Here is a 144,179-nt window from a genome sequence, read left to right as displayed (position 1 = left end):
ATAAAAAAAAAATCATAATAATAATAATAATAATAAATAATAATAATAATACATTTTATATATTGCACTTTTCAGGGTACTCAACGACGCATAAAGTAATATAAGACATAAACAGTCATGATTTCTTATATCATCATCACAATCAATTAGCCTATAATTATTATTATTAATATTAATATATTATTAATATTATTATTATTATCTCCAGATGGCCACAAATCTGTCTGTTCTTTGGTGAAAATATGTCGTCTAAAAACATATTCCTCATCCATAAATCCCGGTCGATTGGTTCCGAGGGTTCAAAGTCCGGATCAGCAATTAAATGATCGGCGCTGTTTCCGTCACTTCCTGCTGAGCTCCTCCGCTATAGTCGTCTTCCGTCATGATTTCAAAGTTCTGGAAAAGTCCAATGTTGTATTGCGACACTCCCGCATGTATTCTGATCATGTTCTGATGCATTTCATTGGCCAAGAGACCGAAAATAGGTGGAAAAAAATACAAATACTACAAAATGACATATCCGCTGTCCCGGCCTTAATGGTAGAGTGACGCAACAGCGATCCCGGTCTTAATGGTAGAAATGCGATAATGCCTTCCCGGCGTCAATGGGTTAAAGCATTTTGTATTGACTGCTTCTAATGATTATTGTCATTATGGATTTATCTGCTGATTACATTCCCTATTAATTGATTGCTCGATTGGTTTGTAAAAATTCTGATGATAATGACGAATACCATGTCACCATTACCCAACTGAGCAACATTTCAAACCTCAACTAAAAATTTAAAGCAGCGAATCCAAATCTCACAATTGAGAATCTGTATTAACATGTGAAATGTTAATAAACACGATTATGAAAATAGTTTTTATGTTTAATGTGCAAAAATCCTTTGTAAACTGGTAACTAAAGTTATTGGTTACTTTAACATAACTGAAGCAGAGTTTGCTATTGAAGTGAAGTGGAGCAGAAGTACTATATGGCATGAGAATACTCTAGTACAAGTACATGAGTAAATGTAGCCTTAGTTACATTGAATCTACATAAACCGTTGCCATGTTTAGAGCCCATCTGAATGTTTGTATTTCTTTTTCTGTTGAACTTCGTTGTAGTAATGCTGTACTAATGTTCCTAGACCTCAGCAGTTCATTTACTGAGTACAATGGTATCAAAACCAACAGAAATTGTAATAAACTGGAATTATCCTTGGTCAGCATTCAGCAGCCTGGCCTTCTTTGAAATATGCTCCCGTGCAACTGAACAGCAAAAAAACATACTTTCTCCCATATTATTGTTGTTGTTGAGGTATCCCAAAAAATGTTTCTAATCAAATTCCACAGATGTCCATGTGCTGAGGCAATCGGGGATGGATGGGTCAAACAAACACAGGAGACGGCTGTCCGTGCCCCGTATAAAACCAAATGCCAACATTGAGTTGTTTAACTGACAATCATCCTGTTTTTAACCGAAACCATGATTGTGTTTATCCGAGAGGTCAAAAAAGGTAAAACAAATGCTCTCACTACAGTGAAATGCTTATATGAATACTAACATCTTCACACATGAATACAATTTGGCTCATTGAATCTACAAGAGTCTCAGCTTTCCAGTCATACTCAATTTATGCAATGCCAAGACAAAATCTCATAATATGGTTGGTACAAATGGATTCCTTAGGTGCATAGGTAGAGATTCATTACATCAGTATCTTCACTTTAGCCTTCAGATACCCCTTTTCGACCGACGCAGTTCCAGGGCTGGTGCCTCATCTTTAACCAGTTCCTCGCTTTTTCTACTGCCAAAGAACTGCTCCTCGGCCAGGTAAACTGGTTCCAGAGTGCCACCAACTCTTCGCTGGTCTTGAACCACAAACCGCTTACATCAGGGGTTGGGGGCGGGATTATCGTGACCAACAAGACCAACTAAAACATGTATCATTGATCTTTTGTTTGTTTAACTGCAATGTGATTTGGTAGCATTAGCGGGCTAGCGTTAGCTTAAAACAAAGTCTTACGTTCAGTGTTAATAAGAACGTAATTTTGATGCCAATGTAGGATCGCAAAGCCATGAGCAACATTTGTAGAGAGGCGATGTAATCTGCCATTGATGTTTCCAGACGTATGCAGTGATGTAATGACTTGGCTCTTGAGTCTGTGGAAAAGCAAACAGGTTATGAGATTAGTGATGTGTCAGTCGCGAATGAGCCGGTTCAAAGAGCCGGCTCTTTTAAGTGAACGATGGGAGCCGGCTAACGTCAGTCAGCGAGCTGTTCTTTTTTTTTCATATACTTTCCTCGTTAGGAAAAATACGTGCATGCTGTGCGAACCAATCATGTGAGGATTGACAAGGATCAAACCACCAAGCAGGTAGGGGCGGGGGTGGCAGTGCTGAGGCGACAATATAATATAATATAATAGGTCTTCCTCAATGCCAATCTGCCCTGAAAAAAACTAATAAAAAGTTACAGTTAGATAGATGATGGTGGTTAGTTCATAGAGACACCGAAAACTGTTGGATGCTGCTGTTTTGCACATTGTATTATATTTCTTTTCATGATGTTGTTTATTCATTATTTTTTTACTCTTTACCTAAAATATATATTTTTTGTCCAGATGTCTGTAGTTGGCATTAACAAAGCACATTTACTTGATTGCTGTATTTGATTTCTATTTTTTCAGTACTTCACTTGTTTTGTTAGGTGTGTGTAGTTAAAATATAAAAAATGTCAATAGCTGTCCTTTTTTAATTTCTATGCTATGGTTTTTATAGGCATTTTCTATCTGCTTTGTGTAGCAGAGTGGTTCTTCAAGCAAGTTAGAGAGTAACAAGGGATTTTTCAACTGTAAATGCAATTGGCAACAACAACAATTTATTGAAATTTAAGTGATATATGTGTTCAAATACAAATCACAAGTCAAAAGAGCGCTAAAGTTGGCTGAATTGTAAAAGTGGTCAAATGAAGAGCCATTTGGGAGCCGAAAGAGCCGGCTCTTGTTGGTGAGCTGAGCCAAATGATCCGGATCACTAAAAAGAGCCCAAATTCCCATCACTATATGAGATGGTTCGCAAGTTGAACCAACTGTGAACCAGCACCAGCCCAAAAAAAGAACTCAATTCGGTTAGTTGAAAAGGGGTAACAGAGCCAATTACAGCTTCTGAAAGAAAAAAGTTGGCCCACTGGCAATCAGTCAGCAAACAAAGGGGTCAACCAGCTCTGGTATAAAGTCAAAGGGAATGACACTGATTTAGCGCTTTTAAAAATGACCTATTTTTTGACATTATGTAAATGTATTGAATAATCAGCTGGCCTGAACACACCTGACTAATTACAGGGTACCATTTACAGCATCTTGGCAGGTGCTGCCTCTTGACATATAAAGGTGAGAAAATACCTGTCACCTCAGCATCAAGATATTATGTAAGGCCTCTGAGAACACTATGTGTGTGTGTGTGTGTGTGTGTGTGTGTCCTTATGAGGTTATGAGGACACGGCCTCATAAAAGAGGGATTTGGAAAGTGATTTATCAGTGTTTTGAGTGACAGTTCCATCTGTGTACACAGCATCTCAGTACTAAAACATTGTTTTGGCAAGAGCAGTAATCTGATAAAACCCTTGCTCTCATTTTACCTAAAGTTGACAGTACTATATGACTGTAATAAATTGACCCCGCATTGTAAATCTTTCATGGTTCCATTGTTTGATACCAATCTTTTTCTTCACATCTTTTCCTTTGTGCAGAATCCAAACATAACACACGTTTGTAAGATTTACATTTAGATTTCAAGCTTTAAGCTGACGTAACATATTCTGAATGCAGCTGTATAATAAGTTTAAATTGTTACATCAAAGAGGGCAACGGTCGGACTCATATTTTCTCGAAACAAATGATCCGCAGCAATCCAGTACAGGCTGTAAAGACCTGTAACATAAATAAAAAGGGAAAGGAATCTGGTGTTTAACATGCCTTTTTCTCATTTAACCACAGCAATATGTACCACCTGTCGTACTTTTACGAATATAATTCAACAGACAAAACATAGAGAGGTACAAGTGGAAAACCTGGAGATTAATTTACAGATGCATGCAAGATATCGAGTCTCAAGACCACACAGATCCATGTGTGAGCGCTTCAACCCAGGAAGAAAATCTGTAAATTTGTACCCCCCAGAGGCATTTCCTCCAAGCTGTGTGGTCCCCCCAAAAGACTGAGATCTATAACCTAAACAGGAGCTGATTATCATACTTACAAGCTAAGTTCAACACTGATCCCTCAGGCTGATAGACCCCCTCCAGTGATTGCCAGTTGTCCAAACTGGTGTTAGTTAGTTCAGGGAGAGAAGGACGGAGCATGGACTTTTATGTTGTTCTTGTGACTTTAACTCCTCCAGTTTCTTATCCTTTTTTCCTCATAACTCCAGTGGATTCAAGCAGGGCAAGGTCTACATCAGAAAATGTAATTTCCCTGTTCTAATATGTATTTAAATCCATTTGTTTCTATCATGAGACTGGCACGAAACTGGAAGAAAACAGACACCCAAGGGTAAAGAAGAAGGGTTATTTACAAGAAGATGCCAGTGGAAAGGGGTCGGTTCCTATGTTCCTATGTTCTGATAAAGATGTTCCCCAGCAATTTATGAAAGGTGAAAGAGTACACTGCAAAAAAAGGGTTGTCTAAAAACAAGATAAAAACACTAAATCTGAGGGAAATGATCTTGCTGCATGGACAGATAATTTCACTTGACAATATTTCTTGAATTAAGATTATTAAATCTAGAAATAAGCATGTTGAAGACTTAAAATAAGTTTTAAATAAATAAGAAATTATTTTTTATTAAAAAATAAATCAAGGGCCAGGTTTAATTCTCGTCTCCAAACAGGTTAAGGTTGATAAAGAGGTCAAAATTACAAGATGATATTTATCTTCAATATTTTGGCTCAGTTGGTGGACCAACTGAAGGTCGGTGGCTCAATCCCTGACCATGGCAGCCTACATGTCGAAGTATCCTTGGGCAAGATACATCATGTCCTGCTTCCTGCACGTTCTACACAGGGGGGGCTAAAATGTGGAGAATGTGTCCTCTTGAATGCCCCTGTGGTAGATAAAACATGATGAAGTGCTCTCTTGGTGGACAAAACGTGTCTATGCCCCACTGCATACAGCAGGTGGTTCATACGAGAAAATGGTCTTTAATGGTTCTAGTGGTGACAAAAGATGTGGTGATATTTTGCTAATAATGCTTAATTTTTGACCAAATAACTGCATAAGTCAAAACAAACAAATATATGTCTATTCTAATTTCTCAGGGGGAAAAATTGACTTTGTTTTTGCAGTAAAAATGTTGAGTGTCAGTTCACCAGTGAACACAAAAAGTCATCTGGCAGAGTCGTGTTCTCATTCATTACCAACACTGAGTACTCAGATCCTGTTAGCAAATAAAGGCCCGGAAAAAAACATGGAAAATGTGTCGGAGGCCCCGTCTGTCGTCCTCACCACCGTCCCACTCCTCACCAACAGTATAACAGTATTCTTGTTAGACAAAACAGTGGAGCGCCAGTGAACCAGGGGTGCATTGTTGTGCTGTAATCCCATGTGGCTCTGCTCTCCACCCACAGTTTGTCTGCTCACACTGTGCTCGGCTGCTCTGGGCAGACATGGATTAAGAGCGTGTAAGTATAATGTGAAGGTCAGAGCCCGTTTGTGTAGAACTTTAAACAGGGCACAAAGGTAAAAAGAACAATACAGTGGAAAGAACTTATAGTAATCACATTTGTCCGGGTCAAATCGATCCCTTTAAGTGGATGCTTATTAAAAATGTTTTTGTTTTTTTTCTTTCTCATGCAGATTACCCTCTAATTAATGATTGTAGTATATTTATTATATGAATATAAAGTAATGAAACAGACAGCTTCGGTATTTACTGGCTCGCTGCCAATGCTTCTGTTCCCCAAGGTTTTTGAAGTGTTTACACTGTAATATAAAAATGGGGAGAAAAAAGAAGAAACAAAAGAGAGGAATTTAAAAAATAAATTAACAGAAAGTATGTTTATTGAAGGGCAGTTTTTAAAAGGTTGTACTTATTAAGAAGGAACAAAGCTATTGGCCGAGTTAAGATAAAATGAATAAAAGACAGTAAAACAGCTGGAATAAAGATCAGATGTATTTATATGGGAATCAAACCTCTGGTCTTCACTGTCAGCACCAGCCTCTTTCCTCTACCTCACAGTCTAAGTCAGATGAGGTGACTGAGAGTTACGTAAACTCTCTCATCCATCATTTCCAGACTGCTGCTCAGCTGTCCAGCATCAAAGTGAGTTGGTGTCCTTTCAGTGAAGCTGTGTGCTCTCCTCCCTGATCACCACAGATCCTCCATTAAACCTGGGGACACAATGTCTCTGAGGACCCCACAGCAGGCCCAACTAATCCTCTCTGTGTCTGAAAGGGTCCCTCTTTTCTTTCAACCTGTTTCAGCTTCATTATGTCAGATTTCCAGTCAGGACTATGTTGCCCAGACTAGCTTAGTGGAGTCTTTGACTCAGGATCAAGAGGACAGTTTAACAAGGAAATGTCAGATATTTCTGAGCCACTTGGGGTCAAGCTCCAAAGCTGTAGCACACTGGAAATCAGTGCTTTGAGACAAAATGCAGTGTTTGTGAAGGTCATTAAAAGTCAGTGTTATCACTGTAACTGTTTGTTCAGTGACGTCCAGGTGCAGGAGCCGCGGGGGAAAACCCAAAAAGGCAAACGGGTGTATTTCCTTCCAAAACATATTTGGCCAAACAGATTAGAAGCACGTTAATTCCTGGATTGTGAAGCATATTGGAGCCCCCTTATTACACTCCCTCTACCAACCTGGTCTCACAGGAATCCGTGAAATAGCCACGGATTTGCTTAAATCAAAATCCGTGGAATAGCCACGGAATCACTCCAATTTCCGTGAAACTGACACGGATTTCACTACAATGCAAGTTAATGACAGTCATATCCCGTGGCTATTCCAACATACAAAGTTACTATGTACATTGACTGAGTGAATATTTAGAAAATAAAACATATATTTCTCGCTAGAAATGTGATCAAAATCCATTTTTATGCAGAAACTAAGTCAAAATATTGATTTTTTCACTAAAATGAGAGAACTGTCCGCCATGTTTTTTGTTTTGACTGCCGGGACCTTGAAAGTCACGTGACTTGGAACAAACCAATAGGAAAAAATATTAACTTGCATTGTAGCGAAATCCGTGTCAGTTTCACGGAAATTTGAGTGATTCTGTGGCTATTCCACAGATTTTGAGTTAAGCGAATCCGTGGCTATTTCACGGATTCCTGTAAGACCAGGTTCCCCTCTACACACGATTGTGTAGACATTTTTGACTATAACACCGTCATCAAGTTTGCTGATGACAAAGCTGTGATGGGCCTGATCACAGAAAAGAATGAAAAGGCCAACCTGAAAGAAGTAGAGGATCTGAAGTTGCGTCAGGACAACCAACCTCCTGGATGTCAGCAACAACACAGAGACTGTTTTGTGTTTCCCCTTAAGTTCCTACTTCTGTATCACTGAAAGTGTCCTGACAGGGAGCATCACTAGCCATCAACGAATTTCGATGCACATTTTGAAGATTCGCATGAGAAACGGTTGCTGGACACGCCTAAATTTGATAAAACTTTCAAAAATGCGCATACAAAATTTAAAATTTGCTTTGATTTTGATGGAAACACGGCTACTGCCTTGATTGGAAACAGCACCAAACAGGATTGCAAGACCCTGCAAAGAGTAGTGTTCTCTACCTTACCTTAATGATATTTACACCAAGAGCTGCAAGAAAAAGACTGCAATAATCATTAAGAATCCCAATCACCTGGACAACAGCCTTACCTCCCTGTTGAGGTCAGGAACAAGGTGTCGGGCACAGCAACCCACCTGAGAGAGCTTCTACTCTGGTAGTCAAGTTTTATTTTGGGGTCTAAGGACAAGACATACCGATGGATGTATGTTTATTATGGATGCAGACTACGTTTGAATAAAACGTCAAATATTTCCACTTGATAATATCATCAAGCTTTCCATTTATTTTCTCAATCGCTCACTCTGTAGCCGTGTATTCAAAGCTGTTGGAGGAGCGTGGGAACCCTGCAGTGAGCGGCGTCTAAATGCCTGAAATGCAGATGTCAAATACCACCTGTCATTCAGTGGCTCGTCAAAGCACTGATTGAAAAATGATGGGTGACGCTTTGTCTTACAAAACTGCGTCTCGTGCCAGATATCGTCTCCACCTTTAAACCTTGTGATTTATTCCGTCAGCATTGTCCCATAGCAGTCTGCCAAACCAGCAGGAAGTCACATCCAGTCATTTAATTCACTTGTCAGGGCGTGGAGAGAAGAAAAGTACAAACTGTTAGTAATTATATTTCATAACCAGATTTATATAACACCGAAACTTATTTACAGCTGTGTGTGCTCCTCTATTTAATAGAACATGAATAGAATAGAAAAGGAGGAATTTAAATAGACTATAGTGGGACGTCTTGGTGGCATGATATGGTGGTTAAACCACTCACCAAAGAACCAAGTGTCCATTCAGATTAGGTGTCCTTGAGCCAAACAATCAATGTTCAAACTAGCAGCTTGTCCCTGACCTGGAGTCTTAAATCACCTGTCCTCATAAAATCTTTCGACACAGAAGCAGAAAGATTGGTTTCATAACACCTATGCACCATGCCTCAGGGTGTGGATGTGGCTTCCTTGCTGCAGCTGCACAGGTCACAGAGTCAAGGTCAGAGGTGGAGAGGTAAGGGCTGGAGCTTTACTGGAAATAGGAGAAGGGAAGGTATGTTTAGCAGCATAGATGGGAAGGTGTGAGGCTTTTCAAGATTTTTCCAATTTCACAGTGAGCGGGAAGTCATCATGCCCCTGGTTTCAGTCTGGTATTGAATGAGACAGGTTTTGAGGGGATAAAAAGAGGAATGTTTGACAAGATTTGAATCAAAACAACCAGCTATGTAAACAGCTTTATATGGGATGGATTTATAAGAACTGAGATTCCACTATTGAGTTCTCCCGTCTGACCCTCCTGACAGGGCCGTAGTCATGACCAACTTAGTTGAGTCTAAGTCGAGTGAATTCCAAGTCCAAAGGCAGTCAAAGCCAAAGGGAAGACAGAGTTCAGAGCAAATCAAGTCATGTTCATAACCATAGTATTTCATAGTGACTTTCCAATGATTATATAGTGATTAAGAATTGAAAGTGGACAATAGAATGGATTAAACTAATGGACATAGTCAGTGTGACGTCAACCATTGGTTTATGGACTCTGGTTTTGAAGCCTCAAGTTGGATGTTTTGGCCATAGCCATCTTGGTTTATGGCCGTCACCATATTGGGTTTTTGCAACCAGTACATGCACAGAATGGATTGGGAGCCAGAATAATGCAGCAGCATCGGCTGACGCTTCCTAGCTAGCTTGCCGGTTAGCAATAAGGGTCTTCTAAATGAACAGCTGACTACTTAGAGCGTCTTTTAGTCAAACCAACACTGAACTTTGAAGAACTGAAAATACACTGTGAAAGGGTAAAAGACGAACACACAGTGCACTGCTGTAGCAACCTGTAAGCCCTGCCCTAAAGCATAACCTGTTCTATCGTCTATTTTACTGAAAATGGGAATTTTCTGAATACTGAATACTGAATTAACAATCTATAATCAAGATTGATCTATCTGCTAACATCAAGCTAATCTAACGCATCATGTTGATAGAATCAGGAACACCTTACAATAACAATAGCCGTGTCCTAGACTAATACCACACTGCAAAAAAAGGATGTCTAAAAACAAGATAAAAACACTAAATCTGTGGGAAATTATCTTTGATCTCATAATCTAATAATTTCACTTGACAACATTTCTTGAATTAAGATTGTTAAATCTAGATATAAACATGTTGAACAGTTTAAAAAAAAAAAAGGAATGAACTCTTAAAACAAAATATATTATTTAACACTACTAAATCTAAGTTGTTGTTTTTTTTATCTGGGTAAGAACCAAATAATTTGTAGTGCTTTCTAAGTCCAACAAGGGATGTGACCAAGGTGTAAGACCTCCAAAAAGTGGTCTTAGATGGGACAAAAAATACTTTTTATGTTTTTAGGTAAGCGCCACTAACAGTAACCACACTGATCTCAGCATTCGGACCATGACTGACTGACCTCGTAAAAAACATGTGGTTGCTTCTTCTGTTGTCGTCATGTTTGTATATACTTGTGTATGTCAGTGTGTGTGAAAAGAGACTGTGGGTTTGGGTGTGAATAGTGTGGAGGAAACAAAACAAAGAGCATCAGTCATGTTGGTCAGCAGTTCAGTGTGTGGTTGAGAAATCTCAGTCACACCCACAGTGTTTTATTTACTGCGAGTGGACACGTTTACCTTTGCTTTCCTGGTAAAAATGATCCACTTCTGGTCACATTTGTGAAGGATCTGATTACAAATATGACGTGAACGAAGAAAGACTTTGATCTAAAAGCATTTTTCAAACTATTTGGTCATCTCAGTGTTTTGGTCTAAAGCCCATTTAGATTTGGCCTGTAAACTTAGATTTGGACTAGTCTTGCTATCAACAAAGGTGGACTTGCCCACATACTTGGGCTAGACTAGGCTTACATCTGACCATCACTCATGTACATATACGGTTTGTTTTGAATGTGAACACAGCACTGGAAAAAGGGTTATTTTTAAAGTGGATTGGAAAAAAATCAGAACTGACCTGTGGTGTAAACATTGATTACCTCCACAAAGGAGGTCATGTTTTTGGCTTGGTTTGCATGTTTGTCTGTCTGTCTGTCAGCAGGATTATGGAAAAAAGTTCTGCCTGGCCTTTTCATGAAACTTGGTGACAGAGTAGAGGAAAGGCCAAGCAAGAACCCATTAAATATTGCAGATCTGAATGAGGGAGCAGACACACTAATTATTTAAGAGATCAGGTATTTGTGCTGCAGAATAATGAGAAAAAGTAGTTCACGCTGGAAAAAAATCATCTCAGCCCCCCCACAAGTAGAAACAACTCTGAAAATCATGGTACATATTTCATAGCTCAGCTGATCTGTCCTTTGTTACAAACAATCCTTGTACCGCCCACCTGTTTCCACATTTTAACATGAAGCTCTTGAACACACCAAGGTCGTGAGAAAGACTCCAAATGGGGAAATGGGAACATCTGAGGAGCATGTGAATGCACCGTTGGCCATGGTGGAGATTGGCCATGCTACTGACGATATGGATTATGATAGTTGGATAATTGTCCAGCTTGCTTTAGACCAGTTTCTTGTAGTTTCTTGAGATCATACTAATTTATCAGTTTATTGAATACACTTACAATGTATTGTTATCATATGTAGCAATACATTTTACTCTGTAATCTTCTGTGGCCTTAGTTTATTCAGTGTGTCCCCACTGTTGGCACACTAGTCATGGCACTAGTGAGGAAAGCTAGCAAACAACTAAAGTTGGATTTTTATTTATTTATTTATTATTATTTTTATTATTATTATTATTATTATTATAATTATTATTATTGTTTTTTGTTTTTTTTTGTTGTTTTTTTTGGGGGGGGGCATGTTGCCTTTATTTGACAGTCAACATATGGAGATGAACAAATCATTAGAATTCTCTCTAAATATAATACAGTCCAATACAACCATACTTGTAACTATGGCCTCCAAAATGACCAGTTAATTCATGAACCACCAAACCGTTTTCATGATAAAGAATGTTCAGGTTTTTAATGCTACTGAAATAATCCATTTGGACATCAGTATTCACTCACCATATAGAGTACTCACATTTTGGGTTTTTTTTCTTTGTAAACTGTGAATGACAGCTATTGCAGCTATATTATTACACTGAAATGACTATTTTGACGTGAGTTGCCTATGAGTGAGTGAATTTAAGTTCTCACTAACTAGGGCTCTTATTGTGAAAGGTCAGAACAGAATGAATGAAAATGTTGATCTACAAACTTGTTTCAGACCCTATTAAGTCGCATACCCTACTCTTAATAACTCAATGAATTTGGAATATGGAATGAATTTGCCCATCCCTGATAATTAAAGCTGTGAATGACATTTCCTCACCTGCTCTAATGAGAAACTGGATGTAAAATGGCCCCAGGTTTTAAATAACTTGCTCTATAAATTCTTGGTGTGAACATGTCTTAACACATTAGTGCAGTGTTGTGAAGCAGCTACCCAGGACGTGAGCGGGGTCATGGCCGACTCCCTTGTTCTGACATCACCTGACTCGAGCGCTCTCCTCTAGTCTGTTGCGTGTCAGCCTCCTGCAGCCACCTGGACCTCCTCCACGACCTCAGGGAACGCGCCGTATTATTCAAGCCATTACTCACCACGGTGCCGGATTACTCACACCTTCACTGCCTCGCTCTATTTCACAGCATGTTTGTGTGAGACGGTCCCAGATCCTTGCCAACAAACACACCTCTCGCCTGTGGTGATGAGCAGACATAAAGCTGGACTTCCCTCCAGTGACAGAGAGACAGCACTGAATGAGAGACATCAACAATAATTCACCAAGAACACAGTTATATAACTTCTAAAACAATAAGCCCATCTCAGCATAAAGAGAATGCCACATCAAAAAACTCATCCAAAAGCAAACATATCAGGTTCCTGAAAGGCTTTCACACAAATATGATGATAGTGACTGTTAAAAAAACAAAGATGTCAGTCCGGACTATATTTAACCTACATTGCATAACCTACAATCCTGTTGTTTCCCCTCTAGACTCTTGCTTAATATCAGCTTTCCCTTACAAGACATTTTGTCATTCGAATAGGAAGATTAAGTCATTATCTTTGTCACGTAACAGTCTCTGCTGAAACCAGATACACCATGTAGGTATTTTCCTCACCTTCAGCTCCACTCAGCTCGTCTGCTCTGGATTTTAATGCATGCGCAGCAACTGTGGTCGTGTCTTCTTCACTCTCTACTTATTTGACTTTAACTTCTGCCTCATGCAGCCAACTGAATAAATGCAGGAGTGTAGTGTAGTGCTAATAGAATTTAATAGACCAGAAAGACTTTGACCACAATGTCACCATATCCACTTTTGATTTGTACGTAACTTATCAACTTAGCTAGCCTGAGTATACCCATACTGCCTTGCGCACTCGATTTCATTTCGAACTGCGAGAGGGTCTGGTGTCCATGGCCAATTCTTAGCCTTGGGGATCCAATCACAGAACGGGGAGGGACGGCAAGACAATGACGTGTACTATTGGACAGACGGAAATTGTAGTTTTGTAGTTTTCTTACGGATCCAACATGGCTGCAGCAGACGCGAAGCTCTCTTTGAAACTAGCTGTAGACAGTGTTCTAGATTAGCCTGGGTATACCCATACTGCCTTACGCGCTCGAATTGAATTTCGAACCTCCATCCAGTCTCGCAACTAGGGCCGTTTCTTAGCCCTGTTTTAGGGATCCAATCACAGAGCGGGGAGGGACGGCAAGACGATGACGCATACTACTCGGCACTTGGAAGCTTGTAGTTTTCTTACGATCCAACATGGCTGCTGCAGACGCGAAACTCTCTTTAGCTGTAGATGGTGTTTTAAATAGTTTAGAGCGAAAGTTGAAAGGCGAAAAGCGGAGCCGCCGAGAGACCCGCAGCAGCTTGTTTATTGCCCATAAAATCAGTGGATGTGTGTGGCTGAATGACATGAGGGGGAATAAAGCGTGAAAATAAATAATCTTGCAGAAAGCGAGAACTGGAGAAGCAACGCAGCAAGCAACACTCTCTCACAGACACACACACAACAAACATCCATTTCTGTTGCTCTACATGCGTCATCTGGTATAACTGATCTGATTGGCTAAGAGCTACCTACAGACGCTTTTGATAGACATTCTAAGCGCCCAATAAACGGCTCCGGAGGATCGTAAACCACACCTCCTCTACGGAGAAATGAATGGTTGGTTGCCAGACCTAATCTCATTTGAGATTAGTCTGGTGTTAGCCAGGCTAGTTCTAGATAGTTTAGAGCCAAAGTTTATTTTAAAAGAAGAACAACGTTTGACTTTACACTCCTGTGTCACCACCAAAAAGGATGTTTTAGCCTTGCTTCCGACAGGATTTGGCAAAAGCCTAATCTACCAACTAGCCCCGCTACCGATCGCTGCTGTAACGCCGACAACTTAGCATTATTAGTTAACAAATGTCATGTATCTATATGATAACTATGTCTTTTGTCCACTAATTTGGTTAATGATCAATTATCAGTAGAACTAATGACCTTCCCATCAGCCTCAGCTGCACTTTGTTTATAGCACTAATTGGCTAAGATTAGCATGCTAAACTAAGACGATGACCATAGTAAACTGCATGCTGATGTTAGCATGCTGATGTTGGAATCTGCCCCACCTGAAGTTTCACATGCCACTGAGAATAAAGCATTCTTTTGTGTACACTTTCTCTATAATAACATTCTCTGCTCATTAATGAAATTAAATGTAAGGGGGTGGGGAGATCTGTCGGGTGTTCATGTCTGCGTGAAACACAGAAATGCTTTGTGTCTAGCAGAGCATCTCTGCCTGAGGGAAATGTTTTGCTTGCTTCTGTTCCTCCAGAGGCTGACATCACAGAGAAGTTCAAAGCCTGTCTGCACCGACTATACCTCCACACCTGGCTCATGTTGCGACTTAGATTTGAGGCTCTGTGGGTTTCAGCCAGCAAACTGCTTTTTGTGTCGCTGGATGTTTCTAGGACAGGTTTCAACAATGTCTCCTTTGTCTCCCAGCAGGCTCACCTATTCCTCAGCCTCTCTGAAGTGACAGAGGAGGTGACGAGGTAAGTACCAGAAGGAAGATAAAAAAGCCTGAGATTAGCTTGAAAGGAAGAGAGGCATCCTGTGGTGCAACAGATGGACCCCAATGCAGAGCAGAGGGGTTGGACGACATGGACTGTAGAGACTTGAAATGAATGATTAATGCACAAATTCCTACAATTATACACTCAAACTGTCATGTTGATTTTTTTTTACAATGCCTTCTTTTTGCTGTGAATGTTTCCCAATCACAAACTACCAACAAAACAGTGCTGCAATTACTCCTAACTGTGTCACAGAGGTTTTAATTAAACTCTATGGTAATGTTGAAGGGTTTAACAAATGATTGACAGCTGATAGTCTGAGATGACGTAAGCTCATCACTAAGCCTGTTTCAAAGTCTAAGAGACAGAGATTGGTTTATGTTGTTTTCAATCCAGACTTTGAAACTGCTGGTCTATCTGTCTGAGCACATCAGGTTGTCATGTGGTCCATCTGGTGTTAAATTGTCTCTAAAGTAATTAAGTTTGAGGCCGTTTCCAGCAGAAAAACAGCATAGAGTGTCATGAACTTTAAGAGTAATAATATGTTTACTGTTCCCAATTATCAAAAGCATAAGCTACTAACATTGAGGAGTGTAAAAGTTACAGCCACATTGAAAATATACATTTGAAACCTTAGTGTGACCAGGACACGTTTGTGCCTTAAAGGAAGATTTCCCACAATGGTGGCCATTGTGACTCGTTGGTTTCCTGCTAACTTTGCTTCTCACAGTTATAAGAAAAAGTCTTGCATAGATATGTGACATAAGTATAAGCTGTATTTCCCCTTAAGGTGTATTTAACGTATCAAAAGTAAAATATGTGAAGATTATTATAACCGTAATTCCAAAAAAGTTGGGATGCTGTGTAAAACGCAAATAAAATAGAATGCAAGCTAAATGCGACTTCTTTTTTGACATATATTCAATTGAAAACTGCACAAAGACAATATATTTAATGTTTTAACTTGTCAACTTCAGGAATAAAAAAATAAAAAAAAAGATTATTCTGAATTCAGTGCTTGCAAAAAAGACTGGAAAAGTAGCCATGCAAACCAAACACCAAATATCAACATTGTCCAGAAACGCCGCCAACTTCTCTGGGCCTGAGCTCATCTGAGATAGACTCATGCAAAATGGAAAAATGTGTTGTGGTCTGACAAGTCCACATTTCAAATTGTTCTTGGAAATCATGGACGTCGTGTCCTTCGGGCTAAAGAGGAAAAGAACCATCCAGATTGTTACCAGCACAAAGTTGAAAAGCAGCATCTGTGATGTTATGGGTAATGTTGGGGACATTACCCATAACATCACATAATCCTGAAAGGTACAAACAGGTTTTGGAGCAACACATGCTGCCATCCAGACATCTTTTCCAGGGACTTTTCTTGTTTACTGAGCCAAGAGAATGCCAAGACACATTCTGCATGTGTTACAGTGGTATACATCTTCCTCAAAAGGTTTATCAATTTTTGAGGCGGTTTGCTTTCTTATAGTAAATATAGAGAGTAGAGTGATTTATTTTATCGCTGCCATCATAAACCTGGAGGGGATCATGCATTTGGTTGTGTGTGTGGTCAGGGTGTAGCTGTCTTTCTGAAGCTAACTTTGCATACTACTGGACCTATCAGCCAAACATTTTTGTGCACATTTATGATTGGGCCTCTTTGATTCACAATTTGAGAAACCCCTTTTTATTGCCTGTTTTATACTGTCATCCTCAGTCCTCTTAGCTGGCCAATAAGGGCAACATTTCGCATAAAATTACAGAGCAAAAGGTATAAAATAGTTATTTGTATGTAACTATGCACTGTGGCTATTCTTTCAGGGTTAAAGTTACAAACAAGCTCTGGTAGTGAAATATTAACAGCAGCATCCCTGTTGTGTTTACACACAGGCATACATGCACATTCCATACCCAAATAAGTGGCTGAATCAGATATGTAATCTCTGCATCTCTAACATCCGTTCTCCCGGCCCAAAATGTCACAAGCGATGACCTGATAACAAAATGCAGGTTTTTTAGTCAGGAGAGCTTATGTAATTGAGCCAACTTGGCAAAAATCAAACGGAAACACTGAAGAGGAAAAAAGCACTCTACGAGTTCCTCATCAGTCTAATGACAGTGACCTCTCGTCTACCCACAACAACAGTATGGGCTCATTAATAAAGTGTCCAGTGGGGGTAAACTATTTTCATAGGAGCCTGGAGGATGCTCATAAAACTGGAAAAGGGGAACAACAGTGAAAGGTTAACATTTTCATTTCTCTGCTTGCAGATTGCTTAGATACAAACTGTTGTTTTTCATTAAATGGTCATTAGATGAAGTCATGGCTAATGGATGTTATTATCTTTAATTATTAAAAGGTAGTCATTGTTCATTTCCTCTCCGTTTCCAGCATGGGAAGAAAATTGGCAGCGTTGCCCTGATTTGGGTTTTGGGAGAGGGTTATGGAAAAAAGGGACCCACTCTTAAAAAGGACAAATCTGTGCTGGAAACTCAGGTTTACAGCAGTTTGTGATTTAGTCAGCAGGTCTGCAGTTCAGAATCAATGGGGGTTCTGATGGCTTTATTGAGCTGGCTGAGAGCGAGATTATCTGAAAAATGTGCCAACTTTTATAGACACGTCATTCACTCCCTTTAAAATAGCAATAATATGTTTTGACATTACATCCACCTGTATGATGTATATCACTATGTGCTGTATGTGCAAAGCTTGTGGCAGCTATATAATCCCATGTGCATATAATTACCAGTCAGCTGATGATAAAACATGAAAGAAGCAGCTAATGCTAATTAACAAATGTGTGAAAGCTGTGATAGCTGAAAACAGACAGACAGACAGACAGACAGACAGACAGACAGACAGACAGACAGATAGATAGATAGATAGATAGATAGATAGATAGATAGATAGATAGATAGATAGATAGATAGATTCTCTGTATCTCTCTGAAGTGTCGCTGCTGTTCTGCTTTTTTTTCTGTAGCCTCCATTCATGAGCTGTCTCTATGCTCTCCTTTGTTCTGAATTAACTGCCAGCAATTGAGCTATGATTGATCATTGCAGCTGATCTGCGAGACACCACAGTCAGTAAACTAATCCTCTGTGGTGTGGATATGAGCGGCGTGAGAATAGCAGTGGGAAAACTCCCTTTCCCTCTCAGCTTTATCCATGGAGAGGGGAGCAGGTTGGTTCAGCCCTGCAGCAGGGTGAGCAGGGTGAATGTAGGCCTATTGTTGGGCTGATAAGGACTGATTGCTGATATGTCGTGGCGAGGTGGAGTTGGATATTGTGTCACTCTTGGACAGGTTGTGACAATATCTGACTCAGCTGTGGCACAGGTTCAACCACTCCAACAGAGATATGGTGTCTACTGCTCAGCTTTATCACCCTCGGTGTTGTGTAAGTCTTACATGGTATCGTGTTTTACACAGGATGAGACCCATTTCTAGTCCATATGATATTCTGCATTCATAAAGCGGATGCAAAAGAATAATGGTTGGTAAACTCATCCATTGCTGCCCAGTTTGCCTGGAGGTTCAAATTGCGATAAAAAGCTGATATTTCTTCATTTCTGCTTTGTATCATGACAGTGATTACAATATTACAGAAGGAATCATTTAAACCCTTTTGGCTGTAACAACCCCAAAATTGTTGCAACAAGTTATGGTACATAATTTAGCACTGGAATAGTCTCTATACAGTCATAGCATAATGTTCTAAACCAATATAACCTTAAACATATAATCCACATCCTTTCAGACGAGATGCTCTGCAAGTCTGAATTGCTAACTGGTAAAACAGTTGCAATTTCACCTAAGGCCATTGTTAAAGTAATAGTTTGACATTTGAGGAAATAGTTGCCAGTCAACTTGCAGAGCCACTGGGAAGCCCAGCCAAGAAGCAGTTCAACTCATAATACCGTAGAATTACAGCTGTCGTGTTTGTAGGATTAGACTGAACATGTTACTTCGGAGTTTGATAGGTGCGTGTATGGGCATCTTTGCCCATAGAAATAGAGTGAAGGTAGATTAAACATTCCTATTCAATTAAAAATTGCAGGTTGGATTTGAGGCTTTATATTTCATATTGTTAGCTTGCTTATTTCTGTCTCGCTACACTGGTTTCAAGTTTAACAGCTGGCTTGTTCGTCATTGAATCTGCCTGCACAGTTTATGGCCCCACTGGCTGCTGCATTTAATCATAGATGTAGAAGTAAACATCTTCTCAACTAGTGAATGTACTAGCCAGCTAATGCTGTCTGCTTATATAACACAATGTCACTACAGTTTATTAGGAAAAGGCTGTCACAAGAAAAGTATTTTGTTGTTTATGATTTGTGCATCGAGATTGGTCTGACATAAGCCTCATAAATTATGTCTCACTAGCATGCTAGCTTTGGTAGCTAACGCTGGCAGCCACAAGCTAACATCTATGATCTATTATCTGCTTGATAATCAAAACAAAGAACACATTTTCTTGTGGCCTTTCCAAAATTAACAGTAATGTAAGTGATTGTAATATGCTATGATCAAGGAGTTGGTAAGTAGAGAGTATTAGCTAGCTAGTTGAATAATTGTCTACTTTGACAAATAGCTACATCGCCTACATCGCTGCCAGAGCTCTACTTATGATTCAGTTCCATCACATAATATCTTTGAAGAATCCATAGTAATGTCGCTGGAAATTGTTAAAATGAAATGAGCTGGTTTAATGCGGGAGACAGCCAGCTTGACCGTTGTCATTGATTGCATGGGGGGCAGGTTCAGTGTCAGGGTTTTCAGCTATGTGTGCCTCTTGCAGCATGTGTAATTGCACGTTTCCAAAATGTCCTCCTTCGATCTGAGACCGGTTTCTGTAGACACATAGCCTCAGCTTGTTTTTCTTTGGTTTGTGCATTCAGTTGAACAACCACATTTTGGCTAACAGGCAGGTGGCTGTTCCCATAGGGCTGTGACGTCATGTAAAAACCAAGATTTGGCATCCTCTACTTGTTTGCTAAGGAAACAGTTCTACAGTAATGTTGTGACATTTAGCTACTTGTAACAAGAAGAGTTACATAGAAACTGTAGGTGTGAACTATGTCAGTCTGATATAAAGACGTAGACAGAGCCTTTCCAACTAACCTCTCACAGACACACTGCTAAAAAGGTGTGTCTAAAAACAAGATAAAATCACTAAATCTGAGGGAAATTATCTTGCTGCATGGACAGATAATTTCACAATATTTCTTAAATTAAGATTGTGAATTAAATCTAGAAATAAGTATGTTGAAAGCTTAAAATAAGAAATTAACTCTTATAACAAAAGATAAATTATCTAACACTTCTAAATCTCTTTTTATCTTGGTAAGAAACAAATTATTTGCAGTTCACTCTGCTTGAGCCAGTTCATAACTGCTTACAGCTTTAATTTATCTTGTTTTAAGGGTTAATTTCTTATTTTAAGCATTCAACATGTTTATTTCTAGATTTAATAATCTTAATTTAAGAAATCTTGTCAACTGAAATTATCTGTCCATGCAGCAAAATCATGTCCCTCAAATTTAGTGTTTTTATCTTGTTTTTAGACACACCTTTTTTGCAGTGCACACTGATTTGGGCCTGGTGACAAGTTTTGCGACTATTTGAGGGGCATCTGTTACTTCCTGCTCTCAGATTGCTCCAGCTCACATAACACTCGCTAGGTGAGAGATCCAGGTCAACAGAAGTGTGTCTGAAACATTCATCAGTTCTGCAACCAGATAGAGAACAATGCTGCGCTACACCGATAACCTGACACTAAATAACAACACCACCTGTAACATAATTCTGTACATGAACTGTCCTGAAAAAAAAGACTGGAGAAAGATTTTCACAATTTTGATATGATGTCTATTAGTAAAAAAAAATATATGTCCTGTGCTTTCAGATTTTTATTTTTTTTTACAAAAAAATCTTGATGAAGATGACACCTCACTACTAGTACAGCCTGATCGCACAAAAATGTGAAATGATCACAACTCCGAAATTCCATGCTGGTGGTACGTAATGTGTGAAAATTTCCCGTAGGCTGTACTAGTAACAGTGTGAATGCTGCGTTAGAAACACATCCATGACACCTGCATGGTCAGTGATGTGTCAACAGAGTCATGGCGGTTTGATATTTTTACTCCTCTGATTTCTGGGAATCGGAGCAGCTAATGCGTGGGAACTTTTCTCAGAAACCAGAAGGTCATCAGCTGCTTGGATATAAACATTAAAATCACACACTTTAACTCTTTATGGTCCAACCAATGGAAAGTTCTCAGAAAGAAAGGTGCGCGTCATCAACCGCTACAGTTGACAAGATAAACAGAAGATGCGTCACCCAAGTTTACAGTGCAGTGCAGCCATATTGGGAGACAGACACCTTCCTACAGCACCTTAGATTTGTATCCCTTTTTATGCAGAAACACAAAATACATAATTCTCCAGTTTTAACACAATTCAACAGCACAATGAGCCTGAACATAGAGAAAGGGCAGCCATGCAGTTTTAATGGGCAAACAGTGAAATACAATGTCTGCAGAGTTGTTTTCTCATATGAACTAGTCTAGAGTTGCTCTTTCAGACATGTCAGGTGCATTCTCACTTACTCTAAATAATCTATTTGTTTAGGCGAGGGTTGGCACTTGTGTAGAATGTGCAGGAGGCAGAACATGACGCAAGTGATAGACAGAGGATTCATCCAATCACCTGCCAGGCTTTTTTTTTTTTACTAAAGTATCTGACTTTTTCTCAAAGAAGGCTTCTCCATTGGTTATGAAGAACAAACCATCTGGCAGCATCAGGTTAGCAACTTGTGTAATGCAGAGATAAAGAGCAACGTCTTTTACCATGTGACACTACCAGCTTTGTACCTTCAAAATAAGATTTTCAACTGTCATACTTGACAAATGATAATACAGCGTTAGGAAAAGTACAAAAAAGCTTGTTGGCTCTCACCAAAGGTAATTTAAATGGATGATATATTTGTCAAAAAAAAGCTTGTAACTAAACTTTCCCAGAGCAAGATCAGATGAAGGACGGGCTGTGTTCAGTTGTGACTCACACCTATGTGAATGCCATGAAGACATAACAAGACTGAGACACAGAGAAAGAGGACGAGTCAATAGAAGGCCACAACCTTCATATCACAAGATAAGATAAACACCTCTCAGCATGTTTCATTCCTTATGAACACAGAGAACAGAACAGTCACAGACCTGGATCAAAACAGTCCTACAACCTTCTGTGCACTCACACTAAATCAATACTAAACAGTGTTCTCTGATGATCTGCGCTGTGTTTCAGTCAGGGGACAATGCTAAAGCTACCTGCTGGTGTCGGCATTTGAGAGAGAAAAAAGTGTAAAGCCATGCTACCAGCTCCATGAGGTGCTACTTCACCCCAGCTCAGGGGTCGGCACTTTATGGGCAAAAGAGCCACTGTTGACAGAAAAAAGGGAAAAAATGCCGAAATGGAGCCGCAAACCTTGTTTCAAGCCTTACAATGACGATGAAACAGCCTACTAAGTCTAGACTATCCTACCAACTTTACTAATAGGTCATAATGAGCATTTATCAATGTGGTTTTGTCAGAATGCAGTGAGAACCAAAGTGCAAATGAAAGGCTTGACACTTGATAAATACCTCAGCAGTTTTGGAATCAAAAGCTAATCTAGCTAGGGAAACTTAAAACCACACTTAAAATTGGCAAAATTTAGAGGTTAAGGTGTGTAAGCTTTACATTTTTAAAATCGTCGAATGCAAATTGCTGTGGGTCTACACCAATGTTTAATAAAAATTCAATTGGAAACAAACTTCATAAAGATTTTATTTCATATAAAGCCACAGGGAGCCACTGCAGATGGCCTGAAGAGCCACATATGGCTCTGGAGCCGCAGGTTGCCTACCCCTGCCCTAGCTAAAAGCTAACATCAACATGCTAACATGCAACTTTTTAAACGCTCTTAGTGACTGTTTCTAAAAAGCACCTAGTGACACATTTTATGAGTAAAGCAAGAAATGTATTATCCATCCCATTTCTGTCTGGAACTAAGTAGACGACCAACCTACCGAGCAACACTGTCATCCCTAGAACCTGCTAGTATTGCTAATCAAGTAAAATTTGGTTTATTAATCTATGACTTGATTTTTTTTGGCAAACATTTCCAGCGTTTCAGTAACCTTTGGTTCAGTTTTGTTGTAAAGACTGATAAAAACTATTACAGAACCTTAGATTACCAGTTGGATCATAGACATAACATTTAAGTAATACAAACAGGAGAATAATTAATACACATTTAATAGTAGCAGCAAGGATTATCAGTACACAAGGAAATAAACATGTTAATAATGTTCTCAAAGCTGAAAACCACCAGTAGTTCACTGCTGTTAAACAGGATTGACAAATAGTTGTGCGTGACCTTTAAAACTTAAATTAGGGTGAACATTTAGTCCAAGATGAAATTGTGGGCAGCAGGGTGGAGCCTGGGTGGAGCTGACAAGAACACAACAACCACTAAAAGTGTGTGTGTGTCTGTGTGTGTCTGTGCGCATGCAAGCGTGCCTGTGTGTGTCATAGAGTAGCCTGTCAATCAAGTGAATCCGCCCCCACACATCCCAACGGCTCCTCTCTTTGAAGCCTGAGTATCTCTTTACCCAGACAATAATAGAGTGTGACAAGTGAAACAGCTCCTGAGTAAATGTGTAGACTCCACCCTGACTCCGTATGTCGACATGCAACATGTAAAAGCTATAAACTGTCTCCCACACCGCACAATTTGATGTCTATGGGAATGAAGCAGGTCTCTAAATGCTGAATTGCACTGAGCAAGAATGCTCTTCCTCATCGCACATGTGCAACCACATGGCCGGAGATTAGAGAGTTACTGTAACTGCTCCTTAAGTGATTTTATGTTGAATAAATATTCAATGCTTACATATGTCTACAGTCTTGGATCAAATAATGATAAAATTGTACTAAAATAGGAGCTGAGTAGATGTCTGTGAGTCAATGTTCTTTATATTTAACAAATATATAAAGCATTTGGTGAATAGTTTTGACATTAAGTTGTTTATAACTGTTTGACTTGTTAATAATATAATAACTGTTTGTGTAAGACTTGGCTCTGTATCGTCAGAAAGATTGTGTCGGCTGTGAGATCGGGCAGAAGTCTCAAGAGTTCAGTGTTTTAAAAGAACACGGATGTGGCTTTTTACCTAGCAACCTTCCTGTTTCTACTGTTTTGTTCCCGTTTAAGCAATGGCTCTGTGCATACTTTAACTGTCTAATGTTGTAGTGTCATGTGTCAGAAAACCGGTTCATGAAGATTAATGTGCCTGTTAGTGAGCTCATGTCTCCCTCAACAAAGTGTTCATTGTCCGGTTTGTCTCGCCACGAGTTCAGATATTTATTACTGATAATGGGCCTGTTGTTAAACTGTGGTAAGATTTTGAAGACAAGAGTAAAGACAAACCAAATGAAAAACAATGAGGACCCAGTGGAAGACACGATAGTCATAACAAGGAAGCAAAAAACCCACATGCAGAGTCATGAGGGGTTGTAGTCGGCCCATATGACCACATTTAACCATGTGTCTTAGCATATGTCCATCAGTTTGCCTGATCCAGCACAGCATGAAACATTGGGGGAATCCATCTCAGACACGGTCTTATGACTAGTGTTCTTACCCTTTGAGGAAAAGTATAACCAAGTTGAAAGGATCAGTCATTTACACTGCAAAAAAGCCAACTTGTATTTTTTGGCCTAAAATAGTGATTTTGGTAAAACTTGGAAATATAAATTATTGACATTTAGGGCAATAATGTAAGTTAGCACAACAAAGGAAGCCAGTTGTATGCTCAAAAACAAGTTTGTGAGTTGTTGTTACTTGTATCTTTAAGTTGGGGTTCAAAACAAGGGACAATAGTTCTGCTAACTCTTATTTCTTTGTTGTGAAATGCGGGAAAGTGGTGAAATTCGGTCATTAGCGACAGCTAGCGGCTAACTGATGCTAGCGGCGCTGCTTGTTACAGCTACAAGAGTAGCCATTAGCGTATCAATGCTAACTCAAAATTGTGGTCGAAACATTAGCTGACATTTCATAACGGCGTTACAATCGTGCCACTTAAGCACATTGCAGAAGTTAGCAGAAGGATTAAAAGTTATTACAATAAAAAAAATCTGAATTCAGAGTTGAGCAAACTCAAAAACAAAACTTAAAATATTTAGTTTAATTGTCCAACTTAAAATTTTATCGAAGTTTGTTGCCTTGAAATTTTGAGTTCACCCAACTTTTCTTTTTTTTGGTCTCCAGTGATTGGTAAGAGAAAATCTGTATTCTAACATGTCTTTGTAACAATAAACATCCGTTTTTCTAGTTTCCATTTGTAGTCATTAGTCAGTAGTTATGACCAATCAGGGTTAGATGGTAAAAGGTCCACGTAAAGAGAAGAAGAGGCAGAACACATTGGCTGAAATCCAATCTACAAAGGCCTTGGCTATTGTCTGAGGACCATTGAGCTTCTTGTTAGCTCACCTAACTTTGCTAAACTGGCTACTTGTGAAACAATATGGTCATATGTAGATATCTTCTCTCATTTCCAACTACATGTTCGTATTTCATGTTGCTAATCAGAGTGTAAAGAATAGAAAAGAAGACTGTTGCGTGACAGAGGTAGTCTTAGCTTGGATATTAGTTAATCTAGATACCAGAACCCCCAAATTACTGGCCCTTGCCCTTGGCCCTAGAGGATAAATGGTCTTCAGATCCATAGCCCAGTAGAAATGGACTTGACTAGTCGAGTACTGGATTTTGGATATGTTGTTTATTCTTATTTTCATAGCTTTGTATAGGCAAACCTCAGGAACCTCACCCACACTACCTAACATGATTATTTCTGCTTAAGTAAGGGTAGATAGATTTTTTTTTCTCTTATAATTATTTTCATTTAATACCAGCCCCGAGTTCAAAGAATTATGTCTTTGTAATCTTGAATACAAAGTTTGTGTCCCACAGCTGTGCGGCCCTGTCTCTCTCTCTCCTCCCTGTCCTCCGTCTTTACTCAGTCTTGTTTGCGCTGGACTGTGGGTGCCTGGTTACAGAAGATGTTTGTCCTACAGGAGATTAGATTCTCCTCTTATCTCTATCCCCTTTTGTCTGCTTCTATCTCCTGTCTCTGTGAATGCTGTGCTTGAGTTATTCCTACTGTGTATTTGTGTCGTCTGTCCTCTTATATAGACAACAGATTTCCCAATGAGGCCATATTCCCATATTCCAGTGAGCAACAGGATCCAGTGTTGGAAAGATTTTTGCTTAACTATCTATGAAAAAGTGATTAAATCTGCTTATTGCTCAAGTTGCTAAAGCCCTGTTGTCTTTCTCAGGCAAGACACTGAGCCTCTTGCAGCAGCTGCTGAATGTATTACTCTTCCCTCTCTCCTGCTCTCCCTCAGACAAAACAAGGCAGTACAGGAAGCCTTGATTAAAGCACTTCCTGTCTGACTGGCCCGGAGGATCAAGGAGCTCGTAGGAGGCTCGGGTATTATTTTACCTCCGCCGCTCTGAGTGGAGGTCGCCTCATCAACCCCCAGTGAAATGACTCAATTTGAGAAGTGGCTGGTAAGGAGCTTTGTTAATGAATGCAGAGGTTTGTGTAGTGTAGTGTGTTGCGGGGGTCATCGTAGTGAGGTAAACAAGATATTATATAATATCTACTTCATGCTCAAACATCTGGAGCTCCAGTATTTTTTTGTTTTTGTCATTCTTTAGCTTCCCAGTTGTGTTCCTTGTGTATTCAGATTCAAACATTCACATTTTGGTTGAACTATGTATGTATCGAAATGCCACTACTTCACTTCAAGCCCTTCTAAAAAACGTTTTCCCACATGACCTGGCATAGGTTTCTAAATGATATATATCTAATCAGCCATTCACATGGCAGTAGCTCAATGCATTTAGGCATGTAGACATGGTTAAGACAAGCTGCTTAAGTTGAAAGCAGCATCAGAATGGAGAAGAAAGGTGATTTAAGTGACTTTGATCGTGGCATGGTTGTTGGTGCCAGACGGGCCGGTCCGAGTATTTCACAAACTGCTGATCTAACAACCATCTCTAGGGTTTACAGAGAATGGTCCCAAAAAGAGAAAATATCCAGTGAGCCTTGATGCCTTGTTGAGGCCAGAGGTCAGAGGAGAATGGAGACTGGTTCAAGAGTAACTCAAATATCAACTTGTTACAACCAAGTCTGCAGAAGACCATCTCTGAACACAAAACATGTCCAATCTTGAAGCAGATACAGCAGCAGACGACCACATTGACACTAAATTAGGTACACACTTCATCTAATAAAGTGGCCAGTGAGTGTATATCCTTATCCATAGCCAATGTGTATTACCGACAGAAGTTAAAAATTTTAGTTCCTAGTTTGTAGAAGCAGAGTACCACAGTACTGCTGTGGAGTTAGTTTAGATCCGAGACAATAAGATAATGAGGTAAAATTACTGTTTTTGTCAAAAGAGTCTGGTGGCTTAGAAGAAAGCAATATGTACTGCTGTGAAGGGGAGCCCCCAAAATATATTTTATTACCTAAGAAAAGAAATATCAGTTTAACAATCAATCAAATCAAAATCAAAATTACTTTACTTTATTTCTTTATTTTCCCCCGAGGGAAACTGTATGCCATATTCAAGATATTTTTACCCCTTAACCCCGCTGTCAGACAGCTCTTTACAACGGTGAACTGAAGAAGAAGAAGAAGAAGAAGAAGAAGAAGAAGAATATTACTTTATTAATCCCACAATGGGGAAATTCAACCTCTGCATTTAACCCATCCTTTTTTACACACAAGTGAACACACCATACAAGGAGCAGTGGGCTGCACACACACATTGATTACTGAAGCCATGCTTTCTTCTAAGCCACCAGACTATATTGACAAAAACAGCAACTTTACCCCACAGAACACAGGAACTGCTGGTCTAACATTACAGCCACTTCATTCTGTTAGTTTGTATTACTGTGTAACTTTTAGAGCCAAACTAATCTGTCGTCCACAGCAGCCTAGCCTAGCCTAGCTTAGCATACAGACTAGAAATAAGAAAAGCCTGGCTCTGCCTGGGGTAAAATAAGAAATGTAGCAAAAACGTAATGAGCTGGACTGTGTGTGCAGACATTTTATAGTCGAGCTTAGTATTGCAGTATAACCAACACAGACGTGTTTTTAATTGTCCTCATGAGAGTCGTGTTTTAATGTTAAACCTATGTTTCTCCATGATGCAGCCCCTTGCTGCCTGTGAGTTGCACCTTATGTAAGGGTTGTGTAACAGCAGAGTTTATCTCCACTGACGGCTTTAATTAAAGTTTGTGGAGGAGTGTGGTGGGTGGGAGGAGTGCCGCTGTCACATGTCTGGCTTGGTTTCCCCCAACACTCTGAGTCAGCAGGGCCCTCCGACAGTCTACGGTGGCGGGAAGTTCCCTCACGCTGTGGTGGACCACCAGCCTGCTCAGGTGACGGATGCTCCTGTCTGGTTCTGTGTCAGTTTCATGAGGTAACGAAAGTGCTTTCCTACCCTGGATATGCAGTGAAAGCTATGGATTCACCATGAGTAGGGCTGATCACTTTAAGGCTGTGTGAGCAGTGGTCAGCCTCTTCTGCACTACAAGTGCATGAATACCGAGGCGTTTGGCGGAAACATCAACATATTTCCTGGGCTCTGTGCTGGCTCCTTAAACTTAACGCTTCTTCGTCCTTTGGGACATTGTTGGCTTCTTCATTTTTAATTTTCAATAAACTTTTTTTTAATTTTGGAAGTTGAACCTCAGCTCTTGTAATAAGTCTTAAAAAATCAACTGTATTTTGGCTTCTTGAGAATTATTTTTTTTAAATTGTCAAAAATCCATCCAAAATACCACATTAAGACACCAAGACCTTGAGGAACCATCCATGCTTTGATTTGCTGTCAAAAACATTTGATATTTTGCAAGAATTGCATTTTTCAGCGATTGGATTGTCAGCATTCTGTCCTAGAAACTGCTGAGAAACACATGCATTGTTTGTGCTTGTTAAGTTTCAAGAGGCTGAGATTATCCTAGAGGTCACAGCAGCTCATTTTATACAGTGAGGTCAAGTTTGAATAAAATGGTCCCTCTACAATGAAATGCTAAGAAAAGATGGTTTTTGCCCCAACCTGCATGGGATTTGCGTATTGTGTGTAAAGTGCAGGCTTGTGGGTTCCCATAGAACCCATTTTTATTCAAATATCTTGAAGTCAGTCACTAAAATTTAGCCTAACTTTGCAGCATTAGTTAGCCCCTTTCCTGGCAAGATATCATGATTCCAGTGGATTTCTTGGATCTTATAGTTTCATATGGCACCGGCATCTTCTAGCATTAATACTAAGTCTACTGCAGCCTGTAAAAGAAATTAGGCTGTCGGAACGACAAGGGATTAAAAGACATCAGCATCATTTTGTCAGCTGTGAACAGTCAAAATACTTATTTTCCTTGACAGTTTCCTTAGAAAACAACTCCACTCATGAATGAATTAACAGAGAAAGCTATTTCCGTTTTCATCATCATTATATAAAGGTTCCCAAAACCTTTATATAATACTTGTGTCCTTGGTTTTAACCCTTAATCACTTTTCATGCTTTTTATCAGTCTTAGGTTTAGTTATGCAACTTGTGATGATCATCAGCACACTTGAGGCTGAGTGTACACACCAGGTCACTTTGTTTTTGCAGTCTGCTTATCTTGACACTAGCTTTCACCACCATGTATTAAACACCACAACATGCATGTGCATGAGTGTATGTTCGAGAGGTCATGGGGTAAAGCAGAAGCTCTCCTGCAGCGCTGGTGTTTTTATCCTTCTTTAGCTCCATTCATGAGTCACTCCACAGTTGGCTTTTGTAACAACAGGGAGGCTTGAGTGCGGTGGGCAAAAGCCAAAACAAGGCCAAGTCAAATATTGGTTTTACTTAAGTTTGAGACCAAATGCTCACAAAGAGCACCAAAAGCCTGTGGCTTCCATATCGTCATACTGGTGTTATTAATTAGTGGTGCTGCCAGAGTGGTGGCTGTGGTTTGGTGATTGACTCTGGCAGAGAGTAGAGTGCATACCGTTCTTTGCCCACAATGACAACAGTGTTGCCAGGTAGAACCGATATTTTGTTCTTTCTGTCTGTGAAATGCTAAATGGAAACACACATGAACTCCCAGTGACTGATTGTTATTGTCCCCAAAGCTGTATTTCAAATCATTTGTCTTAGCTGCTGACATATTGTGCATTTTTTGTTTTTGCCATTTTGTAATATGACTTTGGTTATACAACCTGCCATCTAGTGACTAGGGGCATTTCACAGTTCACCTCATCTTAAGTACCTTATTGTGATAACATTGGCATATTCATCAATAATTTACATTTTTATGCAGATGATACTTTTTTTATACAGTTTGGTAAACTCTACCCATCCAGCCATTGATTTTTAAATTTCATTTAAAAACCAGTATGTACTTGCAGGTGCAAAGTTTTTCACCTTTATGCTAACTATGCATGCTAAATAGCTAGCTCCGGCCCTTTCTATCTTTTAATACCTCTTGTCCCTTGAGAGGCAGTAGTGAGTCACTGTAGTGTCTGGTCTGTTCTCAGAGAGGATGAAGAGGTAGACCTAACTACACCAGAGTTTAAAAGCGAGACGGTCAATTCCTGTGTCTGTATCACATTGGTTTCACCACTGCCAGGCCCCTTTAGGAGACTAGTAACAGGCCTTAGTCTCAGATTATGGCAGAGTCCTATGTTCCAGTCTTACCAAAGTAAATATTGGACTTATTTTTCACAAGCCACATCTTCTGAACATTCTGCAGTGAAATAACATTTTTCAGACGGACAAATGAAAATTAACTTAGTTTGAGACCTGCCTCTGTCTTAGTCAATTCACTCTTGTGAGTCATGGAAACAAAGATAGCATTAGTGTAACATTAGCCAAACATTTGCGAATGTCCAAGCTCAATTATTATTTTTTTCATAATGCTAAATGCGACAGCTTGCTCTTTAAATCGCTAATCTTGGCCAAAGGAAATATTTATAAATTAATTATTTTAATCTTGATTTTCACAAAACTTCCAAACGAGTGGTGGAAGAGGCAGCAACGCCCGCATAGGAGACAGGAAGTGTGTACAATTTCATAGCATTGAGGAATAAAGTAATGCATCATCTTCCGTCTAAAATAAGACCCACACACTAACTATTATTCTGTATAATAATTTAAGACTGTTGCAATCATTCCTGGCATATTCATCTTCTTTCCACTGGAGAGTACTAGCTCAGTGAAGCACACAGAGAACAACAGCCGGCAGAGAGGAGTCACAATGGGATTCAGGCTAGGCTAAGAATGGCCCTGAATAAATCTGCTATTCCCAGCGCCTATCTTGCCAACATTCGCTACCTTGTCAACAAGCTGGACAGCATGACACTGGGAATTATAAACTCCTGCATGGATAGCTGCATTATGGTGACATCAGAGACTTGTTTGTTTTTTTCATTAGAACATGCCCCATTTCTCTTTTTTATTTCAGGAAAAGGATTGTGGAAACAACATTAAAATCACTGTTTAATTCTGGGCAGTAATGAACAGATTATGGGCTAATCTTTTAATCTTGTTGGTATCGATCTTGGCATGTTTATGTAAGTGGAGTGTAATGTATGTATCTATTTGTTTGTGAACCTATGATTCAGATTCCTCCCTCGGCTTTGCTGTACTATAAGAAGAAATTGAACTGTTTATTGTGTTTATTGGTGTCAGGGTTGTAAGCCTGTAAAACAGCCTTTAGCCCATTCTGGTTCAGAGAAACCTTTCTGAAATCCAGACTGATGAAACTGCTCTAGGGTCAGCTTCTCTTTAAAGCACAATGTTGTAATAAAAATTGTTCCAGAAAATGAAATTTCATTGCAGGGTTTACAGTGTGCTTTGGTAGAAAAGCCTCCATCATATCAGCAGCAGATGACCGACTAACTGTGACCCAACATTCAATATCATCTGCGAGTTACGTGGAGAACCAATATAGTAACAACATCTCACATCAAAGTAAAGGAGGGCTCCTTCAGCCTGCTGTATATTGAAACTGTTCAGGTTAATATTACTGCTATTGTTGTCTCTGCTGTAGGGCATGTGCACTGGAAAATATCTTTCTTATGAAGTGTGTTTTTTATTGGAGTACTTAAAGTTTTACTTAAAGTTGCAGAAAAACATTTTTGTAAAATAGAAGTCAAATCATTCGGGATTATGATCAGTGTTTTACTGGAAAACAAAAAATGTCAAGTATTTTAGGGGATAAAAGTGCAAGAGCATATTTTTTATTGTTTCAAGATACAGACAACTATACGTATACACGTCTGAAAAAAAGTGGATGTCCAGTGAAAATTGATTTGCATAACCCCATGTTTTCACTCTTACCAAAAAATATGATTCTTTGGTGTACATTATGGACTTTCATAAAATGCATAAAACATGCATACAGTATTTACTGTCCTCTACTCTACCTAATCTATACTGCATTTTGCACTCAGGTGCATCTTTCTCATACGACTATGACTTTATGACTAAGACTTTATTGTGAAATTAACATAAAGACTTTTTCTCCAAATGTTGAATTAATAATGACTTGATAAGATGACCTTTTGCAGTGTCACTGCTGACATCACATCTTGTTGCAGCTATTTCTCTTCTGTCTCTTTCCTCTCATAAACACCCTGTGAAATGAGTGTTGCTGCATTATTTTGGAATCGTTACCTCAACACAGCGTGACACATGCAGAAATATACTTTCTCCAAATAGAGCGCACACACCTCATCTGCTCATTATAGCACCACAAATGGCAGCAATCTCTTTAAAAAGCAGTTACATCACTTTAGCACTGAAATCTGTTCTTGTTCTTTCAACTGAGCTGTTATTAGGAAGGTGTTTAGAACAATGCAGTCCCAAAGGATGGGGTGCTTAACACACATACACACACACACACACACACACACACAAACACACACACTAACAATCTAGATGAGTTCATTGTTTATAAATGGACACGCTGTCCTGTGTGGCTCCTGTCACCAGGGAGAACGTGTTCCCCCACCCTGGTTTCTGTCTCTTATCGTCCCTCCCATCGTTCTGCTGTCTGCCACTTTACAAATGACCCGCTGCTGTTTTTGTCCCGGCACATGTCGCGTTGCTGTCGCTGCAGGTACCCATCAGCCCGTCTGACCTCTGGGCACAGATATAGTACAATAGGTACAGTCTTCAAGGACATGAGGGTGAAACGAAGGAACTGTCTGTGTCACCTGTGATCATCTGTAAGGCAAAAACAGCCCACACACACACACTCACACACAGCCGGTACGACGTGTGAGCTGGTGTGTTCAAGTTTCACTCTCTGATACTACTGGATGTAGCCCTGAATGAAACTGAGATAACATCATGATTATGATCATTGATTACTAAACGGGCCAACCAGGCACAGGTTCCTGGGGCCCGAAGTTTCAGGGGACCCCCTTTGACCTCGCCTACAAAATGTCACTCAAACACACACACTCAAACCAGGAAGAGACTCAAAATGACTATGAAGATTTACATTTAGTCATTTAGCAGACGCTTTTATCCAAAGCGACTTACAGGAAGAATAAAAGCAAACAATCAAGGTGTAGTGCAATAAGAGCTATTAGTGCATCAATAAGTGCTAGTGACAATTCTTTGAGGAGTAGAATTATCGTGTGGAAGAAACATAGACTGTCAACACAGAGACACAAAAAGACCAAACTTGGAAGTTCACCCATACAAGGGATTAGATGTCAAGATATCTTGGCCTCTGTTTCTTCTTCTTCCTTGGTTTTCAAATCGTCTCCCAACATTATGTAACCTTTATTTCTTGGCGTGGTAGCGTTCTCCAGTCTCTTGGGCTGATGAGTGGTGAGCGGGCTGCAATACATCTTGTTACTTATTCTTTAATCATCTTTATTCAAGATCAACAATGGTGAGACAACGTACAACAACCTACTTAACTTTTTTGTGATTGACAGCTAAAAGCCCTGACTGAGTATTGCATCTGCTTGACTGCCCCTCACATACAACTGTCCCCCAAAACAAGGACAAGTAGGAACTTGTTAACCTCAGGCCAAGGGGACACGAAATATCAACTTGAATATTACACATGAAAATGAATAAATAAATAATAGTTAAGTGCCATTAATAAATAATTCATTATTGTATATAATAGTAACTTAAACCATTTAAATAACCCAAAAACATATTAAGTAACATTACAATCATAACTAAATTTGCAAAACTAAATTGCTGGAATGCCCCTTTAAAAAACTGTAGATATTTGAATAAAATGCTCAATAAATAAACTTAATTTTGCAAGCTAGCTAGCTGACTAACTAGTTGTCAGTTTGTTAGCTAGCTAGCTGATCAAGTTTATTTATTTATGATTCCATCATGCATTAGTTGTAGATTTAGGGTAATGTTAGAACAAGCTAACCAGCATGCTACCAGATTGCTGACTAGTTAGCTAACTAACTTGCTAATTCTGCCATGCTTAAATGCTAGAAAGGTGTCACTTATCTGGTGATAGCAATGTGATTTCCTACACGTAGATAAGAGTGTGTGGATGAAGCACTAACTCGCAAAACTGTACTTATTTAGCAGCTAGCACTTCATGCTTTATGCTGGCTAGTAAACTGTTTGTTTGGCTATGATAGAAAACATCACCTCAGTGAGCCTACAACTTGTCCCTGGTCACTCTTCACAGGGGTTTAGAAGTCATACAAGAGTTACAATGACAACAGTACAAATAAAAATGGCTGCCACTCTGACCATCCTGCAATGTTAATTTGAATGTAATTACCTCTTTTTCTACAACTCTTGGCAATTCTAATTTTATTCTATTTCTACCGTTCCATATTTCAGGATATATCAAATATATGGATAATTTCTTGTTTGTAAAAAGGCTTCTAGAAATATACAAAGAATAGATCAAATGGCCTGGACACATACTGACCCATAATATGTGCACAGTAACACACATAGCATTCATCCCGTCATACACAAAGAGTAAGCCGATGTGTTTTACCTGACCAAAGGGGAATGTCCTCACCCCTGTGGGAACTGAATGTGCTGGGGATCGTACACGGCTGTCAACCAAGAATTTCAGGTCTGGAAGCCGTCAATAAAGCCAGTCCAGCAGGTCCGGGCCAGAGGTGAACCACTTCCCCCCATTAATCTGCTGCTTTTGAAGGTCTAGCCTTCAATTATGGGTTCATTTCTGTCCCACTTTGCTTGAATCCTCTTTAGCTGATACTTAGCCTCTTCAGCAGTTTGTAACATTGACTGCTTTATGTCTAGTCCTGTTGAAGATTTTAAACTGTCGGTGTGGGGGCTACACATTTAAGCTAGTGTTGTATGTTTATTCCTCAAAATTGAAGATGTGATCTACTATCATGGTGAAATAAGGAGGGAACTGGGGCAAAGCAGTTTTGCACTTAAATCTGTCTGTATTACTGGGATGTGGCCCACTTAGCTGATCCAGGACTACATGCTCACTTGTGTCTGGTTTTAAACAACGATTAGAGCCACTACAATGTATCTGTAACGGCCTAATGTATACAGCAGGTTTTTAAAGCAAGGCGAGCAGAGGTCACACTAAAGAATCCTATACAGTAGATTAAAGTGTGTGTGTCAGGTCCTTTGATGTGGGATCTGTGTGACTCCTGCTGGGTTACGGGCCGCAGGGAGTCTGAGAGCAGAGCAGCAGCTGCTGTTGTCATCAGGAGCTTTACTAAACCACATCACTCCTCTGTACACACAGTGTGTACAGTGTGCTGCTCAGTGTGTTTACCTGCATGGCCATGTTTTCACTGTAACCTGATTTAGGCAACATTCCAATCATGACAACCATCTTGTAAACACAGTTCCCAGGTTTGTTGCTGGCAAAGTAAGCATAACCACACAACTGGAATACTCATCAGCCTTATATGAATGTTGTGTGTGTTAGCTGTGGAGCATATGTTGGTGTGGTATATATTTTTCATGAAATAGCTCTATAAAACTGAAATATTCAATATATTCTGGTGATGCTGATTTTTTTTTGTTTATGTGGTTAAAGCTGCACTATTTTTAAATTAAATATAGATTAAAAAAATTAATTCAAGCAGCAACCTGTGGAGCTGAAAAGTGAATTAAATGTGGAAGTGACAAAAAAAAAATGCAATGTCTTTATGAAATAAAGTAAGTGCCAAGAGGAGTTGTCGTCACGTCACCAAGTCTTGAGTCCGAGTCAGTCGCGATTCTGCAGTGTTTGAGTCCAAGCCCAAGTCCCAGTCACCAAAGAAGAGTCATCAATACCTGATTTTAAGATAGAGTCCCAGAAATCTGGCTTAGAGTCTGATTCAAGACCGAGGCCAGGACTCCAATACTCCCTGGAATATGTTAGAAATAATCTGTTATTCTGTCTCTGTTGTCTGTCTTTGTGTATGGGGGTCACTATCTGTGTAACGAAGGTTGCTATCAAAGGTTACTATCAAATGCATGCGTAATTCACTAACTGTGTGTGTGCCCTCTCGATATGCAATTATGGATTAATCATGCAATATGCTTTTGATACAATGATTTTGATCGTGTGTTAATATTGGTTTAGAAACTATGATTACTCTAAATACATTTATCCCAACTGCTTAAAATGATTAAGATTCAATAATCACAAAAAATATATATTTTATGTTTCATATTTTAGATTTTATGTGAACATTGCAAAATTGCATCTGTGTAAGTCATAACAAGGCAGGAGGTTGTGTTGAATGTTTTGGGACCAGGTCAGGACACACATATGGTTTTCCCTGGCAGAGGAGGTAACTGTCTCCTCTGCTTGGTGACATGACGTGTCCACAACATTGATGAAAACTGACTAATCAACGGTTTGAGAGGACACCCCTTCTGGAGGAGATCTACCCACATTATTAGTAAAACCTCTGTTAGGTTATAAAAAAGGGTTTGTGGGACAGAATGGGGGTCCAACCTCCATGAACTGATCAGCCTTATGTGATGTCAGGCAGGGTGGGAATTTCACGACGGCCACGACGGCCATGGCCGTCATTGCCCCACACTCTGGCCTTGATACCCTGTGAAAAAATTTTCAATTTACGGCCAAGGTGGCCTTTGCGCCCCTGTCAAAGTTCCAGCAAACACAACACTAACCTGACCCACTCTCCATCCTTTGAGATGTGTGCATCAACACATGGCTCATTTGAATATTCAAATGAGCCATGTGTTGATGCGCAGCACAGGTAAGCTAGCTGTTTTGATATGTTGTAACTGAACTATGTGGTAGTATTTGACAGAACTTAACATTTACGTTTTTATAGAAATTACTATTGATAGGTAATTACCATTGTATTTGCCTATTTAAAGTCAACTCGTTAATGTTACATTTTTGCGTCATGAAAACTAGCGATAGCTAGCTAGTTGGGATAGCGCTAACGTCTTCCCTACCTCAGGAACAAGGGCTCGACATTTAGCTAATGTAAATTTCACCTCAGCAGGTTCCTTTTTTATGGCAGGGAGGAGGCATTTCTCTTTCCTTACTCTTAGATGAACTCAGGCAGGAGATTCATTTTGCCATCTTTTCAAAATATATGCATTTGCCATCTTTTCAAAACAGGTTCATTTGTCATTTTCCAAAAAGGTCCTTTCTAATATATTTAATATAATGTGCATTAACGTTTCTTGGTGAATGAGAATGTTAAGGTATTAATCTGAAAGGTAAAACCAGCGTAATTTAACCAAACGGCCTTTATGCCCTGTCATGTGGCCTTTGTGCCCTTAAAATAAGTGTGAACCGGAAGGCCAAATGGCCTTGCCCCTAAAATGACGAAATTCCAAGCCTGATGTCAGGAATGTCTAGATTGAACCCAGAGACTCTGTAACTGCACATTTCTTGACGTATTGTAATAAAATGTAAAAAACTAAGAACTTGGACGTTTCCTGCTCATCATTCCCCATCAAACGATCTGCGCAGAGAAATAGGTGAGGATTTACTGTTGGAGTCAATTAATTTAATTTTAAAGGTTTCCTCAATGCATTTCTCTAACAAATATCTTACCGAGAGGCCCGAGAGGCCAGTTTACCATAAACTGAATATCCTCCCTTACTACCACCTAACCCAACATCTTTGACCCGTGGTGCAGCTGTGACAGGTGATGATTGAAATCTGACATTGTCCTAGTCTTCTCACCAATCATCTTTTGGTAAATAAAACATTTTGCACTGCCCTTTTCTGATTTTGAGGTGAAATTTGTGAGAGCAAACAGCACGATGCAGGGCTTTTTGACTGTGAATAGAAGGAGCACACACAGGTGCACATAACCTGCCCCTGCTTGTACCAAATATGCTTGAATCCCAGTCTGAGTCATCATAATGCGAGTCCAGGACTTGAGTACTCCATCCCTGTTGCCAAGTGATAAAGTGGGCTAGAGATTGAGATTCAGGAAAACATGATGAAATGCCCCCTAGGGTTGCCTTAAAATTGAGAAAACATAATGCAGTGTCATATAGGCTGTCCCCTAGCTGGTGCCCTTTTCATTTTCTTGCCCCTGACGCTCAAACAGTCTGAGTCCACCACTGCTTATTGTCACCTGCAGACCAGGGGATGTAGCAGATTTATCTCCTTGTGTGTTTTATGACTTGTTCACAGGAAGCAACACACACCTAACGCACATAAATCACACTGAATCTAACCCAGAAAAACAAACATTTGCATTGATGTGCAAAGAGCCTGGCCTTGTTGGTCCAGATGACCTCACTCTGACACTGACAGCTTGTGAATATTGTTGTGTGTGTTAGCGTGGGTGTGTCTGTTACAATATCTGAATAGGTGAAGTCACATGGTGTCACATGTACAGGAAGGGTTTAACTGAGTAAACACTGACGGCAGCAGTGTGTATGAGTGTGTGATGAGTGTTTGGCCGTATTGGATAGTACAACTGTGAAACATAACATTCTTCATACGCTGTTGTGTTTGGACTGTCTGTCCTCTTACTGTGATTGATTTTCTTCCTTTCTTTTCAGTGAAAACCGGTTTCCTGCTGAGATTAATCCTAATAAGCCCACAACGAGCACACAGTGGCATAAAAAAATGATACTTTTATTAAAAGTCAGGTTTTTTTCATATATTTTATATGAAAAAAACCTGACTTTTAATATTTTTTATATTTGTTTACACTGCATATGGGTGCATATCTTTGCCATTGAACTTGTGAGTTCATAAAAAGTCCTTATTCTGCTCCGAGATACAGCCATTTACTATATTTATCTGGGTACAAAGGGATATGTATATATAACTTGTGATATGTCACTGGAAGGGAACTGGGGAGATATTTAGCAAAAATAACACATAATACACAACCCAGAACACTTAAACAATTAAAACTTTTAATTTTCTTAAAATACAAAAAAATATATATATATGCAATGTGTTTTAAAGCATCACCTTTACATTGATACAAGTTAACCATATCTGAAAAGTGGATATGTTCATGTTTTTGTTGAAAAAACGCCTCTTAAGACTTCAACCCAGTTTCCAATAAATAGGGATGTTGTCTAAAACAAAAATGGGATTATTTTTTATATATATTTAATTCAAAAATGTACCGCGACAGCCCTGCTAGCTGTGTGTCTGTCTCCTCTAACCCTGCATTACTTTGTCTAAGGTACCAGCTGATGCAGCCTGATCTGGAGCACCTGGGCCCGGTGCTCCACAGGAAATAAAAGGCCCAGCTTCCTGGAGCTCTCTCTCTCTCTGCCCTGCCGACACCAGAAGCCCTATTGCTATTTTGTTGCAGTTTTGTTTGTTGTTTATTTGTGCATCAAAACACCACATACACATTTACACACATCCACATGCACACTACTGATGTTACTGATTTTCACACCTCATACTTGTAGTTAATGGAATGGACAGAAAAGACACATTTGATTGCTAACAATTTATTGGTGCACTTTGAGTAGAAATCCAGCATAACATCCAGTCTTTATGCTAAGCTAAGCTTATCTCCTCCTTGGCTCCAGCTTCATACTTAACACACAGACATGGAGTGTGGTATCAACCTTCTCGGCTAACTCATTACTCATAAACATAAACATGTCTTGCTTGGCTGAAAATCATTGGATTCCAGCTAAATTGTGTTGCTTCTTTATGTGGTCAGGTAACGAACACTGAACATGTTTGGTATTAATTTCTTTATACATTGTTATGCATGTTTTTGCATGGTATTCCATTGTTTATTTGCTGCTAATAGGAAACAGGGCCCCTGTGCTTGGAGCTGGAGTTACAGTGTGTAACCCGACCTGCTGCTGCATCATGTATGAAGTCATGTTTGTTTGTGTTGTGTATACATGTGTTCACTCCCTCAGCTTTACCTGAATAGATGTGATTAGAACCCGGCAGCGTATCAGTTATAGGGGCAGTTGATGTGTGTCTTTGCCTTTTTTCTCATGGGAAAAATGATAGTGAATGACGCATACACACACAAAACACACACATACTTCTAATCCCAACTCTCTGCAGTTCCACAGTGGGACAGATGATGTCATTCACCTGTGGTGCTGTAGGCGACAAAGCTTCTTTTGTGCCTGTGCAAACAAGCACACACATACGCACACACACATGCTCACTCTTCTTCCTGTGTGAGGCTCACGTGAGCACAGCAGATTGGATTGAATGCACATGTGGCTTCGCTCTGCAGGGGGATCCGGAGCATTTATCATTCGTTTGCCGTCTCATTCATCAAGCCCGGAGAACAGTGAGAGCTGCTGTGTTGTCACAAAGTCACCTCTCACTTTGTAAGTCGAGTTAACGAGACGAATCGGGCTGGGTCAGGAGGAGGTCGACAGGTTTCCTTGCAGACATTTGAAGAATTTGGGTTTAAATGAGACATCTGTCTGAGTCCACTCTAACAGACAGTAAACTCTGGACAGTAAGAGAGTGTGTGCAAAGTACAGAGATCTGAGTAAATGTAGCTTGTGCGTTTCCCTTCAGCTCTACGAAGCTTTTAGTGTCACATTGCTTGGTTGTACTACCAGCAATATGATAACCTGACTGAACACCAATCACTTAGCAGCAAACACACAAAGTTAGCAACTAGCTAGTGATCCTGGTGGAGTGTCAGCTAAACACTCAGATATAACCCTCAGGAGTTAAAGGGAGAGCAAATATTGAACATACAGGTGACCAATTACTTTATTTCAATTTAATCTAAATTATTATTTAAAATTAATTAATTAAATTGAATTGATAAATATATTTTAAATTTAAAAGATGAATAAATATTGATCTTAAAGTCATCACATGGGCAGGCATGACCCCAAATAAACCCTAATACAAATACATTTCCACTTAATAATATTTTCAATTACTACATTTCAATTAAAATTTTTATTTTTTAAATAGTAATTGATTTTTGAAGTTGGAATTATTTTGTTTTCAGACACAATCCTGTTAATTGTGGTTTCATTTTCATTGTGGAATGTTTTGAGAAGATATACACATTATCTGTCAAGAATAAATCACATTGTCACAATCATTTCATGGAAAGAGGTAAACAAAAAAAATATATATATATATTCCAACTTTATGAGCAACTGTGTATATATAGTATCCTTTACACAGACTTGTATACCCTTTGTCTTATCACCTGCTCTCTCAAGAAGTGATTTGATCTGTTGTTGATATTACCAGCAGTATAAGAGAGGGCATGGTCTTCCTGGTAGCTGCTCCTGAACTTTACTGATGGTGCTGTAAAAAAAAAATCACACCTTCCCGATCAAACTGTGATATCACATTAAAACACAGCAGGTGCAAAGATATGACTGAGATTAGCCGGCCATTACCGACAGTGGGAATGTGTGCCTGCACGTACAGCATGCTGGCTAACACACAGACTGGCACGTCCACCTACTGGGTAAAAAGCTGAATGCACTTCCACATGACAGGGACAGAAGTTACTAACAGGGTTATTGTCAGTTTTCTCAGTACAGAAAAAAAAAACACAATCTGCACCTCCATTTTGTTGGAAAAATTTTGGATGAAATCAGCAACTACTGAACTGTTTTGTTAAAAGAATGTAACAACAACATTTTATGAATTCACTATAGCTGATCACTCTGTTTTGCGCTTCCAAATGACTCCTTGTACTCAGTATGCCAGAATGTTTAAAACTGATTACTGTCATTACATTGTTAGATGACTAGAGGGAAATTCCTGTTTCTATGTTCAGCAACATTGAGGATTTTGTTTAACTTTAAAATGATAACCATAAAGTTCACAAGAGAACTAGATCAAGCCTCCGGATCTGAAAAGTGAAGCCAATACTGAAGAGCCTTAAACCTGCATTCTTTCTAATGGCCAGCAGGGGGCGACTCCACTGGTTGTAAAAAAAAAAAAAAAAGAAGTCCAATTGTATATAAATCTGTTGAAGAAATAATGTTACTTCCAACTTGATTTATTACCTCAGTAAATATTTTCCTCATTAGTGCATGGTCTCAATCACAGGTTTTAAGTTTTCTGTAATACTGAATGATGTTTATTTGTAAATTATGGTCCCATTTAGAGTGAAATAGATAATTAAGCAGGATACTCTTTAGAGCATGGCAACCTTGTGACCTGTCAATCAGGATAGAAGTTCAAAATTGTGAACTGTGTACATCTTGATAGTCATGAACACAGTGTAACCTGTGCCCTTTCACATTGTGTTTCCCTAAATGAATATGAATTATTAAACTTTATTTTGCCTGTTTGTCACTAGCCAAAATTAACTAACTTGTGTTATCTGGTGAGTTAGCATTAGTTAGCTTCTCTTCAGCTCTACCCTCTCAAACAAATGACTACTATTAAAAAATGAAGAGAGTGAGTGCGGAAATGCCAAACTTGAGGTTTCAAAATGGTAATCCACAAACCCACAATGGGTGACGTCACTGTGGTTACATCCACTTCTTCTATACAGTCTATAACACAGAATGGGGAAACTTCCAGAACTAGTGGCTCCTCCAACTTTCTAACTCCACTGCTACTGTCTAGCCCTAGCATGTTCTCTTTGCTAGTATGTTAGCGGTTAGCGCACCAGCTACAGTAGTTCATTAACTGGCACTATGAGGTGTCACTACACCACCACATACAAATATATTGACGACAACTAATTTTTTTAAATGCATTTTTCACATGCAGTACAGAAAGTTTGTGATAGTGTTAATGCCCCGGTTTTACTCATGCATATCTGAGTTACAGACTTGTAGTAGCAAAGGTTGAAGTGTGAGATAGCAGTTTTATGGACCTTCTGCAGTTTGAACGTTCAGTGTACCAGGTGATAAAAATATGCCGAGTCAGTGAACATCTTAATGCTGATGACGTCTTCCTCTGTCATGGATGATGTCAGGGCCCTCTGGGTGTCCTGCTGCTGGTTTCTGGGTGCTGTTTTTTGAAGTTGGGTGACCTCATGCACCACTGCCCTCAGTCATCCTCCTCCTCATCCTCCCAAGCACGCTCACATGTGAGCCAGCAGGCCAAGGTTTAGATCAGCTGAAAGCTATGAGCTCATGTAAACTGCAGCTCCATCACACTCTGTATATTGGCCTTAGACGGGGCGTAATGGGGGGCTAATCCAAACACTGATAGGGACGGACCACCCTCTCATGTGAGAATATGTCAGAGCTCTTCCAGTGAATTCAGGGAGGGTGTGTTTGTGTGTGTGGACATTAAGGAGTGTGATGGTGAGCAAAGCCATGTTTGAATCAATGTGTTCCATCTGTGTTGCAGGGCAGGATAACAGCTCCACACAGCCTGGTTGGTTCTCTAAAAAGTTGAATCAGTGCACAGAGGAGCTCGTCGAAGCCACGTTTAGGCTGTTTTTCTCTTCAACTGTCAAGCATGTTATGCCAACTTGTAAAGATGAGAGTGAAGCCTGTTTCCAGCAGTGGGTTTGAAATGATGAAAACAGATTCCTGAACATCTATCTATAAAAGCAAGAAGTGTGTGTGTGTGTGTGTGCGCGTGTGTGTGTGTGTCTAGGTCATATCTTGCTGACTGTTAGTCAGACTGACCTCAGATTTCGTACGTGGCTTGCACATGGCACAAAGGTGTGCATCCTTGATTTTGAAGATTTTTGAATTTATTTTTCAAAATATCATTATTTACGTAGGACGTGTTGCGGCATTGCACCGTTTCCGTTTGGACGCCTTTTAGGGGAGCTCCGCCCCATTGTGTGATAGGCCTACACCTGGTCAGTAACACTATTCACTCTGGATTTCCAGCATGACTCATCTCATCTGTAAGACTATTTAGCCTACCTATCTTTCAGAGTTTTAAAGTACGCTACAAGGTTTGATTTTTCCAATAATATTGGAATTTGAATATTTTTGCACACTAAGGTCCAGGAGGTCTTGGAATTACATAAATTATAATATAATATAAATGACTGGAAAGCTGAGACTCGTGTGGATTCAATGAGCCCAATTGTATTTATGTGTGATGATGTTAGAATGACCTGCTGTGACCTCAAGGATGATTACAGCCTCATGAAATTTTATATCCACAAACAAGAGACATAGAGCATTCAGAGGATGGATGGCTTTCCTAGTTATATATTGACAGGAGGAGGTTTCAGAGGTGGAACAGAAGTGCTCACCATCCAGTCCCACAATAAACAACAATTCTTGCAGAAATCATTTAGAAAGCATTTAGCAAGTGCTTTTCAAGTATATTGGCAAATCATACCAATTCTACAAAAAAAAAATGTTATTGAAGGAACCTAGAAACTATTTTCTCTTCCAGGCACTTCAGTGATTCCCGAAACTACATCTCTCTAAGAGGTTTCAAGGTGACGTTCATGTTTGTCTGCACTGTGTATAACCAAGTTAACAGCCTACACTTGAGATGTTAAAGTCTGATGGAGGTGATAGCAGCCTCTCACAGTTCCACCTTTTTCAACCTTGAGAGGAGGAGGAAAAGGTTTCAGTGTTGGAGGGGAAACTGACCTGAGTGCTCTTATCTCACTGGGCCAAAGGCTAACAGGTTTCACAGCAGCAGAGCCAACAGAGAGCTGAGCTGCCATGAATGAGAAAATACACTGCAAAAAATGTCTTAACATCCACTATCACAGCAATACAACTGCTGCTATTACTCATACTCTTGTTAAAATCAAATGGAAATTAAAATGAGCTTTTGCTAAGAAACATATAAATAAATCCTCGGTGTTTGTGTTGACTTGTGAAATTACTTGGTCAAAATTATATTTCCCAAAAAGATCTGGTTTTATTCATTTTCCTGCTGTGAAACACAACTTACATTAGTGTCCTCAAAAGAGTGCCACTTGTTGGTACTCACAATGTTGTAGCGTAATTTGATTGCTGTGAGTTGATACTAGAAAAATCCAACAGACACACAGGCCGACATTGTTAACCGTTGTGCATGGTCACCCATCTGTGTTGAAACGAAACAAGGAAATCTAGAGGTTTTACAGTGCGTTGCAGCTGGGTCATTGATGTAACAGTCTCACCACAGATAATGTAGTAAACACACTAGGCAAACACTGGGAGTAGCCACTGAATAGGGCAGTATTGACCAACTGTACTGAGAACAATGTGGTGAAATGTTTGTTTGGTTAATGTGACTGATCCATTTGTTCCTGTTGCTTGTTTCATAAGTCTTTACCTTTGCTCTGCTGCTTCGGCTGACTACTTGAGACTCACAACTTAAGGAAAAGCCACCTGGATGAGCTGTGTACATTCTTTTACATCCTCACCCAAAAAAACATGCAAAAAAACCCTGCCGAATGGGTCCTTGGCTGCTGTTCATATCCCATGTGAAACCACAAGTCAGTGCTGAATCATTTTGATTTATATACATAACCAAGTTAATAACTAAACGTTCAAGTAGGCCTACTAATTCACATAATGTAGTCAACCGTGATTTTTTTCTGGTAAAGCCAAAATCACCATACCAATTAATATCCCAGTTAGCATGAATAACAACTCCACCTTGCTAACCAAGCTAGCTAACTAGCGCTAGTGTTAGCTGTTTGCAATGTTCCTCCCCAGCTCCACCGTCTCGTCCAAATTTTGTTACTTCTGGCTCCAAAAAACCAAGATGGCAATAGCCACAATGCCAAACTTGATGCCTCAAAACGGTAATCCACAAACCAGTGGGTGACATCACAGTGACCATGTTTGATAGTTATGATGATTAACACAATATCAATATTTCATTTTGTAAGTATCAGGGTTATCGTTTATTCTAGTATATCGCAACACCCCTAATTCAAAGTGTCATTGTTTTAAATGTTTGTGTATCCCAGCCCTAGACCTGTGTTCAACAAGAGCTCTGTATCCGTTAAACAGCTCATTTATCTACACAACAATACAAAAGACTTTTCTTTGCCAGCTGTTGCACCCAAATACAACAGAATGACTCATAGAGATAGTCCCTAACTGCACTACATCACAATATTACTGCATTTGCATCTAACATTCTGACTCATTCTGTCAAACTACAGGTTCCACCTGATCTCTGGGTGTTTTCTTCAGTGTCATCCAGTCTAAACGTTTGTTCTAAAGCATGTTTGCATTTGGTCCATTGAGGTACACATTGTTTTCATAAATTACTACTCCAGAGTCACACTGACTCAGAGGTGCAGGACTTCGGTCACAGCAGGTGTTTTGTGACTGTCGGGGAACACCTGTAGTGACATCACTCACTGGGGGTGGGGCCATATAGAGGCCCACACACAGAGCAATATATGTCAAAAGAAGTGTGACGAACACGAAACTACAAGAGTACAAACCTACACCAAGGACATGTCCTATCTTGCAACGGTTACCTAAGTGAAAAATAAAAATAACTATATCTCCATGTGTTTTGGATCTGTTTTAAATTTACCGTGTTCTTAATTGGCCCTTGCTGCATCCTTCCACCAAGTTCCATCTAAATTAATTTTTCCAAAATCCTGACAGAAATCAAAAAACTAACCACCTTGACGAAAGTGATTATGTGTCGGAGTTCTCTCCAGTTACGATCATAGAATTGATAGTTCCAGCAAGCTGGCAGGGTCACGAAACCAACAAGCTTTTACTCCAAAAAACTACATGTACACTTAAAAGGTAGTTATATTACTATGCTGTCATTGCTTTACTGGCTTTTTAAAAAAAAAAAAAAGTGACAAGTGAAGTTGGTTCCTGGTATGTAGGAGGACCATTGTTTTGGTAGAACTGTCTATTATACGCTCAGAACCGGACAGAACTCAGACACCTGAGCTCAGAAAGTAAGTTTATATCTATGCATCCTCTACACTATACTCACAAGTATTTCATACAACTTAATATCCAAAATCCTGAACTATCCCTTTAAAAGGTGAGTGTGTGTAGAAAATATGTGTGTGTTTTTACCTTAAAGAAATGGTTTCAGCAGGGGGTTGCACATACAGTAGCGGGCCACTGCTGTGATAAGCCTGAGACTAAGCGCCCAGTTTGTTTTTAGGCACTAGGCTCACAGCAGGCTGCTATTGATAGAGAGGGAGTGCTTTGGAAATGAAAAGTGCATTTGAAGCCCCCTTATGAAGCTGCATTCCTTGTTAATCCAGAAGAGATCTGCACTGCAAGGCCCTCTGATCTCCCCAGGCAGGGCAGAAAAAACAGACAGGGAAGGCGGAAGCAACCTGAGTTAAAGAGTCATTCATTAGCCTTGTGTTTATACACAGTACACACTGTTGGTGTCAGGTGAGAGCACGAATCCAGGAATTTCTCAGGGGGAACTTGTTTTTAGCTTCACAGCCATGTATCAGGCGGATGTGATCCTTTATAAACAAGTTAGCTGTCAAAGAAAGAAAAACAGAGGTGGTACAGATAACATTAATGATAGCTCTGTTCTGTTTAAGTGTCCCAATAAGGGCAGTTCAAAATGGGCTGCAGATGCACCGTGAAGCACCCCAAAGTGCTTGGAAGTGCTGCCCACTTCCTTTCAGCCCCCCTGTTAACCAGCTGGGCTGTTCACACTGCTTGCACCACGAGACAGCTGAACAGAGCTGCTGGTTGTTTAGCTGTTAGGTCTATTTTCTCCTTGTGCCGCCAGTCTTTGATTCACTGGAAATCATAGAAAGCATAGATTTTCGACTTGTCTGCCAGGGGTCCACATTTGCACAATGTCAAGTGTCACTAATGAGTCACTAGTCAGGTTTAAGGTGTCTCACGGGACCGGTGGAAATGTTTCATACTTCTAAGAATGCATCTTTTTACTTTGTCCGCACTGCAAGAACTAGAGTTTGTAATTAAGCCGCATTAACAACAATCAACCACAAAAGACTAACTACAGCTCGTAACAAAAAACGAATGGAAGAATACAATGTGATTTTGACTCATCAACCACCAACCAGCTTCCAGCCCTTCATTGTTGGTGCAAATGCAAAGCCCTTGAAGGTATCAAGTTTTCTGGGGCTGTTGCTCTCAGGGAATACCCAGGAACTGTTTGGTCCGAAATTGCGATATGAACTGCACCTTTAATGTTGCATAGATCTGTATAACTGGCTTACTATTAAACTCTTTCATGCACTTGACCAATAGACATGAGTCTCTGTGTTAACTGTGTAGCGATAGTACCCTGTCTAGGCCAATAAATTGCTTTAAAATGTACAATCTCTCTACAAATTGTTCACAGTTTTGTGTTTAAGGCCCAGAGTTCAGTGAACCGGTGATTCAGACTTTACTCAAAAGCGCCGCCCTAATGGCTGTGACACAGGATCCCCTGCTTTTATCTGTTTTGCCTCATTCTTTCCATCTCAGCCCGGCCTAACAGCGATACTCCTGCTGCCTGTGATGTTGACACGGCAAAGCCTGCCTTTGATTTTCTGTCAAAGTGGGTCAAAAGACAACACAGGGGAGAGGAGGGGGAGAGTGGCGAGTGTTCGTGGAGGGTCTGTAGGCGGGCTGATGGAGCTGGGGACGAGAAGCAAACTGAGGGGTAACTGACTTTTTTAGTACTGAAACTTGATCTGCCCCCCCTCCCTCTGCAGCTCATCCCGAAGCGGGCCTCTCTTGTCACGGGGGTACGAACGGCCACGTAGACGAAGCAGTCGAACACGAACCACCCAAGCAGCAGCCATGCAGCTTGTTAAACCCAGAGTTCAGCTTTATCCATCTGCAAACAGAAGACACTCCTGTAAACAAAGCCGGGGGAGAGAGATGAGCTCTTTGAAATCCTCCAAAGCCTGTAATACAAGCAGCTCACGTGAATACAGTGTAAAGTGTAAACTTTAGACTGTAACTCAAACTGATGTTCTACAGCGACCCAGTCCGCATGACACAAAGCAACCATACGCTAACTTAGCTCCCATGCTGTTAGAAATAACTTTGCTCACATACGGATTTAAAAAACGAACAAAATGCTATCAATACTGATGACCCAAGATTGAAAATGTTAAGAACTGTGGGTTGCAATGTTATCGTCCATAAGTCATTTCCAGCTGTATGACTGGGGCCCTGGCTGTGCTGAGAACGCTGACACAAGAGAAGAGTGCCAAATTTGAAAGTAGTTCAGCGCAGAGCTTTAGGAAAAGCTCTCTCAGCGTTTTTCACTAAGCCTGTCTAAAAACCTCCCTGGCTCCTGCACCTACAGAGCTGTTGTATAACCTTTACACTCACCAGAACACACACACACACACACATTCTGTTGAACCATGTGGTGAGGAAGCCTTTGAGGGGGGTTTTTGAAACAAGGGAAAGCCTATTTTTGAAAGTCATCCACCACAGGACTCAATTAGCACTTCATCTAAAGGCCCGGAGCACGGGGTCGCTGCATGCTCTCTCCCTTCCCATGTTTCCTGAGGAAAAGCTCAAGTGGGTTGACTCTGCACAGTGGTGGTCTCGGCCTTTCCTTTCGACCCACTTCTCTTAAACGAACCCCATGGCTTTGACTTCTCCTACTGCCGTTGCTCCTCTTCTTCTTGAGGCTTCAGACTCTCTTGCTGGCCTGGCTGCTTCTCCTCCATCCTCACTCACTCTTACGCTCGAATTTCCTGCACGCTGTCCTGAAAATAGCCCACATTTGGCTCACTGATGTGCTGAGCCTTTGTCTCTCTTCACTGCCAAATATCCCATATGTTTAAGCTCTACTCGTACATCTCGGATGACTCTACTGACTAGTTTTCCTTCACTCTCCCTGCAATGTCTGGCATTTGGTAGGTTTTGGTGGAACTGGTCCAGAGAAGATGTGCAGACATTTTCACCAGAGATATCAAACCTGGAAGTATTGATCTTCTTCTTTCCCTGATTTGAGCATAATGTCTGATGGTGAAAGGGTCTCTATTGTTGTATTATGCGATTCATAATGTGTCACACATTTTTAATGTGAGGCAGGTCTGGACTGCAGACAGGCCAGTCTAGAAGCTGCACTCTTTTCCTTCGAAGCCATGCTGGTGTAACAAAATGTGTCTTGGCATTGTCTCCCTGATATAAGGAGGGACGTCCCTGGAAAAGATGTCTAGATGGCAGCACATGCTGCTCCGAACTTTGTGTTGGTAACAATCTGGATGGTTCTTTTCCTCTTTAGCCCAAAAGGACACAATGTCCATGACTTGTGGACATCACACCAAAGCCAAATTTTCCACTTCACACCAGTCCATCTCAATTGAGCTCGGGCCCAGAGAAGTTGGCTTTCTTGGTGTTTTTAATATATTATGGCTTTCTCTTTGCATGGTCGAGTCTAACTTGCACGTGTAGATGCAGTGATGAACTGTGTTTACTGACTGCTGTTTTTTGAAGTGTCCCTTAGCCCAGGTAGTAACACCTTTTATACTATCATGTTTTTAATGCAGCGCTGCATGAGGAGTCGAAGGTCACAGGCATCCGATGTTGTTTTTTAGCTCTGCCCCTTGTGTGCAGAGATTTCTCTGATTCTCTGAATCTTTTAATGATGTTCAGGATTGTACGTTCATTGCAACTGTGTGTTGAGAAATGTTCTTAAACTGTTAGATTATTTGCCCACACAGTTTTCCACAAAGTGGTGGACCTTGCTCCATCCTTGCTTGTGAACAACTAAGCCTTTCTTGGATGTCCCTTTGAAACCCAAATATGATACTATCAGATGTTACCAATTAACCTGTGTTTTTTGAGCATCCCACAACTTTCTCAGTCTTGTGTTGCACCTGTCCCAAACTTCTTTGGAAGGTGTTGCAGGCATCAAATTCAGAATTAGTGTATATTTACAATAAACTATAAAGTTTGGACATCAGTTTGAACATTGAATATATTGTCTTTGTACAGCACTTCATATATTATCTTTTATGTTGTTATTGGAATTACAGTAAGATAACAGGATTTACTGAGCCTTGGCAGTGTAGTCCATCACCACTTCTGAGCTTGTTAAGAAAAATAGATAATGGTAGCTCGACTTCTCTGAATACTGTCTGATTAACAACAACATTTAGCTTGACAATAGCACTCAGCAGTAGCATTGCTATATGTCAAAAGTAATTTAGCAAATGATCACACTCAACATTTGCTTCTGGGTTGTACAAAGTTACCCTCCAACGAAGGAGTATGCAATGTTAAAGGTCACGAAACAGCATGAAGTCTTTAAAGTCAGTTCTTTTCTGTAGCCTGATACAAGCAGACAGGTTCATAACAACTGGAAAAGGGAACTGGACATAATCCCTATCAACTGAGACAAATGCATAAGTGATTTATTCACACAAGTTGTACAAGCTCTTAGTGGGTAAGTTTATATCGATCTAAGCCTGTGGCATGTTTATACATTCAGGCCCAGCTCCTTACAGAGCAGTGTGTTGCTCTCCTGTCTGTGCTGAGCTTTTCCAGATCCTCACACTGTGTTGTTTTGCTATCGCTGTGTCTCTCCTTTGTTGCAGCCTGTCATGTGTTTGGCAGCTCTAATCTGGCCAGGCTCTGCACTATAACGTGTTTCTTTTGGGGATTGTTTCTCTTTCATGCCCTCCTTGCAGCCAAATTCTATTTTTTCCACTTGCAGGAAGTGTGTGTGTCCTTGCTGTAAGTAGATCAGTTGCTTTCTCTGCAGGTCAAGGTGACCTCTGCCCCCTAAACTCTGACCTGCCAACTGCACACATGGACTCTCTCACCCCCTCATGTGCACGCACACGCGTTGCCTTTGTTCACTCATCAGGGAGCATGACCTCTCATTTGTGGAGGGGGTGCGAGTATTCTAGGCACTGCTGCCTCCGTTTAGCCTGCGGGGGTGCATTACAGGTTGTTGTCCCAAATTTAACCCTCCTACCTTCTGCCCTGCATACATACATCTCCTCTCTGTGGCTCCCATGATTCACAGGGATATAATGATGGGCAATTACCTCTGATTTAGCCTTAACACGAAACAGTAACACCTGCCAAACAAGACCGGTAGATAATAGCAGGATATAGCAGAAGCACGGCTCAGTGTACTTTTATTTTACTGGTAGTGCTCCACTGTAAATATTATAATTAACTGCCAGGAGACTCCTCTTTCTCAATTGGAGCATATGTTTGTTGTCAAGGTGTTTGGGAAAAGTTTCCGATGTTTGTTATGATTTTCAGGGTTTTTTCTTACCGGTATCAAGAAGAACCTGAACTCCCAAACACATTTACCTGTTTAAGGTATAGCATCCACTAGCTTAAGAGTGTTTTATTTCAAGCTAGCACCAGTACATGCAGCTAATCCTTAACCAGCTGGGGGGCCAAAGTTCTTAGCTGTTACTTGTCCAACCTGTAATTTGAGCACTTCATATAGGCTATTATCTTTTATGTTGTTATTGGAATTACAGTAAGATAACAGGATTTACTGAGCCTTGGCAGTGTAGTCCATCACCACTTCTGAGCTTGTTAAGAAAAATAGATAATGGTAGCTCGACTTCTCTGAATACTGTCTGATTAACAACAACATTTAGCTTGACAATAGCACTCAGCAGTAGCATTGCTAGTTTTGGTAAGCTAAGCAAACTGGTTTTCATTTTTCGAGTTGATGCTAGCTAGACTGGCATGCTCTTTCCGAGAGGAAAAGGCTACAAACATAGCAGCACAATGAGTCCCCCCAAATTTTGAATGCTAATAGTTAGCTAACCCTTTGCAGGCTTATACTTTACCACAGATTGCATAAAATAAATGGATGTGTGAATGAAAAAAGAACAGATTATTGAGTCATATGAGACAAATGACAATTCAATTTTTGTCCCTGCTCCTCAAGAAGCATTAAAAGACAGAATTGATAAGCAGAATCAGGCCTGGAATTCAAACAAAATCACTCATTGGTTTGTAGACTGTTTTTGAAGCTTTGTGTTTGACATTGGCAATCACCATCTTGTTTTTTTGGAGCTCAAAGTAAGCATATAGATCAGGCATGTCCAAACTATTCCACAAAGGGCCGTGTTGCTGCAGGTTTTTGTTTCAACCAAGCAAAAGCACACAGTTTGACCAATCAACTGTCTGAAGACTGAGATCAGTTGATTAACTGAGTCAAGTCTGGTGTGCTGCTGCTTGGTTGGAACGAAAACCTGCAGCCACACGGCCCTTTGTGGAATAGTTTGGACATGCCTGATATAGATGATAGGGTGGATCTGACTGAGCACCCAAGGACACTACTGTCACCCTCCTTTACCTGCAACCTGACTGCTGGTCGACCCTAATTTACAATATTTAAAATGTAAATATCACGCTGTATTGAAGGAGACTTAAAACTAGCAATTGAGACCATCAACTAATTTGGAAAATATTTACAGAGTTCATAAAAATCCGTAAGTCGTAGGGTCATTTTCTCATAGACTTCTATACAATTGGACCCCTTTTGGTACCCAGTGGATTCACACCCTGCTGGTTAGGAAAAATGCAGCTTTAGTCAGTAACATTAGCTTTACTTTTCAGTCCTGGAGGCTACGTCATCTTCTTTTATGCAGCCCAAGGTTGAAACACATTTTTAAAAAATGCTTTTATGCTTTGTGTTGGAAAAATGCATTTCTGCAGCACCCTTAAAGCTTATATTCTCTTACACGAAAGGACAAGAGATTTCAAATTTCAGTATGACTTTAGGATGATAGTTACCCTCCACCGCCTTGCCCTCAGATGTATCTTTTAAGCTGCATAAAATCTTTGGAAACCAGCAGAATAACTGTGTGTTAGTTTTTATGCATCTGTTCGTGCCAGTTGTGTAATGACCTGGCAGGCAGAAAGTACAGCTTTATCTGATAAGCTGCATTACTCCATAACATCTCCTGATCTCCCCCTCTCTTGCTTCACTCTCCTGGTTCCCATTGGAGGTTGTAAACCAAGCAGGGAGCTCAACTCCTTGCACAAAATCCTCCCTTTGTGAACAGCTGAAGCAGGTGAGCCAGAGTACCATTTGTCTGTCGTTGCACAGATTGTGACCTGCCAAAATACCTGGGCAACAATGGCCTCCTTCACAGGCAGCCTGGAGCTGAGAGCAGAATCAGAGCAGGGTACAGCTGATCTTTAGACAAAGCTCTAATGTTATAGCTAGCAAATTTTGGCTGTAATATCACTTTCTAACCATAATAAAATGTCAATGCAGTTTGCTAAAATTATATATTGGTTCAAAAGATTTTGGTTTACTCCAGTTTGTGAATTTGTAACTTTATCTTTGCACATACTGCAGATTTTTTTGGCATGTATGACACATGGACGCAGGTTTTATTTGATATTGTTTCAGAAATTCCAGAATATGCAAAAACATTTTCCTGCATGTGTTGAACCTGCAAACACACTGGCATGTAATGTTAAAGGTCTGCACTAATGGTTTCCATATTACAAATCACCTACACTTTACAGCTAAGCATTTTACAAAACAAGCTGCTGTGCTTTATAAATGTAGATGTATTCTTTCTGCTATTCCAAGCATCCGTTGGTTCGTGTGTTTCCTTTCTATACAAAAACTGTAGCTGTAAAAAAAGAAGAATACGATAGACCACGCTGCTCGTGAACGGATATAGGGCGGGCAGCAGGAGTGGTGGATGGATCAAACAAACCCCAGGCTTTCACCAAGGAGACTGGTGTTTGTGTCCCGGGGGAATAAATGTATCAAAGTAGTTATTTTGACCCTAACCCTGTTTTTCCCCAACATTTACCAAGTAGTTTTTGTGCCTAAACCTAACCAAGTAGTTCAATTTCCCATCATTAAGGACATTTGTTTATTTGAAACAGCCGTTTAATGTCAAATGAACTGTGTTGCATGAAATCATTTCACGAGTTAATGTTTAATGGACACAATGAATGAATGAAGAGTCTGCAATTTTTTTAAATTCTGTGCAGACACTAAGGGAATCCAAGCCTGCAAAATGATAAGCATACACGCTTTGATGGAGTTGGATTTTAAATTTGCATGTTTCTTTGACATTTCTGTTTTGGCACTTTCGAGGCACAATGAGCAATAAACATACTCTGATATCGGAGGTTGATACTGAAACGTGTAAGTTACCCAAGCCCCTTTCACACATGCACTGCAACCCTGAACTTATCTAGACAAAGTCTAGCATAGGCTCCTATCTCAGCATTGTGGAGATAGTCTGCCAGCACCCATTATCATTTCAGGATAAAGAGGGGGAAAATGCTCTGGCTTGCAGCGACAGTGCTGTTGTAAAATAGATAGCAGAGACAGCAAGATTTGAAGAAAATTCCATCGAAAATAATAGGCAGGCTTATCCCAACAGTCAATGTCAGAATGATCTACAAATCACCAAGAGGAGCTGAATGTGAGAACACAAATGTTCAAATCAATTGAACTGGACATGAAACAGACTTTACCCTGCCAGCTCCGTAGTAAGTCCAAAACAGGAAAAGAATTCAAACATCTGAGAGTGAAAAAGAAAGATCATTTACCCGAAGAGGCCAATGAAAATGTCTAACCGAAGAGACATGTATGACATAGAAACAGAAAACAGTTCAAAGGAGAGTAAAATTAGCAGTTTTTTGGAATTCATTCTCATTTAACTCTGTTTTGGTCTCAACCAGCTCTTGAAAAAGAATATCTGGATCTGTTTCTTTTCATCTACAGTGGCTTAAAAGTTGAGCTAGAAGTTGGTAGCCGAATGGGTACAGCACATGCCATAACCTTAACTATAATCGCAATGACGCTTGATTCAAGCTCAATTCGGAACATTTGCCCATCTCCACCCAAGTTTCCTGTATGTCTCTTCATTATCAACGACCAATAAAGGAAAAAAAATCTCAAAATATTATCTTATCATCTTTTACGTTGACCTTGGTTGAACTTTATCTGCTCATGAAGGCAGTGTGATACGGTCAAAAGCTCCAAAACAAGTAAGTTAGAGGACATAAAGTGGAGATTGCACGTTTGCGCGTGAGTTTGAACAGATGATGGGCCCATGGGTGCACCTGGCAGAGTTCCAAAGGTTCATGGGTGCTCTGTGTAGCAATGCTGCATTGCAAAGCACAAATGAACGTATAAGAAATAAAATAAATAATTGATGGTAAAATAAAGAACCAGAATCTTGTTTTCCACCACAGAAAACTCAAACAAGTACACAGATTGTGTTTGGGTTTTCGCTGTGTGGGTCTTTGCGTCAGTTGAGGTTTTTGAGGCGAGTGTGTCGGCCAAAGACCGTACACGTGTGGCATTACAGAAGCATGGTCGCCCTGAGCACATTTTTTGTCTTGACTTTGGTCCCCACATGTCATTCTTTTTTTCTACACTGGCTCTCTGTTTTAAACAACAAAACCCCAAATGTCAGAAACAATGCATTTCAAAGTAATGAAGAGTTTGGCGACTTTGGTTCATATAAAAGACTTTTTGTGGACCCCAAAGAAACCCAGAATGCAGGGTTCTTTCAGACAGACAAGACTGTGAAAAAAATCCTTCCCTCTGTGAAAAGGATAGCTTCCTCTGGCTATTTGGAAGCAACAGTAGTCAGTAAGTTGCATTTCTTCTGCATTGAACTCTTATCCAAGTCAGTCTTTTCTTCTTCTCTGTTCATTTTGAACGCACGTGGCTCTGCAGAATGAATGTCTAGGAATCCTCCCAAACCCCAGTCGGTTGGCTCTAACAATCACTGCATCCACGATTTAATGCACTCCCTCTCCCCCCCCCCACTCTTCGTCCTCCCCGCCGCCCTCCCTTTGCTCCACAGTTAGTGCGGCTTGGCGCTCTTACAGACGGAGCTCATGCAGCCCTGAACAATGGCTGGCGTCCGACACGCTCTGGCAGACTGCGGCGCTGTAATCACGGGATGGAGTAATCCCGACAGGCATTTTTTTTTTGCGTATGTGTGTGTTAGCAGTCGTTTTTGAAGCTACTGTTTCTGCTCGTGTACTAGCATGTGTGTGGGTGTTTAACTCCGTCCCAAAAGTGTTCTCTAAGTGCTGTTAGAGGCCGGCACGGCTCGTCGATCCAACGCGACCGCAACGCTGACCGTTTCTGACTGGAAGTTTTTCTCCGGTCTGTGGCTCTGTCTGACAGTAGCCGGTTGAAACAGCAGTCTGAGACCTCCTGCTGACAGTTAGTTAAAGTGATCCCTGGTGGCCGGGGTGGAGGGCAGACAGCCAGCACTTAGCCTGCACTGAGCAAAACAACATGCTGGACTCCTTCAAACACATCACAGGGGATTGTCTGTCATCAAGCCAAGTTTATTCTCTGTCTCTTATTCTTGTTACTTATTCACAGCTCACACATTTACACCCACTCCTATTTATCTTCTCAGTAAACTTTCTACAAGCTTCCTACTACAAAGAGTAAATTCTCTTCACCTGGGTGAAAAAAGATAAGTTGCCTAGTGCTTTTAACATATAACTGTACATTACTTTAACATGCAGATTAAAGGCAACTAACCCTACTTATCATGGATGGATTACTGAATGGGCCTACAGGGCACAGGTTTAGGGGCCCAAAGTGTCAGGTGAGCCATTGACCTTGACCTCCAAACTGTCAATCTCAAAGACATGTACTAACCAGGAAGAGACTGAAAATGGCCACAAAGAAACATAAAGCAATAACAGAGAGACAAAAAGACTACAATGAAATCAAAATGACTACAACGAGATGCAAAGCAGCTGCAAAGAGATGCATAACATCTATGAAAAGGGGCAAAACAACAGATAAGAGACACAAAATGACATCACAGAGACACAAAGCAACTACAAAGTGAACACAAATGACTAAAAAGAGATACAACACAACTACAAAGAGACACACTTCAACAACAAAAGTGGCAAAAACAAACACAAAGAGACACAAATCAACTACAAAGAGACTGAAAATGACTACAAAAAGGGGCAGAACAACCACAGATTATTTTTAAACTACCAAAAAAACAAACAATTACACAGTGACACAAAACAACTACAAAGACACACACAAAAACTACAAAGAGACACTAAGTAACCAGTGGTCAAACAATTAGAGACAATAAAATACATACAAACAGTCCAAAACAGTTACAGAATGACACAAAACAACTACAAAGAGACTCAAAACAGACACAGAAAGATTTATAACAACCACAAAGAGTCACAAAACAACAACACGAGGCTAAAGGACTATAAAGTCTGCATGTCTGTGCCCAGGGGCCCATTGTCTCATGATCTGCTCATGCTACTCATATATAAAGGTCCACATCTACTGTTTCCTAAAACTGACATATTGGTCCCACAAGACACGAGTAAATGAAGCCCTCATTGCCAGACATGATTTTCTGATTCCTCCCTCATAATGTTCACACAGTCCCTATCAGTCATAGAAGACACATTATTTTGCATCATCTTGTGAACTAATCATCTTGTGTCTTAGTGAATGTGTGTCAGTTACAGTGATCCATGTGTGTATGTGTGTGTGTGTGCATATGTTGCTGTGTTTAACCGCGTCCCTGCTGCTGATCTAAGCTCCTTTCACACTCCTCTCTGTTTTTCTTTCTCTCCAACACTCCCTGTATAAACACAATTTGCTCTAATAAGCCTGACGCAGCCCAGTTTAATTGGGCTTTCATTTCCTAAGCAGGGGAACCACGGACACACACACACACACACACACACACACACACACACACACAAACACACACTGCTCTGGTCCAGGGGTTATTTATATGACCTTGTTTCTAATGCATGCAGCAGACAGGTTTAAAGGCCCTGGCAGCTCCACATGGTAATGTGACTTGCCATGAAAAGATTGAGTTTCCTGCTCCTCTGAGAGCAGCTAATAGACCCACAGATCTGGCACATCAAACACACACACACACACACACACACACACACACACACACACACACAGAGTCCTGTCGTCTTGTACCATGGTTACGTGCCACACCACAACCACTGCTGAGAACTTTCTCCTCTCTTCACCAACCATCTCTTTTTCCAGTCTTAGCTTCCAGTTCGCTCCAGCACCACGTACCCTCCTCCCCCTCTTCACAGAATGCCCTTGTTAGCCCCACAGATGTTCCAGCACCCCTGGGTGTCACGTGCCTCGGTGCCGGGTGTGTCAACTCCAAATAAAATCTTGAAGATGAACCTATTTTTTTCTGCCAGTGGTCGGTAATGAAAACACTGTCAAACAACTGTAAGACGGAGTGGATATTATGGACTTTATTTAAGGTGTTGTTGATAAATTCAGCCACACTGCTTGAGGGATTGTACACAGAGTTGTTGCCACTGTAGACCTCCAACTTCATCAATTCATCCTCCGTTTGTTTGATTCTACACAAAGTGTAGCAAATGCAACCATCAGGAGCAGCTTTTCTTCTGGTGCAGCAATAAAAGTCTCTTACAAAAACATTCTTATTATCAAAATGAAGTGGATGGATTTGTCTTCTATATCTCATGATGATATAGAGAAATCCTCCAGAATGCATTTTTAATTTAGAGATTAATTTGCAATCCACAAATGCTGTTTCCTTCCTCATAAAACATTTGCAAAAGAGATTTTTTGAATACTTTGAAACCTTCACTGTTTACATCCATGTTGGCACACTGCTACTTAAACAGTACTTGTCCGCCACCTGCACATCTTTGTGCCTGTGCATTGCATTAAAAAAATGGTATTTGGTCAAAATGTTTCACAGAACTGTTCAGCCTTGTCAGGAAAGTTGACTCCAGGGTGCTCAGATTCAGGATGAGCAATGCAGATTCCACCATGCATGAAACAGTGAAGCAGCTCTTTACCCTTGCGACGCTGCTGGAGGGGCCATGGGAGTTCGCTCCATCCAATCTACATATGTTTTGTGGACATGGAGAAGGCTTAAGTGTCCCCTGGGGAGTCCTGTGAGGGGTACTGAGGGGGTATGGGGTACCAGGGACATGAGACTTGTACTCGGCACAACATTGAAGAGTTTTCAGCGGGTGTTGGCCTTAACAGGGCTGCCCTTAGTCACTGTTTCTGTTTGTGGTATGGACAGGATTTCAAGAGGCAACCGGGGAAGGAGGATGTTGGTTTTTGTGACCCCAGAATTCTGTCTCTTTGCAGATGATGTGGTTCTGTTGGCTTCATCAAGTGGATAGCTTCAGTGCGCATTTGCAGCCAAGTGTGAAGCAGTCGGATTGAGAGTCAGCTCCTACAAGTCTGACAGAAAACAGTGGATTGCCCCCTCTGGGTTGGGAGTGAGTTGCTGCCCCAAGAGCAGGACTGGTAGATCAAGAGCTTTACCTTCTAGCTCAGCTCCCTCTTTACCAAGATGGGCTGGTACAACACCTGCACCGAATAGTTTGGAGATAGACAGGTGGTTTGTTGCAGGTATGACTTGTTCTATGTACAACTGGTTAGAGGCCTCGGGTCAGCCCAGAACATGCTGGAGGGATTATATATCTCATCTGGACTGGGAACGCCTCAGGATCCCCCAGGAAGAAAACCCTTCTGGGAAGAGGGACTTCTGGAATTCCTTGGTTGGCCTGCTGCCCCTGCCATCTGATAAGCAGATGACAAATGGATAGTTGGATCAATGGAAGGTGTTACTGAGTTACTCCTTTTCAGGCATTTATGCTTTTTTGCCCAACCTCTCTACATAAAGTTCAATTGGAAGTGTAGATGTCTGACTTATCTGATTCTCTTTTACTGCAGTCAACACATGTCTACCTCTGTCCTGTCAGACACTTCTCTGCATCCAAACATTAAGCCAGTGTTGTCACATCTCTGTGTACCAACATCCTGAGTCGGTGTTGTCTTACTTCACTGTGTCAGCAGGTGTCAGTTTGTGTTTCAAGCCACCCTGGAAGTTTCTGGGCGACTGCAGCACAGAGGGGGTGTAGACAGAGCTTCATGTCGAGGGTGGGAAAGTGTTTTTAACATTCCAGTTAGGGGGGATACTTGCAACTTTGCATTTAAAAAATTCATCTTTGACCTCATCATTGAAATTGTTCAGGAAAATAAATGATTAAGCATCTGCTTACATTTCTCAAAAGGTCCAGAACAGCTACTTAATGGATCATGATCATGTTTTCAGTTGAGTTTGTCTGTTTTCAGCAGTATTACAGAAAATCTCCTGATCCAATGGTCATGAAACTTGTGGCAAAGGGAGAACCTATTACATTGAACATTGAATCATGTGGCAAAAAGACACTTTTTTAATTATTATTTTTCACTTTTGCAATACATTTACCAATTTTACAAAAAAAGTAAAAATATATTCTCTCTGTTGTGTTTTGTCTACTTTCAATGCATGGCTCTTTAAATAAGCAAAGCCCTATTACTTTTTCTTAATAAATTGTTATTGACTCTGACAATGGTGCAATCTACCCACTTTCTCCAGAATAGTTTTCTTGTCAACTCAGCTGAAAATAAACTGAATTCCTGTTAAAGGAAAATCCAGGTTCCTGCAAGTTCTTTGTCACTTTTAGATAAAATATGTTGAAAATCTCCCTCTACATCTTCTGAGTAGTGCAAAAACAATTCAAAAGTGCCACCAAACAATACAAAACTGTTGTAGTTTGACTCCTACATTAATCTGGAAAAAATAAAATCCTCCAAATTTAGCTTCTGTCCTATAAATATTCATGGTCATGTTCAGCTGTACATGTCTGTGTGTTTCCTGCAGCAGTGTTGTTAAGCTCCAGTCAGAGCTGACGTTGAGATGTGGACGGGCCTGATGCTGCAGTGAAAAGCCTCCTTTGTCTCGCAGCCTCAGACCTTGTCCAGGATCAGGTTTCTAATGGCTTCTCCTGGAAGTCAGTGTGTGGCTGACGTAACAAATGAAATTAAATGTCTCGCCAAAGCAGATGTTGGACAGAGGCTGGCTGAAAGACGTGTGTGTCTGAAGTAAAAGTTTAAACAGGAAAGGAGAGGAAATTAGGTGTGAGGCGTGTTTGTGCGTGCAAACGCTCTTTCTTAATGTTCCTGTACTTCTGAACCCTGAGGAGTGTGTGTGTGTGTGTGTGTGTGTGTGTGTGTGTGTGTGTGTGTGTGTGTGTGTGTGTGTGTGTGCAGGCTGGCCCCAGTTATCCTAACCAAGCCTACTTCTTTAAATGATGCAGTAATTCATGGAGACAAAATGCTACTACCGATTGATTTTGAGAGGAATAACAGTCAGATTATGCACTATAATGATGTCAGATGACGTAATAAAATAAAGATACAGTGATAGTCTGTTTAAAACTAACTGACCTATCAGGTCAAACAGTGATGTTGGTAAATTATCTGAGAGGAGCGGGGTCAGACCCCATGAATTATCAGACATAATTCTCCAAAAAAGAGTTCCTTGTAACTAATGAGATTTGTAAGGAAGGCTTCTGTGTGAATATGTGCGTGTGTGTGTGTGTGTGTGTGTGTGTGTGTGTGTGTGTGTGTGAACACACCGTATGCATGTGTCAGGCATTAGGCGCTAAACCCTGGATCAAAGGCTCTGGCCAGCAGCGGATCTGTCTGCGTTTTGTCATTGTTTCCGTCCAGACGGCAGAATGTGTAAAGTTGCAGGTGAGGCCTGTCAGACCAGGGAGTCTTCCAAAAGCAACGGAATGCTGGGAAATCCAGGAGGCGGGCAGCTGTTTTCCATCTTTAACGTATGGACACGGTGGAGCAGGGAGAGATTGAACTGTGGAAATACCAGACCAGACAGAGTGAGAGGTGTGAGGCCAGGAAGGAAAAAGGAGAAGAGAAATATTTGATGGAAAATGACGGGCAGAAGTTCCATGTCAACAAACACAAGGGGCACTTACAAATTATGATCTTTATTAATCTCCATCTTGCTCACCATGACAGAGATATGTTTGCTAGCTACTTATCAGGGAAAATAGTTTTATTAATTTCAGTTAGAAGATTTGTATCGCAATGGGTGTATTTTTTTTACTAACACATTATTTTTCTGAATATACCTGTATTCACCAATGGTCTGTCAGTATTCGTTTTTTAGAGACTATGTCTTTAAGACCCCCCTCTCAAAAAAGCCCAGTCATCTCTGATTGGTTGGTGTTTTCGAGAGTCTACTGTATCTGTGCACTAAGCTTCCCTGCACCATCATTGCAGCAGGGTAATGACTGTAACAGTAGCAGTACCTTCTACCTAAATATAGGTGTGACATCACAACAGAAGCCCCCGCGGCTCATTTAAAGACCCTTCAGACACAGTTTGTCTTTTGATTAAACATTGTGATGCTGTCACAGTTTATTTATATAGCACCTTCAGAAAGACATTGAAACCTCACTTTTTACAATAGTGGTGTTTTGCATTACTGTGACCAGGGACCAGACCTGTCTGAGAATCCGCTCATGACGATGCTAAACACTAAATAAAAATAGATTACTGAACTATTTCTGGTTCGGAGAACAAAAATTGGCTACAAAAGTGTGTCTACCAAAAACTGCAGGGTGCGCAAAGAGTTTGGGCCAGAAGTAGATATTTGAAAACCAGTGTTGCACTCAGCACTGCCAGAACTTTGTAAAACTGTGGAAACCATGGTGCTTTCAATGTCCGATTTGGCAATTGTTTTGGTACAATTTGTGAGCTCACTCTGTTCTCTTCAAATAATTCTAAAACAGAAAATTGCTATTGAAGGTTTAAGTACATTTTGTGCTGCAAAATATACTTTTTTGTCACATTAGATTATACTTAGTTCACAGTAGCTGAACAGAAAGAAAAATGTGTGCCGGGTCTTAAATCAATTTGCACTCAAAATCTGCATGTAATTACTGGTTGATTTATGGAGTAGCAGCTCATTATACAGTCAGTGCCTGGTTTGCCCTCCAGGCATACTGCTACCACAGCTATACTGTTCCAATCCTCCAAAGTCCTCATTAAAGTCTTGGTTAGTGTTTACATGGCCAAGACATTTGGTTTCTATTGCAAAATCTACCTACGTGTGTAAGTCAGATTGTAACCTGATAAAAGAAACGGATGTGTACATATTAACACCTCTAATGATTAACATGTGATGTATAATGACATTTACAAAAAAGACACTCAAGCATCACTATGTGTCCTGTTAGAGAAACCTTTTGTTGCACCACACAGCATTCTTATGTTGACCATGTTGATGTGGGATGATGAGGCAGGAGGTTAGACTCCAGGTCCAAAAATATTTTGGATGTTATAACACACAGTCTTTTGTGATTTATTACCATTAGCAGCGTAAACAGTAGTGATAGGTTATAGGCAGTGGCGTAGTGGTAGCTGATGAGGGGAGTGTACTACTGTGAAGATGGTTAGGTTACAGAGGAGGAAGTGGGTATACTCTCTTATTCAAATGGATTTTTGGCTGACAGGTGGGTATACTGTAAACTGCCAGAAGAAGAGGGGGGTTTACCTCTTTACTACACCCCTGCTTACAGGAATACAGTGCATGCAGAGTACATAAGGTATGATTACTGTAGTGGGGGATGTGCATGAATGTATAAACAGGATAGATTGTGGGTGGCAAGGCAAGTTCATTCCTATGAAAGTTTCCCAGTGCATGAAGGTTAAAAAAAAAGTTTAAATTCTCTGCATTGAATTCCCAGATCTTCAATGGGAATAAAAGAAAGATCCAGGAGAGACAGATTGGACCAAGTTAAAGGCAACTGACCCTTTGTATCCATTTTTAACCATATAGACATTTCCTTTGGATTTCCTATGTATAAATTACCTGATCTTCACCCTTTTATGTTTGCATTCTTCTGGTGTGGCACCAGTGCAAAGACAGAAACAACTAAAAGCCTACTCACTAGTTGTGAGCTAGCTTTGTGGATGTCCTGCTCTATTCACACATGGGCTCAATTGGACATTACATAAACTTTGTAGACGGGAGCTGGCAGGGCAAAGTCTGTTCAATGTCCGGTCCAACTGATTCAGACATTTGATCTTACAATCAACTCATCTGGTACCCCTTTTTGACCAAGGCAGATCCAGGACCGATTCTGAGCCTAACCTTGAACCAGTTCCTCGCTGCTCTCAGCCAGGAAAACTGGTTCCTGAGTGGCAACAACTCTTTGGTGGTCTTGAACCACGAACCACTTAGTCAGGGCTGGGGGGCGGGATTATCGAGACCAGCAAGACCAACTTAAGCATGTATCATTCAATTTTTTAAATTTGTTTATCTAGGGTGACCAAGCGTCCTCTTTTGCCCGGACATGTCCACTTTTTACGTCCTGTCCGGGGCGTCCGGCCGGGTTTTATAAATTCACGAAAATGTCCGGTGTTCACTGTTTTTCATAGGACCAGTACACGTGCACGTAAATTGACCGGCGCTTTGCACACAGTTTTGCGAGTAGTAATTACCAAGAGGCTGCCTCGTGGGCGGGTCAGCGCCGCGCACACACACAGAGAGAGACAGACAGCAGAGCAGACAGAGGGCAGATCGAACAGCGGAGCAGCATTGCACGGGAAATGCCGAAGCGTAAGTGCAGCTTCACAGATGAACTGCAAAAAAATTTTTCGACGTACCGTCCCGGTCGGGACAGGTGGGAGGCGGAGTGCACCGTGTGCAATGCTGGCACATATGTCTCAGTGTCTAATAAAGGTGCTGGAGATCTCAAAGCTCAAAGCTCAAAGACAACTAAAGATGAAAAGTATAGATCCTTTTTGTTTGTTAAGTTAGTATCTTTGTGAGACTCTTCTATTATTTATCTTATTGCAATTATTAAGAGATATATTGTTGAAGCTAGATTTTCTAACAGAAGAGTTCATATTTAGAACATTATTTCATATTATTTATTTGAAAAGAGTCTACGAGAGCTATTATTTTGTTATAAGTTTTTACAGATTTCATTTTATTTTATTACAGAAGTTAATTTTGCACCATTGAAGCATAATAAAGCATGTTCATCAACCTCCGAGAAGCCTGTCTGAATTTGTGTCTCGAGGCCGTGCCGATTGTCCTCTTTTTTGGAAATCAAAATATGGTCACCCTAGTTTATCTGCAATGTGATTGACACAGGTTAGCGTGACTAGGATAGCGTTAGCTTACTACAAAGGCTAACATTAACATCTTATGTTCAGTGTTAATAAGAACGTAATCGCTGTCCACATCGATCAAGACGAGCAGCACAAATGTGTTGTACATGTCGTGTTTGGATGCCAATGTAAGTTGCAGAGCCAGGAGCATCATTTGTAGAATTTGTACAGACATTTGTAAAGAGACGATGTAGTCTGCCGTTATTGTTATTATAATCGTGGAGAGAGCGGAGACCTATACAGTGACATAATGACGTGGCTCTCAAGCCTGTGGAAAAGTAAACTGGTATTGAGACAGTCAGCAAATTGAACCAACTGTTAACCAGCCCAGCAAAAGAACTAGTTTTGCGTTGGTCGGAAAGGGGTAAGTTCAGGGTTGCAGTTTATGTGTAAAAGGGGCTTTTGTTAGTTTTCTATAGTATAGGCAATAAGCTAGTTTACCCAACGTGCTAATGTCATGGCAGACAAAAACACTATAAAAACTATTCCTCACACTCATGCTCTTGTGTTTTTCATTTTGGAAAGCCACAACCATAATTTGTTGTATAGCATGTATTATTAGTACTGAAGCCCTGTACACATGTGGAGAAATTATTATGAATAAAGTTTTGGTTAAAGTTAATGATGATTTTCTTGTGACTTCTTTGTTGGTTACAAATGTGAGGTTGGGAACAACTGACTAGAGTTTAAGTTCGAGAGTAAAACTTCAGATGTTAAGGTGTTGATTATTAAATTATTGGATTACTGTATGTTCCTCAGAGTCCTCATTTAATTATAGTTGATCTAATAAGGTTATCTGGAAGTTTACATGGGTATCCTTATTCAGTGTCCTAACTTAGTTCCTGTCAAAATACAGCAGTCCATATAAACACAGTCAGTGATTTAACACAAAGCCGGTAATCTGCAAAGATTAATACACATACACACTGTCAAAATGTTTGTAGGCACATGGAGAAGTCTTAGCCAAGATACCAGACATTTGCTCTGTCAAAGTGTCTACACTGGGATTATATAACCAAAGTAACAAAAGACGGATGTTGCTGGCACAAAGAAAACATAGTCTGTGATTCCAGGGATGGTGTAATCTAATCTCATGTCCTTTAATAATCATTAAGAGAGCCAAACAGACAGAAGGGCCTCTCATTGCAGGCATGACATATCTGATCTGTGGTGAGTTTCTTACATAAGGTCAACCGCATGTGAAAAAAATGGTTCTCTTCAGGATGGGAACAGGTTTAAACGTGTCACTTACATGAATGTCACTAAATTAAAGGAAAACCCCATCTGTGGATCTTAAAATGTCATATATATTAAATCTGTCGTATTCATCGCATTCCATTGGTTTTTCACCAGCCTGATTCAATAAGTGCTATCCTCCATCGTGTCTATAACGCCAGTTATCTAAGAAATTAAAAGACTTCTCAACAACAAAAATGCAGCAGATGTCAGCTGCGCTTACTTTCTGACACACTGTCAAACCCCCTGCCACAGGCAGACTTTTTAAGAAGCTGACCTTTGACCTTTTGGTTGCATGGTCTGAAAGCCTGAGGAAAGCGCACCTGCCTGACACACACCTCCTTTTAGGACACACACAGACACTGACTCCAAAATATCTCCATCAACAGTTTCTTTGCGTGCAAATGTATTTCCCTGAAACTGATGCTTGAAAGATCCCAAAGAATTTTAATTGTCTTGTAAAATATTCAAAGAGGATTTTCCCTCAGAAAGCTGATACTCACTAATAAACTCGCAGCAACATTTAATGCAGCCAGCTGGCAAAGCTTCAGCGGTGTCAATATTCATCTTCCATACAGCAATACACACTATATTATGTGAGCATAAACATTTACACAATAACTACATGTGTGTATGTACTGACATGTTAGCTATATGTTAACAAGCTAGAGCTAGAGATGGAGCTTTCTGAGTCATCCGCATTCTACTACAACACAAGTTAGTTGTCAGATGCTTTAGCTTCACTTACAGAAATGTAGTCAGCCTAAAACTGATATGAAACTCAGTAACAGAATGCAAAGCATGCGTAAGTTAACGTTAAATATAGTGAGTTTCAGGGTCGCACCATAGTAACTGCTGATGTCTCATGTCTGTATACGTCTGTGTCCACTTTTGTTCTCTCAAAAGTTCAGTTTTTTAGTTCGGCAAACTGTAAAAACTGTTGGCAGTGCATTTCACCACACAGCAGCTTTTAGACATTTTTCTGTTGTTCGCTAATAGACGGAATTGATAATGAATCTCCGACTGATGGGTGAATGTCATATTATTGGTTCTAGCTTACATACACACACGTCATATTGTGATTAAAACAGGAAGTATGATTGATTGATGATTTCTAAAAATCCAAAGAAATGTTTTTTTATCACCTAAGGTTAAATAGGTGCACAGTATTACCAGGGATATGGTGCAAAAGGGATTTTTTAAAAAAGCATTTTTTGTGTAGGGCCATGACAGTCATAGAGTTGCAAGACAGGTACAGAGATGGCGAGATACCAAATAAACAAAAACTGACCAATCAGAGCAGACTGGGCTTTTTGTGGGAGATGGGCTTAAAGAGACAGGCGCTACAACAAACCAGGTGACAAGAAGTGCAGCAGCCATGGGCAGTATGAGAAAACGTTGTTTTCTTGTTATATTAAAGTATATTCACACGTTCTAGGCGATACTCATGAAATGAAAATGAACATACAGTATAATGTACCCAACCACTGCAGAGGAAGAGGGCGCAATGACTTGATGTAATTAGACGAGTTGCAGTCAAACCTCAAACTAATGGAAACAATATGGAAAAAAAGATGGTTGGTTTCGTGCATTAACGTCACAGTCTGTCCAGTGAAAGCTCGAGTGATGTTTAAGTCTCCCACCAGTGGAGCTCCATGCTCTTTGCTGCACTGAACTGGGAGACAGCCATGATCTTAAGCATACACATATGTGTGGGCCTGGACACGTCGTGTGCTTGTTCACATACTCACACACTAATACATGCACTGACACACATTGGTCAGCTTGACTTCTCCTGCTTTCATACAATAACATTGGAGTTGTTCACACCCTCTTGTTCATTTGCCAGTTCAGACACACACACTCCAGCTCTTATTACATGTGTCTGCCCTCAGAGAGCTCAGCCCCTGGTTGCAGACATTCAGCACGTCGCCTCTGATGGAAAACTGCAGTCCGTTCACATCGTTATTTCATATTTTGGCTGCAGCGATCCCAATATCTTTCACCGCCACGACAATTGCCTTAACAGACAGCCAGCACCGTGCTGCATGGCTGCAACACAAGGAATCCAGACATTACCCAATATCCTGAGAGGGTCCGGTGGGATACATGCTGCTCATTTACAGACATGCCAATACACTTTGTGGCTGGTCAACAGGTCTGCGGTTTAAAGACCCGGGGGAGATTTATCAGGCTGGACATGAATGACACATCAATAGACATGTCAATATTTGCTCTGTGGAGAGAAATCCACTTGTGGTCACTTACACTATTGGATATCGTTAATCTGTGACAGTCAGTGCACATCTGGAACTTATATTGTTATTGGTTTTCAGTGCACCAAAGTTCCCTTAGCTAACAACAAGAGAGTGAATTGATTGCATTGCACTCCAGTTTATTTTGGTACTCTGCATGTAAAAGAGAAGGTCCTAGACACAGGCAAAGATGAAATAATGGTGAATAAAGGAAATTCTAGAAAGAAGCCTTGGCTCGTCTCCGAAGGACAAAATTAGTTCATTATTAATATAAGATAGGACCTGAAGTTGGACCCTCAAGACACTGTAATAAAGTGTGTGTGTGTGTGTGTGTGTGTGTGTGTGTGTGTGTGTGTGTGTGTGTGTGTGTGTGTGTGTGTGTGTGCGTAGGAATGTAAGACAATGAGCAGATACCCCCCACCATTTCTGCTGATGTCTGAGCCAGCTGGCTGACCCTCTCACTCCCTCCACCTCACACTACTAACCTGGTTCCCCTTTCACCTTTACCCCCTCAACACCTCACACACACACATACACACAGCTCAGGGGAGTTGGAGTAGAAGTAGGTTAGCGTCGGTCGGGTGGTGGTGGTGTTTTGGACAGTTTCCAGGAATCACACTCATCCCCTTCCTAGCCCTTTTATCCTTCACTGATTTTCCAGTTTTCACAGCGAGCCTGGAAAGTGTGAGTGAGTGTTTCCTGTGGAAAACACAATTTTCAACATAGTAATTTGGCTTCTGCAGCTGTGCTACTGTTAACGGACAGATGAGAAGCAGTTAGACAGTAGAGATGTGGAGGGGAAAGAAAAAATGCTGTGTCAACAATGAGATGACTGATCTGGATTTAACTTTTCTCTGAGTTTTAATAGAGAGGGACAGGTCAGGGTTTCTGCAGTTCAGGGTTAAAGGTCAACGTTGTGAGGACGCTGCATAAGGTCTGCAGTGGCAAAGAGATATTTATAGAGCCATTAATGTGAGTGAGGCATTAGCTTACAAGACACAAAAAGATATAGTAAGGACAAGATAAAGTCAGGGCACACACAAGAACACTGTCAAAATCTAAGCTAACACTGTCAGTGTTAAAACGATTTAAAGCTACAATGTGTAGAATTTACATGTTTTTACAGCTTTAATATTATTATTTATTTTTAGTAATGTCAGTCAGCTAACATTGACCCTCATGCAGCAACATTCTCCTAAATGTCCTTTTAATTTTCTGTTATGAAAAAAAAACAGCAACCTCCGTGTCTGAGCAGGGAGGCAAACCAGGAAGTGCCTTAAGCTGCATTCTACCGAAAATTCCAGCAGGGGTTAAGTGTGGCTGCAAAAACATTTCTGTCCATTAATTTCAATGCAAAATGAGAAAACTTCTCACTTGATTTATTACCTCAGAAGTTTTTTTAGGGGCAACACTATGGTTTCAATCGTAGTAAAAAATCTTCTTCGAGACAGTTTGATGTTAATAGTGTAGCCTAAATAATGGCCCCATTTAGAAGAAAATAGAAGATAAAAAATCGTATGATTTGAGGCATGGCTACCTTTGATTGACAGGTGACTAACAAGGCGAGCCGTCACCAGGAGAGAAGCACGACAATGTGTATCCACGGCAACGTGTCAATAAAGTTATATAGATAGAAAAGAGGACGTTTACCGATTTGGTCTCATAACTTTGACCCTTCCACACTGAATTTTCAATTAATGAACGTTATTTGAACGTTTTGTTCAGTTAAAATGTCTTGTTCAACGTTTGTTTGGACTAACAGACACTCCAAGGAGTCCCTGTTCATTTTCTGAGGTAAGTAACATACATTTCGTTTTGTTGTTGTCCATTATTTATATACAGTCCGTAAAAAAAAAAGTTAGCTCCAAATACACTAAACGTTCTTAACCATCCAAATCAGCTCTTACCCAGGTGTGCTGAATGAGGAGTCATGTACAACAAATTGTTTAATAAAATGGGTTACGCCCCCTTAACACTATGTAAGGGCAGGTGTTGTGCTGTGTGCAGAAACTGCAAAAATTGGAGAGATGCCACCAAACAAAGGCTGTAAGGACTCCAGCAGTCCTTAAATGTACTTAGTGTTATATAAAAAAAAAAAACCTGCTGAAAATCAAACTACACATGATCAGTACTGGTGTTACATGTGCAACTCCATGGAAGCTGGAAAAAATGGCACAAACACACAAACAAGACAGAAAATAAAAACAAACCCAACACTGCAATTACTTTGTACTTTGTGTGTGCTGTTGGTCACTGAGATGAAGATGAGCCCTGAGTGTTTTTATGCCTCAGTACCTCCAGGAATGTTCATCACCCGGTCTCACCTTATCACCACCAGATAAACACACGAGACAGTAAATTAAGCACTCTTAGCTGCCAACCCAAAATAAAGAGGTTGAGGCACGTGAGGGATGAAAGCAGGTCAGGACTGCCACGGGTGTAAACTGTTCTCCTCAGCACCTCACAGGCGCCAGGCTGATATGTTCAGGCTAATCTCATCTTCCTGTAAACTATTATTACAGTTTAAAGAGCAGGAGTGATTTAATGCTCAGAAAAACGCTTTGTTGAATCAACTGTGAACCTTTGTTTTATAGGTTTCAGAGTATTACAGTGTTCTGAATGCATGTTCAATCTATACTGTTCTCTCTGAAAAAACAACCCCATTGGTTGTTTGGACAAGCAGAATCCTACAACCCATATATATGTTTACGCTGGGCAGCGACCTCTAGTGGGCAAAGGAATCACCTAATTATTAGGTGATGTTATATAATGAGCGACAAAGTCTGTATGGACCAGGGGTCTCAAACTCACGGGCCAATTGTGGCCCTCGTGACGATATTTTGTGGCCCTCACCTTGATATGAAAGTTTAATGTGACTTTTATATGAATGGAATACCATGTTGTGTGTGGAAGGTCCCTTTAATTACTTTCTTTTGGTAATTTTGTGTCCTTTTTTTAAATAATTTTGTGTCTTTTTCATTAATTGTGTGTAATTTTTAATTGTTTGTCTTTCTGGTAATTCTGTGTCTTTTTTTGGTCATTTTGTGTCTTTTTTGGTCATTTTGTGTCTTTTTTGATAATTCTGTGTCTTTTTTGGTCATTTTGTGTCCTTTTTGTCATTTTGTGTCTTTTTTAAGTAATTTAGTGTTTTTTTCAGTCATTTTGTGTCTTTTTTAAGTAATTTTGTGTGTTTTGTGGTAATTTTGTTTCTTGTTTTGGTAATTTTGTGTCTTTTTTTTGTCATTTTGTGTCTTTTTTTGGTCATTTTGATACCGCCTCCAGCGGCCCCCAGGTAATTTGAGTTTGAGACCCCTGGTATAGACCAAGGTCAATGGTTGGGGTCAAGCCAACTCAGGACTTTGATCCTAGAGACCGCCACAAGTTTTTTTTAAGTTATATTCACTTATGTGAAGGGTTCTCAAACTTGTTAAATCCACCTCGGAAAAAATATTGGGCCCTTTGAGTACCACCACTTCAACTAAAATTGTGTAGTGTAGGCCTATCATATTTAGCTATGAACTGTTCACGCAGGAGGCTTTATTTGTGCATTAAAGCTTCACAGGTAAAGTGTGGGAGGAAGTAGGAAAACCTGAAAGAACCCACATAGAGAACATACAAACTCCTAACCAAAGGGCCGAAGCCTTTTTGCCCTGCTAACCAATGCACCACGGCTGGCCCTGACATGGTTACAGGTTCACTGAAATAAGCAGCACATATTGGTCTGCATCATGGTACATATTATGGAAGCTTGTTAGAATCATTAAAGAAAGGCACAAAAAAAAATCTGAGATACTACACTTTACAAGAGACAAAACTAGCAATCATCACATCCAACGCCCAGCATCCATCAGGTAGTGGGCGTTACTGATTGGGAATCACTGAGCTGATACCTGAGTTTAGGAGTAGCCACATTCTGTTCAATGAGCACCTAAACATTTAAAATCCCTCATAAACTGCAGAAGGAAACATTTCAATGGGATAACAACAGGAGGTATGCATTTATTTTTAGAGCATATTTGCCATGTGAGAAAGTAGGTGCCCTCGATTGGAGCCAACAAGTTAGGTAACGTAGCCTGTATTTGCCAAAAATTCTGGTTATTTCTCTGTTATTATAAAAGAAAAACGTCATGAACATGTTTATTTAGCACAGTTACATAAGTTGCACTAAATACTGAGCACTGATATAAAACATTAGTAAAACCACTTACTGAAACCATGTTTCGGCTGTCTCAAGATGCAACTAAGCGATCATAAACGTGGACACAAGCAATAAACAAAGTGTTGTGTAACTTAATGAATATGTTGTGCCTGGGCCAAAGCATTTACAACCTGAACACTAACATACTTTTCTCCTGGTATGAAGAGCAGTGTGACAACATACTAGGTCTCTGTAACAGTCCCAGTGTGTAAGAGGTGATAATGTTCTAATTAATAGTCTGTGAGAGAAGAGCAGCCTGAAAACACACCTGCAGCACATTCTGTACTAGTGTTGTTTTCCAGTCCGGGGACTGACCTTCCATCACCCAACACAGACAGAAAGTACAACGCTGCCTTCAGGTGTTGTCAGAACTCATGAGTTACGTATACATTCATGACACATTTATGTGTGCCAAAACGGTAAATAGTGATTAAATAAATTTCAGTACTACTTTAATGCATTCCTAGTAATGTACAATATGTGTACATTTTAATAAATGTACACATATTGAGGCATCTGTTAACATAGCATGCTATATGTCAGGGGTGGGCAATTAATTTTCCGAAGGGGCCACATGGCTGTGAAGGATGCGGAGAGCCAGACCAATACTCTGAACTTAATTCCGCTCGAAATGAATTTAATCGTTTTATAAAATGCAGTAAATTATTTGGTTTTTGAGCTGCTACAGGAAAGAATATGTTGTCATAAGACTTTGTTAATGTAGATGATATTAATGTAATGTAGAGTTTTTTAAGTAAAAAAAAAGGAAAATCTCCAATCATTATCTCTCTTTTCCATTTATTTTAAACACAGCATACATTCAAAGCACAAAAACAATATAGAGCATGTACCGGTAAAAACAATAAGTTAACAGTTAGTGGCTAGTTGGTTGATATTACATTTTTTTTAAACTGTCATATTCTTACAATATATAAATTATATAGTGAATACACAATACAAATGATTACATAGTGGTGTCTATAGGAGTGTGTTGCAGCCTTTTATTTAGCGATGCGCTCTAAATACTGCCAACGTCCTCTTCGGTCTCTTCACCTCTGCGATGATGTCCGCAGAGGCTGCTGGACCCAGCTCTGTTTCTGGTAAAACACCTGCTCCTCACCATGTACATATAAGTTAGTGTAACCTCAAACTCTATGATTTTGAAGCTGTTACTTTTAAGTTAAAAAGTTACACAATGTTGATGTAAATGTAAGATTAATGTCATACATGGAACAACAGCAGTGGAACATTGTGAAAAATATCAGTTATTTTGGGAGTTTTGATGGTTTGATGATTTGTCTCTGTCATTACATAGGTTGTACAACAGTTTCAGGTTAGTTATACAACTGACCTGGCTCACCTTAAGCTGCCACATGAATATTTGGTTTTGATGGACTACAAAAGAGAGCTGCTCATGAGAACATTAAGTGCAAGCAGGAGGATGTAATGCAGTCAGTTCAGATGCTTCTGATGTTCCAGTGTGCTGAATGCTTGAGGGCATACATTTCACCTTCAGGTATTCAAGCTTCACAGATTTGGCAGAACAGAGTGACAGCCAGTTAATGATTAGGAAGAATGTTTTCCCTGCTGCAGCTTCCTTAAGGTCTTGATGCTATATTTGCAGAGAGGATACCAAGTCGGCTCATTTTCAGGCCTGTTTATCTTTTAAAGAATGAGTGTAAGTTCACTGAGTTTGGAGCCCAGTTTGATCATATTTCTTCAAAATACACATTTAAATAATTGATATTACATTTTAAATAAAGGACTATACTGTCACCATATAAATTATATAATATACACTATACTGCCCTACAAAGTCTAACTGCAGTAACTACATTTTTGGTCAAAATTGAGTTATAACTAAAAATGAACTCCTTGATGTCTGTTTTATCTTGTGAAAAAGTTTTAGATTTCAATTTTGCTTCATTTCAGAGAAATAATTATATAAAAACCACAAAATCTAACTCAAAACCAAGCAGTAATTGTAACTTACCATGGTCTGATTTGGATATATATACTAATTTAAACATAAAATAATAAGTTTGTTTGAAAGGCAATTATTATCTAGATAGTGATGAAGTAAAAAAGTGAGATAAAATTATATTAAGACTAAAATATAACATTTCTTTGTAATATTAAGTCTAAAATACCTTTTATAGCAATGCAGTAACTAAATTTTTGGGGTCAAAGGTCAAATAAATCACCATGATTTTTGAGCATAAAAATGACATCATTAATACATGTAGAAATAAGTGTCATATCACTTATCTACCTATGACCCATTTGGCTGGCCAGTTAAAACAAGTTAAAAAACTTTAAAGCAGTTTTTCTCAGTTTTACCTTTTGCGTAGTTACTGCAGTTAGACTTTGTAGGGCAGTATACAGGGGCCATATGTAAGTAATCTGAACCAAACTCTTTATTGTGGTCCAACATTGTCAACAGCAGCGCATAACAGCTTTCATAATAAAAGTGCATCACTGCTTAGGCTACTTAGGCTAAGTAACTTAAATTCACTAAGAACATTTCACTAAGAGCCAACTCAACAAAAAAATGTACAATATTAAAGTTTTATTCACGTCATGCTGTGATGAGTGAGATTTATGTAGTCATGTAATTTCAGTTTAAGGCGCAAGTCAGCTAGCATTGCCATGTTAGCTTACTTTACCTAGAGTCAACTACCCATACAGCTACTGTAGCTAACATGTGTGGCTAATTAAAACGTGGGGTAACTCAGCATCGTTAATTTTGGAAAAAACAATCATAGTAAAAATAACTTAATGAGCCTATTGGGCGTTTTTGTAGAATTATAAGGTTAACGTATGTATTAGCTTTTTGGCTAGCATGAGCCACTTGTCATTGTCGCACATTGTAATAAGATTTTGACAGTTACACAACAAAAAGAATGAATGAATGAACAACAAAAAGAGTACTCAGTATTTGAACAAATACTAACAAAATGAGTACTCATGCCCAAGTCCATTTAACCAGATATAGCTTCTGTCAGTTCATCCAAGCCAGTATTAGTGTCCTCAAAATCCCCCATTATGTGCACTCCTCAGGGTCCCCGTCCCAGACAGTTTAGTGGCTTCTACTGGACAAAAACAACTTTTTTCTTTTTTTTAAGTCTCCAACTGCGCTGAGAACTGGCATTTAAAGCAGCTCTTTAGGGCTTTGCTTATTGCTACAGCACTGGCGGGAAAGGTTTAGCCATTCGCTTTCCACATAAAAAATTTTAATAACACAAAATAAGAAATAGTATTCCACAGAGCAGACGGCCTGTCCTTATGGAAGTCCAGGGCATCTTGAACTTCCCTGGAAAACAGAACGAGCCGTCCAGTGGGCTACTGCTGAGCAGGCGTGCGTCACAACAGCTGAAACACAAAGACGGAGAGAGAAAGCGTCTGGAAAGGAAACTCTGCTGACTTAATTTACACTGGAGTGGCTATATTTGAGATTGGGCAACACCAGGACAGGGGACTCCCTCCAGAAAATACAACCAGATGGCTCAGTCATCTAGCTGCTTTTGAAGTGTGCCTGTGTGTGTATGTGTGTAACCCTGGGCGGTGTCGTCCAGATGCATGTGAATATTATTTTCTCAGACCAAAGCAGTCTGTTTTACTGTAAGTGTGGGAGCAGACTTGAGGGTGGAGGCCAGAATCAAACTGGCTGGGAGCAATTAACTGCAGTAAGACTTTAAGAAGTCTTTAATTTACCAGTCTAATCAACTAATTATTATAATCAAAGTGTTAAATCTGTTTTAGCCAACATCTTTTTTGTGTTTTCTTCAAATTCTAATTTACAACCCTGATTCTAAAAAAGTTGGGGTGTTGTCATTTGCTAATTGTTTATGACATACGTTCAACTAAAAACTACAAGCACAATATATTTAATGTTCAAACGGATAAACTTTATTATTTGTTGTAAATATACACTCATTCTGAATGTGATGCTTGCAACTTGTTTCAAAACAGTGACAGGAGCATTTAACACTTTGCTACATTAGCTTTTCTTTAACAACACTCAGTAAGTGTTTAGGAACTGAGGACACTAATTGCTGAAGTGAATTTCTTTCTCAGTCTCTGCTCACTGTTGTATCTTGTACTTCATAACACGTCACACATTTTCAGTGGGAGACTGCGGGCCAGTCTAGTACCTGCATTCTTCTTCCTTTGAAGCCATGCTGCTATAACATGAGCAGAATGTGTCTTGGCATTCTCTTGCTTAATGTAGACTGAGTCAGGACTTCCCTGGAAGAGATGTCCGGATGGCAGCATGTTTCTCCAAAACCAGCATGAATGGGGCCTTCACAGATACACAGACAGTGACAGTGAGTTACCCATGATGCCATGGGCACTAATACACCCTCATACCATCACTGATGCTGCTTTTAAACTTTGTGCTGGTAACAATCTGGATGGTCCTTTTCCTCTTTAGTCAGGAGGACACAATGTCCGTCCCGAGTATTTATGATTTACACTGAATCCCAACTTCTTTACAATCAGGGTTGTGAGTCAGCGTGTCAGCTCTTCTTCTCCGCACTCGGTACCGCTGTGATGTCTTCATGAAATTATGGTGAAATAGCGTTAAGTCATATCTCAGTGTTGGACCTCAGACTGCAGGAGGTCAGATATGTTCTCATAGGCTTTATAAGGCTCATATAAATACGTAGACTGAGTCACTTCTGCACAGTTTACCCTGGAGAATAACCCATAGTACATATTATTACAATGCTAAAAATGGGACATGGGAACTCTGCAAGTAACCATCAACAGAAGCTGGCAGAAATACCAAATGTTTTACAGAATGAAAGTGATGAATTTCATCAGAACATTTGTATTCATTTTTCTGGCTTTTGTAAAATCTTCACTCAAAGGCTCGGTGGTGCTAATAATCTCTTCTCAAGTTATCTTTTCTTTCTTAGTTCTTTCCACATGGGTTCAGTTCTGCCAGGACGTTTGACAGAACTACAACAGCTGCTGTGTCAGATACTTCCGTCCATGGAGATTAGTCTCTCTTCAAAGTGTTCTTCCATTGATATGGGGATTCCCACAGCAAAGCGGTGGAATGATCCAGTCCTACAGGTCACAGTAGAGGCCCGCCATTAGACAGGATGTACAAAATCAAACGTTAGCCTTGAAAAAAACTGTTAAAAGTGTAGCAACAACAAAGAAAGGCAATCGAAACAGACTTAAATGCAGCATCTTTGATATATAGAGTTAAATTAAAGTAGAAAGTGTTTAAACAAGTTAAATCCACACTAAGTCAGCTCAGTTTGAAAGCACTTTCTTTGGTCCACATTCCAGCCATTTTCATATTAGGCATTTAACCAAAACTGGTTTTGGGAGTCCACTTGTACTGATATTAGTCATATCTTTAGATTTAAACTGAGATGTTGTGCTTTTTTTTCTTTAAAACTGGCCATTTCTACGGCAGAACTATTATAATTCACTAATATTAAACCTGTTGTATGACAATACGTTGATTACAATAACACACATACACCCCTAGGATGTTGTCATGCTGCATAAATAGCTCATCTTAGTGCAGACATCATTTTAGAGTAAGACATATTAAAGCATTTAAATCAACAGAAAATGAATGATTTAAATGTTTAGTGCCATGTGAGGCATGTATGTTTGAGCATGTTTATGTGCCTCTGTGTAAACCAGCTGCAGGATGAGTCCAGGGCTCACATCTGCAGCTCATTTCAGGGTGCTGATTTCCAGGCTGCAGTGTCTGATGGGGGAGCTAGCATTGGACCATCACAGCATCCAGCTCTCTGTTTATCTGATTCTCAAACAAAAGCCTCCCAGTTCCTGTCTGCTTAACGCCTCAAATCCACTATCTGCTCTCCCAATCTTTCTCCTTCTCTCCTCTTTTACTGCCAAGATGTGATCCCTTCTTGTGTTTACCGTGTAATGAGGAAGATCTATTTCTCATGAGATTCGGAGAGCTGAGTTTCCTGACAGATGAGAGTAAATCAACAGGGCCACATTAATTCGCCACAAGCCTGAAAGTGACCACTGTTACAGCAGCTTGTTTTCTCTTTGCCCTCTGGGCCTGAACACATGCTGACTGGGAAACACATTTTGTTGTCGGCTCACTAATTCTACAAGTGTTTGGTTGCCAAATGATTTCTTTATAAATGGCGCACCCTAGTGGTAAATGAGGAGTTTAATGTTGGACATACTCCATGTTCCTCAGTCCATTTTAACTTTGGTAAGCTGGCACAATTTTAACTGAAAATGTCCACAGTTTGATATATTTTCTACACACTGAAACCATCTACACAGACTATTGCTTTAGCTTTTATTGATTATTATGATTATTGAGTTTAAAACACAAACTGAGCAAATCTGCTGCATTGGCTTTGTGTGGATGTGGTGTGATCACATTTAATACACAGTGGTCAATAAACAAATTAAACACCATTTTGATTAATGCAATGAGGTCACCTTTTGCCCCTGATTTTTCATCTATTTTACTCTAAATGGGACCATAATTGAATAGATGAACATCATGTTGTATTGAAGAAGACTTGAAACAAGCGATTGAGACCATAAAGTCATGAGAATGTTTACTGCGGTAACGAATCAAATGAGAAGTAGGTTCATTTCCCTATTGATACCATCTGACTTCTTTTTGGAACCAGCGCAGTCGCCTAGGAGAGGCGAATATAGCTTTGTTTTTTTATTGACTAAAGCTTTATTCTGAAGCGATGTGCAAAATAATTAGTCTCAAATCTTTACAAATGAACCTGCCCTTTACATTGTTTCTAGTTCACTGTACAATGTTTGGGAAAAAATGTTAGATATGGACACAATATTTATCAGGGGAGCAGTTTTAATATGGTGTACTATTGAAGAACAAAAGCACAATCTACTGAGCCAGTTTCATTTTATTTCAAGACATCAAATAACACCCCCAAAAAATGTTTAGTGTGTCCACACAAAATACATGATGATGACTCTATGGAGTTAAGCCTAAGAGAGAGTTATTGTACTTTTAATTGACCTTTTTAATTTTAATTTTTGCATCTAAAACAAGTCGATTGATTGACAGCGAATTAGTCAGTGACTGTTAATCGTTTTATGCAAAACATTTAATTATGAGCTTCTCAAATGTGAAGATTTGATGCTTTTCTAGGTTAATTTCATTACTTTGGTTACCATGTACTTCCACTTTAATTTTGAATGCACTTTTACTTGCAACAGTTTTTCTACTATGTGGTACTGCTGCTTTTACTTAAGATCTCAGTACTGTATATGCAGCACAGTGCTAACCTGCTGTGTTGTTAGAATGAAGCTTCTCTTGGTACTGTTCATAGTTTGTTTACAAGAACAAATTGGCAGCAGGCAGACACCATGAGGACATGAAGTCCAGCATACATTCATTAAAGAAATAAAATAAATAGAACAAAGATGTCAACATTACAATTTATTCAATAAATCAACATTTTTGAGCAACACTTCTGTACAGCTAAATAAGATAAATATTTATGACACATTTGTGTGGGAGGTTTCATCAGGTTTTTGTAGCACCTTAAACAGATAAATGAGTGTTCTGAACATAGGAGCACATTAAACCAGACTTTATTCACATTAATATGACAACACTTAAAACCGAGAGAACGGCCAGTGCTGTTAAACCTGACGAACCAGAAGGAAAGTTTCAAAACAAACCGAGCGCTCCACCTGAAGTTCAACATTCCTATTTTGGAGCATCTTAGATAACTGGACATTCCCTGCATGCCTTCTCACATCCCTTCTGCTGCTGAGGAGCCAGAAGTAGAAAGCTCATCTGTATCAGGGTCAGATATTTTAAGTCTTAAAGGGAACGTTCCATGGGGAGGAGGAGAGATCCATTCTTTACAGGCTGTAATGCACCAGACTGCATTTTTGTAGCATGAAAACAAGTCAAAAACATCTTGTAATGATGGAAGATTAGTTTCTAGGAATTCATATGTTCATTAAACAAACTGTAACAGTTTGGCATGTTTATGGAGTGCAGCAGACGAGCTGCATATTCAGGCCAGCATCGTGCAGCCTGGGCACGTTTAAGGAGAACCAGCGAAATGCGGGGAGTAAAGGAGAGATCTGGATGAGAGTGTGAAAGCATGAAATATTGCTTTTGAATGCTTTGGAAAGATCCTTCAGACGAACAGTAAACACACAGGTGTACAACTCCATCAGAGCTAAGCAGATGGCCTCTTCTGTGCCTGCTGGCAGCTCCACATATGAACCTAAAACACCCAAAAGTCCAGAAGGGTGACCTCAGTTAGCTACACGTGCACAGTGTTTTATACTCCATGCTGTAGGGGGGAGTGAAAGAGAAAAACAGCGAGCGAGAGTTTTCTTTTTTTGTAATTTGGATTCCAGGGTTATACCAGACATGTTTTACCCTAATTTACTACATAACATATACTTTATATTACTGCCAGATCATTTGAAAGCTCACCAAAATAGTTTAATTTGCAATGAAAGCCAGCTTCCATAACCTCCTGATTTGTTACCAGCAGAGGACCTTTGTCGCACGCCATTCATCTTTCTATGCTCTCATTTCCTGTTACATCGCTAACTTGCCAAAGGCGTTATTATGGATCCCACTGCATTTCAGAACAAGAGCCGTCCAGCGACGCTAGGACTGGTCAGAGCTGTGCCTTAGGTCCTTCTGGCTTACAATTAACATAAAAAAGTGAAAGGATGGTTTTCAACTAGCTGATTAGCTCAGGTTTGAAGTCATGGGGCCATCAGTTCTGGGGACAAGGGTTTGACTCCCAGTTGTGACACACGTTTTGTTCAATTTGGTGAGAAAATGGTAGCAAAACTAATGTCTGATGGGTAACGCAACTTTAGGGTTAACTTGTAATTTGGCAAGGTCTCATGTAGGTTTAATCGAATGGTTAGATCAAATATTCGATTAATAAACAACTTCTTACGAACACTACAGTTGGGTTTCGCAAGCGACTTCCAAAGGGGACAAGAAGACCCATGCAACGAGACGACGCTAATTGACGCATGACTTAAGCACCTCGCTGACCAATCCTAGCCTCACAGGGCTTGTTCTGAAATGCAGTGGGAAATCAGCAAAAGTTGTGGATAATACAACCGCAATTCCAAAAAAGTTGGGGCACAATATAAAATGTAAATTAAACAGAATGCAGGTGGACCTTGGCATCAACTCATTCCAAAAAAGTTTGTACAGGGGCAACAAAAGACTGGGAATAAAACGGCCATCTTCAAAAGACTCAGTTCCAAAGTAAGGATGGGGGGAGGTTCACCATTCACATTTCTGGATTTCACCATGTACAATCCATAATATCCTTAAAACATTCAGGGAATCAGAGACTTCTCTGCGTGTAAGGGACACGACTGAAAAGCAACAATGGAGGCTGTGACCTTTGACCCCTCAGGCAGCACTGCATTAAAAACCAACATGATTGTATAAAGGACATGAGCTGGGCAGACATTACCATGACACTCTCACGCAGAATGTGCTAAGTAGTTAGTTCATTCTGCTGTTTTATGTCCCAAAGTTCAAATGATGAATGTTTTAATATGAGGAAATATACTGAAATACTAAAGTTTTACTGTTAAATATGGAATGTGTGTGTTACTGTAAAAAACATTTTTATGGCAGCAGCAGCAGCTAAAGTTAAGTTAACCATCAGTCAGAAAAACGCCTGGACTTAAACATACATGACTTCTATGCTGCTCCATGACTCTGACTCACTCAGTGTTCTGGTGTGAAAGAGTAAATTATGTTCAACAAATATCATAAAGCAGGTGTTTGGCCTGACTCAACCTCCATGGATACATCCAAAACTTTCAAAACAGGACACGTCAACTTTGAAGAGAGCAAATAAAGCAACCTAGAGCACTTCATGGACTTCATAAACAACTTCCTGCACCTCCTTCTAAAAATACTAAGACCCCGCTGAGCACTCTGGAAGCAGACTTAGTGGAGCATCAGACACAGAGCTATAAATAGACAGCCAGGATCAGCGTCTCCTTAAAAACTCTATGAAACAAAGGCTGTCGCTAGGCGCGGGGTGTGAATCACAGGAATCTGAGCATCTGGAGAGTGTCACTCTGAGTGCTGCTGTCACAGAAACACTGCTCGCTATTCCTCTGGATGGTACATTTTTAAAAGAAACACCCTTTTGCTATCCGGGGGGTGTTGACTGAGCAGTGTCTCAGTTATTTCACATTTTATCTGATACTCAACATTTACAGTAGAGGTTAGTGACACAATGTATTTTTCTGACAAGCCCAGGATTCAATCCCACAACCTTTAGTCGAGCAATAAACTACTGATGTTGCCTCTGTTGCCAAAAATGATGCCATTAGTCTTCTTCCTTTCCCTGAGCTCTGATACTTGGTAAATGATCTCTACTTTTAGGAGCACACTCTTCTCTTGTAGTGCAAGTTACGCTTCTGTTTAATAAACTGAAAACATAATTTTATTTAAGACTTTTATAGCTGTAATTTATACACACTATCTAATGTTAAGTTACAGAAATCACCTTCATAAAACATGCTCGTGTTTATCAACAGCAGCTAGTGAAGAACTGCTGTTGAGGAGACACTTTGGACTCTATGTTAGTGTTATCATTGCCAGTCAGCAGGTTAAAAGGACAGTTCGGGATTTTGGACATTAAGTTGTATGAAAAACTTGCCAGTAGTGTCACGGATGCAAAGCTATTAGCCTACTTTCTGAGCTCCGGTGTGGGAGTTCTGGACGGTTCTGACAGTAGAATAGATAGTTCCAGCAAGCTGGCAGAGTCACAAAACTGTAATTTTACTACGCAATGTCACTGTATTTACTGGCTTATTCAAGACACAAAATAGTGCCAAGTGAAGTTGGTTTCTGATATGGACGAGGACCGTTGTTGTGTGGTGGAATGGGTGACTTTTTAGTGTACACGCAGGTACACTATGAGGTCTCTGTCAGGTTTTAAAAGTATTTTTTCCTTTTATGGATTTCTTTGCTGTGTCAGCAGTTGTTGCCAATGCTTGAATAGACACTTTCTGCAGCATTTTCCGCCACTGAATCACCATAATGGGACGTGCACTCAGATGTGCAGCCAATAGGAAGGCCTTTGGCCAAAGTCTCCCATCATGGCTTTGATTTTTCAAGAAGTAGTTTTCTCTCAGACCACTTAAATCACAACATGCTGACAGCTTATTATGGAATTATCTTCCACTGACACCAAAAAATGTATTTAGAAAAAGGCATTTTTTAACCTAGTTCCAATTATGTCAACACAATGAATTCATTTAACTTGAGGCAAATACAGGACTTCATATCCTCTCTGTCTCGGCCCCACTTTGGAACTTTATACTTGCATGCCATGAAATTAAAGTGCAGATTTGAAAAGAAGCATTGTGCTTATCACTAAACTGTGTATCTACTATGATCATACTATGACCCTGCTGTGTTATTCTCAGTATCGTGCAGCAGTTCTTTGAGGTTTCAAGCTTCCTTTGAACATGGATGCAGCCCCTCCTCCTGGTCACTGATAGCAGAGGTAGCTGATGATGAGTTTTGGTACCTCCAGTTGACCTACGACCTTCAGAGCTCTGGTGCCCAGCTCCCTCCTCACCGCCAGCCTGCAGAGCTGCTGTAGACTCATTGGGGTGGCTACGGACAGAAAAAAAGAATTAGATGCCAGGGTTCACAAAATCTGCCATATCTGTCAGAAGCTAACACTTCTCAACTGCCTCTTAAAGTGAATGTATAAGTGTTCTACAAATAGAAAGTCATCATATAATTATTCTTTTAATATAAATAGTTTCAACTGTTTTCTTCCCTTGTCTGCTTGTGTTTCAAGTCTAAAAATGCATTGGTTGAAATCATCTCTTCCCATATGGATCCAGTTACTTCAGTGGCTGACCTAAATATGAGCAGCAGTATATATGAGCATCATGGTAAACAACAGGTGTCATCTGTCTGAGACTTCCTGGAAGTGAAATGTGATCCTTGCTCGCCATCTGCTGGTGCTATGTTGACACGACACTGTTCAGGGAACAACGAAGCAATCTGGGAGTTTTACATGGTGATGAATAACTTACTCTCATAAGAGCGTAGGCAGGTTGCACTGGGAGAGCCTGGTGTAGTGTAGTCGACAGGTCTCTTGTCCTGCAGATCTCTGGCATAGATGTTGGCCCCGAACTCCACCAGTATCTCTACCATCTCAACTCGCATTTTTTTAGCAGCGTGATGCAGCGGGGTCTCGTGTAGTCTGGCAGCATTCACTTTAGCACCTAAAATGGAAAGGACATAAGGCCTGTTATATTCTTTATTTTTTTATTGGAAATAATCTCATGAAAAAGACCTAAACAACTATGTGTTAGTCTGTCCCTCAATACTTTCTGGCTGCCCTACCCTGTCTGTCTAACCATTGGTTCCTACTTAAATCTTTACAACAGGTAATTATATGGTATTGTTTTTCTAACTGCATTTTTTAAATATGACTACAACAACAGAGATACTCAAAATGACTACAAAGAGACACAAAACAACGACTAAGACACTCAAAATAACTACAAAGATACACAAACCCACAACAAAGATACTCAACATGACTACAAAGAGACACAAAATTACAACAAAGAGACACAAACCAAAACAAAGATACCAAAAATGACAACGAGGACACAAAACACCTCCTAAGATACTCAAAATGAATACAAAGAGACATAAAACAACAACAAAGGGACACAAAACCACAACAAAGATACTCAAAAGGACTACATGGACTCAAAACAACTACTCAAATACTCAAAATGACTACAAAGAGACACAAAAGGCCTACAGAGGAGGAAAATTACTACAAATGGGGTCAAACAACTACAAAAACACTGGAAGAATTAAGAAATGATGACACAAAGCAACTACATAAAGAGACAAATAACCATAAAAACACAAAATGACCATAGAGATGCATGATGACTACAAAGAGCCACAAATCAACAACAAAATCAGACTAAATAACTATACAGTCTGTGTGCTCATATGCAGAAGAGGTGGTAGGGCTTTTAAATATCTGTGCCCAGAGGCCCATTGTCTCATAATCTGCTCACGGAGGTGATATCTAAAATCAAACACCAGTCTGGTGTTTTGCAACTGACTCTTAGATGTCAGAACTTTTGTAAGAGTTTACAAAGTGATTGCAGCTGAGTCCTCAGTGCTCGAAACAGCTCTATGATGCATTTGCCTAAAAAAACAAGGCAATGACTTTATCTCATTCAGGTTTCAACACACTGCACGTTGATTTCCACAGGATACTAAAAAAAACAACTGCTTTGTTAAATGGTCATTAGGAAAGTATACACGATTTGTACTTAATAAGTTAAAACATGTAAAACTGCAGTTCTGCAATGGACTAGCTTAAATCTGATTTTATGCCAACCAACCGAATCATTTGCATTATAATAAGTTCTGGTAAAGAGAGAGAGACGTTCTCTGGTAATGAAGGTAAGTGAGAGGATGCGGACACGGTGGAATATAACAATGTTATTAACACAATATTATGTTTGACATAAACGGACTAAGGACACCACTAGTGTCTGACAGACTGTGCATGATTAAACGCTACTGCAGAGCTGAGGCTGTAACATGAAGGAGGTCGGTAGAGGTGGGAAGTTTTGGGGTGACTAGACAAGAAGTGGTAGTTAGTTTCACAGAAAATAACTGCATCAATATAAAAGCATTTTGGAAGTTTTTCTTGTTCTTCTTCTACTGTTTTTTATTGGTTGGCAAACCAGATTACAGGTGCATTACCGCCATCAATTACACTGGAGTCGCTACACTCAAACAGCTGCAGAATCAAGTGCAACACCTCATGGTAAAATCCAGTATTCTGTTCTGGTCTGGTGTTTCACTTAGTATGAAACCGGTTTGAATATTTTAACACTGGCCCAACCTGAAGGTTCACACGCACAAAGAAAATATCAAACAAGCCAATCACGTGGCAGCAACTCAATGCTTTTAGGCATGTAGACATGGTGAAGTTCAAAGCAGCATCAGAATGAGGAAAAAAGATGATTTAAGTGACTTTGAACGTGGCATGGTTGTTGGTGCCAGACGGGCTGGTCTCAGTATTTCACAAACTGCTGATCTAACAACCATCTCCAGGGTTTAAAGAGAACGGTCTGAGTCAGTGTCTGGTACCACAGTTCAGATGAGGTAGCAGAGGATATTATTACAGGCCAGCTTAGCTGTCCTTAAGTTCTCCCAGCACCCGTATCAAAACAACAAAACTCACTGTCCATCATATTAGATATGACAGATTTAAAATACGACCTGCAGGATCTGACAGAAAACATACCAACAAAAGATCCATTTAAAGCCATGAGGCATCTGGTTTGATCCATCTCTCCAGCATGCTTTGTACTGATGCTCACCTGCATTGAGCAGCACTTTAACACAGTCTATGTGTTCGTTAGCACAGGCCACATGCAGCGGGGTCCCATAGTAAATGTCGTACGCCTCCAGACTGGCACCCATAGCTATCAGGAGCTTCACACAGTCTGAGTTTCCTGGAACATAACGAGAATATTGTCATAAAATTTTAATTATAAAGATTTAAGTCAAGCTGAAGACGATGTTAGAGAATTTTAAAGTGAGCTGAAGCACTCACCTCCCGTGCAGGCCTCGTGGAGGGGCGAGGCCGTGCGGGAGGTGAGGGCGGGGTTTGCCTTGGCGCCACGATCCAACAAGAGTCGAACACAGTCCAAACTACCAGCTGAGCTGGCATCACACAGCGGGGTGCTCCCGTCTACGTTCCTCGCATCCACCTGAGATGCATTATGGGACAAAGGATTGTATCTACAGAAGTACAATATTTCCATATTTCCTCTCCTCATTCACTTAATTTGATTGGTAATTCTTGCCGACTGCCTTGTATGCGTTTCCTTAGCTTTTTTCTTCTTTGACTAACATTTTTTTTTACATTCTGTGTTTACTGCAATGTATGTTTTAACATCAAAATTCTTAATGGTTCAATATTTTTAATAAATGAAATGTAGGAATTGTGCGGGGTATAACCTATGGATTAAGTTAATGCATATATTTTTAAAAGCTGGCCGTTTTCTACAAAAGTCACCCTTGATATGATCGACAGGAATGTGTCCATCCCCCTGGCTCACCTGGGCTCCAGCATCCAGCAGCAGCCGGACACACTGGGTCTGTCCACGGAGGCAGGCCTCGTGGAGTGGTGTGATGGAGTCCACCGCCACCATGTTGACTGAAGCTCCGCTTTGGATGAGTTGCTTCAGCTGGGACGTCTGGCCTAGGCATGCCGCCTTGTGCACCTCTGTTCTCTCTGACCAGCAGCCTGCGGGGAGATAATCCAACAGTTTCACACATTGTTGGTCTTGTGGTTTGGTGATCATAATTGTTCTGTCTGTCTTCTTTTATTGTAACTTAGCAGTAACCATCTTGCTGAACTATATTAAGCAGGATTAATTGATGTGATTTATTATTCATAAGTTGCTCTACAACTTATGTTTATATTAGTAGTTGCTGCTGGCTGCTTTCTTCAACAAAACAAATAAAAACCATTCAACATTATAATAAATGATAGGCTATATTACAATGTACAATGTTTACATTCTCAGCAGTACCACAATAAAAATGTAAATTTCGAAAATAATACTAAATAAAACATAATTAGCTAATCAAAAAATCAGTACTGTCATACAGGATCAAGTAAAATTAATCGTTTTCTGCATTGCATATTGTGTAAACAAAAGTTTATTCATTTGCACATACTGAACAACATGCTGATACCAGCAGATCCAGCCTCTGATAGGCCAATATTGGTCAATAATATCGGTCAACTGAAGAATCGATCGGGCTCTTTACTATCAAAATTTGGTCTCTTGATGTCTCTAAAAATACTATTGATTAATGAGCGTGATTTTAACCATTATTTATGTCACACTTAATCAATAAATTGACAGTTGTTTGTCCAGCATGATGACATGAATATTAATGCAGTTTATATCAAATTTGAAGTGGTAGGAGAATAACATTAACAGTGTGTGTATGCCGCATATTTTGGACGTCAAAAGCTATTTATAGCTACACATCTTGTGCAATAAAACAACTGTTAAGAAGCGGAAGAGAAGCTAATAGCTAAAAGTTACAATGACATTACACATGCCATAGACTGACACTTGCTAGCATGTTAGCATTCCTGCTGGCTTTCCTGTCACTTTAGCCGACGTCAAACTGGGTCAAGAAAACGAAAAAGCGCCAGTCTAACCGGCCATGTTGTCTTTATTTCATACTCACCGATGTCTCCAAAGAAATAAGGACGAGCGTTTCCAATTTCCATCCTCTCGGGGGTTTTTTTCCGAACGGAATTACCAACGCTTAGGCAGATGTAGAGTTACGATGTGTTTGTAAACAGCCGCGTCCTCTTATGTTTACGTGCGCCGGGAGTCACGTGATATACCTGAACCTCGAGTTGCACGCTGGGATTTATAGTTTTTACACCACATACACCAGGGATGGGCAACTGGAGGCCCGGGGGCCGCATATGGCCCGCACTCTCACTTGAAGTGGCCCTCAGTACAACTACATGCATTTGAGCATGAAATCTTAAAAGTGTAGTGTAAAAATGCAAAAAATTACTTCTTACAATTAATGTTGGTCTGCTCTTCTTGCATTGAAAAAAAAGAAATCACAGTAGGTGGCTATTTTTTATTTGCTTCAAACCTTTTGTATTCCTATTCATACTGTTAGCATTTGAGCATGAAATATGTTAAGTTACTGCACTGTAAACTTATTTAAAATTGCAGTTTCATCATATCTGGTTAAGTGCACGGTCCTATATGTGGCCCTGTGGTAGTGTCGATGAAAAATTGTGGCCCCTCCAGCATTTAAGTTTCCCATCCCTGGCATACGCTATTTAATAATGTAACATGTGCCTATACTGGTGTATGTAATCAAATGAAAACACGGCTCCGTAGTACGAACCAGCGTGAACCAAGACGGCCAATAAACATTTATTAATTTAACAACAGCATTGACAGCTCGCCTTCTTCCATTTTTACCCTTCATAATAAAAGTGCAACTTTCGTTCACTCTAAACATTTCTCAAAAGGCACTCCTCAACATAGCTTATAGTAGTGTAATGTAAAATGAAATCAAATAGTTTAATATGTTAGTGCTTTTTGTTATACTACGCCCATAAAAAGACTACTAATTAAATCGCTTACAATAATATTTGAAGAAGGCAACAATAAATATGTATTGTCAACATAAATATTCTACATAATACACAGTATTGCATTACAATACAAAATAATTTCAGCAGTGATGACACCAAACCTGAGTCAAATGACATACGTTAAAGAAATATTCTGGATAACATATTTTGAATGATAAGCAGATATGTTACCTATGATGCTTTATTTTGAGATGTTATCATGGATGGGTTACTGAACTGAGCCCTGTACTACGAAGCCAGATTTGATGGTTAGGTGACTTCAGCTCTAACCCTGGGTTTTCAGTATCCCGAGGGTGGTTCTCTTTTAATTTGGCTAGATCACCATGGCAACTCATGCTGAGAAGCTAACCTGGTTGGGAGCAGGTTATGTTCTAGATAAGAGATACGTTTCTATAAAAGCACCGCCTACTAACCAATAAATTCTCTTGGAAAATGGCATCACCCTTTTGGGAAGATCATGTGGACCTTCTGTGACTTCTGGGACCACAGAAAAACAAAAACAAAACAAAGAGACACAAAGGACCATAAAGAGACACAACATGGCCACAGATATATGCATAGGAACAACAAAGAGACACAAAACAACCAGTAAAAAAGGCAAAACAACTATAAAGTCTGTGTGTTTTTCTCATATTAAAGAGAGATGGTGGGGCTTTTTGCATGTGTGCCATGTGCCATGAATGTTGTATCTAAAATCAAAAACAGGTCTTTCATGCAGTCTTAGGAACCTGTTCATGTATCACTCTGTAGTGATCGAGGATGATCACAGTACTGGAGGTAGCTATGGATGCGGTGGGATATGTCCAGCTGACCTATGACCTCTGAAGCTCTGGTACCAAGCACCATCCTCACAGTGATTCTACAAAGCTGCTGCAGACTCAGAGGATTACCTGTCGACAAGAAGAGGTTTTTGTCATGAGTGAGGTTATCTCAATCCAAAAGAAAGACTGCTAATGGCTCTATAACTTACTTTCATAAAACATGAGGCAGGTGTGAGCAGGAGACGAGGGTGTCGTGTAGTCTATAGGCTTTTTGTCCATGTTGTCGCTGGCGTACACGTTGGCACCAAACTCCATCAACAGCTCAATCATGTCCACCATGTTGACCCGTGCAGCGTGGTGCAAAGCTATCTCATGGAACTTTACGGAGTTCACATTGGCACCTGCAGGAAGTTAAAATCAGTGTGTTTGTTTTTATTTATGGATTCATTAGAGCTATAATAAAAGTTTGGTAGACCTTGTAATTATGATTAAGAAATATCTGCTCTCAAACAGTGCCATTACAATTAAAATCCCACATTCTCATTCTGTTTGTTTGGTGATGTATTTGTTTTTTACCTGCAAATTAGTTAGGCTTAGTTGTAATTTTGTCATCGATCTCTTTAAAATTAAAGAGCAAGGCACTTACAATATGAGTTCTCCATCGTCTGGAGACTATCTATCCAGCTACCCTGTACATATAAAATATGTAACAGAGTGGAGAGATCGTCTCTTCACTCAGAGAACCAAAGTTACAACGTAACCGTACACTTTTTTTCTGTAACATTCTCTGCTTCCACTGCGTCACCCCTCAACAATGAAAGAACTTGTTGAACACAACATTCATGTCTGTGCAAGTTGTATTTTATGATGTACTAACTTAAATCCCTGTTAAATATTCCATTCTGTTGTTCAAGATATGACGGTTTGTGGCATGATTACATGGTGAAGAGACTCTGTGATCAGGTAGAAAAGGACAGAACTTCCACTTTGGAAAAGAGATATATCAAAGATATAGAGACATCAATGTTATATTGCAAGCGTTGTTCTTAGCTAAGCTGATGACAGCTGTATCACAGTAGTGACGCAGGGTGGATGAGAGCAGGGGTGAGAAAAAAATGTAAAAGGGCACACGTTGGAGCAACAGAGCGCAGAAAGTTTTAGGGCAGCACCTGTTTTCTCTCCTGGAAGGGCACCTTAGAGGGTACTTTAAAATGGTTTATCTACCATCCAATACCAGTTGTAGTACTGGGATGATGCTGTTTTGTAATTGGTTCAACTTGCGAACCTTCTCAGAACCTGTTTGCTTTTCCACAGGCTCGGGAGTCACGTCATTACATCACTGTATACGTCTGTATATGCCTCCACATTCCCAGAAACGCGTGTACCAACTTCAAGCATAAAGCATTTTAATTCATTTGAATGTACAATTTCACATCCATAGTGAAGCTCTGTGTTTTTAAAAATGGTGGTCACAATGCTTCCCCCCAGCCCCTGATGTAAGCGTTTCATAGTTCGAGACCAGCAAGAGTTGGTGGGTTTGAGATTAAGCATCGGCTCCGAACTGGCTTTTGAACTGCCTTGGTTGGCAAAGGGGCATGAAAATTAGGACATAAAAAGGGCAGTTGAAGTCAAAGAGCAGAGTGAGAAATGTAGGAAATCAGAACAAAAGCAGATTTTAATGAAGTAGGTTGAGAGAAGATAGGTCAGCTTAATATTTCATGTCATTCATACTTTTTTTGTGTTTGTGTTCTTTAACACACACTCTGACCTGCAGCCTTCTTGCTGACCTGCATTGAGCAGCTCCTTTACACAGTCCACATGTCCTTTAGCACATGCGATGTGGAGTGGTGGGCCAAAGTGGACATCATACGCCTCCAGCTGGGCACCGCTGGCTATCATCAGTCTCACCACTTCAACATTACCTAAGAGGAACGTAAAGTTTGACATATAGTGAAGAACTATGATGGCGTATGACTGGTTGAACGGGGTCTTATTGCTGCTGAAGTTTACCTTGTATGCAGGCCTCGTGGAGCGGCGAGGCGGTTAGAGCTGTGAGGGATGGGTTAATTCTAGCTCCATATTCCAAAAGCAGTTTGGCACACTCAAGGCTGCCTGAAGCACAGGCATTACATAGAGGTGTGCTACCATGAATGGTCCGTATGTCCACCTGAAAAAACACTTCTTTACTATTTCATTTTTCCATACAAAGTTAGATCGTTGAAAGTTTGGTGCAAAATGTTACAGTTAGACAAAAATAACATTATCAAATGTATGAGCTAAACTAGAGAATGCAATTTCTGAAGAAACTGCGGTGGAAATACTGCATACTACTGATGGTTTAAATGTGTCAGAAGAAGTTGAAGTAGCGGAAACAAAAATTTTAAGTAGTAGTTGCAGTTGGAAAATAGTGATTAGGGCGAATTCACCTGGATGTCATTGAAAAGTTGAATAACACCAATGTATACAAAAAGGTTGAGTGGAACTGGTGATAAAACACAAGAGTAGTATGTGGAGACAGAGGTCCCCAAAACTGCTGTAGAGAAATACATCAGTCAGCAGTGGAGGGAAACTGATGTAAATGTCGGCAGTTGTGTAAAAGTACTAAGTCATAGTTGAGTAGAATTGGTGACAAAACACAACAGTAGTATGTGGAGACAGAGATCCCCAAAACAGCTTGAGAGCAATGTACCAATCAAAAAGATGATGGAGAGCTATTCTGCCCTACAAAGCCTAACTGCAGCAACTACGCAAGAGGTCAAAAGGGGAGAAAAGCTGCTTTAAAGTTTTCTAACTGGCCAACCAAATGGGTTATAGGTAGGGAAGTGATATGACACTTATTTCTACATGTACTGATGATGTCATTTATGCTGAAAAATCATGACGATTTATTTGACCTTTGACCCCAAAAATGAAGTTACTGCACTCTGGTTTTGCTGTAAAAGGTTCTAATAGTAATGCAAAACCAGAGTGCAGTAACAACAATATTGTTGTCTTCTTTCAGATTATATTTTATTTTCAGTGAATAAACATTTTCAAATTGATTTTGTTATACATTTATTTAAAAGTGTTTAACAACTCGAAAACTGTTATATTTTAGTATAATATAATAGTATAATATAATATTATCTCACTTCTTTACTTGATCACTATCTAGATAATTTCCCTATCAAATAAACTTATAATTTCTATTATTCTTGTCTTCACTATCCAACACAATGAAGAAATACAAGGCGACACTGTATCAAACTGTGGTAAGTCAACTTACTGCAGTCTGCTTTGGTTTTGAGTTGGATTTTGTACTTACTGCAATATATAATATATTGTATATTAATATAATAATAATAATAATATATATTATATAATTATTTCTCTGAAATAAAGAAAAATTGAAATGTGAAACTTTAAGATAAAACAGACATCAAGGAGTTCATTTTAAGTTATAACTCAATTTCGACCAAAATTGTAGTTACTGCAGCTAGGCTTTGTAGGGCAGTATTGGTGAGATGTGTTATGTGTGAGTAATGAAAGTGATGAGTCATGCTTCGCTATACTGTTGATCCAGAATAATAAGAAAAAGAAAATAGAATAATCTTGGGCTTTAATCAGTAAAATCATTATCCCTCCAGCATTCCCACCAATAATGTTTATGAAGGTTTATCCCACCTGGGCTCCAGCCTCCAGCAGCAGCCGGGCACAGTTTGGATGAGCCTGTATGCAGGCCTCATGGAGCGGAGTGATGTTGTCCACCGTCACCATGTTGACCGATACTCCGCTCTCTATCAGCTGTTTGAGCTGCAGGGCCCTGCCTTGGGACGCTGCTTCATGTAGGGCAGTCCGGTCTGCCCAGAAGCCTTACACAGACAGAAACTCACAAATGTTGCCACAGTTCATCATACTGCAAATACTGTCATCGGCCATAGGCTCAATCCCCACTGAGTTGATTAAATCAGCAATATATTGTGACTTAACAGATATTGATTTTAATTTAAAAAATCTTCGAGACTACTACTTTAAACATTACTTGTTGTATTGAACTATTGAAAACCTGCTTGTTCCTAAAAATAAATCTTAACTCAATAAAAAATAATAATAAAGCATCATAGAACTAGCTGTAATTCGCTATGACAACAGCAACAGAAACAAATTTGTATTTATCCAGTGATGGGAGAGTATTTATGTCCCTTACTTAAGTAAAAGTACTTATACCATACTGCAGAATTACTCCACTACAAGTAAAGGTCCTGCAGATATAACCTTCTTAAGCAAAAGTACAAAAGTATCCGCATCATATGTATGCTCATGTAAGTACTCATTATGCAGAACGTCCCCACTTAGATTGTTATGTATATTCCAAATATATTATTTAAATATTATTATTGATGCACTTATGTTAGCAGCATTTTACTGTTGTCCAGGTAGGGTTCATTTAAACTACTTTTGCCTAAAAAGTCACTTAAACTGGCAGCTAAATGTAGTGGAGTAAAAGTATTAAGTTACATAAAAAGAAGTAGGTAGTAGTAGTACCTCAAAACTGTCCTTAAGAACAGTATTTGAGTAATTGTACTTATATTGTACTTAATTATATTTCACCACTGTTTTTACCTTAGCAAAGGTTGTGCATCTTAACAGCAGTTTGTAACTTTAAGGCAATAACTAGAACTATCCTTGTTGGCATTCTTGTGAATAAAATGTAGCTTACACAAAACAACAGTGACACACAGCGTCACGGGCATGACAGGAGCACGAGCTAATGCGTTTAACTAGACACCAACCACACCGACTACTGCTGTCAGCCAGCTGATAGTTGCTGTGTGTAAGCTGTTGTCAACAATATTAACAGTGCTCACCGATGTCGCAAAGAAACGAACGGCGGGCGGCTGTCATCTCCATGTTTGCCGGTGTCGTGCCAAAAAGTGATTGCCTGCCAGAATCTGATTTCTGGCCGCGGGAGCGCACACGGCAGCCCGTTGAGCGGTAGCGTAAACACGTCTGCTTTTCTCTGGATTAAACGGTCTTAATATGCAAATACACACAACTGTATTATAATGTAATTATAGCAAAGGCATGTGGCTTCGAAAGTTTAACGTTTGTTGTTGCGTAATTATTACAACTGTGGCCAAAAGAAGTGTAGTTTGTAGCGAAATCAGACATGGCAACTACGTGATAGACACGTCTATTTCAGTTTTCACCCCGCAAAAACTGATTGAAGGCATAGTATAGTTACTGAGAGGTTATTTCTGCCTAAATATGACTTGATCTCATTCATGAGCTTCATAATGTAAACACTAGAGCTCACAGGACAGCTTGGAATCCCTTTAAAGGACCATTACAACACAAAATAGGCATTTTCACCTGCCAAAAATTGATTGAAGGCCAGATACAGTTACTCAAAGGTTATTTCTGCCTAAATATGACTTGATCTCATTCATGAACTTCATAATGTAAAGATCTGACCGCTCAACGGGCTGCCGTGCGCGCTCCCGCGGCCAGAAATCAGATTCTGGCAGGCAATCACTTTTTGGCACGACACCGGTAAAACACTTTGAGCCGGCCAACAGCTGAGGAATTGAAAACATTAGCCAACGTTGCAAGTGTCGAATGTAGGCAGCAAAGGACCATGGGAGTCGTAGTTTACAGGTGTGAGGTTTCCCTGGGTTGCTAAATCAGTATTCTGCCCGGTTTAGACATGAAAGGACCAGTGGCGGACTCAGGCTGTTAATGAACAGAGGCAGGAAAATACAAAAAAAAAAGGACACCAGCGAGCAGAAAGTTTTCTAGCATGGAAGCCTGCCTATATAGCAATGCATCACGTTGTCTCAATTTAAATGCTGAATTTCAGAAAACTGAAAAAAAAAATCCAACTTCCTATGACAAAAGTACAATGGAACACCACTCAATGTTGGAGTTTCTACTTGTAAAACCAATCCATTGACCCTGACTAAACCATCAGCTAAAAGGTAACCTTAAGTATATTTGCTGTATTTAATAAAAAATAAAATAGTCTTAAAGTAAAATCTGTTCTGTGTACATTTGCAACAACAACAGTGCTGTAAAATAAAAATGTGTAATGGCAAGCTGTTTGCTTATGCATCATTTTTCCTCCACTGTTTCTGTTTATACCGTATGTACAGTAGTGTTCAATATAATAGCAGTCCAATGTGACTAACCAGATTAATCCAGGTTTTTAGTATATTTTTTATTGTTACGTGGCAAACAAGGTACCAGTAGGTGCAGTAGATTCTCAGAAAACCAACAAGACCCAGCATTCCTGATATGCAGCTCTTAAGGCTGTGCAGTTGGACAATTAGTTGAAAGGGGTGTGTTAAAAAAAAATAGCAGTGTCTGCCGTTGACTTTACAAACTCAAAACTATTTTGTACAAACTTTTGCTTTTAGGATTTAGCAATCCTGTGAATCACTAAACTAATATTGAGTTGTATGACCACAGTTTTTTTTATAACTGCTTCACATCTGTGTGGCATGGACTCAACCAACTTGTGGCATTATATTGAATACTACTGTATGTATGTTTGCTGATAGCTCAAATGTGTATACACCAAAAAACATCTGTTTGTAAAGGTCAGCCATGTTTTTCTGTGTACGTTTGGGGTCGTATGCCTGGAACGATTGGAGGCCGACCTCTAACTTTGATTAGATCACAGCAAAAGGCTGTCCACTTCATCTCGTTTTCTCGGCTGCAAATGCACTCAATGAAGCACTTTCTCACATTTTCTCCATTTAAGGGTACTGTATCACATTCTCATCCGTTAAGGTAAAATATTAATTAAATACATACATTAAAGGTGTAGCTGATACCTCCCAAACATTCTCTGGAAATCTTTGTGACTTGGTGGCCTTCTGGTTTTGATATAAAAACAAACTAAGTCCTTTCATGTTTTGCTCATGTTGCTGGCTCTTTATCTTTACTGAAATTATTCTATTGTGAGTTAACAAATCTGCAAAACCTGTGAGAAAGATCCACATCCATATAGATTTGTGATATGTTCAGACATGTACATCAATCTAAATTATGAAGAGTTTGCGATTTGTTAAATCTTTATATCATGATGCAGCTTTTCTGCTAAGGTTCTGGGCTACAATAACCTGAAGTCATACAATCGTCAATAAATAACCAGTTACTTGTTCAAGTCAGTCTAAAGTTCAGGGATGATTTATCTTTGGCCTCATCAACAGTAAAAAGTTGCTGTGAGCAGCAGAAGTCTAGCGAGGTAAGTTAATTTTAACTTGGGTTGCACATGTACACTGGGTGAAACGCTAAAAATAAAAAGATCAAACACAGCTTCAGTTTTTGACAAAGTTGTTTTTACTTTGCAGTACAGAAATCATTTGAGCCCCAAGATGTTTTTTTGTTTGTTTTTAAAGTTGTTCAGAGACAGGAGATATCGCAGGGCTCTCATCAATTCAATACTGCTGCAGTACACATTTGGTCCTTCTTAAAGCAATAACAGTCAACCACACTTCCCATTAATCTGCTGTTAATGCTTGGGTCTTCATCACTTTGCATGATACAGGAACTAATAATATCTCTGATAGTAACGTAAGTGTTGAACAGGTTTGGGTAGTTTATGCCCGACTACAGCTTGGCTTATAGTATGCATCTGGCTGTGCTGGAGATTATACAGGAAAGGGGTTCAAAAGTTACAAAAATATTGAGCCCACACACCTCTTCCACGCTTTAATGTTTGACAGAGGTGCCACCTCACACAGCTGTCTGCTGTTGCGTGGCCTTAATGTACTTACAGCAGCCAGCGAGGAACACACATGATTTAATTCAGACACATAAAGCCACTTCTCTCTCTCACCCTGACATGAAAAAAAAAATACTTGTAAAGACCAATAACTGATGTATAGATATTATTTATCTCCCAAACTCCTTTTATACAATGACATATATACCAACCATGTGAGATTTCTGAAATATTTGATTTGGCATCTTTGGACTATGAATCATCAACCAATGAAGCAGAAGAATGTTGGGTAATTACTGTATAATAGGCATAACCAGTGTTAAGTGCAACATTCATCTGAATGGGATTTTTTTTTTAAAAGCATAGCTCCCTGAACCCTATCCAATAACACTATATCATAACTCTCTATGTATATCATGAACTTCCTCAATGGACTAATCATATAATTGGATGATCAGCCAGCCCATTGGTGTGTACATTTTTGTGTAGGTTTTCTATTGTAAGATTTCAGTTGTCGGCAGCATTCTCTTTGATAATCAGGAGTGTTGCGGACGTGTCGCCTCTAGTCTGCGCAGTCTCCGAAGGTGTCCTGCTTCTTGCGCTCCATCTCGGAAAAGTCAAATTCCGTGCCCGTCATCCTTTGGTAGATGTCTTTGATGTCGTCACAGGTGGTCTCAAAGTGAGTCGTGGCGTCATATGAGCGGGAGATGAAAATCTGGAGGAGAAAATAAAGTCAAAGGGGCCATAGAAAACCTTTGCATCAACACAGTAATTGTTCTCCATCGTATGTCATCTGATTTTTATTGCTACAGACGGAAGGAAACAGACCACACAAGTGTTTCCTGTGCGGGAAATTTTGCTGACACAGTGTTGCCTGCTTTTACTGCAGCAAAAAAGCAAAGCAGTGCAAAGACGGTACACATGAAGGCTGTCAAAAGGATTGATACATGTTTAAAAAAATTGTTAACTATAAACTCCAAAGTGTTATAAGTATGATAAGAGCTATTAAAACAGATCTACAATCTGTGTGTGTTGGTGTAGCCCCAGGCACATTACTGCATTTGTAACCCTGATACTAACCGTTAGCTGTAAGCTCCATATTATCTGCTGATCCAATTTACATGTCTCGTCTATGTTATTGTCTACATCCCACCATTGGCTGCCGCATTGGCCCTGACCACTCTGTCATCACACAAGTTAACGCCGCAATGCCTTTAAATGAAAATGTCTGCCTGTCTGTCTACAGAGAGGAAAGAATGAGTAAAAAGTATAGCCTTGGTCAGGGACAATTAGGGATGGATATGACTAAAATATTCTTGTAATTTAATGTGAAGTTGATTTATAAATTCAATCTAATCTATTAGATTTCTTTTTTTTTTCTTTTTTTCTTATTTTACCTCCACAAAAAACAAGGTATGGACTGAACCGTGCATCCAGAGAATCATGACATCCCTTCTAGTATTATGTTTAAGTTTAAATTATCATCTAAAGTGAATATATAGAACTGAAATGTTAACACTGATACAGCTAATAAAATAAAAGCCTGCGAACAGGATTAATCTTGCTCACGATTTACAGGTGGAAAAGGGAGTTACTATTATAACTACTATTATTCTAATGAGGTCATTGTCGCAATGGCAACGCCGTGGTTCAAATGAGTGGACACAACTGGCTGCACAAACGGTAGAAAAACAGATCCTACCTGGCTGTCAGAGCCCATGTCAGTGGGTGCATACTGGTCACTAATGCTGACAAACTTCTGCTCGATGGGCGTCAGTAGGTCCAGGGCTGGCTTGATCTCGCTCTCGGGGTCGTTTGTCTCCACTGTGGTGCTGATGATGGCGATATATTGACCCTTTGCTGCCACGTTGTGCGCAAAGGAGATCATACAAACGTAGATGTCTGGAAACCAAAAACACCAGGGTTAATGTGTGGTGGTTTGCCTGTGGATAAGTTAAAATATCATGATTTTATGATCGGTTGTTGTTACACATTAACAAGGTACATTTAATTTGCTTCAGCTTGCAGTCATAGCTCTGGGTAATTCTTGACAATATTAACGTCTGTTAATACCAGAGGTGTCACGTCGGATTTCACACACTTATCGCCACCTCTGTCGTTACACACATAACACTGAAACACCGGCTGTAATAAGGAAATTTCTTTCTTCTTTATTATGTGTTTATTTTAAAAGGTGTTAGGGAAATGTAATACTACATTCTCTACAAACACTTAGGTTCATTTCCTGTGTGCTCACCGTGCTTCCTGTTGACCTGATTCTGGGGGATGATGATCTGGCAAGAGTTGACGTCGCCGGTGCCGGCGATGGGGTGTTTCAAGATGCAGATGACTCTGATCACCTTACCCACTTTGGTAACACGATCCTGAATGTAGCTGGGGTCGCAGATCAGCTGCTTGCACTTAGCCATCTGTGTTGAGTAAAGTAAAGAAAAAATGAGTGAGTAGGTGTCGAGAAATTCTGGATCTGGCCTCCGATTTGTCCACTACTGATGCTCATGTGCGAGGTTGACTGGTGAAAGAGCAGTGTGAGCTGGCCACATAGCTCCACAGCTGTCAGTCACAAGCATCTACTGTAATGCAGAAAGTTTGTAGTATCTGGGGTGTGGTCTGGTGCTGGTGGTTGAGTAATGCATATTTTATGATGCTCATTAGCTCTCATAACAGCTGAGAGGGTGCAAATGACCCACGCATCACTAATGAGCACAGTCGGGAAGTCAAATTACCAAATCTTTCAACCTGTTTTCCATCAATGATCAGATTAATATTATGTGAAATAAGTATAACAAAATAAAACAAAATAAATGTTTTGCTAGTCTACATTAACTGAGATGTCCAATGTATTCTAACGAGGTTGACTAGGGGACCAGCGGCAATTGTGTGACATTCAATTGTTCTGATCAGAGTTAAGCTAGAGTGATGACACAATACAATAAAGACTTAAGTCCAATCCTGGGCGTGTTTTAGAATCGCTTTTTTTTTTACGTCCATCATGTGTCTCATTTGTCACATAGGATTTCTTTTTATTAAATCTATCAATCCAAACCGAGGAGGTGAGACCCCTTAGTTTTTTACATGTAAAGTCTATTTTTGGCACGTTTATTGAAGCGTTTTCTGCACAGACAGCTGTTTAAATCACAAAATTATCCCGCTGTTTATGTATATTTTAAACTAATGTTAACCACATCTACGTTCATTGATCAAGACTGCCAGCCTGTTTGTGTTCCTGTTTCACTACATGTAGATTCCCCTCACTGGCTAGAGTTTGGGGATATAAAATCAATCAATACATACAAACAATGTTGATTTCTTCCCATGAAGCCGACATGGACACTATTCAGTAAAACAGCAATCTCATTACATTTCTGCTGTCGTCAGCCGCTGTCCAATCAGCTCCTTCAGACAGACGGCTACAGAGTGAAGCTCACCAACAGACCGGGAGTCCTGATTCATCAATTAACGTGCGGTTAATAGGTTCAAAAGAGATACACAGTGGGATATTTGAGTGATTCAAACAGCTTCAAAAAACTTTAATAAATTTAAAATGACTTGACTTTTCTGGACTGAAACCACAAAAACTATTAAAGGAATCTTTTTTTTTTTTTTTTTTTTTTTTTTTACATAACATAGGAATTCAACACATCTGAGAGCAAAATGCTCACCTCTCCCTCAGACTTGACTCCCACCACCTTCCCATTCTCCACCACGATCTCATCTATGGGCTTGTTCAACATGTACGTCCCACCATAGATAGCACTCAGCCTGGAAAGGAAACACAATGTGGGACATCCTATTACAAAAAGATATCAGCTGAATTAATTGTAGTGAGCTGCACAATATTATACGCCATTATTCATTTGACACAAGACTGTGTTGAACAGAAGGATCCGATCATTTATAGGGACCCCAAACAAAAATGTATTTTGTTTCAACATTTTATGTTGAGCCATGCACTTAAGCAGATACTTTGTGTGTGTGTGTGTGTGTGTGTGTGTGTGTGTGTGTGTGTGTGTAAACAATTTTTGCATCTGGTCCAGTATTGAGCAAGAGCGCTGCAGCTGCAACACAGGGTGCAATGTAATCGCTTAGACAGTGCACGTGCAGTGATGGTGCTAACTACTAGAAGCATTTAAAAGACCTTTTGGAAACACTACTTACTTAACAACACTACACACATATGTAACAGAATGAAACATTATACACACATGCATTAAAGGGAGAGTCCCCTACCTGGCAAAGCCTTGTGGTAGTTCTCCCAGGCCGTACAGTGGGTAGAGGTATGGACTCTTGCCATATCTGGCTAGAGACTCACTGTAAAGCTTGATCCTGTTTATCGTTTCAATGCAAGGTTGATCCAGGTAACTGAGTGAGGAGAGATGGAGCCCATTTAAAACTCAACAACCCGTACAATGGTATCACAATCAACTTCCATTTAGGTATTACAAAAATAACATATATAAAACAACTAGAAAGAGCACTGACTCGTCTGTGCGGTAGAGGGCGAGGGAGTGGCCGGTGAAGTCCATGACATCTGGTCCCAGACTATATTTTTTGTAAAGGACCCTCATAGTATCGGTTTTTGCGTCAATGCCATCCATGGTTTTGGGGTTGCTCTCGTCGTAGTTGGTGACGTATTGAAGGAAGTTTTTGAAGCGCCGTTTCTCAAAAATCCCCATCAGACCTTTAAGAGACCAATAGTTGAGACTTTGATGCAACAAAGCGAGTGACAACATCAATGCTGCATGTAACCTGCAGCTGAGTCAGTGAGGGGGTTAGACCTGCACAACATCACTACTTAAACACAAGGTCTAAAGAGAAAAGCAACATTTGTTTTGGTTTGCTACAATGGACTGATTGAAAGATAATGAAAAACATGATTGATAACTCACTAGATGACAGAGCCTCAGTCTCAGTAGAGGGGACTTTGTGGATTTTGTTCCCCTTGTACACAAAGCTGCCTTCAATCACTTTAAATTCCAGGTACTGAGTCACCTTTGTGATCAGCAGCATTTGCACCAGTTGACCTGAGGGAAGAGGATGAAAACATCAAGGTTACTTTCACAAAACCCAAAATGAAGCTTTTGCTTAAATCATTAATACATTTATCGATATCAACATCCTATCCAACACAACATTTTGGACTTGTTTAAACACATGAATGACCCTGGGGCTTGGTCAACTGAAATGGCAACCAACAACGGTTTGAATCAATTAGCAATGCCTGTCTAGTCAATGCTTTGGCAATTTTTTCCCAAAGAAAACACTTCCGTAGTGAATTTTTAAGGTGTACATATACCCCTTTTCAACCAAGGCAGTTTGAGGGCCGTGTGCCTAATCTTGAACTAGTTCTTCATGTTACGACTGCCAAAGAACCGGCTCTGGGCCAGGAAAACTGGTTCCAGAGCAGCACCAACTCTTTGCTGGTCTTGAACCACAAACCACTTACATGAGGGGCTGGGGGAGAGATTATTGTGACCAAAAAGACTTACTAAAACGTGTATCAATATTTTTTCTTTTATTTGTTTAACTGCAATGTGACTGATAACATGTAGTCTGTGCTCAGTAGCTAGTTTGACATAGCGGGCTAGCGTTAGCCTACAACAAAGTCTAACATTAACATCTTATATTAAGTGGTAATAATACCATAATCATCTTCCATATCGATCAAGATGAGCAGCACAGATGTGTTGTACATGTCGTGTTTGGATGCCAATGTAGACTGGCAAAGCCATGAGCAACATTAGTAGAGAGACAATGTAGTCTGCCATTGTTATTATGCTTGAAGACCCAAACTATCCCTTTAAGCTCACAGCTTGGAAACACTTTGCAGGCCCTGTGTGCCTTGAGGTCAGAGGTTAATGTTACAATTAAGCTGTACATCATTTACAGGCGAGTGATTCAAGTCATACCGTTTGCCATAAGGAATTTAGGGATGAGGTCCACATTCCAATCTCTGCCTTTCCCCATTGACTCAGGAGGACTGCCCGGAAGGTTGAAGCGCTTGAAGAGCTGCAGGGAGGCACAGAACAAGACTTGACTCTCAGGCTACAGTCACACATTATCCATTTCAGGATTTAAGTAAGAAACATAACCAATAAAAAAGGGGAACTCCAGTGATTTCACACAACAACATCAGTTACAGATAGCACTACTGAAAATGTATCTCTGGTGCTGCTATAATGGTTAATCCGTCAATGGCTTATTAATCGTCTCCTTTTAAACCTCAGTTCTTCTTTAAAACTTCAGTTTTTGACTCCATCCTCCTGGTTAGAAGTAGCTTAATCCCAGGCATTAGTTTGAATATTTTTGCTCAACCTGCAGCAAACTTTCCAGTAATTCACAGCCCTGCACACACAGTACCAGTCCCATTTCTAACAGCAGGGTATTGCATTACTTTTCTAGTATTGGTATACCGTGCAAAACTAAGTAGAAGTAATCGCTGATACAAGAGATCCATTATAGGGGTGGAGCGACAATGATTTATGGAATGAAGTTAGCTGAATGATTGGGAACAAAAACTACACTGAAAGTTCTCTCCCACATTTAGAAGGGAGGAGAGAGAAAGAAGGGGGGTGGTGTGTACGTGTATGGTTGTACTTGTTATTGAGAGTTGATCAAACTACTAGGGTTTTTTTATAATACCCATCTTAAAAAGTGTCAGGATTTGTTTAGATTGTCTCATAGACTTGATCTGATCTTGTACTCCTCTGAATTTACTTTGTTTTTCCTTATTTCCTAATTATATTGTTTGATTGCCAAATAAAGATTACATTGCACAACATTCCCTTTACTTGAATGGAACAAGCTTTTGCATTTATTATTTTTAAAAAGTAAATATTTAGATGCTTTATATTACCATTCCAGTTTACAGCTCTTGTTTCTTTCTGTCCTTCTACCTTACATTTCAAACCAATTCGAACCTCTCAGTGTCACAAAGTTGAGATCAACTTACATCTTCAAGAGGCGTGATGGAGGCACTCTCAGCTCCGTAGTAGGAGTTGCGGTCCATGTGCAGAACCTTCTTCCCCTTCACTGACATGATGCCTGATAAAATGCATTCCTGTTGGGAGAATACAAAACAGAAGAGGAATCAGACAGAGAACATGATGCTGGAAAATGGTTCAAACGACTGAAAGTTGATGCCATTTGTTTAGTTGAGTGTGGGGTGCTCTTAAACCTTATGGTTTAGGCATACTTCAATTCTACTTTTTCTCTCTCTGCCCTCCTGTCTCTTCGCTGTTTACTGTAAAATAAGGCAAAAATGGATTCATACTTGAAGGGATTAACAACAGCCCAACTGTGATCTGTTTAAATTATTTTAACCCCAAAAGACCTCTAGGATCACCAGTGATCTCCACCAACATTACTGTCTCTCACTGTCTTTTTTAAGCTAAAGTGAAGATATTGGTATCATATGAAAGTAGACAACCTAAGGCATCTACTGTTTACCAATGTCATGATGATACCTCGTCATGAAGAGGGCTGAACACTCTCCAAAGGTAGGCTAAATTTTAGCGAGGGAAAAACTGGCAGGCCATTTAAAAAAGCTGTCCCTTGACCTCTGACCTAAAGATTTCTAAATGAAAATGGATTTTTAACTATTTTTATGAATTCTTGAGTGGTCAAAAATTATTACATTTAGCACCAAAGCTGTGCAACAATCTATATCAACCAAAATACTGCCGCATCAACTTATGAGACATAAGTCTAATGTGTATGTAATACATAATTCTAGCCCTTATATCATATTAATATTCAAAATGTCTATAGGAACCAATCAAAGCACAATGTTTATCACAGATCTATGGGTTGAAAAACTTGAAACACAGTGCTGAGCTGCATTTCAGATTAACCTCCAATACCCCAGCTCCAGTTCACTAGTTGATCTCCCTGTCCCCTGCCTAGAAAAGACCAAAATGGGTCTACAGTGAATGTCCAGGGGTTAATCAAATTATACTTGCTGTTATACAACTTCATGGAGCAGCTATAAATCCTGCTCAAGTTTCCCACATTTAGGTTGCTTTGACATAAAACCTGTTAGGGCTCATTCAGATTCCCCCTTTGGGTCACCAACAACATGAATTGATGTATGACTTGTTTTTCCTTAAGTAATGTTAAGGACAGCTTTGGAGAGACTGAAGGAATAATGTACTAAAGAATTTGCAAGTGTAACCGAACCAAGGCTACGAGCAGACATTGGTCTATCAAAGAATCCAGTTCTGACACACCAAATACCAGCATAATGTCTGAGATGCTTCTGTGGAGCTGAGAGGATGATTATAGCTTTCACATGGCTTTAAGTCTAAGAGCATTGGTTATGATGAGGGGAAATATGCATGTTTGCCAGAGCCTGGAATTCACAGACCAAAGGCCATAATGCGATTACTGCATGAATCATGTGACTGTGTGGACTCTAAAACAAGTTTTAGTAATGATAGCTTAAGATAGGGCAGTACACGGTATAACTCGTTACTCACATGATGAAAACAATGCCTCATAACTTTTACTTGATGATGTCACCTTCACACCCAGTGTCAGGGTTCATACCAATTTTCTCCACACTTATGACATTGTGGTAACTCACGTAACCTGTAAGCTGTTTCATGAGAGACAATAGAGCCCTGATATGTTACTGCAGGAAATAAAAACACATCTTCACTCAATCAGAAAAGGAATGATAAACAGGTTAAAATTGAAAGTAAAAAGGTGTGACCCCTCCATCCTGAAACTCAGTTTACACCTAAACACTTATGTTACTCAATTTGTCTATTTGGTACAATTTTAAACCCTCTCTTTAAGATAATCATACCATGTAGGGTACAGGTAGTCTTCATGTGTTAACCACACAGAGAAAAACAACTACTTGGTGGTAGAGCCTGACTGATTTGGGATTTTTTAGATGAAAAAGATAAAGAATAAATAATGAATAAAAAAATAAATAGCTACAAATGACACTATTTGTAAAACACCCCAAGTTGTGTTTCCTGCATTGTATGTTCTGTAAAAATGGCAGTGGTGGAATGTAGCCAAGTTCATTTACTCAGGTACTGTCTTAAGCACAATTTTGAGGTATTTGACCTTTACTTCAGTATTTCTATTTTATGTAGCTTTATATTTCTACCCCACTGCATTTTGGAGGTAAATATTGTACTTTTTACTCCAGTACATACAGCTGCCAGCTTCAATTTTTTTTCAAGTCAAGATTTAACATAAAGTATTATCAACTCAAAAATAAATACACGTTTACAAATTAAACCACATAACAGTATATTATATAGTCAAAATTGACCCTACCTTGCTGCTTATATAAATACATCATTAATAATATATTTGGAATATATAAAACAATCTGAGTGGGGCTTTTCTGCATAACAAGTTATTTTACTTTTCATACTTAAAGTACATTCTGATGCCGATACTTTTGTACTTTAAGCAAGCGATCTGAATAATTGTTCCACAATTGAAAATGGTTTTCATGTCAGCACATATCAGGCAATATAAACACAGATGCCGATATATGCCAATATGTCTGTAATATGCCAATATCCGCCGATAATATCCACCAACCAATATATCGATCAGGCTCTATCTGGCAGACAGTCAATGAGGTCTGCATTATATGCTGAACATTAGTGATGATTTGACTAAACATTAAATTGTCTCCTTCATAACCTCAGACACAGACCCACCTCTCTACATCCTGCAACATTTAAGCTAGCTACATAGGTGCTCTCCCAAAATAACACATGCCCCAGTGAAATTGGATCATGTCTATCTGTACGCGTCTCGTCTACTCTATGATTCTGCAATGCCACTGACTTGAAGGGCATACATTCAGGTTAAAATATATCTCGAGGGAAGACAGAGCAGTTCTGATGTGTCACTGTCACTCCTTTCAGGTGACATGTGACTGAACAGTCCTACTGCTGCTTATATAAATACAGGCTTTGACACAGAGCCGTAGGCAGCCTAGTCATCACTACCTCAGCCAGATAGTAGTGGCCGTGCTGACAGCGAGGAAAACACACTGATCCAGTGTACAGCCAGGCAGAAAATTAAGCCACTATAAAACATTGGGACCAAAGGCACAGTCACACTTCAGTTTTTAACACATAAGACCCATAAAATCAGACAGCGTGAGAGGCAGCAATTCCAACACAGAAGACCAGAGCTGGATGTGTCTCACATGACATTGCAATCATAGCAGGACTATACGAGCTTTGATTTTACAACACTGAACTTTTCCGACACATTGTCAGTGAGTGTTTCAAGCCACAAGAATCTGTTCGACTTTTCATTTCGTAGTTACACAGCAGATTAAAGGTCTACATGCAAAACATGTGATGAGCTTACAAAATTGGTTTGCAATGTGATGGCTTCAGAGGAATTTTCATTGTGAGGACTATTATTTACTACCAGTATGTGTTCAAAGTAAAGCAAAGTAAAGTTAACATAGCAGTGCAAATCTTTAGGTTTTGTAAGTTTTTAGCAATTGTTGAATGACTTGATTGCCCATGCGTGAAACTTCTACACAAGCTGACTTCCCTTATTAGTTTTATAATGGGTGAATGCAAGCATTGTGTCGATTTCCTTTCCTTAAGTACCATTTCCTCCTTCTGATAGAAGCAGCTGCAAACTTCTAACTGGAGAATGCAAAAGTAGTCTAGTACTGTGAAAATAATTTTGGCTTATATAAAAAAGATATACTGGTATATAGGGCTGCACAATTGATCGAATTTTAATCACGATTTTGGCTTCCCACGATCAAATTCACGTGATCGAGCGATATTTAAAATGTATCATTCAGTACAAAGAACGCTCTGTATCAAAGCTTCTTGGTTTCTTTAAAAGCAAATCTAGCGCTCCGTAAACGACTGTCTGATCACGAGCCTCCGTGAGCCAATCAGAGGGCTGTTCTCTGCGCAGCAAAGGGGAAAAAATACACATCAGATAGCAGACAGTGTGCTCACCTGTGTGTGCGTGTATGTGTGTGTGTATTGGGGCGGAACTCCACCATGCGCTATATACAGAGAATAGAGGAGATTGTAAATGCGCGACCATCTAGAAACAGAAATTACATGCTGTTGTGTAAATAAGATAAATAACATAACGCTGTTTAATTTGTTTAATAACATGAGAAGGTATAGATCTGTTCAAAAGGAAAGGTAACCTTAAATGACTTATGTTGTGATATGACGCTGTATAGAAAATAAAAAGTAATAAAAATTACCTTGACCCCATGATATAATAGTAGGGAAACACTTCTTATTGTGTACTGCAGAAAACGATGTGTGTGGTGATTTAGAAATGGTGCTAGGTATTAATTTGTATTTATTATTTATTGAAATGATCAGCAATTGACAGATATCGAAGATGCAGTACTGATAATTATTCAGCTTTTTTCTGTTTACATTTCAGGAATTGGTTGATACAATGTACAATACTGTGTAATAATGTTACATTTTCTTGAATAAGTATTTAATAAGTAATTTGTAAGTGATCTCTCTAATCAGATATTTTCTTCTTTAGAAGAGAATTTTGAAAACACCTTTCTATTGACAAGCTTTGCAGAGACACAGGCCAGTATAGTCAAGTCAAACTTTTTAAGGAACATAAACCTAAAAAAACTACAACACATTTTTGAGTGGAAGACTTTAAGAAAGCAGCCTTCTACCTTTGCATTGTGATATCAGTCCACAATCCACATAGAAATGGTCTATTTATGTTATCATTCGAGCATATTGGCAGTTATATCTGTAATTGGGGAAGTTTTCCCCTTTGATATCAGAATTGGTCTAAAACAAATCCTATACTGGTCAGGCTTTACTGCATTGGTATATTTCACTTTAGGGCTGAACCGCGTCTTCAGATGTTTTGACTGACCAACAGTCTTAAACCTTAATATATATTTAGCCTACTTTCACATAGGCCACAGAAGTGCAACACATCCTCTGGTATACGAAACTGAAACCAGATAATGTCTGGTATTTTGCTTGCAAACTGGTTTCACAATTAAATTAATATTAAATAGTTCTGACTGGAGAACATTATTCCACTGCACTACTGTTAGTTTCTGTCTTCTGTCTAAAACCATCACTGCAATCTCTGTATGTTCCTCAACCCACAACCTCCTCAACCACTGAAATGCCATCCTATTCACTTCTCCGGTCTTCAGGCAACAGCTGCTTACTTGGGATCACCAAGAGTATCATGATGTGGACATGACTGCACTAAGGTACAGTCTGATATCTAGTGCCAAGCCACTCCTCTCATGTGTCATTAGTAGTGGACAGATGGGATGCCCCAGTTATTTAACCCAGTGACATAGAAAGGTGCCTCTTGTAGTAGAATATATTCAATTTAAGAACACACTAGTGCGTACCTCTGTAACCTGTTGAGTTAGTTGTTATAGAAGTGTTAATTTAAGCATTTAAGAAAAAGGGGAATCTATCAGATAAACAGAAGTGAAGTCACTGATTGGCATCAGGGAACTACACTCGTGTTAAACCACACTGTGCAGTGGTGCATTGCTTTTTAGGCTGGCTGGCAATCAGTCTGGCTCAGTGTACTGGCCTTAAAGAGTACTTGCAGTGTACTTTCGGTTCCTCAGTCTTAGTGGAACCACACCCAAATGTGAGCTAAGTCAACACCCAGTCCACCAAAACCTTTAGCCAGCCCCCTTTCTGCTTGTCTGCTCTTAGACTGGAGCAAAACACTTTAAAACTCAATGATTGCTGTCGTAAAGGAATGTCATAGAAACTTTAATAGCACTATTTTGAGCTGCAGATAATATAATAATCAAAGTGTGTTCTAGTCAAGAAACTGCCTCAGAACTGACAGGAAACTGCCTCTTGGCCTCACAGCACCTCCATGTCATGCTTCAGCCATGTAAAATTGACAGCAAGTCAGGAGGCCTGCCAGGAAGTAGACTTTTCTCTGCAAGGCCATGATATGGTCAGTGCTGACAAAATGAATACCCTGGTCCTGAACATTTACGACAACCCCAGTCTGTGGACACTTTTAAAAAAGGTCTTAAACTTTTTTGTTCAGGCAGGCATTTCTAGGTTGTCCCTAGATTTTTTTATTGTTGTCTCTGCACCTTAATCTCCTCCTTTAGCTGTTTTCTTTAATGTGCTTTATTACCCTTCTTTTTTTATCTACTGCTGATTTTAACGTGTCTGATTTTTCTTTTAGTCCTTTGTTTATTTTTGTTTCTGGTTTCTGTAGCACTTTGAGATTTCTTTATGAAAAGTGGTTTGCAAATAAAATGTATTATTATTATTATTATTATTATTGGTAAACAACCCCTACACTAATGCGGCTAGTTCATAACCTGCCACCTACACATGTTGAAAGAGCTTTTCTGGCTTTTACTACACTAGTTTAAACGAAGTTTAAAGTTCAACTTCAAGTTAACCACCTATTGCTAAAGTGTCTTACTGACAGTGCCTAAGTCCTACGGTCTTTCACTAAATGTATTCTAGTTTAACATATTAAAAGTGCTGGGGCTTCGCCGACTTTGCGACATATCTTGAGCTTGTATACGACGACTTAATTTTACTCTCTAGCCTGTTGAGTCCACTATCACGGAAACTTCACATAGCTTGAGTTAGTGAGGTACTTCACTACTTTTGTCAGATAAGTGGCTAGCTTTGCTAACGTTATACTAAGACTTCGATAAAGCCAACAAACGAGTGGACAAGCACCGTGTGTTAAAGATTACTCTGAAGCTGACACGTCGTTATTCTGTTGTTGGCAGGCTAATTAGTTAGCTTAACTTAGGTCGGCTAAGGCTAGCAGCCTAATCATCCGCGTATAATCTTCATCATGACTGAGAGACTAAAGCCTAACTAGCGGTACAGTAAGTGGGCTCAGTGCATTCAAAGTTAACACAATACTTAGCTAGTAACCACAGCAACAGAGTGAGGGTTGTACGTCTCTTGTGTAAGTTAACATTTAACGTCAGATAACGTTAATCTTTTCAGCCACTTGCGGATATCGTAGTGCTAACAGTTAGCGTTAGCTCCATTGCTCAGCTTCCTTTAACTAACGGGGAGGCGCTCACTCTCGGTTAGCTGCTAAGCTAGCTACTTAGCGCTAGCTCGGCTGATTAGGCCTAGTTAGCTCGGAGCCGAACTGTCAGGCGCTAACTGCGTCGGTAACAGGTTGCAAATCACTTTCGCGCTGCGGACCGCAACGTTTGATTCTTTCTTACCGTAAGCCCGGTGCCCAGTACGATAACGTCGTATTCTTCATTCATTTTTCCAAATCTTTACTCCTCCGCTCCTGAATATCGGGAAAGAAGAAAATGGAGATCTGCGGGTTGTAAATGAGAAGAAGGGGCTGCGGCTCAGCGTCAGGCGCTCCGGGGGCGGGGCTTCGTCACTGTCAATCACTTGGAAGAAGAGGCGCAGATGTGTGTGAAACTATGGTGAAAACTTATCGTCACACTGTTAAAATATTCGCCTAAGTCATTTTATGTCAAAATTGTTGTTGTTTTTTTTTGCCTAAATCCTCTCATCATGACGCCGGCCACCTATGGTAAAATCCCCTACATCCTCAGTTGATCAGATCATGTGATTTTACCCCTTTAAGATAATGGCCTATGTCAAGTGTGTGACTTAAGCAGATTTATTATGCCTAAGTCAAAATAAAATGTGACTTAGCAAGATATGGTAACACTTTATTTTGAAGGTGTCTACATAAGAGTGACATGAGCGTGTCATAAACATGACATGGGATGTGTCATGAACATTAATGACACTTTGAAGTAACATTAATGCTCATGATACTTGTCATGTCATGTTTCTGACAGGCTTGTGTGACTCTGTGTACCAATATAGACCAGGTATTCACATTGACATGTAATGTACAGTGTGTTTAATGTTCTGTACATTTCTTAACATTCAAGTTATGCAAATAAAGAACACTTAACACTTTGAATTGAAATAATTGTGTCAAAGTTATTGGTTTGCTTTCCATTCATATGACTGATAACCACAAGTACTTTTTATTGTTGAATATCATAACCCACCATCTACTGAATAGTCTTTCTCATTAAGTTAAGTTTTACCTATTGAAATGCATATTGTGGCTGGAACTCAACTTACATGAGGAATTCCAACAACAAATTAAGTGTAATGCATTGTAAACTCATTTCACTATTTGTGTTACCAGAGCTGACGAACATTATGTCGACACACCTGTTTTGTAAACCCAGTGACATTCATAATGCTAGCCTCTGTAATATTCACCAAGTCAGTTTTTACGTCACTGGATATAGGGCTCACTGTCAGCCAACACGGCATTTAAAAACATGGACATCTAACACCATTCATAAGCCTTAAACTACATTCAGTGCATGTATTTTGTACACACTTACACGATACTTTCATGCAGAGACTAATAGACACCAAGCAGCTATAAAGACTGCTAATGTTAAAAGCTTAGGCTTTGTATTGTGTCTGACATCCCAGACTCTATGCTGGCAGGCTAGAGATTCAAGATGATAACATCTAGAATATAATCAGACAAAATCAAACACAGGCAGGTGAGCATATTTTAGCATGTCCAATCATGTCTCAACCTCACTGAGTGGCTGACATTTTAGCGCAAACACCATTATGGTCTTTTAAAGCAACACTTTAATTGAAGTTATGTAACTGAAGTCTCCAAATTATGTCATTCAAGACTACATACACTATACAGCACAGTACAGGTAAAGATTTATTGCAATCAACACAAACTAAACTGATTGACTTCATTCACATTACATGTTTAGGAATCTTTACTTAAATTAGGTAACAGAACCGAGTGCAAATCTGTGTTGTGAATCATGATGGTATGTTTATGATGGATCCGAAAGGCCACATTCAAGCACTCTCACTACGTCTGGTTTCCTGGCGTACTGCCGTGCTGTTGTGCCAGATGTGTCCTCTGAGTCTTTGAGCCCCAGCTGCAGGAGTGTCCTGGCAGCATCTGCATGCTGCCCGATGCAGGCCATATGAAGAGCTGGGAGGAGAAGAGAACATAAGAGGGTGGTGAGAGCCCATACTGGTGTTTTACATGTTGTAGCCTTTTGAAGTCTTGGCCTATTTTGTCTGTTTTTGAATACTTTTCATTCTGCCTATATATAGATGTCACGGTTATGTCACTGGCAGCTGCATGTGCATACTGGTGGCAGAAACTCAGAGGCAAACAATAACTATTTCTGTTTTGACATCCAACGGCACAGCAAGACATCGTTACCCTTGAAAGTCTTCTGTTTCCCTCTATTTCCTTAATGTTTTCATTAACAATAGTTGTTTCCCTCCGAGTTTCTGTCGACTTAAAGTAACATTTACAAACGTAGAAGCAGTACCGTGTCCGCAACACACAAAAATCCTCAGATAAATCTTGACGTTCAGGCTCTCTAACTTTGGCCGTTTGGGTCTTTTACCATCCTGACCGTGAACACAGGTCAGGAACTCTCACAGCATTGTCAAGGGTTAGCTTACTCCTGTAAGATAATCCGTTTTGCTAACAAACAATTAAAATAATCATGAAAAACATCTGGATGATTCATATTATTTTGACAACTCTACCGCTCAAAGCACACTACAAGCTAACTGTCACCTTCTGCCACAAAATACGTCATCATTGTTGGTAAACAGTAAATTGGTCTAAACCACTTAAATAATATTTACCATGCCATGTTTGTATAATTTTTTGAGTACAATCTCAGCTGTATGACCAGATAATTATTTTTTTTACTTTGACTTTCTGGATCCAAATTTTAAACACAAAAATAAAAACACACAAAACCCCCATAAAACGGAATTTAGAATTTTTTTTTTTTTTACTTTCAAAGCCCAATCATGCTCAATGAAGAATTGTAAATGTTGGTTACACATATAACATATAAGAGGTAAATGGAGGATAACATCTAGTTCTATATTTTCATACTAAATATATTTGACCTTGTCTCTGGTTTTGCTTAGTCTATCATCATCAAGCAAAAACTGGCATGGAGTTTCAAGCCAGCAGGGAAGCTGGCAGCAGGGCTCCACACTGCGTCGTCTTTTAGGTTCTGATATCATGAAGAAGTAATGCACCGCAGCTGTCAGTGACTTCAGAAGGTTAAAGAAATCATACTTTAGGTTTTCAGATGGATTCCAACCTTCCAGGCAACTATTGGTTTCATTTTTTCAACAGTATTTCACGTGGATCACCATTTGCCGTCACTATTATGAGCTACACTTCATCTGGTTCATGTGTAATTACCACACAGTACATTATTTATTTTTATGCAGCTGAGTGTCAACTCATTTGAAAGCTATTTTCTGCTGATGTTTGCTTATGTTGCCAGCATTGTTAATCATATTGGACACACCACGACAACACAGTTGTGATGAAGCGGATTCATTGAGTTTGACATGTCATAAGCCCCACATTTACATCTCTGTAAGGTCTCGCCTCCACTATAAACGCGCCAGAAGAGGGATGCCGGGATCAAGTGATCCCACCAATTTACCGCCTAAAGGGGTAGTCACAGATGCTTAAAATTGGTGGGACTGTTGGAAGCAGGACCACTATGAACGGGCCATCGGGGCGAAGCAGGATATTTGACGTTGCACGTGGTGTCTAATACACGCCTCCCACTTGGTCCGACAGTCATCGAATCACTGTTCTGCACAGCGTCCTCCACTTATTGTAAACAAACCAGCATGCTAACTGTACACGTGGTGTCCACCGATGTTCATAAACAAAACCGACATTGCTAACTATGCACAGAGTTTCCGGGGCTTGTTGTAAACAAATGGAGGTCGCTAAGTAAATACATGCTGCTGCAGCACATACATACTGTACTTCTACAGAGCTAACTGTGTAGCCTATTAGCACTGAGCAGCACTGCTGCTGCTCTGTCGCACGTGACAATCGTCTCCTCCCACCTCGCTCCGCGACGCCAGACAGCACTATGAAAGGGCAGAATATCACGCTTTCACGGGATCATATGAACTCCCTAAGGCGAAAAGCCGGCACAGATCTTTCTGGTAATATAGCAGGACATTTACGGGACCGCGCTATGAAAAGGGCTATAGAGAGATACTTATGCTTCATGTTTGTTAAAAACAAAAATATTTTTAAGCTGAAGGGCAAAACACCAAATGTAGTGTGATACACTGCTTACCAGTTCTTCCCTTTTTGTCCCGAACATGAAGATCTGCCCCCAACTCCAGTAGTGCTTTTATAGCTGACGTGTGGCCCTCCTGAAAAACACACATTCAAACGAGGAAGGAGAGTTTTGCACGCTGTTATTTACAAGGTGTGTTAGTAGGTTCATAAATATCTCCACACTGTGATCATACTAGTGCCACTTCTGCTTGAGGGCACCTGTGGATGTCTGTTCCTCTTAGGAACCTTTGTTGATCTCTTTTTGTAGAGTTAGGTTTATGAGTTAAGGGTATAAGGATAGAGAGTGCTGTATGGTGTACAGATTGAAGAGTGTGCTGGGATAAATTTGTAATATGTGAATAGACTTGACTAAATCATTTTGGTTAAACTGATCAGCATCGTTTGCCTGATAGTCCTTCATTAACAGATACACTTAAGTGGTAAAATTTGAATTCCTGAGTTAATTTGTCAATTAATAATTTATTGCTCTAATTTATTTTCAGTTTTTAAGTTATAGAAATAATATTGTATTTTCAATTTAAATTACAGCAATACAGCAGAAAAATAACTTATTTAATGAATTCATGTAATAAAGAGCTCTGTCCTTTTTAGCATTAAAAAGTCTTAATTTATTAAACTAGTGCAGTGCCCGTAGGAAGTATGTATTCATATAGTGTGAGATTGTATTGTAGGTAATGCAAATTTTTTCATTTATTCATTAGCGATTACAACAAGTTTATCTAATAGTTTATGCTATTTCACCATTTAGCTAACAGTTTCAACTTTTTATAAATGACTTTTTATTGTATCTGCTATTTTAAGTCAACAGTTTCAACCATTTATCTATTACTTTTTAGAAAACAGTTTCAGCTGTTTGTCCGTTATTTTTAGACCATAGTTTCAACCATTACCAATACCCCCTTAGCTCCAACTGCTCTGTTTGGGAGTCATTAATCGAACCTTTGCAGCGTAATGCAGGGCAGTGAGCTGGATGTCAGGCGTCCTCTGATTCACGTCTATGTTTAGGTCCCGCACCAGGAACCGCAGCGCCTCCTCCTGGCCAGTGACTGCAACCTGGTGTACTGCCTGAGCCCCGACTATGTCAGCTGCTGATGGAGACGCCTACAACACACACAGGTCAGGTCATGACAGTTAAACATAAATCTAATTTTCTACAGAAGCTGAAGCATTACTGAACTGAAACCAGTTGTTCTACCTGGTGCTTCTCCAAAAGCAGCCTGGCTACAGAAATGTGTCCGTTCCTGACAGCATCCATGAAAGGTGTGACTCCACAGCTGTCAGTGGTGTCCGGGCTGTAGCCACAACTGGAAGAAAAGCGGTCAAATAGACAAGGTTATCCTCATTTATACAAAAATGAGCGCATATAAAAAAATTTATAATAATAATTTCAGAAGTTTACAAACAGGATTGTATCAATCATCCTATGTATGTGATGCCGATTTGCATTAAGCAACTGAGAAAACTACAGCTAAAAGGAGAGTACAGTTAATACAGACTTCTTCTTCTTCTTCTCTGGAGAAGAGCATGTAGTTCCAAACATCATGTGTTTATTAGATGCATTTAAATGTGCGGACCTTTTATTAGATTTTTGATGTTTTCATGAGTTTCCTGCAATGCTCCAGTACCTGCATTACATAATTTTTGGATGTGTGTGACCAGTTAGTTACTTTTCAGGTCAAGATTTAATATTAAAACCATGATCAATTATTTTTTAGAATAAACCTCATAACAGTATATTAAGTAGTTAAAATGAGCACTGTCTTTAAAAATATAAAACACTGCATACATAAATGCATTAATACAAAAAATCTAATAATATATTTGGAATACATAAAACAATTTGATTGGGGCCATTCTGTATAAGAAGTACTTTTACTTTTGATACTTTAAGTACATTTTGATTTTGAAGTACGTTTTTAATGCAGGACTTTTACTTGTAATGGAGTAATTTCATAGTTAGGTATTAGTACTTTTACTTTAGTAAGATAGTAAAGCATTTCACAGATGTGACTTTAAATACAATTTCATTAAATGGGAAGTATAAAACCTACCTCTCGAGCAAGATTCTAACCACCTCTTCACAGCCGTGCATCGCTGTATGATAAACAGAGAAAGTATGAGTTATAATCTGACAATGAACACAAAAGGTCCCTCAAATAACAGGACAAAATGATGACTATTGAATCTTTATTTTATGATTTCTTTGGCAACAACAACATAAGACCACAGACTTAGAGATTCGGGGAAGAAAAAATTGCCTGAGGATATATGTTTGTGTTGTAGGCCAGATGTAGCTACTTATGCTACCTATACATCAGAAGACTTTGAAAAGATTTGGAAAAGACTCCCGGAAAACTATCAACTCACACCTGCTCACATCTAAAGACAAGTTTTTAGAGTTTTTAGACCCAGCCTAGTCTCACACTGAGATTTTAGACAGACTGTGAATCTTGCAGGGTTACTATTTACAAGATTACAACTAGATTCTTTTAGCAATTTTTTTTCCCATCATGCTCTAAGTAAAAACTTACAAACTGGAGGAGAAGCAGCTTTTGGCTTCAGCTGCTCTAGTGTGTGCAGTGGTTTGTGTTGAAACAAAAAAAAAGAAGAATAGATGCCACAAAATGCCCCCTCACAAAGCTGAAAAAGGGTTTCTGTTTTTCTGACGTGAAAAGTTGACTATTTTACAGTAAAAATAGATATAAGGAAGAATAAAGGAAAGGAACATTTAGAAATGAATTCATGATGACATTTATGTCCTATTTAATTATAATTTATTTAATTGAATAATTCGATTTATTAGCTCTATCAACTTTCATTTAGTTAATCATACATTAATCATCGATTATTTATTACTTATTTATGTAGGTTTGTGGCTGTAAATATATGACATCACTATATTTTTTATTAAGGACTGAGCTTACAAACATTATTGTGATGTTACTTTTTCCTGTGGAAGTGGTTTTACTGGCCGGTCTGGAACCGGAGACCTTTCGTGTGCTCATCTATTGGTTGTTTATTGTGTTACGTCACTGCGACTTGTGATAATATAAAACATGTTTGATATGATCCAAACCCAAGACTAGGAAAAGACTGATATGAAACAGTGCAGATTACTACCTTACACTTAACAATCGAGATGACGGGAGCGCTGTGACTCCAGTAAAACTCCTAGATTCACTAAAGACTTTCAGTTTTTAGTCTGGGACTGTGGAAATCGTTTGGTGTAAGCCCAGCATTAGCCTTCACCTGCAGTGTGTAGTGGCGTCCTGCGTGTCCTGCTCTGCGTCCTCCAGACATCTGGTGAGACAACAAGCAGGTGCTGTATGACCAGAGGGTCACCCTCTCTGCAGGCGATGTGGAAGGAGTTCCAGCCATCCTTGTTTCTCAGTGCAGGGTCAGCACCATGGCCCAGCAGCTCCTGGATCACAGCAAGGTTTCTGCGGGTGCAGGCCATCATCAGGGGAGTCCTGAGAGAGAGGAGGCAACACAGACACCTGCTGACCAACGGAAACCTACTCAACACTGGTAACAGTGGGATGTGTTAAAGATAGTTCTCTGGGAGATATAGTAAATAAAGTGAATGAAAAATATATGACCAAACATTTTATCAGAGAACCAATACGTCATAATAGAAGACATTATAAATTACTAAATTGTTCAAAGTGAATTATCAACTTATTCATTTTTAGTCTTTTATTGTAAATGTCGTTGTGAAGTTCATGTGGTGAACTGTGTAGCACTTTGAAATCTTCTCTTTTTAAAAATGTAAATCACCAGTTTTTAAATTTAAAGTGAACTAATGAGTAAGTGCATTAGTTCTAACAATATGTGAGTTTTATGTCCTTATTTCCCTTTTTACTACACAAAGAACAATGGAAAACAACATTAATAGTGATATATTAAGTTCTGATTTAATTTTACACATCTATTAAGCTTATTTGTTGCAGCATTATACATTGATCACCTTGTTTGGACAAGGAAATAGTAGCAACATGGAAAAGAGCTTTTTTACTTTGTTATTATTACTTTATTACTTTATTATTTATTGATTTATTTTTATCTTTAAAATTATTCATTGTTTTCTATTGTTTTAATTTATTTATAATGTATTTATTTATCTGGAGTCCTCCCTGTAAATTGATGAGATCTAAGATAGCGTTTCTATGATAGCGTTTATTGAATGGTGTTCTCATAACCACAATTAATTATGAAGTAATTCATTGCTTGGTTTGTGTGAGTGTGAGGCTTTTGTTAAAACCTTTACAACGGGCGTTTTATCTGTGAGAGATATAGCTCACACGACACAGGAACAGGCATAAACTGGTCTATACTGTTAAGCCGGCAGAAGCCGCTTGTCTCTGTCTCTAATATTATTTTGTCTGTATTTTTAACGTCATTGGACAAAAAAATCGTAAATGTAAGTGGTTTGCAACCGCACTGCTCACTTTGGTAAATCAAAACAGTGCTCCTTCGAGCCGGATTCGAACCAGCGACCTAAGGATTTCAGCATTACGCCACTACAGTCCTCCGCTCTACCAACTGAGCTATCGAAGGGAGCTGGCATTGGCGGTGCGGTGGTTCCCTTTTATAGCCAAAAGAGGGCGCCATGCATATGTAAATATAGTTAAGTGTTAATTGCGGCTTTCTTAATGGGGTCACACTCACCAGTCAGCTTTCTTCAGACTGTCCACCTTGGCTCCTTCCTGGAGCAGGTAGCTAACACAAGCCTGGTGGGTCATGGACGCAGCTTCGTGCAGCGGCCTCTTGTAGTCGTTGTTGTACACTTCTACGTCCATGCCGACACGCTTTATTAGATACTCCACAATGTCCAGGTGTCCCTTTCTGGCAGCGTAGTGCAACAGGGTGTCCCCTGAGCGACCAAAGTGTTTGCTACAGACAGTCTGAACCGCCACAGAGCCACCTGATGTTATCCTTTCCTCCAGAGAGCCCAACTGTCCCTCCTGAGTGATTTTCACCAGCAGTTTCAGAGTGTTGTCGTCCATGCTGGCTGCAGGGTAAAAGCTGCTGCAGGAGAATGAAGTCACATCACCCGTCAGAATGACAGTAAAACTAGCTTACTGAAGACACGCTGGAGGAAAGTATTTACCAGGGTGTTTTCGCAGAGTAGCAGAAAAATTGAATGGCCAACCATGACCTTACACGGTGAGTCTACTATCTTTCCATAGGCCTACATAAGGCAATATTTTAAAAAGTAGCTACGAACAAACCAAGGTTATAATAGTTTGGGATTTTTCAGTAGTTTTACTTTTAATTTCGTTGTGATTTTTTGTCTTCAAATTCAGTTAGTTTTAATTAGTTTTTAGAGTGAATTATTATTATTATTTTTATTTATTTTTTGAAAATGCTTTAGTTTTTATTAGTTTTAGTTTTTTTTTGCAATGGGGTATTTGTTGGGTGCGAGATTAAAAAGAAGTCACAATAAATGTTGCCTTTATTTCCTTTGACTTATCCATCTCAGCCCCAATAAGGTCATTAACTCATAAAACCAGATGGATGAAATAGATTTCATATCAACCAAAAAGGTTTACGTATGAAAAAAAGTTGACAAAGACAAAAACTGAAGACATTTCACTATAATTTTAGTTTGTTTTATAGTTTTGTAACCACATAATACAGTTTCAGCAAGTTATCGTTTAAAAAAAACAAAACTCTAGTTTTCGTTATTTCGTTAGTTTTCGTGAACTATAATAACCTTGGAACAAACGAAATGTATTATTATCATTACTGTTAGGATACAATAAATTGGATATAGTAAGAATGCTCACATTATATTTTTAATGAAGACACGATCGTGTATCCCAAATATTTGTTGTTTAACTCTTTCCAACTTCAAGTAAAACGCTTAAAAACCTTAATAAATGTTAATCGATTATTGTTCTTAAGAATTGTAGCGATGAAGCATGTTTTTATGAATCACAAATATTTTTTAAGACCCACTAACTTATTCTGATATCAAGAAAAGAAAAAAGTATAAATAAGTAGCAACGTAACAAAAAGCTTTTTAACAAACTAATTATTTAAGCGTCATTTTTGAAAACTTCAAACATTATTAATGATCAGCAAATAGTTCATAGATTAACATCATTAATATTCACAGACAGGCCTAAAGATGTGACGGTTTAAACTATTAAATATCTAGGCCTATATTACTACGGAGGGATACACTTTAGTTGTCCTTTCCATTGGAGCGACACGCTGGCATTATGGGAAATGTAGTTTTGCTTACCAAAAGTCTCCCAAACTGTTTTAAATCATTTATTTCTTCCGCGATATGAACTAACAAGCATCCAGCCTAGTATAAGCATAATAAAACATTTGAAGTGTATGCCAAAGCCTTTATATAGAGCGTGTCACTGCCATTTTAATGAATCTGGAGGGTTTTTTTCTTCACACTTTGTGGCTAAAGTAACAAGATAGTTAAAAAAAATAATAATAATAATGAGGAGGGGGTGGGAAAGAAACTAACCACAGCAAAAATAAATTTTCTGCGCCACTTCTGATTGCATGAAATGGGAAGCGCTGATGCAGTTCCTGGCTTAATGACAGCGAGGTATCAGCGCTGGTGAACAAGATGAGTCACATCTGGAGGGAAGGAGGAAAAAAGAGGTGGGAGAAGAGAAAGGGGGGATTGTTGGTAAGGGTGAGTCTCAGTCCTCAGAGGTTTTACAAAATGGACCATGAACACCAGGAATGAGACTGACAGTAATCAATACCCTTTCCGTCTGGTAAGTGCATTTATAACATTTTAAAAGTGCTGCATGACTGTTAAGTTACATATCAGACCAAGAGGGACACACCTCCTTCATTCATCTCTGTCTTCTAAATGGCTTATTTTAACTAAATGTATGTAACATGTCTATTATATACTTGTTGTTCATTGTAAAATGTGTTATGTGTTGTAATGTGTGTACGTAGTCTATGCACATATATGAGAATGTTGTGCCATTTATACAACTCTGTTGTATTTGTTAGACAAGAGAACTTTTTGTCCTGCTACACTGAAAAAAATGTCCGTTAAAAAATACAAACTTTTAACTTTAACAACAAATGGAAAGTTTGGAATGCATGACAGTTTTATCGTGGTGTCAATGCAATTTATTACTTTTCTGGAATTATGGGTTAGGGTTTTATTTGTTTGTTTGCTTGCTGTTGGTTTTAATGCTGTAAGCCTTTAAATAAGTAATTTCCTCTCCTTTGAGCTTATTTCAAATGTTTCTTTCCCCCTAAAACATGCAAAATCATTTAACTCAATTGCAATCAATGAAAAGTTGCAGAACCTTTCTTTTATGAGTCCTGGAAAAGTTTATCCATGCAAGGAACTTTTTACAGTGTGATGACTTAAGTGGTTTGGTTTGGACCCCCAACCCCCACCGCACACAGTCACATGCCAGCCTTTAGGAACTTCTGCAGCTGCTTGCTACATGATCAAAAATGATTCATATAGCCTAATTTTTCAAAACTGTCTTGATGGAGCATGTAAATATAATAATGTAAGTCAGAGAGAAAGCCTTCTGTACTGATAATTAGTATAATTTACTTAACAAACTCTCAAAAAATAAAGAATAAAAGTCATGTAAGGGTACATATCTGGAGGCATAATACTACAAAAACATAGAAAAGGGGATTGTAAATGCAGAACATTTTGCGTGTAAGCACTATAATTTGAAGAATCTTGAGTGGATTACTGATTGTTCGAATGCAGGCCAGAGACACTGTGTTAGGCAGTCCAGTATCTGAAGCTAATCAGGTCCAGATGTTTTAGGCTGCTCTAAACAGTGACAAACAAATCAGAAACAAATGCATGACACAAACTGCATGTCCTGTCCTCATTAGAGTCTGCAGCTTAAAAGTGCAGAAACATGAAAAGCAGACACACTACTGTGGGTGTGAAATTGATGAGCGGCTTTAAGTGAGCTGTTTCCTGCTGCGGTTTACACTGAATGCATCCATGGTGAGGTGAAACTCAATTCCAAGAGGAGAGTGATAGAGATACGGAGAAATCAGAGGTGGATTATTAAGATGTAGAGCAGTTTGGATGTTTTTTTTGCCATTCATGCAAGCATTATATTCAATAGTTATATAAAAGTTTCAAAGGCTGGAAGGCAAATAGATTCCTCGATTAAGCCCTGGCATCAGGAAGGAAGGAAGGAAGCAAGTGGCGAAAAGTTTTGGACAGATTTCAGCCACATGTGTCGTCCAGTGTCTCCTGGCATTTGGCCTCAGTGAGTGTACTGCAGGTCAAGTCACACACATAAGTATGTATAAAAGATGTGTTACAAAACATAAATTACATAAAAGCAGATTGCCCCAAACAATAGTTGTACTAGCTACTACCAAGAATATCTCATTTATGTGTCGGGGGATTTTAGTACCACTAAACCTGTAAAATATTGTGCTTATTGCTCATTTTATGACATTGATGAAAATCAGCTTGTAGCTTGCAGTCCACCTCACTGATCAGATAGAAAACAATGTTCCTCTGATGACTTATTGACCCAGGAAAAACCAATCTGTGAATATCTTTCCAACTTCACCAAACTCAAAAAGTAGACTTTATTCTCATCATTTCAACTTTTTCTCGAAATCATATTTCAACTTTATTCTTGTCATTTTTTTTTCTAGAACTGCATAAGAAAAAAAAATCCTCTCATTATTTTTTCTCCTACCTGCCCCAATCCTCTTCGTATAGATGAGAAATTGATCACCAGAAAATGTATTAATTAACTCTGAGGACTTCCATATGTATTCAAAAAATCCTCATGAACAGGTTTGGGTGATATCTTATGCTATCCTACAGAATATGATAGATATAAGTCTATTTAACACTAGCCCTTAATGGACAGGTGGGAGTAGGCCATTAGGTTAAGGAGCTGCCATCCATCATAATTAATACAGTCACTGGAGGTTGCCACTGACAACAGGGCACTTTTTACAACAGATATATATGGGTATTTAGTATTTATGCTATACATATGCTGCATAGTCATTCATATAGATACAACACTTAAAAAGTGGCTGTGGCTCTGTTGGTTCGATGTCTGACCATGGCAGCCTAAATATCAAAGGGTCCTTGGACAAGATACTGAACCCAAAATTGCTCCTGATGCTGCGTTCATCGGTGTGTGAATAGGGCTGTTTCCACTACCGCCCAATACCCGGAATGAGGTGATGAGGTGGGTCTCGCTCGCCGAAACACCCCTAATTTGAATACGAGCCGTCCGGAGCGGACTTTATGGGACTTTTTCTGTCCTTGTCGAAGAACAAGGCCTTTTTTTCCTCCCCTGAAAAAAGCCCAGTTACTGATTGGATAGATCGCTAAGCGGGATGTGACGTATTACTACACAACAACAACACACGCCATTTGTAAAAGCCAGAGAAACAGTGTTGCCAACTTAGCAACTTTGTTGTTATATTTAGCGACTTTTCAGAGCCCCTTAGTAACTATTTTTCGAGAAAGCAACACAAATCCAGCGACTTTTTCTGGTGTTATTTATTTCTTAATGAGCCGCCGAGGCCGGCGGGTCATTAAGAAAAGTAAGAACGAGTCGAAGCAGCACAGTCCTCCTGCAGCAGTCTCTCCCAGCTGCAGAGCCAGAGGGGATATTAACCACTTAGCGTCCAGTCTGCAAATTGCTAATTGGCCAACAGTTAGCTCTGTAGCAGTACAGTGTGTATGTGCTGCTGCTGCAGGAGGTGTTTACTTAGCGATCTCTGTTTGTCTACAACAAGCACCGGACACTGTCAGCACAGTTAGCTATGTTGGTAAATACACGATCACTATGTTTATGATCAACGGAGAAGCTGTGCATAATTAGCCATGCTGCTTTGTTTATGATCAGCTGCTGACTTTGTGCACAGTTAGCGACGGCAGCCACATTTGAGTCTCCGCGTATGTGACGTCACGGTCGAAACTGTCGCTAACCGATTACGTGACGGTCGAAAACCATACGTCACCTCCGGAGTCTCGTAAATCCCTTTGGGGGCTAACTTGTTATGGAGACACGCAGAGTGAGTGGACTTTTGAGAGGGCGTGGCCTGAGACTTTTCTGGTGGCCACTTTTCCCCCTAGTGGAAACACGGCTATAGATGGAGCTTAATGTAAAACGTTCCACATGCTGACTCAGGAGGATAAACATGTTAGGTAACAACTATACAGATTTTGGGTAATTATAATACAATAAATCACAACTTTGTACGGTGAAGTTGAGGATAGTTTAGCGGCAAATTGCAGCCAGATAATACTTGCATAAAAATCCTTACAGACTCAAATACATGAATACAACTTCCAGCCACAAAAAAAATCACAGCTGCTTGGTCTGTTTTGGCACAAGGGACAAACAAAAAGCTGCTTGGCATGCACAGATCTCTGCTTCGTTTGCCATGTTTACCCTTAGTCATGTTTTGTGAATAGTCCCTATCCTCTACATTTGTGCAAAATCATATCAATCCTGTCAATGTAAGAAATATCAAAGACTTTTAAGTCGCTTTCATTGGTGTTGCCAGATTTCAGTGTTAATACTCTGCTGAAGGATAGGCCAAATCCTTCACTACATCAATATTAAGGCCAAGGAATATTCCTTCTTTCTAAACAGCTTTCCCTTTATTTCTGTGTGTGTTTTGCAGATGTCATTGGAAGCAAACATGAAAAATGGCTCTCCTGAGAAAAAGTAAGTTAAAATAAAGTGTCATGCAAGTGTAACATGGCTGATTTATGGTCTTGGGTTATATACATTTACATGAGACAAAGGACAAAAGTTTTCCCTTCCTGTTGATGGACAGTTACAGTGACAGACTCATACTATCAACTATAACATCAGCTATTCTTTGCATAAAGTCCAGTAAAAGAAGCTCCACATGTCTCTCCAGGAAAGAATCCAGCTTCACGTGCAACAGATACGTGTGTGTGTGTGTGTGTGTGTGTGTGTGTGTGTGTGTGCGCGCGCGCACGCTGGGGGAGGGTGTGATGAGCTAGCCAGATGACTGGCTGTAAGGAGTTAACTTTAACGATTCCATCCAGTGTGTGAACAACAGTTTGGACTCAGTGCAAAATGCTTCCCAGTTTGTTTCCAAAATGACGCATGCTTTCAATGTGTTTGTAAGTTAGATGTCATAACAAAAACCGTAACAAATGCTGTTGTATTTTAGCTAAAACACTGCAGATTTGGGTTTAATGTTTTAATTTGACCTCAAAATTTTGAGAAAATTGTACCATCCATGAAAACTAATGGAGCAACACAAACATTTATGCAAGAATATACTATGCAGAAATGATAATGGCACCTGAATGAGTAAGCCAGATACAATAAAAGAGGCTAGGAACTGGTTGTAAATGGGCATTTGATCCTTCTGAAGAAACATTACACTAAAATATTTGTTTACACAGAGTAGTATGCTGATGCAGTGATGACTAAAGTGTTTAAAGGAATGGTTTAACATGTTATTTTTCTGAAAATGCTGAAGTGTGAGTTTACCAGGCTCAAACTGTCTCATTCGTTCCACTTTGTGTTTGAGTAGAGAGGCAATTAGCCTAGCTTAGCATGAAGAATGGAAGCAGGGACAAACTGGCTAAACAAAGTTTCTAAAGCTCATTATTTTCACATTCTCATTTGTTTAATCTGTACTCAAACAGAATAATTTATAATTCCAGAGAGTTACATGCTGTAACTATGTCTTGATGACAGATTTTAAGCTAGGCTAGCTGTTTTTCCCTGTTTCCAGCCACAAATGTGTCCCAAGTCATTTGGTCATTCATTAAGTCACAGTCAAGTCCAAAGTCAGTTTATCTTGGGCAAGTCAAGTCAAATCACAGGTCATGTCGAGTTACAAGCAAAGTCACAACATAAAATAATTAAACTGGTAATGGCCATTTAATGAAGCTTTAAATTACAAATTAAAATGCAATCAACATTTCAGCACAATTTTACTGAGATTGGGTTTCAGCATATCGTTTGCAGATGTGTACCATTACAATGCCAATATTTTACTCTGTCGACTGATGTTTGGTGATATCAATCGTTATCAGGCTAACGTTAGCTAGCTATGGAGTTGTAAGAACAGATTGTATCTGGCTAACGTAAGCTAACATCAGCCCTCACAGACACTTACTGATCCAAATGAGTCTCCAAATGACAAATAAAGTTTAATATTGTACTAACAGGTTACACAGACACTTGCAATGCCAAGGTTAACAATATTTAACATGTTTAATGTTTTATGTTTAATATTTAAACTGAAAATATGAATTGAACACAGGCTAGTCATTCGAATCATTATGTCTCAAGTCACTCAAACCCACATCTGTTTCCAGTCTTCCTGTAAAACTACAAATTGGTGTTTTTTTCTATTGATTGAGTGGTATGAGCTGTCCCATCAGAAAAGCAAAAATGTTACATCCAAAATGTCTAACTATTTCTTTACCTCATTTATCTAGCAAAAAATGCTTTTTCTTGGTCGGACAAAAAAGTCAATATGAACACATTTCTTTCCTTTGACAATTTATGGATTAAACAGTTGGAAAAATAAAAGATTAAACTATTATATTATATTATATTATGTTGCAGAATAATTATAATGTGTTGGAACAACTGAGTTTTGGAAGGTATATTCTGTGGAAACCTAGAAAAAAAAAAGAGACAAATTGGTGAAACCTCCTCTGCCAGTGTGAGTGTATATACTGATTCCTGCCTCTCCCTTTGTTTCAGTTAACCGGATCCTCCTGGTGCTGCTGGTGCTGATGGTGTGTCTCCTCCTGCACAGTACTCTGCTCAGAGCCTCCACTCGGCCCAAACTCTCAGGTACATCTACACAGGTTATTCGGATTTTACACAGCAAATGAAAGTATGTCAAAGCATTAAAACAATACATTCATAAAGCCTAATATATCTTGTTCCTCTGTGCCATACATCTCCATTGTGAATCAGAAATGATTAAAAACACATAAATGTGTCACAATGTTACACTGGGTGACATGTTACTTCATTATCACAAAGACACACAATGATTATTTCTATTCATCCTACACACACACCGTCCTGCTGCCACAAATACTCACTACAGCACCAAATATGGATTAACCCACAGCTGAAAATAGTCCCCAACAAATGCACCAATTCTTCTTTTTTGAGAAACATTTGTTAGAAATTACAGTGCCCAGCTGTCTTAGGAAATTACATATTTACATTTTTGGGAAATCTCTCTCAGATCACTGGAAGAGCCCTGGAAGCGCAGGTCGATTTCCCATAGTGAAAGGATCCGAGGATGATAATGTCGTCCCCATCATTATATGTGCATCGGAGGAGCGTATCGGTGCAACAATGGCAACCATCAACAGCATCTATAGCAACACAGACGCCAGTGTGTTCTTCTATATTGTTACTCTTCGTGACGCTGTGAAATTGACGAGGTTTGTCACTTGTATCCACCTTAAACATTCCTCTTTAAAGGTGCAGTAATTGATAAGTTAAAGCTTACATGTGCTTTGTGCACTTAATTATGTTGAATAATTGTCCAAATACGGAAAGTTTAATTGTTGTTGTTTATTTGGGCCGGCTGACATCCTAGTATTATTGCCTATGATGATGATGATGATCTTTGTTTCTTTGCGTCTTCCCAGACAGTACATAGTGAAGACTAAACTGAAAGGCATTAAATATAAAATACTGGAATTCAACCCAATGGTACTAAAAGGAAAGGTGAAGCCAGATTCCTCTCGACCTGATCTGTTGCATCCAGTAAGTACCGGCTTGACATTTTGTATGTATTGGTGAACGTTATACAGATGAAGCTCCAAAGTGTTACACAATCTAAATGTAGACTTTCCAAGACTTGTAATAATTTTGCTTTTGTATTGCAGCTCAACTTTGTGCGCTTTTATTTACCTCTGCTTGAAATCAAACATAAGAGGGTGATATATTTGGACGATGATGTCATTGTGCAGGGTATGTACCTGGTCATGGTAGGAAGGAATCAATATGGAAATATTTTATACTATCCTTTTAATTATCCGTTTTTAAAAGTTGGCATACCAATAAAACTGTACCCTTTCAACCCTGTTTCCTAAAAGTTACATATCCATTCAACAAATCTGTAATCTGTTATTCTATTTTTTTTTTTATTATTATTATCTTTTTATTAGCAAATACATGCTATGTCACATCCAAGTACAATATATTCACAATTTTAACGATTCGATTATACAGAACTGAAGTGTTTTGTAATTGCAATGGGATTTCTTGTTCCAAGAGTCATAGTTCCTTTTATTTTAACAACATAGAAGGAAAACAAACATACAATTGAACTTTTTACATCCAGTAATCTGTAATTTAAACCATATTTTCTCACAGATTACAGTCGCAGTTTATACATGTGGTTTATATTGTGGACTGAATTGGTTAGGTTTCGGTTAAGATAAGTTCGTTTGTAACGTAACTCCTGTACTTAAATTAAGTCCCATCCATCTTTTATTTGTCTATTCTTCTCAAAATCAACATCATGCTGTATTGAAGAAGGCTACTTGAGACTAGTGACTGACAACATAAACGTTTTAGGGAAGTGTTTACTGAGGTAATAAATCAAGTGAGAAGTAGGGTTATTTTCTGATTGACTTCTATACAGTCTTACTTCTTTTTGCAACCAGTGGAGTTGCCCCCTGCTGGCCATTAAAAATAATGCAGGTTTAAGGTACTTCTGCATTGACTTCACTTTGAAGACCCAGAGGTTGCTGCTCTGAATTAGGCATGTCACACAACAATAAAAAAGCAAATTAATAACCATATAGTAGTAATATAGTATTGTTATATAGTGATATAAGTAACATTATGAATTGTCAGATAATATATTAAATAAATCTTACTTCAGTGTGACATTTTAGAGAAATACAATATATAAATAAGAACAATATATTAGATGTAGCCTATTTCACAAATGGCCCATAGTGCTGTAACAGCTATACAGTGTGTGTGTGTGTGTGTGTGTATATATATTGTTCCACTTACAGGCTTTTGATGCTTTTCAGGCGACATCAAGGATCTGTTTAATATCAAACTGAAGCCAGGTCATGCTGCTGCTTTTTCCACCGACTGTGACCTGCCCTCCACACATGAGATGGTGCGCAGCATCGGCATGCAGGTGGATTTTTATGTCTTTTACCATATCACTTCACACTTTGTGCAGTACATATGAATGCATGTTTGTATTTTTTTATTGGGTCACTCAACTTGGATTTATGTCAATTGTAAAATGAATGCCATTTGTTGTAAACTCAAATCTTATGTACAGGTTTTTACTTTGGATCATTTGAAGAATTAATACTGAATGAAAAGACACTGGTTATTAAAATATGGCACCCTCTCCTCTGAGCTCTCCTAGACAACCTACATGGGCTTCCTGGACTATAGGAAAGAGAAAGTTAGAGACCTTGGCATCAACCCCAGAGAATGCTCTTTCAACCCTGGAGTGTTTGTGGCAGATATCAGTGAATGGAAGAAACAGAAGATCACCAAACAGCTGGAGGAATGGATGGAGGAGAATTTCAGGTACACACAGCAGTTGTTGGGGACCCTTATGTTGCATTTTGCCACATGTTGTCCAGCTCAAAGATGGGAACTCTAGGGGTAATGTAAACACTGATAAGCTTGGAGAATTTATTTGCAACATATTGCCTAGTACAAAAAACGTAAATAGCACTCCGTGAGTGTAGACCTCCAACAAGCCATGCACTATCTTGCACTGTTAAAGCAGATAATAATTTGTGTTTCCATCTGTGATTGAGATCCACTACAAAATGTAATGAGTTGTTCTTTTAAATGCATGCTTTCCTGTGCTTGTTTCATCTGACAAAATCAACCGCTATGCCGATGATACATGATTTTACTTTTTTTTTTCATCCAAAAATCTTATGCCGCTTTGTGTCTGTCTGCTATTAAATAAGATATAATTACTATCTAACTAACTAACTAACTAGCTAAACAAAATCTGTTTTACTTTGACTTGAGATGAATATGGATTTTTTATGTTCACATTTTTTAAGAGTAGTAGAAGCATCTATCAGAAACCCTCCTCCTTCTCTCCACCAGACAGAACATTTACAGCAGTGCAATGGCAGGAGGCGTTGCGACTCCCCCCATGCTAATAGTGTTTCATGACAAATACACAACACTGGACCCACTGTGGCATGTCAGACACCTGGGTAAGATCATCACTCTGTTCACATACAAAAGTATTTCAGTATTCGTTCCTAAATGCCTGATGCAATGGTAATAAGAAGCTTATTTAGCACACAACATGTAGATAACATGGTTTGACCAATATAAAATAAATAACGCTGCTTATCACAAATACAGAGAAGGGCATTTATGCTGCACACACCATTTTCAGTGGGAAACATTATAAACAGGATTAATGGAAATTAATGAGTAAACCCTGGTGAAAAATAATACTTTATTGTATTTCAAGTATATTCATATTTTCAAAAGTGTATTGAAAATGTACTTACACAAATTGTACTTTTTGTAAATATATAAAAAGTATATTAACATCATGCTTTCACGCTAACGCTTTTAACACACTTTAAAAATAATAACACTATATTATATTATACAAATATATTCTACAAAAATATACTTTAAATGGAAGTTATGTGTAATGTGTGTAAGTGTACTTGAAATTTATTTTTACACATTAAAATGTATGCTCAAAATTGTCATTGTAACATACACTGAAAGCATATTTTAAAAGTACACATTTTAATATTGACACTGCAATATTAAGTTTGAGTGCATTTTAAGCTACATTTGAATCTAATTATGTAGTGAAGTTATTTATGCTTGTACTTCAGGACATTCTTTTGGAAAGTCTTCAATAGTATTGCTACGAAAATGCACTTAAACCCATTTATGCAATTTTGTGCTGTGTGTAAAGTACACAGATAGCAATTATTGCAGTTGTTATGTAATGTTTAATAGCTAATAATGTAAAATGTATGTGATGTGGATGCTTTTTTATATACAGACATAAGGAAAAATGGAATATTGTAGCGCCACCATCTCAAACAGCTTCCCCATGTGTATAGGTTGGAGTCCAGACGCTCGCTATTCAGACAGCTTCCTACAGGAGGCGCAGCTGCTGCACTGGAATGGACCATTTAAACCCTGGAATCACCCTGCTGTTCACTGGGATCTGTGGGAGAGGTGGTTTATCCCAGACCCCTCCAGAAGGTTCTCCTTGGTACGACGTAAGAGCAACAGCTGATGTCTGAGCCACAGGTGGACATGAAGCACATTAAGCTGGAGGCGTAAAAGAAAACATGCAATGAATGCTGAGGAAAATTAAATGTTGTATGAGAAGCAGTGTTGAAAGAGTAAACGTCTTTGTATTTATGTATGCTAAATACACCAAATGTGACTAACCTGTTGCCTACAGCAACAGATACCTGTGAGAATATTACCTATACGTTCAAAGTGAAAGTGAGAAATTCACAAGACTGAAAAGATTCATAAATTGTGTAATAAATGTTTCAATGCTAAACTGAAATAAAAATGTTCCTCTTTACTGACACATATGTTTCAAATATGGCTTTGAAATAACAACTGTAAATAAATATATAAAAAGCATTATTTCCGGTTCCAGGACAATGCCGGGAAATAAACTGACGATTATTGGTTTACGGCCACCACTAATGTTATTCCCATCAGCTTGTGAGAAGTTTTCTTGTGTACTACAATTATCACATCCCCAGCTCTCAGCCATTGCTGGCATGATTTCCAACATGGCCGCTAGAGGGCATGATTGTCCTATAAGTCCTCTCTAAAGGATATGATGAGTTGTTTTTATAACGGAGAACGTGTCAGCAGCAGCTCATCTGTTTTCAAGATGTTGAATCAGAAGTAATGTCACTACGTAGTTTAAAAGCATCTGTCTGAATGCAGGATGTACAGGCTCGTAACTAATTTACTACTAATTTGACACATATGTGCCGTAAAAATAACACTGAATGGGGTTGGTGATACCTCACCAATAGATATTAATGTGACATTTCTGTTGAAAGTATGTTTTACTTTGCTTTACTTTTATCTGAAATAAAAATCTGTGCATTCCAAGTAAAAGTCACCATAATCACCTCCAATCCTAAAAATATAAAACATAATATAATATAAAAAAATATGAAAAGATAACCAGCTCATCTGCATGGAGAGGTGGAGCCACACCAAGAAGAGAGGAGTCCCAGTCACATGCTTTACAGTAAAAGAAAGTGAAAGTAACTCAGAACAGTTGCAGTCCAGACAAGTCTCTCTCTCAACAAACTTCAGACTTTCAGGTTGACAGCACAACAAAGCCTCTGAGAACAAGTAAGTGCAGTAAATGATATTATCACATGTTAGTTATTCTACTCTACTCTAATATTCTCTCCGTTTGTTTGCTGTTGATCAGTTGATAAGTATTTAAACTTAGAGCGTTTACGCCTTGGGTAGATTTCTTTTCACACAGAGAAATCCAAGCAGGTTTCCAAATTCACGACATCACTACAACTCCCATAGTCACTCTGCTTATCGTTCAGAAGGAAATACTAACAAACAGTATGGATGAAAACACAACATTATTAAGATTAATTACTCTATTAATCCCACAATGGGGAAATTCAACATCTGCATCTAACCTATCCTTTTTCACACAAGTGAACACACCATGCTAGGAACAGTGGGCAGCACATCACGATGCTCAGGGAGCTGCATGGGAGGGTTAGGTGCCTTGCTAAAGGGCATTTTGTCCTTGACCTGTCAGTCCTGGGATTTAAACCGGCAACCCTCCGGTTATAAGCATGATTCCTAACCTCTATGCCATGGCCTGCCCAATGTATGTTATTAAACCAAGACTTTGTTAAATCATTTAATAGATTATATACAAGTCATTATTTGTGAAATGTAATTATATTACTATTGACAATTCTTTGCAGTTATCCAAAGTGTTGTCATGACAAGTGACAATATAAAATCACAGTGGCACAAAGGAAAATGCCACTGTATGCCGGAAAGAAAAATGAAAATGTGTTTTTCCCATTAAAGTTGGTTAAATATAATTATAACTTATCCAATAAAACTTGGTCATCATGACAAAGGTATCAGTTGTGTCTCATTAATTTATGCCATTCCATGTTTTTTCCAATTTAGTTTAAACCCACATAGGATTTTATGGTATGCTTTTTTTAATGCTTGATTTATATATTTTACTGGTTATTCATTTGGAACTTACGAGCCAAAGTTCATGTCGTTCCGATGTTTTTGGGGTAGAAGAAACAGGAAGAATATTCTGTGTTCTAGATTAGTGCATATCAGTGAGAGAAACAAAGCTGTGTGTTTTAATATGGAGCAATAACAAAGTGTGGACACTGAATGTCTGTCAAGGAAATGTCTTTGAAACACTTTGCTGCTTCACACTTTTGAAAGAGAAGACATGCTTCCTTCAGACATCTGAGCAGAACAAGGGAGCTAATATTGAGCATGTACAACGACATGTCAACCATCAACATGCCAACATGCTCAAATATTTAGTACAGCTGGTAGTTGGACATCACCCATAGATTTATGAAGAACCACTTTGAAGCTCAGTGTGGTGACTCTGGGCGTCACCATCTTGGCAGTACCAGACTCTCCCTGATTCCCAATTAATACAAAAAAATAATATTTAAAATAAAAATGATGCATCGGTTCAGAATATTGATGTCTACATAAGCTTCGACATCATCCATTACAGTAAATAATTGTGGCAACCTTACTGTAAATATGTTTATTTCTGCTTAAAAGTTGGACATGGTGGTCTATGGGGACTGCCTCACTTGTGGAGTCAGCCTCATGTGGCCATATGAGGAACTGCAGATCAACATTCATAGAATTAGTTGTTACTGTACGGACTTGTGTGGTTTTGTCTGTGTGGCCACTGTGCTACAAGTGGTAGTGTTGCCACCTACTGTTCAAGTGGAGCTACAGAACTATAAAAGCTGTCCATGTAGTGCGTAAACTTTTCAAAATAGTGAATTAACTATGTTCACACCTGCCCAAATGAATCTCACAAAGGGAGAAAATAAATCTGAGCCTTTTAACCAGCCTTAAAAGCCCAGGTGTGAAAACACCTTCAAAGAGTGTACTGTAAATAGGCTGCTTGCATCTCTTGTCACTCAAGTTGTCCATTATGGTTTGACAAGTGATCAGTGGTCAAGACAATGTACAATATTGGTGAATTATTGCCCTGTCAAATGTTTCAGTCAGTACGTTTACATGACGCTTGAAAAAACAAATTATTGCCTTAATCTGACTATAACTGGACCACTGAAGTGCATGTAAACGTGTTAGTCCGGCTAATGTGGGAGTTCTCCAACTCCGATTAAGACACCCAGATAATGCGATTGGAATAGGATTTTCGACGGCATGTATGACAAGACAACGCATATGCGCATGCTCCACCCCCGCAACTCCTGCGCTGGCGTATGACCCCGGAAAAAAAAAGATCCAAGAAAGCCGGTCGCAGTAGTCGGTCAGTAGCGACGGCACAAAGTGTTCGAACCAAAGACAGGCTACTGTTGTAGCCCTCCAACAGCATCTTGTTCTTGTCTGCCCCTCAAAATCACCATCCATGTTGTTGTTCTTGTTTTTAGAAAAATGCCGTTTTCCCGCCTTTCTCCACTTGTTTATTATGACATAATAGGTCAACTGGAAAGAGGAACGTATTAACCTGCTGAAACGACGCATATTGCCACCTAGTGTTGAGGAGGAGGACACGTTCCCATCAGTTATTCGATTTTCTCAGTTGCATGTCAACTGGGACAAGGACAGAAGTTCGATTAGATGCCAAAATCGATTTTTAAGCATAGCTCGATTAAACTGTGCATGTAAACACACCGAGTGACATGGAACATGGATATCTGTGACTTTTACTGGTATTTAAATATTGCCTGTTATTTCTTGTTTAAAATTCACACTTTATTTCTCTATTTTCTTTTTTTAGACATGGCCACAGCAAGTAGTCTCCTCTCTGAAGATCAGTGTCTGTGCCCCATTTGTCTGGATGTATTCAATGATCCAGTGACCATACCATGTGGACACAACTTCTGCAAGAAATGCATCCTGGAACACTGGAATATAAATGTCCAGTGTCAGTGTCCCATGTGTAAAGAGCTTTTTGACAGAAGACCTGAACTACGGGTCAACACTTTTATATCTGAGATCGCTTCTCAGTTCAGGCAGTCAGCTCAGAAGAAAACCAGCAGCAGCTCAGAGAAACAACAAGCCAAAGCAGGAGAAGTTCTCTGTGACGTCTGCACTGAAACCAGGCTGAAGGCCCTGAAGTCCTGCCTGGTGTGCCTGACCTCCTACTCTGAGACTCACCTGGAGCTTCATCAGAGAATCACAGGCCTGAAAAGACATCAGCTGATTGATCCTGTGGAGAACCTGGAAAGCAGGATGTGTAAGAAGCATGACAGACCTCTGGAGGTGTTCTGTAAGACTGACCAGATGTGTGTGTGTCAGTTCTGCACTGAGTCTGATCACAAGCTGCATCACACTGTTCCTCTGATAGAGGCATATAAGGGAAGGAAAGCTGAACTGGGAAAGACAGTGGCTGAAGTCCAGCAGATAATCCAAGAGAGACGACTGAAGATTCATGAGCTCAAACAGTCAGTGAAGCTCAGCAAGGAAGATGCAGACATGGAGACATCAGCCAGTGTGAAGGTCTTCACTGCTCTGATCCGGTCTGTCGAGAGATGTCTGGCTGAGGTCATTGAGAAGATTAAAGAGAAGCACAAAACAACAGAGAAACAGGTTAAAGACTTCATTAAAGAGCTGGAAGAGGAAATCACTGAGCTGATGAAGAGAAACTCTGAGCTGGAGCAGCTCTCAAGTACTGAAGACCACCTCCAACTCCTCCAAAGCCTCCCGTCTTTGAACACTGCTCCACCCACCAAGAACTGGACTGAGGTCAGAGTTCACTCATCCTATGAGGGGACTGTGAAGAGAGCTGTGGCTCAGCTGGAGGAGACACTCAGTAAAGAGATGAAGAAGCTTTGTTTCAACACTGAGCTGAAGAGGGTTCAGCAGTACTCTGTGGATGTGACTCTTGATCCTGAAACAGCAAATCACCATCTCATCCTGTCTGATGACGGGAAGCAAGTCAGTCATTGTGACAAACAGCAGAATCTTCCAGAAAGCCCAAAGAGATTTTGTAATTATTCTGTCCTTGGAAAGCAGGGTTTCTCTTCTGGAAAATTTTACTATGAAGTCCAAGTTAAAGGGAAGACTGGCTGGTTGTTGGGGGTGGCCAGAGAGTCTGTCAGCAGAAAGAACATCTTGACATGGTGCCCTTCGAATGGCTACTGGATTGTACAGTTGCTGAATGGAAATCAGTATGAAGCTTTAGCTAGCACTTCAATCCCTCTCACTCTAAAGTCAAAACCTGAGAAGGTGGGGGTGTTTGTGGATTATGAGGAGGGTCTGGTCACTTTTTATGACGTAGACGCTGCAGCTCTCATCTACTCCTTCACAGGCTGTGACTTCACTGAGAAACTCTACCCATACTTTAATCCACATAGTAATAATCGGGGCAAAAACTCCGCTCCCCTAATCATTTGTCCCATCAACCAAGTTGATTAGTCAAACCTCTTTTTGTTCGGATTTCTTTGAATCCTTTTTTTTGTGTTTCTCATTACAGCAAAACAACAATCATTTCCCTATCTTTGTGAAGTTCATTTCACTGGGTTTTCCAACCTGTAAATAAGTCTTCAAGTAAACATTACATTTTTTATACACTATTCATTTGTACACTGTAAAACACTTTAAATGCATTACAGAATCCCTAAAAAGTACATTTGTCCTCTGAGGGTTTAGTGCACTCTTTGTTTTGCTGCACTGGGAGGCGCCAGAGATTTAGTCAAGATAGTGGAGATTGTGTGGTTAAATCATTGCAATCTTTGATTATTTCAAGCTTCAGAACCAGCTCACTTTGCAAAGTTTTACTTTGATTATTTCCTTATTTACATAAAAAAAAATTGAATTAGAGACAACTATTTTCCCTATTCAGAATCAGAAACTTTAATTTCTTTCTAGAGAATCATTTTATGAATAAGTTTAAACCCAAATCAGAATCCAATCACAATTTGATGGGCATTTTCATTCTAATAAAATATTTTTTATTTCATTTTCATATCATTGAAAGACATTTACCAGTGAATCAGAGACAATGTTATGTTTTACTTTTATGACATTTTTTTAAGTATCCACTAGTTATTTAATGAAATCATTGTATTCATGTAAATCATGAAACAGTGTATGAAGATATTTTATGGTTGCACAACTAGTTTGTATTTTAATTAACAGGAAATACCTTTGCAACTAAAACAAACACTGTGTGAGTCTGTACAGCCAGCCTACTTTCTGTCAGTTCAATAAATTCTTTCTCTCTGATGTCACAGATTAAGGTCTTAAATCTCAGCCTGGGATTCATTTTAATGTTTTGCTTTCTTGTCTGAGAAGACGCCATGCAGTTAGCCCTAGCAACATGTAGTTCCTTATCAAAGATGCTGTATGTATGTATGTATGTATGCATGTATGTATGTATGTATGTATGAATAATGTGTGTGTATGGAGTTACGCGTGACAAAATTTCGCAAACAAAAAATGTTTTTTCAAAACGTTTCTGGTCAATTTTGTGTTGTTCTGCTCTAGCGTTAGCAGGTTTAGCTAACTAGGTTACTATTGCAACGATGGAAGTCCGCACATTTAAAAATGGAGACGCGGCTCCCATGATGCTTTGGGGTTTGTCATTCATCATTGTGTTCTGCTTGTACCTTGAAATTATGTTAAATTTGAGTGAAAAACCAGTGTAGTTATTGTGTTTATGTGGGGGTTGCTTGTGTAAGGCAGGTACTCATATGTTTGATGTGTTAGTGTAATGTTACCAGGACTGTAGTCACAATCTTTTCTGCATTCACAGGATCAATCAGTTGTTGTTGGTCTGTTAATATTGTCCCAAATAAATTGAATGGAATGAACCAGATATTTCTGTTTCATTGTTACACTATTTACAATGGTAATGGTAGTCTTTCTTTCAAGGCTAATGTCGATCATTAACTTACTGCAATTCCTCACGGTGTAGTAGCTGGATATCAGAGATAAGACAAACATTTGCAGTTAAACAGTACAGTATAGCTCTAAAGTGATCAGAAGTCCTTGTTTGTCAGCGATTGTTTTAGCTGGGGTGTCAGTCCTGACAAATATCTGCACTAAAATGTCCTAGTTTTCAACATTTACCTGCAAATTTTCACAGTTCGTACCACAAGTCACCTGTGAACATTTAAAGAAAAAAACAACATTTCAAAGACGACACACATAGTGTAGTTTACTGGTAGCCTGACTAGAGTCTCGTCTTGTAGCATGATATAATGTATATTTAAGACACCTTCATATGGTTCTCATTGAGGCATAAGGCTGCTGCAAAATCAACAGTGAACTGGCAGGAAAATGCTTTTATATTAATGTCTTAAAATAGATCTATTGTTGTAAATATGACAAAGAATTTTGAGTGTCAGCCTGCCACCGTTATCACTGCAAGAAAAAACAGGCCGGCTATAGTAGCTAACAGTAGGCTAATGGGGGTTGTGTAAGTAACACCAGATTTGCGCAAGTTTTGTCAGAACATGGTCAGGATAGGTTGTTGGGCTGTGAGTCTTGAGAGTGTACATTACTTTTCTCTATGGTTTTTACTAATCTAGGATTACCATTTTAACATGACTGCTAATAAGAGGGAACTTTAAAGGGTCAGTTGCCTTGAACCAGCCTTATAACTCCGTCACATCCCCCATAACAGCAGCTACTCCAGCTGCAGGTGCTATAATCCTATTACTGCTACTTCGATAAATACATCACAAAACTTTCTTCAAAGATAGTATCATGAATATAATGAGTGAGTAATTTCATCAAAACATTTGATGTAGAGCAGACCTGGGCATTGGGCGTGAGGTTTCCCAGAAATTAAAAATCAATACAACCACAGTGGTTTTATTTTGAAGGCGATTTACGTATGTGTGCACTGGCACCTGCACAGAAATGTGTTCCACAAAAAACACTGAGTTACTTTGTTATCTTGTGAAAAATACTTGTTGCTTTTTGCATGAAGTTAATAAATTGCTGGTTTACTGCATAGCGTTCATGCTCTGTATTGTTTTTGTGCTTTGAATGTATGCTGTGTTTAAAATAAATGTAAAAGTGAGATAATGATTGGAGTTTTTACTATTTTTACTGATTGAGTTAATCTACATTAACAAAGTCTTATCATAACATGTATTCTTTCCTGTAGCAGCTCAAAACCAGATTATTTACTGCATTTTATAAAGTAATTAAATTAATTTTGAGCAGAATTAAGTTCAGAGTATTGGTCCGGCCCTCCGCAGCCTTCGCAGTGTCTCATGTGGCCCCTTGGGAAAATGAATTGCCCACCCCGATCTAGAGTCTAACCTTTATTTCAGTCAAGATTCCCGCCCAGCCAACCACAAACCAACAACATTAAAATGATCCATGGTACAAAAAAAGGTTTCTCTACCAAAAAACAAACAAGACCAATTCATATAATTTAGGATATTATTGGTTATTAGGGGTGTGAATACGGATGTGCTCTTTCATTTTGTTTTTTGTTTTCAGGAATGATGTTGTTCGAGTCCTGCGTCATTGCCAAACTGGTTTGAACATCCATATACTGTAGCAATCTAGGTTTAAGGTCACAAGTACTAAGCTGTGTGTTTGTTTGTGTGTGTGTGTGTGTGTGTGTGTGCAGAGAGAGAATGAAGGGGAGTGTAAAGAATCACTCCCCTTCATCCCTCTTGGAATCTGATGAAGGTTTTTTCTGATGTTTGGAGCTGGCGTTAAATGCATCAGAGGCAGTGATCTGTGCCGTTTCACGTCATCGGGACGTCAAAGTTCAAGTTCAGGTTGCTGTGGAGTTGTTGAACGTGCACACACCACTTTGGCAGCATGCCAGGTCCTGAGAGTAATGACAGTTATGTAGCATCCCAAAGGATATTCATTAGGGCATTGAACTAAACATCTACACAGGTTGTCACGATTGCCACGTGTCAACAATTATATTTTTAAAAAGTGATGTTTTTTTACTGTCTCACTGCACAAGATGATTGCACTTTCTGTTGATAGGACTGATCAATACCACTGTCTGCATGTTTACTTTTCCAGCTACTGACAAACTTCTCCACCTGTGCACTGATTAATGCAAGATTTTGTTCATTCAGGAAACCAAATGAAGCTCCG

At 39.4% G+C, this 144,179-nt stretch overlaps 6 protein-coding genes and 1 non-coding gene across 7 annotated transcripts; 2 read left to right on the top strand and 5 right to left on the bottom strand.

Annotated features, from left to right (window-relative positions):
* Positions 1 to 83,518: 83,518 nt before the first annotated feature.
* Positions 83,519 to 90,415, bottom strand: asb13a.2 (ankyrin repeat and SOCS box containing 13a, tandem duplicate 2). Its single transcript, XM_059326185.1, has 6 exons — positions 90,258 to 90,415; positions 89,108 to 89,295; positions 88,600 to 88,756; positions 88,364 to 88,498; positions 86,030 to 86,221; positions 83,519 to 85,598 (listed from the first exon to the last, which is right to left on the bottom strand). The coding sequence occupies exons 1-6, from the start codon at positions 90,298 to 90,300 to the stop codon at positions 85,471 to 85,473; spliced, it is 843 nt and encodes a 280-aa protein (XP_059182168.1). The 5' UTR covers positions 90,301 to 90,415; the 3' UTR covers positions 83,519 to 85,470.
* Positions 90,416 to 90,981: 566 nt separating this feature from the next.
* On the bottom strand, positions 90,982 to 96,851 carry asb13a.1 (ankyrin repeat and SOCS box containing 13a, tandem duplicate 1). Its single transcript, XM_059326186.1, has 6 exons — positions 96,806 to 96,851; positions 95,622 to 95,809; positions 93,969 to 94,125; positions 93,746 to 93,880; positions 92,168 to 92,359; positions 90,982 to 92,087 (listed from the first exon to the last, which is right to left on the bottom strand). The coding sequence occupies exons 1-6, from the start codon at positions 96,846 to 96,848 to the stop codon at positions 91,930 to 91,932; spliced, it is 873 nt and encodes a 290-aa protein (XP_059182169.1). The 5' UTR covers positions 96,849 to 96,851; the 3' UTR covers positions 90,982 to 91,929.
* A 2,407-nt stretch (positions 96,852 to 99,258) lies between these two features.
* gdi2 (GDP dissociation inhibitor 2) lies at positions 99,259 to 114,046 on the bottom strand. The gene is made up of 10 exons (XM_059325841.1): positions 113,900 to 114,046; positions 106,637 to 106,744; positions 105,594 to 105,693; positions 104,574 to 104,708; positions 104,167 to 104,365; positions 103,915 to 104,046; positions 103,347 to 103,446; positions 101,924 to 102,095; positions 101,369 to 101,568; positions 99,259 to 100,381 (listed from the first exon to the last, which is right to left on the bottom strand). The coding sequence occupies exons 1-10, from the start codon at positions 113,942 to 113,944 to the stop codon at positions 100,229 to 100,231; spliced, it is 1,344 nt and encodes a 447-aa protein (XP_059181824.1). The 5' UTR covers positions 113,945 to 114,046; the 3' UTR covers positions 99,259 to 100,228.
* Positions 114,047 to 114,617: 571 nt separating this feature from the next.
* ankrd16 (ankyrin repeat domain 16) lies at positions 114,618 to 123,158 on the bottom strand. The gene is made up of 7 exons (XM_059325842.1): positions 122,527 to 123,158; positions 121,108 to 121,328; positions 119,910 to 119,952; positions 119,054 to 119,162; positions 118,798 to 118,959; positions 117,854 to 117,932; positions 114,618 to 115,695 (listed from the first exon to the last, which is right to left on the bottom strand). Exons 1-7 carry the CDS (start codon positions 122,862 to 122,864, stop codon positions 115,532 to 115,534), a joined length of 1,116 nt encoding a protein of 371 aa, XP_059181825.1. The 5' UTR covers positions 122,865 to 123,158; the 3' UTR covers positions 114,618 to 115,531.
* trnay-gua (transfer RNA tyrosine (anticodon GUA)) lies at positions 122,328 to 122,415 on the bottom strand. Its single transcript is given in 2 exon segments — positions 122,328 to 122,363; positions 122,379 to 122,415. It is a non-coding gene; the product is annotated as a tRNA-Tyr (tRNA).
* A 1,428-nt stretch (positions 123,159 to 124,586) lies between the features above and the next one.
* On the top strand, positions 124,587 to 135,493 carry glt8d2 (glycosyltransferase 8 domain containing 2). The gene is made up of 10 exons (XM_059326181.1): positions 124,587 to 124,607; positions 128,506 to 128,549; positions 130,584 to 130,676; positions 131,083 to 131,284; positions 131,495 to 131,612; positions 131,735 to 131,819; positions 132,896 to 133,008; positions 133,249 to 133,415; positions 133,956 to 134,068; positions 134,951 to 135,493. The coding sequence occupies exons 2-10, from the start codon at positions 128,531 to 128,533 to the stop codon at positions 135,127 to 135,129; spliced, it is 1,089 nt and encodes a 362-aa protein (XP_059182164.1). The 5' UTR covers positions 124,587 to 124,607; positions 128,506 to 128,530; the 3' UTR covers positions 135,130 to 135,493.
* Positions 135,494 to 136,148: 655 nt separating this feature from the next.
* On the top strand, positions 136,149 to 143,018 carry LOC131960790 (E3 ubiquitin-protein ligase TRIM21-like). The gene is made up of 2 exons (XM_059326063.1): positions 136,149 to 136,226; positions 138,877 to 143,018. The coding sequence occupies exon 2, from the start codon at positions 138,879 to 138,881 to the stop codon at positions 140,514 to 140,516; it is 1,638 nt and encodes a 545-aa protein (XP_059182046.1). The 5' UTR covers positions 136,149 to 136,226; positions 138,877 to 138,878; the 3' UTR covers positions 140,517 to 143,018.
* Positions 143,019 to 144,179: the final 1,161 nt, after the last annotated feature.

The sequence above is a fragment of the Centropristis striata genome, chromosome 22 (genome assembly GCF_030273125.1).
Source record: "Centropristis striata isolate RG_2023a ecotype Rhode Island chromosome 22, C.striata_1.0, whole genome shotgun sequence".
Classification (NCBI taxonomy): domain Eukaryota; kingdom Metazoa; phylum Chordata; class Actinopteri; order Perciformes; family Serranidae; genus Centropristis; species Centropristis striata.
The sequence above is the reverse complement of the archived record's forward strand: the minus strand, read 5'-3'. Positions and strand labels throughout refer to the sequence as shown.

Coding starts and splice junctions, on each gene's coding strand:
- asb13a.2 (XM_059326185.1), bottom strand. CDS start 90,300: ATGGAAATTGGAAACGCTCGTCCTTATTTCTTTGGAGACATCG. Junction 88,499..88,599: donor CCACGAGGCCTGCACGGGAG/GTGAGTGCTTCA, acceptor GTTATGTTCCAG/GAAACTCAGACTGTGTGAAG. Junction 86,222..88,363: donor TAAAGTGCTGCTCAATGCAG/GTGAGCATCAGT, acceptor TTTCCATTTTAG/GTGCTAAAGTGAATGCTGCC.
- asb13a.1 (XM_059326186.1), bottom strand. CDS start 96,848: ATGGAGATGACAGCCGCCCGCCGTTCGTTTCTTTGCGACATCG. Junction 93,881..93,968: donor CCACGAGGCCTGCATACAAG/GTAAACTTCAGC, acceptor CGTTCCTCTTAG/GTAATGTTGAAGTGGTGAGA. Junction 92,088..92,167: donor CTGCCTCATGTTTTATGAAA/GTAAGTTATAGA, acceptor TCTTGTCGACAG/GTAATCCTCTGAGTCTGCAG.
- gdi2 (XM_059325841.1), bottom strand. CDS start 113,944: ATGAATGAAGAATACGACGTTATCGTACTGGGCACCGGGCTTACG. Junction 103,447..103,914: donor CTACCACAAGGCTTTGCCAG/GTAGGGGACTCT, acceptor TTTCCTTTCCAG/GCTGAGTGCTATCTATGGTG. Junction 100,382..101,368: donor ACATGGGCTCTGACAGCCAG/GTAGGATCTGTT, acceptor TTTCTCCTCCAG/ATTTTCATCTCCCGCTCATA.
- ankrd16 (XM_059325842.1), bottom strand. CDS start 122,864: ATGGACGACAACACTCTGAAACTGCTGGTGAAAATCACTCAGGAGGGA. Junction 118,960..119,053: donor TGCTTTTGGAGAAGCACCAG/GTAGAACAACTG, acceptor TGTGTGTTGTAG/GCGTCTCCATCAGCAGCTGA. Junction 117,933..118,797: donor CCCTGCATTACGCTGCAAAG/GTTCGATTAATG, acceptor TGTGTTTTTCAG/GAGGGCCACACGTCAGCTAT.
- glt8d2 (XM_059326181.1), top strand. Junction 131,613..131,734: donor GACCTGATCTGTTGCATCCA/GTAAGTACCGGC, acceptor TTTGTATTGCAG/CTCAACTTTGTGCGCTTTTA. Junction 133,009..133,248: donor TGCGCAGCATCGGCATGCAG/GTGGATTTTTAT, acceptor GAGCTCTCCTAG/ACAACCTACATGGGCTTCCT.
- LOC131960790 (XM_059326063.1), top strand. CDS start 138,879: ATGGCCACAGCAAGTAGTCTCCTCTCTGAAGATCAGTGTCTGTGCCCC.